Source organism: Malania oleifera, chromosome 8 (genome assembly GCF_029873635.1).
Source record: "Malania oleifera isolate guangnan ecotype guangnan chromosome 8, ASM2987363v1, whole genome shotgun sequence".
NCBI lineage: Eukaryota > Viridiplantae > Streptophyta > Magnoliopsida > Santalales > Ximeniaceae > Malania > Malania oleifera.
In genome coordinates, this window is record NC_080424.1 from 98080859 (window position 1) to 98225037 (window position 144179).

Genomic DNA, 144179 nt, shown 5'->3' on the forward strand with positions numbered 1-144179 from the left:
AGTCGACTTTCAAATTGAGTCTTGGTCCCACTGGACTAAGTGTCACATGCTTGAATTCTTACTCCAATCGTTGACACTATACATGATGATCTAATCATGCAATTCCTTACAATTATTTCATTGAAAAAGTTTAAGGCAATTATTCTCGAAAGATCGTGCACACATGGTAATAATATGGATTTTTTTTTTTTTGTTGAATGCATAATTTTTTTTTCCATCATTTTTCTTACGTTGACCATTTTTTATTAGTTTCCCATTTTACCCCTCTATTTATATTTTATCATTATATAAGAAAAAACAAGTTAATTGTATTGGTCAAATATTCTCTCGACCTTCAAACACACAAACGCGCAAACATAAAATGCATGTTTAGCAATATCTACAATTTCTTTTAAGTGTAGTTCATACAACTATACCTAATTTAGATCATAGAGCTATGACACAATTAAACCAAGTGAGCAAAATAGACCTATGACCATTTTTTTTTTTTCATAACCAATCAGAATTCCATATAATATTTGACCTACATAACGGGAAATAGCTCATTTCCGATCCTAATTTCCTTTCCACCCCTCTCTAGATTCAAACCCAATATGATATCTCAAGTTTTGGCCATTAGGATGTCTCCTAGGAGACGTTATTTGTTCACGAAATGTCTATTTGAAGAAATAAAATAACTATCGTAAAATAAATTTGATAGAAACGTATAATTGGGATAAGTTTTGAATTTAAATTTAAATAAAATATAATATAAAAATGTATAGATTTTTTTTTATTTAACGCTTCAAATCCAAGTTTGGAACGGAGGATGGAAGTGATGATGAGGCTATAATTTGTGAAAGTGAAGCGTAGAATATCATTCCAACAGGATGCTTTTATTCAAAAAGGATTTTGTTCTTATTTTCCGTATAAAGACAAAAGCAAAAATCTCCCGCCCACCAAGCATACCTCTCATTACAATCATCTATATTCCTGCATCTTTGTTGCGACTTCTCCTCTTGATTTCTTTCTCTGCTCTTCTTCTGAATTCTGCATTTGATCCATTTTACCTTCACCAGTGTTTTCCATCACATTCCCGGGAAAGCTGGAGTGAGATTTCCAGAAACGTTACTTCATGAGATATTTTTATATCTAAAAAGACGTCTGAACTACAAGGTAGGATTTGAGACTTTGATGCTGTAGGGTTCAAGTTCGATTTAACTTGAGGGGATATGAGAAAAGATGAGAGATTGACTTTCTCCCACTATAAATACCAAAACATAAAATATGTGAAGCCTATATAAGAAAATTAGTCTGCCATCATTAATTTCTAGCTAGCTTGCTAATTTGGAATGGAATTTGTTACTATTTTTATAAAATATAATCTTGAAAAATGTTGGAGTTGATTATGTCCAATTTGTATGGTATTCAAATAAGAGTAGAAACCATCTCCTCTTTTAAATGCAATATCACCAACGAGGACAAGTCGCAGTCTCCTTTTCTTTTTTCAGAAATTAAAAAAATCATAATTGGAATTATGAATTATTTTGAGTTTGCATTCTTAGACCGTAGAGACTCGAACCCATAAAAAAAGGAAAATAAATCAGAAAAGAGTAAAAAGGAAATTTTGGTAGGCTTCGTTAACGAAGCCAAGGTTCTCGTCGACAAAGGCCCTTCTGTGCTTCGTCGCCAAAATTCAGAGTCTCAGCGAGGAAGAGATCCCGACCGATAGGAAAAATATCGGACAAGGGTTCGTCAACGAAGGAAGAGGTTCGTTGATGAAGATCCTTCTGTGGCTCATCGACGAAGGCACAATTCATCGACGAATATGACCGGGTCAAAGGGTCTATAAATATCATTTTTAGTTGTTTAATGGTTAAGAAACTCAAATCTCTCTCTCTCTCTCTCTCTCTCTCTCTCTCTCTCTCTCTCTCTCTCTCTCTCTCTCTCTCTCTCTCTCTCTTCGATCCTTCGTTGTTCGTCACCCGAATCCACGATCTGACATTACTACATGGATCGGGGGGAAAACCTCTACGATTATAGTGGATTGAATCTTCGTTTCGAGGATTTCTAGGTTTTATCCCTAAATCAAGGTAAGGGTCTAAGTTCGTTTTTGGTTCAATAGATCTGTAGTAAATAGAATTGTATTAAAGTATTATTGTCACACCCCAAACCCAGTAATGGGATCTAGGGGTGAATTAGTAACATAACATGTCCATGTATCATACAAAACATGTCACGACCTGCTCATTTTTCACCTTTTTTTTTTTAATAATATCATCATAAAATTAATACCACACATCTCACATTTCAGTTCAGCAGGTCACAATCCACCTAGACTCGTGGGTACCAGGGATACATCAGAACATACAGCAGAAGCCCTAAACAGTAGGAAATATACAATCACATGCATCTCATCATTTCACATATCACAATATACCAGAGTTACTACAATCGTTGTACTTCCATACATACATCCCAAAAATGAAATCTAGGGACATTTCCCCAAAAATCTAACCGTCCCTACAAAACTTACCCTTCAAAAGGGCAGATACACAGCACTAGTTCAGCGGGGCTTTTCCCGCTCGCCTATCAGGGGCTCCTGAAAAGTTTGTAAAATTTAGGGGTGAGACACCTCTCAGTAAGGGAAATAAACTAATACTAATGTGTGGCAACATGAGTATTTTGTGTTCAACATATATCATACATAACATGTTCAGTATTGTTTATCAAATCTGGGAAAACTTATATATATAAATCAAAACATGGCAGAACGTACTGCATTTTCATAACATATCTCATCTCATAATAATAATAACATAAAACAATCCTGGTAGGTTAGCTAGCTGTTGTCATGTATTTCCCCCACATGATTGGGTTGTGTGGCCCGAAGGCGGGACCTGACAATGGTTGGCCGACCACTGCCAAGTCAAACAGTAATCTGTAGGTCCGATAGGTCTACCTAGACTGGTCCGTACACCAAGAGCGATAACAGCACACTTCTTGAAAATAACCACATCGACCATCCAATCTCACACCACTCCGTACAGAAGTGTTTACACAGATATCATGATCACGAGAACCATGGACACATAGCAATGGTACCGTGCAAATGCTAGCCTAAACCAAGTCAACCAGGTTCTGATATCATATACATATACTAAAATCGTGATAGATGGATATCTCATATCAATAATTATCAAATCAATCATATCATTTTTCACATATACATATTTCATGAAAATCATCGGCCCATACGCCAGAATTACGCATTTTATCATAGCTTGGCCCATACGCCGGTAAATCACATAGCACAGCTCGTACACTGGCAAATCACATAACTCGGTCCGTAAGCCGGAAAATCACATAGCACAGTCCGTACGCTGGCAGATCACATAGCTCGACCATGCCGGTAAATCACATAGCACAGCCCGTACGCTGGCAAATCTCATCCACATAACACAGCTCATACGCCGGCAAATCACATATACATATAAAAATATCTCGGCCCGTACGCCGATTTTCCCATCATAAAAACCCGTGTCATATTCACATTCCCAGAAAACAATTTTTCATACATTTTATACTCATGCCACACAAATGGATTTTCACATATTCAATCATACGATCATTTTCACAATATTTTGTAAATATAAAACATATATAAATATATATATATATATATATACATTTTCCGCAAATCAGATGCTAAATATATACATATACATACATTTTCTCAAAACAAAACTAGTTTAGTTTATCCCCTTACCTGATTCCTGAAATGCCCCTAAGAAAATTTCCCCTACACCTGCAGGGTTCTCAACTTAACACCCTGAAAATGAAAACTCGCAGAATTAAAGTTTAGTAGTTTCGTACGTACAACATTTTCTATAACTACCACTACGTCAAATTCGGCTTAAAAAGTCTTACCTCAACTTAGAGATGATTCCCAAAGTTCCCAATCAACACCCCTGGAAAAGAAAACTCCCAGTATTAAACTTTAATATTTCAACGTGTATATCACTTTCTTCAACTGTCAAAAATCCAAATATTGAGTATAAAGTCTTACTCTGGATTTGAGATGAAATCTAACTTCGTTTCCCTGACGATCCGCTCCGACAGATTTGTAGAGAACTTCGTCAGGAACGTCATGGTGGCTTCGGTTTGTCGGTCCGGCGTAAAACTGGCCTGGAATTGAAGAGAGAGAGAGAGTCGTAGGAGAGAGAGAGAGGAGAGAGAGAGAGAGAAAAGTGTTCAAAATTAAAGCAAGCTTCTTGGAGAAGCTTGTGCAATCATATATATATATATATATATATATATATTGATATAATAATAATTACTAATTAAAGCAAAACTATATATATATATATATATATATATATATATTGATATAATAATAATTACTAATTAAAGCAAAACTTCTTGGAGAAGCTTGTACCACTTTATACACACACACACACACACACACACACACACACACACACATATATATATATATATATATATATATATTCCTTATCATACTATTCATTCCTTATCATACTATTCATTTTACTTATTAATTTAATTATTTTATTTTATTTTATTTTATTATTTTATTATTATTTTAAAAAAAATTTATTTTTCCCGATTACTACAAAACACCAATGATACACCATAATGAATGAGGGTCTGATCCCGTGGGGTTCCCGTACACCCTATACACATTCACATATATGACAAATAGGCAGCAAAAATTGTTCTTCCTATACATACATTGTACCATACCAGAGTCTATACAAAAAGAGTCTAAACTCCATAATACAAAACATAAACCTAGGCGTCAACCAAAACCCAAAAAGACAACTCGATAAAGTACTAGTACTTACACAAGTACCTCCCGTAGTACATCGACCACTACGCTCCTAACACAAGGACGCTAGTTCCGATTACTCGAAGGACCTGAAAAACATGTACGTACGATAGGGGTGAGACACTTCTTAGTGAGGCAGATCCAAATTATATCAGTGTGTGGCATATGAGTGTTATCATGATATAAAACATACACAGCTTAATACAATTCCAGTATTTTCAAAAAACAGTTCCAGTATAGTGCTCATCACACACACACATGCATGATCAAGTAACCCGGTGTCGTCACACCCTTTGGCCCGAAGCCGACCCGCATTACACGGCGTCCCCGGCACATGGCGTAGCCCCCGGCTCCCATGGCCTCGTACTGGTACAACTGGTGGATCCACACCCTTCGGTGATCAGCCGGAAAGGCGGTATTGCACGCCCTCAGATATAGAGCCGGACACTCTTGCCAATCATTGGCAAATGATATTTCACACCCTCAAATATAAAGTCGGACACTCTTTCACAACCTAGAACAATTCAGAACCCCGTTCCTATATCTCATTTCAGAAAATTACAACTCATGCATGTTCATATAACAATTCAATCCACACCCATTTGGTAATTTAATAATCATGGTTTTCCAAAAATAAAATTTAAACAAGTCAAAGCACGGCCATCTCCATAACACAATATATATCACAATATATTCACAGTTTTCCAACAAAACCAGAGACGTAACCCAACGCCCCCTTTTTCCCAAAATTATAACATGAAAACCCTGTAATTTCCACCCGTTAGATTTCCCCAAATGAGTAGTCAAAACACACAGAGGACCGTGAACCACAAATCTACCGAATCTGATTTAGAAAATAACCGATATAAACAGAATCCCCTTACCTTTCCCCAAAAATTCAAACCCAAACTCTACGTCTCCTAAACAGCGAACCGAGTTCCCAAAACCAATCACAGTACAAAACATACTCACCATTCTATTCTCTACAGAACTACTTAAAAGGAAATGAAAACCGAGCCTTACCTCGATTTTGAGTCAAAACCCAAACGCTCGAAATGAAGATCCGTTCCACAAATCTCGAAGAGAATCGTTCCCTGATTCTCGTAGTAACATCGGATCGACGATTCTAACAATGTACGGCGAAGAAATCTAAAGAGATAAAGTGGAGTTTGAGTTCTTAGAGAGAGAGAGAGTGGGTTTTAATTTGTTAGCTAAGAAGTAATGGAAAAGGATATTTATAGCCCTTTGACTCGACCAACCTCGTCGACGAGATGGCATCTTCGTCGATGAGTCAATGAAGGGAGTTCGTCGATGAAGTGGTGGCCTCGTCGACGAGCCTGAGATTTTTGGATTTCCCGAAACCCCTCGGCTTCTCCTCATCGACCAATACCCACATTTCATTGTTGAACAACAGAAGGGCCCTCATCGATGAATTCCAGCTTCGTCGACGAAGCATGCTCAATTACCATTTTACCCTTCTCTTATTTATTTATTCCATATATCACGGTTCGGGTTCTTACAACCTCCCCTCCTTACAAAAATTTTGTCCTCAAAATTTGTAATCTCTCATTCACAAACTCATTCACACAACCAAACACACTCGACTCTAAAAGAACCAGCAGCTATTTACATCGAAGCCCCGTCACAACACATACATACCCTCACTTATGGCAAAGGGTTACATACATAAACCGTCTCAGGAGTTTACAATAATACACACTCCCAACGACTAACCACCTATCCCAATACAAAAATAAGGTGATACATACATACATACTCAGAACAATTGTGGATACTTATGGCGTATCTCCACTTCCAATTCCCAAGAAGCTTCCTCAACCTCATGATTCTGCCACAATACCTTCACCAGCGGTATGTCCTTGTTATATAGTTTTTGAACTTTACAGTCCAGAATCTGAACGGGTACCTCCTCGTATGCTAAAGTATCCCCAATTTCTAAGTTCTCGTAACTAATAACATGCAATGGATCCGACATGTACCTTCTCAACATGGATACATGAAACACATCGTGGATCCTCGAGAGTGTTGGGGGTAGTGCAATCCTATAGGCTATCGGACTCACTCGCTCAAGAACCTCGAATGGTCCGATATACCTCGGGCTCAGCTTGCCCTTCTTTCCGAATCCCATCACCCCTTTCATCAAAGCAATTCTCAAAAATACCTTACCTCCCACCTCTAATTCCAACTCACGATGGCGAACATCCGTGTAACTCTTCTTCCGACTCTGAGCCAATTTAATCCTATCTGGGATCAAACCCACCTTCTCAGATGCCTGCTGTACAAGTTCAAGTCTTAACACCTGACGTTTACCAACCTCATCCCAGTACAAAGGAGACTGACACCTCCGACCATATAGAGCCTCGAACAGTGCCATCCCGATACTGGCCTGGAAGTTATAAGCAAACTCCACTAGTGGCAGAAATTGCATCCAACCACCACCAAAGTCTAACACGCAAGCCCATAACATATCCTCCAAGATTTGTATTGTTCTCTCCGACTGTCCATCAGTCTAGGGGTGGAACGATGTACTAAAAGTAAGTTTCGCCCCCAGTGCTTCCTGCAAGCTCTTCTAGAAATGAGAGGTAAACCTCAGGTCTCGATCTGACACAATGGACACCGGTACCCCATGCATTCTAACTATCTCATGCACATATAAGTCTGCTAATCTACTCAAAGGGTAGCTAACCTTCATCGGTATAAAGTGAGCAGATTTCGTCAATCTGTCCATGATCACCCAAATGGCATTTTGCCCGTGAAGTGTTAGCGATAATCTGATCACAAAATCCATGGAAATATGCTCCCATTTCCATTCTAGAATAGCTAAGGGCTGTAACGACCCTACCAGCCTATGATGTACAGCTTTCACCTGCTGACACATCAGACACGGCTCCACGAATGGAGCAATCTATCTTTTCATACCGCTCCACCAGAAGGTCTCGCTCAAATCTCGATACATCTTCGTGCTACTAGGATGTACCGTATATAAAGAATGATGCGCTTCCTCTAGAATCGTCCTTTTGATCTCGTCATCGTTTGGAACACATAGCCTGATTCCAATCCTCAACACCCCTTCTTCATAGATGTTAAAATCCACAACCAACCCCTGTTGTACTTTCTCCACAATCTCAACCAATTCCGCATCACTAGCCTGCGCAGCTTTAATACGCTCAAACAAGTCGGTTGGATCACCAAACTAACAATAAAAGCCCAATGATCATTGGACACCAACTCTATACCAAGGTTTTCCAAATCACATCTGATATGATGCTAAGCTACCACTGCTGATATTGCCGCATGCTCTGACTTCCGACTCAACGCATCAGCTACCACGTTAGCTTTCCCCGGGTGATAGCTGATGGTGCAATCGTAATCTTTGATCAATACAAGCCACCTCCGCTGCCTTATGTTTAACTCCTTCTGTGTGAAAAAAGTACCTAAGGCTTTTGTGATCAGTGAAAATCTCGCACTGAACACCATACAAGTAGTGTTGCCAGATCTTCAATGCATAAACTACAACAGCCAATTCCAAATCGTGCATAGGGTAATTCTTCTCATATTCCTTAAGTTTTCGAGAAGCATAAGCTATTACCTTACCCGGTTGCATAAGCACACGTCCCAAAACCTTCAAAGACGCATCACTATAGATAAAAAAACCGCCATCCCCCAAAGGAATGGTCAGAACCGGAGCAGTCATCAATCGTTATTTCAGCTGTTGAAAACACTGCTCGCAATCCTCGATCCAATCAAATTTCACCCCCTTCCTAGTCAATCGTGTTAGAGGTTCAAACAATTTAGAGAATCCTTCCACGAACCGACGATAATAACTTGCCAATCCCAGAAAACTACGAACCTCCTGCACACTCTTCGGTCTCACCTAGTCGACTAGAGCTTCAATCTTGCTAGGATCAACTGAGATATTGCCTTTAGACACCACATGGCCTAAAAATGTGACCTGATTCAACCAGAACTCACACTTCTTCAGTTTGGCATACAGCTTCCTCTCCCGCAGAATCTATAGCACCAACCTCAGGTGGTTTTCATGCTCTTCCGAACTTCTCGAGTATACCAGAATGTCATCGATAAATATCACTACAAACTGATCCGGGTACTCATGGAAAACCCTATTCATCAGATCCATGAACATTGCTGGAGCATTCGTCAACCCAAACGGCATGACTAAAAACTTATAGTGACCGTATATGGTGCGAAAAGCAGTCTTCGCAACATCCTCAGATCAAACCCTCACCTAATGATACCTTGACCATAAGTCAATCTTCGAAAAGACCTGAGTCCCCTATAGCTGGTCAAAGAGATCATCGATACGAGGCAACAGGTAACAATTCTTCACAGTCACCTTGTTGATCTCACGGTAATAAATGCACATACACATCAACCTGTCCTTCTTCTTCACAAACAAAACTAGAGCTCCCCAGGGCGAAACACTCGATTGGATAAAGCCCTTGTCTAGTAATTCCTGTAACTTCTCCTTCAACTCTTGAAGTTCTTCTGGAGCCATCCAGTATAGAGCTTTAGAGATCGGTGCCTTGCCAGGTAGCAACTCTATCGCAAACTCCACCCCACGATCCGGAGGTAAACTGGGTAAATCTTCGGGAAACACATTCAGGAACTCGTTAACCACTCAAATATCCTCAAGTGGTAAATCTCTGTAGGACCGGTTCTTTGCTTCTCCAGCAGACTCACCGCAGTCCACCATCATCCCGCCTCTCCAGACAGCTAGAAGGTAGCATAGAGGACTCTCTGCTTATCTGTGTAGTGTAGGGCCTCAAGAATCCTCTCGGTCTTCTCGACCCAATCCTCCTCTATCATCGGATCGGGTCCTCCTGAGAACGTCAGAAGGTGCATACATGTGAACCTTTTAATGGTACACCCCGTAACAGTAGGAGAGCGTTCGTGTCTCCTAACACTCCGCACGATCTCCCGCATAACCTACCTTGTCAACCCTCGAGGCATAGAAGGAGACTCATCGCTCGCAATCTCCTTGGAGCCACTTTTTAAGTTGTTATCCTTGAGCTCCATTCTGAAAATACGATAGGAATCTATTAGCACTCCTATGTCACGTACAGTTAACGAAATTATTTACAACTAATTATGTTAACTACCGTCTCACGGGTCCAAGTCTGCCTTATCACACCGACACAAAAATCATCAATAGTTTGCCATGATTTTACTGAAATCGTCACTCTAGGAAAGACACGGAACACTGCCAATGAGTCCCTGTCTAGCAACAAAACAACCCTCGACCTACTCTACCCATTTCCTACTTCCTATACTTTGGTATGCACACATAGCTACGCCTAATCAAGTCTACAAGACCTAACAACTTGGTTAGCTCTGATACCAAGCTGTCACGCCCCGAACCTGATAATGGAACCCAGGGGTGAACTAGTAACCTAACTTGTCCCTATATCATACAAAACACCAATGATACACCATAATGAATGAGGGTCCGACTCCGTGGGGTTCCCGTACACCCTATACACATTCACATATATGACAAATAGGCAGCGGAAACTGTTCTTTCTATACATACATTGTACCATACCAGAGTCTAAGCTCCATAATACAAAACATAAACCCAAGTGTCCACCAAAATCCAAAAAGACAACTTGATAAAGTCCTAGTATTTACACAAGTACTTCCTGCAGTACACCGACTACTATGCTCCTAACACAAGGACGCTAGTTCCAGTTACTCAAAGGACCCAAAAAATATGTACGTACGATAGGGGTGAGACACTTCTCAGTAAGGCGAATCTAGGTTATATTGGTGTGTGGCATATGAATGTTATCATGACATAAAACATACATAATTCAATAGAATTCCAGTATTTTTCATAAAATAGTTCCAGTATAGTGCTCATCACACACACATACATGATCAAGTAACCCGGTGTCGTCACACCCTTTGGCGTGAAGCCAGCCCGCATTACACAGCGTCCCTGGCACATGGCGTAGCCCCAGGCTCCCATGGCCTTGTATCGGTATAACTGGTGGATCTACACCCTTCGGTGATCAGCTAGAAAGGTGATATTGCACGCCCTCGGATATAAAGATGGACACTCTTGCCAGTCACTGGCAAGTGATATTTCACACCCTCGAATATAGAGTCAGACACTCTTTCACAACCTGGAACAATTCAAAACCCCGTTCCTATATCTTATTTTATAAAATCACAACTCATGCATATTCATATAACAATTCAATCCACACCCATTTGGTAATCTAAAAATCATGGTTTTCCAAAAATACAGTTTAAACAAGTCAAAGCACGACCATCTCCATAACACAATATATATCACAATATATTCACGATTTTCCAAAGAAACTAGAGATGCAACCCAATGCCCCCTTTTTCCCAAAATTGTAACATGAAAACCCTGTAATTTTCACCCATTAGATTTCCCCAAATGAGTAGTCAAAACACACACAGGACCATGAACCACAGTCCTACCGAATTTGATTTAAAAAATAACCGATATAAACAAAAGCCCCTTACATTTCCTCAAAAATCCAAACCCGAACTTTACGACTCCTAAACAGCGAACTGAGCTCCCAAAACCTATAAATCACAGTACAAAACATACTCACCATTTCATTCTCTACAGAACTACTAAAACGGAAATGAAAATCGAGTCTTACCTAGATTTTGAGTCAAACCCCGAAAACGCTCGAAACGAAGATCCGTTCCACAAATGTTGAAGAGAATCCTTCCCTGATCCTCGTAGTAACGTCGGATTGACGATTTTAACAACGTACGGTGAAGAAATCTAGAGAGAGAGAGTGGAGTTCGAGTTCTTAGAGATAGAGAGAGAAGATTTTGATTTCTCAACTAAAAAGCAATGGAAAAAGATATTTATAGCCCTTTGACTTGGCCAACCTCGTCGATGAGGTGGCCTTTTCGTTGACGAGTCAACGAAGGGAGTTCGTCAGCAAAGTGGTGGCCTCGTCGACGTGCCTGAGATTTTCGGATTTCCCAAAACCCCTCGGCTTCTCCTCGTCAACGAACACCTGCATTTCATCACCGAACAACAGAAGGGCCCTCTTCAACGAATTCCAGCTTCGTCGACAAAGCCTGCTTAATTACCATTTTACCCTTCTCTTATTTATTCATTCCATATTTCACAGTTCGGGTTCTTACAATTGTTCTTTGGTTTTTAGGTTTTGAGAACTCGGTTCTCTATTTTGGAGCCATATAATTTGTATTTCGGAGTTCGAGTAAAGGTAAGGGGATTTGTTTACATCAGTCTTTTTAGAAAACTAAACAGCTAGAAAGTTAGCTTATGTTTATATGCACATATTGACTGCTTATTTGCGATGTTTCACCAAGTAAAAATGCCGGTTTTACGATTTTATGGTTTGGATAAAAATGAGGGTTTTGATGTGCAATCTCCAAACTTTTCAAAACTTCGTTATTTACATTAAACTTGATGTAGGAGATGCTTGAACCCCTTGTTTTCCATTTAAATGTTACGTTTCGAGTTATATACTATATATAGTGGTTTTTGATCAAATGAGCGTGGCATATGATATGAAATGGAATATACTGAATCTGTTTGAATACGTATATGAACTATGGGAATTGGAGTTCCATTTTGCTATCTGAAAATGTGAAAAATAGGTGTCAATTATATACCGAGCTTTATATGTGAAAAGGGTTAAATCGAGAGTTTGTGTATCAATTTATACCACAGTATGAATGAATGAGTTTGTAAAAATACTGGAACTGTACAGGTGATTCGTGAATTTGAAACAAGTTAATTAGTTTTATTATAAATTGTATGTATGATATTTGAAACCGCAATTTGTTACTATGAGAGCCTTAAAAGCTCAATGTTATATGAGATCCTTAAAAAACTCAACGTTATCTGAAGCCTTAAAAAGCTTAAGCGCGGTTCCATTGCTATACTCTAGATATAGTGCAACCACACATCTAATTTTTAGTGTGGGTATCGAGATAGTCGGCTAGGTAGGTGTGTGCCACTGGTGGATTAATGGACAAGGTGGATTCAATCAGACTGTAGTAAATCGCACAACCCGCGCCACGGGGCTGTGATGGCATTTATTATGAAGTTTCTAAGCTAGACAGTGTTCTAAATAAGCATATTTATGATTTAAAAACTAAAATGGGCAAAGTCATAGGTTTGAGTACCAGGCAGAGGGATTGTACAGTGTATGGGTCTGTACCCTACCCTAACCTCGAGAACTCTTGCTTGCAACGATGCTAAATTATCTATTGCATAATTATATATCTATCTCCTATATTACAATATTGAGAATATGCTTTATATGTAACTACTTTCAACTGGAATAAACACATATGGTGACACACTGATGTAATATCTTCCACCTTACTCAGAAGTGTCTCATACCAACATACAACCTTTGTTTCAGGTCCTATAGGACATCAGTCCTAGTTGTTAGAGGGACATCAAAGCTTAGTACTTTTTTTAGCTTATGTAAGTATTTTGTGTATATACTGGACTTAATTCAGAATGGCTTTTTGGGAATGCAATACAGATCATGTTTTTTAAGTATGGACGTATGCATGTAAGAAGTCAGATATAAACTTGAGTATGTCTTTTAGATTTTCCGTATGGATGTTTATGTTTTCCGTTGTGCATGAGAGTATAGTTTAGTATGAAACACCCGTATGTCCCTATTCAGGGCGGGTTGTATATGTATGTTTATCAGAGACATGTGTATTATACAGGTGTAGTAGCACTCTAGGGCTGTATAACGGGCCGGGGCATTACATAGACAATAAATCTTCTACAATTATATACATACTAATTTTTAGTTCTTTTTTGTTTAAAATATTTTCTTTTCTTGTCGTATGATCTACCGATCGTCTATTTTTAATTATATGACTAAACGTTCCCTCTTTCTAGTTTATGATATGTTTATTTTGTCGACTGTCCCTCCTTGTGGGGCCCATGACTTGAAAGTTGTTCCATTTTTTATTGCATTGTTTGGCTTCTCAAGGAAGCAGATTTCTCACGCCTGCAGAAGACCAAGCTTTCACGCGTAGTCCTACAGCCTCTTCATCTTCCTTCTCCATTTTTATTGCTCCAGCCCAAGCCTCACGCCCATAGTAGCAACCCCTTAATTTTATTTCTCCAAAATTATACAGTAGCTCCTTACGTCTACAACAGCCACTAATGCCTACTGCAACTGTCTATCATCTTCTCCAGCGAGCTACCCACCCTCTTGCGACTCCGGCTACATTTGTGCTTGATTTTGGTTTTCTCTTGGACCTTTGTTCATAACATTTGGTGAGATCTCATGCATACACCTCACACACACACACACACACACACACACACACACACACACACATAGAGAGAGAGAGAGAGAGAGAGAGAGAGAGGGAGAGAGAGAGAGAGAGAGAGAGAGAGAGAGCTTCTCTTGAAAACATTTTGACCATATCCCTTATTGCTAGTGCAATTGCATTGACTCCAATTTGGTGTTGACTTCAATTTGGAACTCTTCTCGCTATTGACTATTCACAAAGCTCAAATTCAAACAAGCTATATTCTTTTAATTAAATATCTTAAAAGGTATTCAATATGAAATCACAGACCTGTGGTGGTAGCAATAATGATAATCCATACTATTTATTTGTACCCATTTTGTACAAACTTGGTGATAGTGGATTTGGATCGTCGTATCCCTTGGACGTACCTTAATATTGAGGGAACCACATTAAATTTCTTGTATCTCATTTTATTTATTATTTACATTACACCATTGATTTATTTATGGGAATCATTCATATATTTTTTTTTTCCAACAAGTGGTATCAGAGTCGTGTTATTTGGACTCATTAGGAATGTGTAAATTGTAGATGATAATATTGGTCATATGATTAGCTTCAATGGAAGCATTTAGGTAACTTGGAAAACAAAAATGCAAGATCTTTTATTTTGCAAAGATTTAGATGGACCTATTGAGGGTGATAGTTGAAAGTCTCAAAACATGAATAATGATGAGTGAAATAGGCTTAATAGAAAAATCGTTGGTGTCATCCATCAATGGATTGATGATAGTTTTTTTCATCATGTTTCAACCGAAACTTTGGCATATGAATTATAGAAAAAATTGGAGGATCTTTATGATAGAAATTCGACTACAAATAAAGCTTTTCTTTTTTCGAAAATAGGTGAACTTGAAATATAAAGATGGTGGTCTTATTACCGGGCATTTGAATGAGATGAAAAATATTATCAATCAACTTGCTACTATAAAAATAGTTTTTGATGATGAGTTGCAAGTCCTAATGCTTCTTAGCTCTTTGTTTGAAAGTTGGGAGACTTTAGTTGTGATAATTAGTAATTCGGCTCCCAATGAAATTGTTAGTATGAACCAAGTAACTAATAGCTTGTTGAATGAAGAAATTAGAAGAAAATCAGTTGGTTCTTCTCATTCATAAGAACTTGTGAAAGAAAATCAGGGGAGAGGTAGAAGCAAGAGTGGATCTTCTCACCATAATGATAAATCAAAAGGCCGGTCTAACTCAGTTTCAAAAAGGGATATTGAGTGTCACTATTGTCATAAGAAAGGACATATGAAGTGGGAGTGTAAAAAATTGGAATTCAAGGAGCAAAACAAAGAGAAAATTTTGAGAAAAAACATGAAGACACAACTTCAATTGCATCTGATGGTAATCTTATGGTTGTTTGTGATGAAAGTTGCATTAATTTGACAAGTCAAAAGACTAATTGGGTTATTGATTCCAAAGATTTCTTCACTTCCTATACCAAAGGAAGTTATGGAGTTATTCGAATGGGAAATGAAGGTTATCAAAAATAGTTGGTATAGGAAATGTTTGCTTGGAAATAAATCTTGGATGCAAGTTGGTGCTCAAAGATGTGAGACATGTACCCGACATTTGGCTAAATTTAATATCTATTGAAAAGCTTGATGATGAAGGGTTTGACAACCATTTTGGTGATGGAAAATGGAAGCTCACAAAGGGTAATTTGGTGGTGACTAAAGGCAAGAAGACTAGTACACTTTACATGATGCAAGATTAAATTGGTAATGGTGTTGTGAATGAAATTGAGAGTCACTCTTCCACCGATTTGGGGCATAAGTGGCTTGGGCACATGAGTAAAAAAGGAATGCAAATTTTATTCAAAAAGAAGCTTCTACCCGAGAAGAAAGGTACTCCTCTGAAAGGTACTCCTCTTAAAGTTTGTGTTCATTGTTTGGTCGGTAAGCAACATAGAGCTCCTTTTCATATAAAGTATGTTACTAAAAAATCTAATGTTCTAGATTTGATACATTCCAATGTATGTGGTCCTTTGAAAGTTAAGTCTCATGGTGGTGCACTTTATTTTGTTACTTTTAGTGATGATTGTTCAAGAAAAGTTTGGGCTTACACTTTGAAAACTAAAGATCAAGTTTTAGATGAGTTTAAGTATTTTCAAGTCAAAGTTGAAAGGGAGATCGGAAAGAAGGTGAAATGTATGTGCTCGGATAATGGTAGAGAGTACATTGGCCCATTTGATGCATATTGTTATAACCAAGGCATTAGGTATCAAAATACCGTCAAGAAAACCCCTCAACAAAATGGAATTGCCAAAAAGATGAACCGCACTATAGTGGAGAGAATGATATGTATGCTCGCTCATGTGAAGTTCCCAAAATCATTTTGGGGTGAAGCAATGAGGACAGTAGTAGACTTGATTAATTTGTCTCCTTCAACTCCTCTACTTGGTGAAGTTCCCGAAAAAATATGAAAAGGTAGGATGTCACTTATGATCACTTGAAAGTGTGTTGTTGTCATGCATTTGTTTATATTCCAAAATATGAAAGATCCAAACTTGATGGCAAGATAAGGCAATGTATTTTTCTTGGCTTTGGGCATGATGAATTTGGATATAGATTGTAGGATCCAGTTGACAAGAAAGTTGTTAGAAGCCAGGATGTTGTATTTTTTGAAGATCAAACAACTGAAGATTTTGGCACAATTGAGCAATCACAATCTAATGGGAATGATTTTGTTGACTTAGAGTCACCTTCTCCACCTTTGGCACATGATGAAAATATGGAAGATGTTCATCCACCTCTTGAAGATGTTGGAAATGATGAAATTCCTAGTGATATTGAAGATGAAAATGAGGGGGAGCAACAAGTTCAAGAGCAAGCTCCGTTGAAAAGGTCTTCAAGAGAGCCAAGACCTTCAACTAAATATTCATCAAGTGATTATGTTACTCTAACGGATCAAAGGGAGCCTGAAAGCTATCAAGAATTCCATAGTTGAGAATCATACTTATGATTTGATTAAACTTCCTCCTAGAAAGAAAGTTTTGAAAAAAAAAATGGGTGTTTAGGTTGGAAAATGATAGAAAGAATCTTCAATACAAGGCTAGGCTTGTGGTAAAAGGCTTTGGTCAAAAAAAGGGAATTGACTTTGATGAAATATTCTCACCGGTTGTGAAGATGTCATCTATTCAGGTTGTTCTTGGCTTGATAGCAAACTTGAATTTAGAAGTTGAGCAACTAGATGTAAAAACTGCTTTCTTACATGGTGACTTGGAAAAGGAAATTTACATGAAACAACCGAAAGGCTTCAAACAAAAAGGGAAAGAGAATTTAGTGTACAAATTAAAGAAAAGTTTGTATGGGTTGAAGCAAGCACCACAAAGATGGTACAAGAAATTTGATTATTTCATGATTGATCATGGTTACTCAAAAACCTCTTCGTATGATTGTGTGTTTGTGAAAAAATTTCTGGATGGTACTTATATTATTCTCCTACTCTATGTTGATGATATGCTCATTATAGGACAAGACTTCTCCAAGATTGACAAGTTGAAGTTGGAGTTAAGCAAGTCTTTTGCTATGAAAGACTTCGGACCGGCAATGTAATGACCTGAAGAATAATGGTATTTAAATAATAAAGAGAGAGAGGAAAATGGAAATAGTAAAAGAGGGTGGCAGCAGACTTCGTCGATGAACGCTTTGCGTTCATCGATGATGTGGCATTTTGGGCTTGTCGACGAGGGAGTGCTTCGTTAACGAGAAGATACCGAGATGCAATTTTTTTTCAGCTCTGAATTTCATTGACAAGGAACAGTATTCGTCGACGAATAACCTTCTTGACCTCGTCAACAAGGTGACGTGGCTCGTCAACGAAGGTCAATGTACAAATAGCCCTAATTTTCACGCAGAAACCCTCTCCTCTCTCTCATCTTCGGTTTTCATCCCTTCTTTTTAAGTTTTTGGGCCAGATTTACACCGGTTCGTTGATCAAAAGCCACCACGACACTCCTGGGGAAGTTCTCTGCATATCTACTAGACTGGATCGTCGGTGGGGCTAGTTTGAAATTCATCCCTGATTCAAGGTAAGGCTATTTATTTAGAATTTGGTCTTCCCATAGTTATAGGAAATGTTATTCACAGAAAAATACTGAAGTTTGGTTCTACGAGTTGTTGTTTTCAGGGTCTTGAATGGGGAATCCTGCAAGTGCAAAACCGGTGAATTTTAGGGGGATTTCTTTTCAGTAATTAGGTAAGGAAATAAATTAAAGCAGTTATTTTTTCATGAAAATTATTATTAAATTATTAGAAGAATTATGTTCAGGAAAGCATGTATTATATACGTATATTATTGAGAAAATGTTTATTTAGAAAAATACTACTATAATACTGAAATGTATGTATTAGTATAAAATGACTAGAAAATATGATTTCAGAATGAAATGTATGGTTTTATTCAGCATTGTGTGGCATGAATATTATTTTACATGAAAAGTATTATGTTATAGCAATTTTACGAATAAAGAATGTTTTCAGAGATTATGAAATAATGCAGTACATTATGGTTTCAAAATACATGATAAATGAATTATTTATTCGGATTGATATGTATGAAATTTTTGGCACAAGGCCGTGATTGATAGCCGACGCAAGGTCGTGTATTATATATGATTTCTACACAAGGTCGTATTTATGAAATGTTCGACGCAAGGCCGCAGATGTCAAAGTAATCAGCACAAAGCCGTATGTATTTATGATATTACAAAAAATGCTATCAATCTATTTACATTAAACTATACATTATCATGTATTATATATTATCAGATGCCGGATGATAGTTCAGTTTAGTTACAGGAGCACGGTACCATAGCTATATAGATCAGATTATTATGTTCAGACTTGTGCTAACCGCCCCTGTAAGTAGAGGGGGTGGGAGATAGATAGTTGATGTGACTTTCAGTGTAAAGTTGTAGACGTCCACCTGGCAGTCCAGATCAGGGTGTGGTGGGCCATCGTACTTACCGACATTTTTGACTCGGTAGTGGTCTGCTAGCCATTGTCGAGTACGGCTTTCAGGCTGCACAACCTATCATAGGGGGTAATACATGACATTAGCTAGCTATACATCGTGGGTAAATTACAGTATTATCAGTTATATCAAACATTTCATGTACAGTATGACTTATTATAAATTACGAACGTATATGCTTATTTAGTTATGTTATGATGAATGTTTTCTGGTATATGAAATGTACTGTATATGTATTATAGCACCAAATATTCATGTTGTCACACGGCTGTATTTAGTTTATTTTCTCTTACTGAGAGACATCTCACTCCCAACATTAAATCATTTTCAAGAAACCCAGAAAGACCGACAGATTAAGGTCGCCGTTGAGATAGCGTGATACTACACCACTAGGAGGGTAATTTTGATCTAGGAACAGGAGATTTGAGTTGTGGGTTCCTAGATATGTATATATTCTTGTATTTTTGCAGATTGTATTTAAACACAGTATTTTAGAATTTAGTTGACTCTGGTATTAAGTATTTTATGGTTATGAGAATATGATTTACATTTACTGCTACTTAGGTTTCCGCTTTGAATGTCATATGTGTCCCCGTTACCCATGGGTTCGGGTTGACTATATTGATAAATATATTTTACTATATGATTAGATAAGCAGGTCATTACAGGCAAAGCAAATTCTTGGCATGAGAATTGTTCGTGATCGTGAAAATGGGCAAGTTTGGCTATCTCAAGAAAGGTATATTGAAAAAATGCTTGGGAGGTTCAATATAGATAAAGCAAAACTCGTTGGTTGCCCACTTGCTAGTCACTTCAAGCTTGGTTCAAAACAAAGTCCTATAAGTGAGAAAGACAAGGAAGAGATGAAGAAAATTCCTTATGCATCAGCCGTTGGTTCTTTAATGTATGCAATGGTTTGCACAAGATCAAATTTAACTCATGTCATTGAGGTTTTAGTTGGTTTCTCTCTAATCCAGGAAAGGAGCATTGGTTAGTGGTAAAATGGATTCTTTGATACATTAGAGGCACTTCGAACGTGTATTTGTGCTTTAGAAATAGTAAATCTATGCTCTATGGATTCACGGATGCCGACATGGCCAATGATGTTGATTCTAGAAAATCTACTTTGGGTTATTTGATGACTTTTGCAAGGGGAGTTGTGGCATGGCAATATAAATTACAAAAATTTATTGCTCTATCTACTACAAAGGTCGAGTTTATTACCATTATGGAAGCTTGCAAAGAATTTCTTTGGTTGAAGAGATTCTTGAAAAAGTTTGGCATGGAATAAGAAAGGTATGTTCTTTATTGTGATAACCGAAGTGCAATTCATTTGAGCAAAATCCAACCCAGACCCAAAGGGAAATCGGGGATATTCCTGTCCATACATACATATCAACTATGCAGCGGAACCATGATTTACGCAACCTTATAAACAATACCAGAGTTGTACTGTAACCAAAATACACATATACATCCCAAAAAAGACCATAAATACCCTAGGGTCATACCCCCAAAAATCCATCCTAATCTCAACTCAACTACTTACCCTTTAGTCAAGGTAGCACAATCAGCCTCCTCTATTTTGGAGCTCGCTCTGCTCGTCTATCTAGGTTTCTTAAGAAGTTTGTATTGTTGGGGTGAGACACCACTCAGTAAGGGAGACAGACTAATATCAGTGTATGGCAATATGAGTATTATTGTGTAATAAACATATACTGTTTGTGATAAATTGTATCTGATAAGTAAGGAAAATATCTACATAGTTTAACTGTATTTGACAAGTCGGGTAAAATTGTTTTGTATAAATCTAAATAAATCATAATTCAACATAACATACTATATCATACTAAATTTCTGTATACATATAATCATCTACTATATCTGTATATTACTGAAATTATACCCTGGATAAATAATTGTATATCATGAATTAACCCCGCATGATTCGGGTTATGCGGCCCATGGTTTGGACTTAACTTTGGCTGGCCTACTAGGCTAAGTCAAACTATAAACCTCTATAATATGATTGGCTCACTCAACCTGGTCCTAACTACCAGGGAGCTCTTCGTCTCTCCTCTAGGCACAATCGAATGTCATTCCACACTCTATCTGAGATGTATGGTTGCACTATCTATATTGTATTAGTTACGGTACCGTACTCTGAAACTAAACTAAGCCATCAAGGTTCTGCTACCATATAGTACATTTCATAAATAACTGTAATATAACTATTTCATGATATTATGTAAAATCTGTAATGATAATATTTTCTAAATAACTGTTATAAATATATCTAGTCATGGCATCTGCGGTGGCTAAATATCATGGCATCTATGCCGGCTGAATATCATAATATGTTGAAAATATAATTTCTATATTGTTTATAGTTTTTCTAAAAACTGTCGTTAAATCATGTTTGTTCTATGAAATCATAAAATATTCTGACATACCATTATTTACAGTAAAATTTGTACTCATGCGACACACAAGTAAGTACTACTCTATAATATATTATCTGGCCTGGGAAAACATATTTTGTTGATAAAATAATATTAAATCTATTTTCAAGGTTTTCTCAGTTCAACATCAGTATCCCCAAAAACTATATTAAAACCCTTATTTAATAAGTCCTGCAACTAATCTTTTAACTCTCTCAACTTTGCTAAAGACATTCTATAGGGAGTTCTAGAAATCAATGTCGTCCCTGGAAGTAAATCAATGGCAAAGTCAATCCCAAAAACTATATTAAACCGTATATAAATTTCTGAATCAAATACTATATATATTCAATAATTAACTTTCTAAAAATACTTGACTTAATCAATCCACTTACCTGCTTCCTGAGAAGCCTGCTAAAAACCCTAAACCATGCCCGCGGTGCTCAGAACTCCAAACCCTGAAATCACATTATCCCTAGTTCAATCAACTCAACCCCAGTATATTTATCATCTAACACATTTCCTGGGTCCACATATTCCAAATAATCATTTAAGTGCTAAAATAACTTACTTACCCTGATTTTGGAGTGGTGCCCAAGGACCCCAAATCAACAATCCGCTCCTATCAACTTGCAGAGAATCACCCCTAGATCATCGTGGTGGTTCCTGATTGTTGAAACGGGGTAAAATCAGGCCGAAAATAAAGAGAGAAGGTGGAGAAGCTAAAACCTATATAGAGAAAATGGAGGGGAAGAAATTTTCCCGCTAAAAATCTGATTTTAGCCTATATATAGATGGTTGGCCACATGTTTTCGTCGACGAGACATGTGTACTCATCAACAAGTCACAGAAGGGCGTTCGTCGATGAAGATAATGGTTTCGTCGACGAACCCTTAATGGTCTAAAATTCTTGTTCTTGGTATCTGCGCTCGTTGACGAGTCCCTACTTATGCCCCCTCTTCAAATTTCTTTTCCCTTCTTTTCTTTCTCTTTCTTTTCTTTTTCTTTTTCTTTTTCCTTTTCCTTTATCATTTTCATTCTTATTATTTTTCTGGGCCTCTACAGGATTGGTGGAGTCGTCCCTATAAGTTAGGAGGAGGAGATTTGTTGGCTGTCCCTCTTTGTGGGGCCCATGACTTGAAAGTTTTTCCATTTTTTGTTACATTGTTTGACTACTCAAGGAAGCAGATTTCTCACGCATGCAGCAGAGCAAGCCTTCACGCGCAGTCCTACAGCCTCTTCATCTTCCTTCTCCATTTTTATTGCTCCAGCCCAAGCCTCACACCTGTAGTAGCAGCCCCTATATTTTCTTTCTCCAAAATTCTGCAGCAGCTCCTCACATTTGCAATAGCCACTCACGCCTGCTGCAGCTGTCTGTCATCTTCTCCAGTGAGCTGCCCACCCTCTTGTGACTCCGACTGCATTTGTGCTTGATTTTGGTTATCTCTTGGACCTTTGTTCACACATTTGGTAAGGTCTTTTCATCTTACTATATTTTGTTATACACTTTTGTGTATTTTGTAAGGCTTATGCCTTTTGTACTCATTTTGTACGAACTTGGTGATAGTGGATTTGAATGGCCATGTCTCGTGGACGTACCTCAATATTAAGGGAACCACGTTAAATTTCTTGTGTCTCATTTTATTTATTATTTACATTACACCATTGATTTATTTTTGGGAATCATTCATATTTTGTTTTTATTCCCAATATATTGTGCTTGATCCGTTATTATTTTCTCGTTTTATCATTCATCACATGTTATATTTCCCTCATCATTTTTCAACCTATGCTTTGTTCCTCCCATAATTACTCCCCTATGTCTTGTTTCCCATGCTTGCCCCAAGTTAAGTTTATAAATAGTCTTCTCATTCTAAGCGCAAGGGAGGAGATTTTGGGAGGCATTGAAGTCTTGCATTGTTAAGTTTATTTCTCTTTGTGAGTGAACGATAAGGTTATGTTTCATTCTATCGGGAAATCCAGTGGTTGACCAATCCTATTTCCTACTACTGTCGGGTCATCACATCTGAAGAAAGTACTCCGTAGTGCCTCGACTCAAGGTTCGGGAACCATCTTCGGAAAGACGCTATAGACTAACCCCCTAAAGACTAACCAATAGGAAAAGAAGACCAAAGGATAGGAAGACGAGAGGAATTAAAGCTCAACGTTGGGTTCAACCCTAGATTTAAAACCCGTTTGCTCCTCTGAGAATCATTGGATCCTCTAAAACGATATGAAACCGATTTAACCTTCCATTTTATTTTTCATCTTTTTTTCAATTTTCACAGATTTTGCTTAGTTCCCTTTTTGTTATTTAATTACTTCGAGAAAAATATTGAAAAATCTAAAAAATCAAAAATTTCCAAAAATGACTTTGTACTTAAAAAAAAAATCAATCACAAAAATGTCCAGAAAAGTCTTAGGAAAACCATAAAAAATATTTTTGAAATCCTGAGATTTTTGTCGTCCCGAAAGAGTTCGAAAACCTCCCAAAATATTATTTTCATACTTAGAAAAATCCTACAGATTTCAAAACCCTGGGAGTGTATTTTTGTAAACTATTTTCTCGATTTTCCATACCAACGATTGCAATGGGAGGAATTGAGCTCTTTAAAGTATGGTATGCCCCGGTTTTGAGGAAATATCTATATAATATTTGTTTTTGTGCATTTTCTTTACACTTTTGATAGTGAGTAATTTTCTAAAACTTATTAAATTTATTTTGAGATAATTTTCGATTAATTAGGTATCATTCACAAGAATGGGTGCGTAAGGGGTGCTAATACCTTCCACTCGCATAACCGTACTCCAGATCCCGACTTTGGCAACGCAGACCGATTCTACCCTTAATTGGGATAGTAATCAAGTATTCCAACCACACTCCAAAAGGTTAGTGGCGACTCCATTACACCATTTTTTCAAAAATTAAACCTTACATTTTTCATTTGCCTCGCTCCGCTTCAGGACGTCGCGACAAGGCTTATGCCTTTTGTACCCATTTTGTACGAATTTGGAGATGGTGGATTTGAATGGTCATGTCCCGTGGATGTACCTCAATATTGAAGGAACTACGTTATATTTCTTGTATCTCATTTTATTTATTATTTACATTGATTTATTTGTGCAAATCATTCATATATATATATATATATATATTTCCCAACATATGTATGCTTGATATGTTATTATTTTCTCGTTTTATCTTTTTTTGTACTTTTATTCTTAAAACCTCATTTGGAACTTGGAAAATATGAAGAGAAGGAAATGAAAATATAAAAGAATTCAATTTCTCATATTTGGCTATCAAAGAAATTGACAAAGAAAATAAAAATTATATCAAATCAATGAATAAAAATTTAATTTTATACACTGTTTAATTTTCCTCAATTTTTTATCATATTAAAACAAATTTTTATTTTTAGTATGTAATATTTAATTTAAAGAGAAAAATATAATAAAAATGAACTTTCTTTTCTTTTCGAATCAAAATCCTCCAAACTGCCCGTAAAAGTTAATATCCTCTTACCTTTTTTTCCCGAGAGAGAGAGAGAGAGAGAGAGAGAGAGATAAGCAGCAAAATCTTAGCGTATATATACGAAAAGTGGAGAGCAGTCGCATTTTGCTGCGGAAAGGAGGGAGTCCAAGTCCAAAGAACTCTCAGTGAACTTTAGATTGTGAACTGTAGAGGGCTATGCAGCAGAGCAAAGCAAAGGCTAGTCCTACCCTGAAGTAGGGATGCAATATTATGCAATGGCTGATTTGGTTCACCCTAACTTTATACAGTCTGCTTTATCCATTGACCACGTAAATTAAATTCAAATTTTAATCAAACAGTCACTAGCTATTTCATAATTATGAAGTATTGGCAGCGCGACTTTTCATAATATGGGTCAAGTGAATGATTTAATTAGGAATTCTTAATATTTTATTTAACTGTTATTTTTATTTAAAATTAATTTTTCTATTCAAGATAACATTGAGACTTGAAAAAAAAAAATTAAATCACATTTACTTTACTTTTCAAAATACAATTTCATTTATTTTTGAAATAGTGGAAAAGTCAATGTATGCGAAGAGATGACATCATAAATAATTTTAATATTAAAAAAAAAAAATTTGGAGCCCCAAAGGCGCACTGCTCGATAGCCTTACGATCAAGCCGGCACTGAGTATGGGGCCCTATTTAATAGGCTTACCAAGTTTTTTTAGTCATTTTAGACTTTATTTGAGCTTTTATACCCTTGAAAATTTTCCCTGATCATTTATTTTAAATTGGGCTTAGCTTGCTAATGATATTTGCTTTCAGCTTGTTTGAACTAATGTGTGGCTTTTTGAGTTACAATTTCTCCCTAAGTTTCCTCTATGAGATCTGAATTAGTTCAATTCACAGGTTTTGGTTATATATCCTCCAAAACAGTATATGTCTAAGCCTAATAGAGAGAGAGAGAGAGAGAGAGACCTATCTTGGTTAGGACAATTGCTTTTCTTCCAAGCGCTTGCAGTCATCGATGGCTCCTCAACCCATTTTCCTACTATATCTTTCCTCTTGGTATTTTAGACACACAGGATTATCATATAACTTGTTAATCACTTAGTTGCTTTTTCTCATTAATTTATTTTTAATTCCAACCACAATGAGGTCTGTTCAATTGATGTTGCCATAACTGAAAGATGATATAAGGTAATTTATCATGTTAGCTCAACCGTTAATCGTAGCTAACAAATTAGTAGGAAGAAACCAACAAAAGGCATTATTAGGATATAATATCTATTATGAGTCTTGGAGGTAGTTGGTGCATCCTAACCCAAATTCAACTTCTCAATAATAAGTAATGGGAATTATATTGATTATATGTGCTTTCATTTTTCTATGAATGTCTTCTAGTAATTTCTTTCTTTACCAAATTTGTTCCAAAAAGAAAAAAGGAAAGAGCTAAAAATTGATCAAATTTTTCTATAATTTAATATCTCTCTTAACTGTCCTTTTTTCAATCTCTTTTTGTGTAAGATATGGACGAATAAAAAAATACTTTTATTGTCAACACTAGATTACAGGAAGGATGATCATGAATAGCGTGAATTATAACAAAGAAAGAGGATCCAGTGCTTCGTCGAGAGAACAAAATGATGACTCCAATGTCATAATGAGAAGAGAATAAGGAGCCCTATCTTAGAAAAAGAACTATTGGTTAGTTTTTCATAAAGGGAAGAAAAAAAAAAAATGGAGGCCCTAATGCAACAAGAATGAGAGTCACTGAGGCAATACTCCTTTTTAGAGAGAAGAGAAGTCGCACAAAGATAAAAATAAATAAATAAATAAATATTACCAAACAGCATCGAGTTAAAGAGGGTAAACATAACCTCACAAAGAATGTCAAACAAAGATAGCGTAATCATGATACAAATTTAGACTATTAATTATATATCATGATATTGGGAAACTCTACTTGGCCCTATCCTATAATATATTTTCCTAAATTAAGTTGCTTTCTCACACATGGCAAGAAATCATTGATGGGTCTACCCCATCTTAGTTTTTTTTTTTTTTTTAAATAAAAAAAAAAACAAGGAAACAAGAAAGGGTCCCTTGGATTTCCTTTAGACCAACCAATGAGATAAAGGGAGAGGTGAAGCCCGTGGGTCAAAAGTGAAGTTGTTCAACATCCACAAAATGTCAGTGTGTGTTGCCTACTATGAATTTGCTTTTTTGATAAATCAAACCTTTTGAATGCTTTTTCCAACCAAATGTGCTTTTTAACATGTGCTTGAGTTCATGCTACTTTCCCATCTCTTCCCTAGCTTAATGCCCATTATTTAATATTTAAGTTAATATTTAGAATATTCCTATTTAGCATTTTGAAAAATCTAAATTTTAAAAAGATGCAAAATGGGATATCTTTAAGTTTCTGTTTTGTGATTCAAATCCAATAAATTCTCAATGAACCGAAAAATAAGCAATATTTTGAATAAAATAATAATTATTCTATCACTAGTCGACAACGTTAAGTTTATTCATGCTTCAAATTGTTGAATGGTCTTAGATCTTCTCAACCCCAAAAGCTAACTCATGGGGTGAGACTTTCCCTCACGCTTAATAACTAACCACCAAGCCCCTTCTACAACCGTTATGAGACAACCCCAACAATCTCCCCCTCACATATCGAGCTCCAAATCGGCAGCACCACATGCCTGGCATCCCAGGGAGAAACCATGGGTTCTGATACCGGTGTTACACAGTAGGGACTCGTCGACGAGTGTCCTATCCTCGTCGACAAGGAGATCCCGAGAGGCACAAAAGTTCAAAGATCCTAAGATACCGAGAATAGGAAAATGGGCTCGTCAACGAATGTCCTATTCTCATCGACGAGTGTCATTCTTGTTCTCGTCGACGAACCCATCCTCTCGTCGACGAGGACGCCTGAGCTACGAGAAGAAATTTGAATTTCAAACTTGAACATTGGGGTGGTTGGGTTATTGGAGGGAAACCTCTGAGGAACTTCTATATATGTACTTCTTGTTGACTTTTTAAGTCTGATCCCTAGTTTTGATTATGACAAACTGCATATTACTAATGTGTGTGCCTAGTACTTAAACAGGTCATTAATTCAGTACACACACATGAGAGAGGATTGTTGGAAGTCTGAAAGACTTAAAGATCATACTCTTGGCATACTCCATGGAGAATCCGAAGAGCAAAAGAAAGAAGAAGAAGATTCTTATTATAAATGCATTTACGTTTTAAATTTGATCTATAATAATTTATATTGATCTGTAATAATTTCTGCATGTCATCCATGTAGGTAATTGTAAGCTCAACAAGACCATAGTTTGATCATAGGGGAGTCAAAGGACCTTAGGACACCCTTCGGTCGACCGATACCAAATTTTTAGGACTATCTCAAAACGGCTTTAGAAAAGACCTTAGGTCCCTACACATATGCACAACACAGTCCCCATAATAATTTGCTCAATCAGGGGATCGAATTGAAATGGATTGAACATAATAGGCATAAAATGAGAGAAGTCGGGCAACCGAACCCTAGGTGTTCAAATCACCTCGGGCACCCAAACCGTTGGGAAGTCAACAGGTTGACTAGGCTTCAGGCAACCAAACCTAAAATGACCCTATCGCCCTCAGGCGACCAAACCCTTAGAAAATGACTTTTCACCAACTCAATCTGTCGAATTTTTCAGTTCAAAATAGGCCTCGGGCGACCGAATCCCTCATTTTTGTTAACTGAACGTATTTTCAGGCACCCGAACCATGCACTAAATCTTTTTGACTTTTGTTCAGCCAACCGAGTTTGAACTCGGGTACTCGAACCATTTAAAAGGCCTTTTTGAGCTGAGTCTATTCGGGCGACCGAACTAAAGTTCAGCCACCAAAATCCTCTCGGGTTACTTAATTATTTACCGAGATTAAAAGGGTTAAACTGGATTAAAAGTTCTAATATGTTTTAAAACTTTCCTAATAATACCCTACATGCTAAACGATCATAATTTGACCTTGGTCCATATATATGGGTTCATTTGTGTGAATTAGCAACTAATTAAGAAAATCATTAGCAAAAATTCTCTCTATTTTCAAAATCCTACCTTACCCAAATACTCTCAAATTTTCATTCCCTTGATACATATTAGTAGTGTGAGAGCTTTTTGATTATGCTTGTGATTACTAGATATTGATAATACTCCCATAGTATTGATTGATTATTTGATATTGATTTTGGGGAGTTTGGCTAAGTTTTATCTCACAAATTTGAACTTTGTAAATCTTATGTTGGGATAAACTAGCAAGCTTAAGGATCTTTGCAATATCATTGCAAGATTCCTATAGTTTTGTTTTTGTTGTACAAAAATATTTCCTACAAGTTATAATATTTTTCAAAATATTCTTGTGCTCATTGTATTGAAGGAAAATATTTTTGAGATAGTTTGAATATCTTATTAGTATCATTGAAACCATGATTTGTCATTGAGATTTGATATAACTTGTTTCAAAGATATAACTTGATTCGAACACTCTTGAACATTTTGGTGATCATATCTTGTTGAGTGTTGTTTGCACAAATATTCACATCACTAAGCTTAGATTGCCTATACTGTTGATGTGTATGTGATTGATTACGTTTGGTACATATTTTCTTTACTGAGAAGCATAATCACTTGTGAAAATCTTGTTATATTCCAAGCGTGGCCTGAGGGGGCGGTAATCCAATCCGATAAGGATTGGTTGTAAAGGTTGAGGTCAGCCCTGTGTTAATCGACCTGATTGTAAAGGTTGATGTCAGACCTGTACTAATTGACTTGCTTGTTTAGGTGTCGCTCCACTCGTTAAGTGAGCTTATAGTGGTAATAATTGTGCTTATTAGCCAAGGCGGGGACGTAGGCAATTTGCCGAACCTCGATAACATTTCCGATGTCGTCTCCTTTACTACTTTATTGTGCATGCTTGGTTAAATTTCTATTGCAGTTTAAATTCCGTTGTATATTTACATTGATTTATTTTATATGCACTAGATTGACCTTAAACTTGTGTAATACCATTGTTAGTAGATTGACCTAGGGGATAAAATTTTTTAAATACCAATTCACCCCCCCCCCTCTTGGGATTACACGAAAGCTAACACTTCTGAATGTATTTGTACAAAGTGATCATTATAAAACTGGTGTATTGTGGTGTTTCATATTGTAGTGAATATTGAATGTCATTTGCTTTCATTCTTGTGTTATTGGTTGTTGATTTTCATTTATATTGGTGGAGTGTTGTTGAGACTTGGTTTATTTGTTTCAAGTTTACATATTCAGCTATGTATGTTTGTCCTATACCCAAATTTTACAACAAATTGGTATCGGAGCGACTGTTGTCATGGCATTAGGAACATCTTCTGCAAGATTTGACATCGTCAAATTTGATGGAACTGGGAACTTTGTTCTATGGCAGAGGAGAGTGAAGAACATTCTTATGCAACAAGGAATGGCTAAGGCTCTACTTGATACTCAACTGGAAGGAATGGATGAGGCAACATGGGTAGATTTGAAAACAAAGGCCACTTCTACAATTCGCTTATGTTTGGCCGATGAAGTACTCTATCGGGTGATGGAGGAGGATTCTCCAGCGGCTATATGGAGAAAGTTAGAGAGCTAGTACATTCCAAATCTCTCAATAATAAACTTTTTCTTAAGCAACGTTTGTATTGGTTTAAGATAGTTGAAGGATCAAGCTTGGATCAACACATTAATGCTTTTAATCAAATTATTAGTAATTTGATGAGGGTTGATGTCAAGTTTGATGAGGATGATAAGGCTTTGATGTTGTTAAATTCCTTGTCGTCGACTCATACTTATGAAAACCTTGTGACCACTCTTACGTGGGGAAAGGAGACCCTTGATCTAGAAGAGGTAACAAGTGCCTTGTTGAATTTTCATCAAAGGTTGAAAATATGTGTTGAAGGAGAAGGACTTACAATAAAGGGTAGTAACAATCATGGCAAAAGAAAGTTTAAAGGTGTGTCTAGTCAAAAATCCAAAAATCAATCCAAGAAGAAGAAGGAAATCTGGTATTATAAATGCGGTAAAAAGGGGCATGTGAAACTGAAGTGTCCGATTGGAAAAAGGTAAATTCTGAGAAACATGAAGGTACTTCAAAATTTGTGAATATTGTTTAAGAAAGAGGTTCAGCGTGTAGTGATGGTGATGTTCTATCAGTTTCATTGGGGTCGAATAATCTAACGGACTCTTGGATGTTTGACTCGGCATGTTCTTATCACATGACTCCGAACAAAGAGTGGTTTAGCACTTACATGTTAGTGAATTCTGGATCAGTTCTTATGGATAATGATGCTTCTTGCAAGATCATTGGCATAGGAAATGTAAAGATAAAAATGTTTGATGGTGCTATGGCAGTGATGAACATATCGTGCAGGTGGAGTTGGAAGCTCAAGGCAATGGAAATGATCATGGTCTCATGGTTGCAGGGAGCTCTAGCTCGGGAAACCAGCGAATTGATGATCTTCCCATACAGAGATCTGAACGCACTATTAGGCCTCCGCCAAAGTATGAGTTTGAAAAGTTAGTGTCTTTTGCTTTTCTAACTAGTTGCAATAATCCAACTACATTTCAAGAAGCAGTGCATGGCCAGGAAAAAGGTAGATAGATGGGAGCAATGATTGAGGAGATGGAGTCGCTACGTAAAAATCAAACTTGGGAGTTGGTAGAGCTTCTAGATGGGAAGAAATTGATTGGGTGCAAATGGGTGTACAGGAAGAATGAGACAATATCAGAAAAGATAAGAAGTTCAAAGCATGGTTGGTGGCAAAAGGATACTCACAGAAGAAGGGGATAGGTTATGATATCTTTTCTCTAATGGTTCGACATACTTCTATCATAATTGTGTTAAGGTTGGTAGCTTATTATGATCTTTACTGGGAACAAATGGATGTGGAGACGATGTTTCTTCACGGTGACTTGGAGGAACAAGTCTACATGATACAGTCGGAGGGATTCATTGAATCGGAAAAATAAAATTTAGTTTACAGGTTGAAGAAATTTCTTTATGGGCTGAAACAGTCTCCAAGGCAATGGTATAAACGGTTTGATTCCTACATGATTAAAATTGACTACAAAAGGTGTGAGTATGACTGTTGCGTATATGTGAACAAATTTGATGATGACTCGCTTATTTTCTTCTTATTGTATATTGATGATATGTTGATAGTTGAAAAAATATTTAACTGAGGTGAATCAGATAAAGGACATGTTGCATAAGGAATTTGACATGAAGGATCTTGGTTCAGCCAAGAAAATACTTAGGATGGAGATTCGCCAAGACAGGACTGCAGGGAGATTATGGCTATCTTAAGACGGTTATGTGCATAAGGTGCTGAAAAGGTTTAGCATGGTTGACGCAAGATCGGTGAGTATTCCTCTAACGAATCATTTTAAGTTGTCTACTGCAGATTATCCAAGTACGGATGAGGAAATCCGAGATATGTCAAAGGTCCCCTGTGCTAGTGCTGTGGGGAGTTTGATGTATGTCATAGTATGTACGAGACCAGACTTGACACATGTTGTAAGTGTGGTAAGCAAGTTTCTTTTTAATTCAGGAAGACAGCATTGGGAAGCTGTAAAATGGATACTTAGATACTTGCAGGGTACATCGGATTATGGCATCATGTTAGGCAAGCAACAGGGTTGTCCTTCAGTTATGAGGTTTGTAGATGCAAATTATGCTGGAGATATGGATGACAGACGGTCTACAATGGGATATGTTTTTACTCTTGTAATAGGACCGGTATGTTGGAGATCCATGGTTCAGTTTCTGTTAGCATTGTCCACAACTGAAGCGGAGTATATGGCAGTCGCCAAAATTGCAAAGGAAGTCTTATGGCTTATCGGTTTAGTCAGAGAGCTGGGATTGCAACAAGATGGAGTGGTGCTGCATTGTGATAGTTAGAGTGTCATTTACTTGGCGAAGAATCAGGTATACCATGCTAGAACCAAGCATATTGATGTGAGGTTCCACAAAGTTCGAGAATTGATTGCTTCAGGTGAACTTGTGTTAGAGAAGGTTCACACTTCTAAAAATGCAACAGATATTCTGACGAAATCGGTTACTTCTGAAAAGTTCAAGCATTGCTTGGACTTACTCCATGTCTCCAAGTGATAGGAGGGAGACGAACCCAACCTAGCATTTTTAAAGTTCGAGGTGGAGCAGCTAAACATGTTTTTCGGGATTCTCCTAACGGGCGTATAATCGCCAAGGTGGAGATTGTTGTTTATGGTGTGGCTCTTATACTTAGATTTTCTTAAACAAATGAAAAAAAAAACATAAGAAGGGTTGCACAGTAAGGACTTGTCAACGAGTGTCATGTCCTCGTCGACGAGGAGATCCCGAGAGACCCAAAAGTTGAGAGATCTTGAGATACTGAGAGTAAGAAAATGGGCTCGTCGATGAATGTCCTGTTCTCGTCGATGAGTGTCCTTCTTGTTCTCATCAACGAACCCATCCTCTCGTCGACAAAAAAGCCTAGGCTGCGAGAAGAAATTTGAATTTCGAATTTCAACGTTGGGGTGGTTGGGTTATTGAAGGAAAACCTCCGAGGGACTTCTATATATGTACTTCTAAATGTATTTGTACAAAGTGATCATTATAAAACTGTTGTATTGTGGTGTTTCACATTGTAGTGAATATTGAATGTCATTTGCTTTCATTCTTATGTTATTGGTTGTTGTTTTTCATTCATATTGATGGAGTGTTGTTGAGACTTTGTTTATTTGTTGCAAGTTTACATCTTCTGTTGTGTGGGTTTGTCCTATACCCAAATTTTACAACATCATGAATCACACAATATCATGTGTCAATAAGTTCATCTAAATTATAATAGAATTTACACTTTAAATCTTCTAAAATGAAATCACTAATTATTCAAAATATTAATTGTTACTTTCGTTGCCTACTCTTAACTGTTCTATTTGTAGTCAATTGGAATTTTTACAAGTGAAAAATCTTTCAAATAAGAAGAGCATCTAAATAATGTAATGATATAAGTAGTCTATTTTTGAGTTTTTAAAATATAAATAAGAAATGTGAGCTAGTCGATCCCCTTAAAAATGTTTTTAAACTATCACGTTCACACGTACCATATGATCTGCCTCTATTTAGTATTTAAAAATATTTCTCATAAATTATGATTTTATAGGGTTGAACAGACTAAATAGAATAGAGTTGAAATTTTAAAAAATATTTAGAAATTGAACTAGCCTAATAAAATCATATAACTGATTTACACGTCAACGACTCATAAGGTCAAACGAGTTGAATAGAATTATATTAAACTATATATATATAAAAATTATCATACCCATATATAGTCTACAATATACAAGGGGATATTATAGATAGGATAAAGGTGGAATTCTCTCTCTTTCTCTCTCTCTCTCTCTCTCTCTCCTATCTCTCTCTCTCACTCAATTTGGTTAGGCTTGATTAATATTTTAGTTTATATTTGATTTAACACAACTATAAGACAGGACAAGTTAGAAGGAAGCTTTTTAAACCCCCTCATCGTTTAGTCTACGGAGCTAAAACGCATAAAAGTCAAAAAGTAAAAAGAATTTCACACATTTCCTATTCTTAGCTCGTAGATCAATGGCGGACCAAACACTAGAATAGATTAAATAATCATCTCACTTGGTCCAATCTAATATTATTTAGCTAGCATTCCAACAAAAACTTAGCATAAGAAATAGATGCACTCTTCACCTCCCTTAGCATAAGCTAGCTTAGCAATCTATGGGAGGGGTCAATAAATCTTTTTTCTAGCCTATTATATCTATATTACATCAAACATAAATTAATAGTGTTTAACAAAAACCAACCGAATCTAACTTATAAAACAAGCATACCCTTAGGGTTTCAGTTTTGGCAATTTTTAGTCAAGTGCATCTATATAATGAAAGCATAATTTCAGAAACTATAAACCAACAATTGTTTACAAGCGGAAGAGAACAGTGATCTAACCTCCAGCCATAACTGCTCAAGTCTTCAAGAAAGGAATCTGAAATAAGAAAGAGAACTATGAGAAATAGAGAAAGAGATTTGGGAATTATCTTTACTCTCACTGTGTTTCAGAAGAGTAGAAGGAGTAAGATTTTTCGCCAGTTCTATATCACCGTAAGCCAAAAATGTGTGACTCAATGGTTAATCACAAGCCCTATTTATAGACTAGTCAAGACCCCACCCATTGAGAGATTTCCTTTCACATTTCCTACCATCAAGGGATTGTGAGTTTTCAAAATCTCTCATTTGAATTTAATATCAGATTCAAATCTTCCATTTCAAATCAGATTCAAATCTTCCATTTTAATTTTAAGTTGATGACTTAGTCTTAGGAGACTTAGTCTTAGTATATCAAGTAGTTACTGTAAAATAACATCTCTCATATTTGATTTTTTGAATAAAATAATAATTATAATCATTTAGATAATAGTATTTTCAAATAAAACAAGATGTGTTATGTGTGCCACCAAAAAAAGGAAACATGTGCGCTAACATTCTCCCATTTGGCTCACATGATACATCTTGAAAACTTTATGGGATGAGAAGTTAAAAACTAAATATGGCCACAAAACTACTTTAGCTTTTATAGAAAGATAATACATTCATGGCTGTTTTTTTTTTTTTTCTTTATATAGTAAACAATTCCTTCCATGTATCACAATCTACGACCTTTCTTAATAAAACTTTATGTGGTAACTCTTTATGCATGACTTCCTATAAGTCATTGCGGGTCTAATGTCCTAATGGACAATTTTAGGAACAAATACTATATGTGCACAAATAAATTGATTTTATCGACAATTAAATAAGAGATCAAGAACAAAGTGTAATGACCAATCTCATGTTTTCCACATGTTTTGTAAACACTTTGATTGAGAGCCCTTTCGTCAAAGGGTCTGCCACCATCAAATCAGTACTTATATGTTCAATGGTCATTTTTTGGTTCTTTAATTCTTTCTTTGACAGCAAGGTACTTTATGTCGATGTGTTTACTTCTTCTCCCACTCTTGTTGTTCTTTGAAAAGAACACTACTGCCGAGTTATCACAGTAAATCCTTAATGGCTTTGATATTGAATCCACAACTTGAAGGCCTGCGATAAAATTCCTTAACCATATGGCCTGTGGAGTTGCTTCAAAGCATGCTATAAACTCTGCCTCCATAGTAGACGATGCAACTATTGTCTATTTGGTACTCTTCCAAGATATAGCACCACATGCTAGCATAAAGACATATCCTGAAGTGGATTTCTTTGAATCTTGACATCCAGAAAAATCCAAATATGTATATCCAACCACTTCTAGATTGTTTACATGCTTATAAGTAAGCATGTAATCCTTGGTTCCTTGTAAATATCTCATAACCTTTTTGGCGGCTTTCCAATGATCCATTCCAGGATTACTTTGATATCTACCAATCATTCCTACTGCAAATGCTATGTCTGGTCTTATATAGACCTATGCATACATCAAACTACCAACTACAGACACATAAGGAATGTTTTCCATATATATTTTTCGAACACTGACTTAAGCTGAATTTGTCACCCTTCAAAATGGGTGCTACATTCAACTTACATTCATTCATCCTAAATTTCTCAACAACTTTTTCAATGTAGGCCCTATGAGATAGTCCTAATGTCCTTTGAGACCTATCTCTGTGAATTTCTATGCCAATGACATAAGAGGCTTCACCCAAATCTTTCATTTCAAAATTCTTAGAGAGAAATTGTTTCGTGTCATATAGCAATCTCAAATCATTGGTTGCAAGTAGGATGTCATCCACATATAGGACTAAGAAAATAATTTTACTCCCACTGATCTTGAGGTATATGCAATTATCCACAATGTTCTCTATAAAACCAAATGAAGTAATAACATCATGAAACTTTAGATACCATTGTTGGGAGGCTTGCTTTAGTCCATATATTGACTTCTTTAATTTGCAAACCAAATTATTGTCTTGATCAGAACAAAATCCTTTAGGTTCTTTCATGTCTACATATTCTTCAAGATCCCCATTTAAAAATGTTGTTTTCATATCCATCTGATATAGCTCTAAATCAAAATGAGCTACAAGAGCCATGATTATTCTAATTGAGTCCTTAGAAACTGGAGAAAAAGCGTTATGGTAATCAATGCCTTCTACTTGAGTGAATCGCTTGGCTACCAGTCTAGCCTTATATCTCTCAATGTTGCCATTTGAGTCTCTTTTAGTCTTGTAGACCAATTTATAGCTACCAACTTTGACTCCCTTAGGTAACTCAACGATATTCTAGACTTGGTTTTTAGCCATAGAATCCATTTCTTCCTTCATGGCATCATACCAAACACTTGAATTTTCCCCACTCATGGCTTGTGAAAATGAGATGGGATCATCTTTAAGTCCAACATCAAAGTCAGACTCTATCAAGTATACATGATAGTCGCTAGGAATAGCATATCTTCTTACCCTTGAAGACCTCCTTAAACTTGAGTTTGAATGTCACCCATGTCAGGTGGGTGTTGTACTTCAGCCTCTATATTGACTTGTTCCTCTTGAGGTGGAGGTGGTATTTCATGATTTGATTGTTCTTCCAAAACATCACATTGATTTTCTTGAAAGATAATCATTTTACCCTTAATCACAGATTCATTTTCTTTATTCTGTGTTTCCTCCCACTCTATCTTTCAAGAAACAGTGCTCCCACTAATGTCAATATCCTCAAGAAATTTTGCATTCCTAACTTCAACAATTCTAGGTGCATGTGAGTGACAGTAAAATTTATAACCCTTAGAATTTTATGCATAACCAATGAAGTATCCACTGATTGTTTTAGGGTCTAATTTCTTTAATTGTGGATCATAGATTCTGACCTTAATTGGACAACCTCATATGTGTAAGGGTCTTAAACTCGGTTTCCATCCTTTCCATAACTCAAATGGCATTTTGGGAACCGCCTTAGATGGAACTCTGCTTAAGATATACACTGCAGTTTTTAAAGCCTCACTCCACAAATAAAAGGGAAGATCATTGTTGCTTAACATACTCCGAACCATATCCATAAGGGTATGATTCCGCCTTTCTGCAACACCATTTTGGCAAGGTGATCCCAGCATAGTATATTGAGCAAAAATACCCTCATCCTTAAGAAATTCTACAAATGGACCCAATCTTTGTCTTGATTCTGTGTATTTTCCATAATATTCACCACCCCCATCTGATCTTATGATCTTAATACTTTTGTCTAATTGTTTCTCTACTTTTTTCTTAAATGTCCTGAATGCATCTAGTGCTTCGGCTTTATTAAATATAAGGTAGAGATACATATACCGAGTATGGTCATCAATAAATGAGATAAAGTATCTCTGACCATTTAGACAAGGGGCACTGAAGGACCACAGATATCAATGTGTATGATCCCAAGTATTTCATTACTCCTCTTGACACTTTTACTTGTCTTATTGGTTTGCTTACCCTTTATACAACCCACACAAGTGTTGAAATCAGACAAATCTAGAGTTTTGAGGACTCCATCATTAACTAATCTCTTCATTCTTTCAATGGAGATATGACCTAATCTCCGGTGCCATAATGTAGAGGAGGACTCATCAATAATGGTACGTTTAGTACCAACATTATCATGCATTGTTAGGAGACTTTGCTCATAGACAAGATCTAGATTTAATTTGTACAAACCATTTATTAAACTTCCAGTGCCTATGACAACTAAATTTTTAGATAAATAAACTTGAGAGTTTACAAAATGAAATTGAAACTTCAAATGTGCTAGTCTAGAAATTGAAATTATTTTTTTTTTGGAAAAAGAAGGTACATAAAAAGTGTTTTCAAGATCTAGTTGAAATTTATTTTCTAAAACAAGCCTAAAAGTCCCCACTGCCTCAACGTGCGAACACATCCCATTTCCAGAATAGATGCCTTGTTCACTTCCCGTTGGTTTCCATAAGCTGAGAAAGCCCTGCATGACACTAACAACGTGAATTGTAGTACCTAAATCAATCCACCATGTATTATGATGAGTATCCATGAAATTAGATTCATAACACACAAGAACATTGAGATTACCTTTTTTCACGAGCCATTGCTTGTATTTCAAGCAATCTTTCTTTTGGTGCTCCTTTTTCATACAGAAGAAGTGTGCATCCCTATGATCATTTCGTTTTAATGACCCTTCTTCCTTCTTCTTAAAAGGTTTACTATCAACACATTTACCTTTCCTTCCTTGTCTCCTTTTGTGAGTGACAAAATTGGCACTCTGTAGATTTTCATGTTTCAACCTCTCCTCTTCTTGCACACACATAGTCAGCAGCTCATTAATAGACCATTTTTCCTTATTTGTGTTGTATGATATTTTAAATGGTTCATATGCTGCAGGGAGAGAGTTGAGTATGAAATGGACAAGAAATGATTCTGTAATCTCAATTTCCAAGGACTTGAGGTGGGCTGCAATGCCCCTCATTTCCATAATGTGCTCACACACACTTTAGATTTGTGATATTTCATCATTGATAGCTTGTTCATTAAGGTGCTAGCAAGTGCCTTGTCAGAACTAATAAATTGCTCTTCAATAGCCTTTATGTAGTCCTTGACATGGTCACACTCAGTAATTGACCCTCTAATGTTCTTGCTAACATGAGACTTGATGAACATTAGACACAGACGGTTGGATTTCTCCCACCGTTCATAGGCCAATTGATATGTAGCAGGACTTGATTCCGTAGGTACTGTTGGTTTGTCAATATAGAGTGCTAGATCAATATCCATGCACCCTAATGTCAAGAGGATTTTTTCCTTCCAATCCGAAAAATTTTCACCGTTCAGAATTGGAATATGAGAATCATTACTTAGAATAGAAGTAACAGCAATTGCTATAACTAAGAAATTTAATTAATACGTTGAAAAAAAATTGTAGTTTGAACCAACCAATGTTAGATTCAAAAGCAAAAATCTAAACCTTTCATGTGGGTATAGGTTGCATAATGCATTAGATATGCTTATACTTTATAATAAGACTAGTGGAATAAGGAAACTTATACCTGTGGGTATTTAGTATTCCCTTTCTTAATCACTATCTTATTTCAATCATGTCAAAGAAAATAATTACCTCCCTGTAGGGTAAAGTAATCATCATTTATGACTTAACTGCAATGTAGATTTAAAACCAATTTATAAAAAAAAAATTATATTTGCATGTAAAATTGTTGTGGCTAATTTTTAATACACAATAATATTCTTTTTTCTTGATATAGCTCAATCCATTATTTAGAAACTTTAATATTCTAGGCCTATTTTACTATAAATACGAATAGCACTACCAAGTAAGTTCCCATAAAAGATTTTTCCTTCCTAGACAGAACTTCAAGATTCCCACGAAAGATGGAGGGATCACAATGATCTCGCTTAAAATTCAATCTCCTAGACAAAATCTCCTTAGATGTACACACCCATACCCCACAGCAAACAGTCCATTAATTTAATTAAGGCTTATATAATCATGTATTTTAATACTAATGTACATGAAATAAAATACAATTTTAACAGCAATAAGCCTACTTAATAAAGACATATATTAGCATTTACATAAAAATTTAATAAATGCACAAATAATAATCACAATTATAGGTCAAAAAAAATTAATAAATGCATATATGACATGCATTAAATATTTATGCACTTTTTTTTTTTTTACCAAGCAGATGATAGAGGAGAAGAGGGAGATGGGTGCAAGAAAAGAAGCAGATTTATTTCCTATTTTGGGTAAATTGCAACGTTGTTCCTCGAAGTTTAGTCCAATTGTACTTTAGTCCCTTATATTTCAATAATGACATTTCAACTCCTTTGCTTGCAATCAAATTGAAACTTGATCCTTGACCAATGACCACCATCAATCTACTAACATACATAACAGATGCAAGAAACAAGCAGAACCTTGTACACGCCCTTTTCTCCACTTCTATTAAGGCCTAAAAAATGAGTCTTTTAAATCACCTTTTTTTTTTTATAACTAAACTCAAATGAGCACAAAAGTAATTTAAAGGACTCGCAGATTCCTTCTAAAAGCTAAAGCCAATTTAACGGTCAAGAATCACACAGTAATTTAATTGCAAATCTAAAGAATTAAAATCAAAACACGAGGTTAAAGTACCTGCTTCAACTTGAAGGATCAATTATGTAATTTACCTTTTTCACTTTTTACCCCAGAAAACGTCAATAAGAAAAAAAAAATTGACTTTGGAAGGATTCATTACAACCCATTACCAACAAGCAAAATAGGTTAATTTTCCTACTCAGCTTTTCCTTCCACCCCCTTTTCCTATTCATGCCGAAAATGAATGATTCATCATAGAAATTAATACTATAATATCAAAATCAGTTTCTTGAAAAATAATTTCATGCAATTTTAGAATAATAGAAACTAAGCAATATGGCATGGAGTTGGCTCTGATACCACTAATTAAAGCATAATTTCAGAAACTATAAACCAACAATTGTTTACAAGCAGAAGAGAACAATGATCTGACCTCCAGCCATAACGGCTCAAGTTTTCAAGAAAGGAATCTGAAATAAGAAAGAGAACTATGAAAAATAGAGAAAGAGTAGGATTTTTGGCCAGTTCTATATCACCATAAGCCAAAAATGTGTGACTTAATGGTTAATCACAGGTCCTATTTATAGACTGGTCAAGACCCTATCCATTGAGAGATTTCCTCTCACATCTCCTACCATCAAGGGATTGTGAGTTTTCAAAATTTCTCATTTGAATTTAATATCAGATTCAAACCTTCCATTTCAAATCAAATTCAAATCTTCCATTTGAATTTCAAGTCGATGACTTAGTCTTAGGAGACTTAGTATATCAAGTAGTTATTGTAAAATCTCATCTCCCATATTTGATTTTTTAAATAAAATAATAATTATAATAATTTAGATAATAGTATTTTCAAATAAAACAAGATGTGTTATGTGTGTCAAAAAGAAACATGCGCACTAAGTATTATGTCTCTTTTAGTAGTGTTTGAAAGTAAGAACTTTAGAATTTAAATTTAATTTTTTATGAATTTGAAAGAAACTCGATCTAATCTTATACTTTATTTCTTATAAATTTATGCAAATCTAAATCTACCAAAACTATACTCTAAATGCTAGCTTAGGGTCTAACTAAGTCACAGAGTAAATGTCTTCTTTAAAAATTAAAAAAAAAAAAAATTACCTTCCTTCAATTAAATAAGTACAAAACTCCAACCTCTAGTTGTAGCATCCAATGCCTGCAGATAGCTTTCTTAGAAGGTAAATGCATGTAATGGTGCTATTTCAACTTTCAAAGAGCAAGCACTAGGCAATTTCATCTAGGCCTACCCCCCTATACTTGTATTTTTCTTTGTTTGTAAGTCGTAAATACTTTTTTGGCTTTTTCTATTTCCCATAGGTTTTTTCTCCCCTACTCATATTTGGTGGCTCCTAAAATCTTGTAACATTAACATAAAAAATAGGTCATAATTCACCTCGAGATGGATCCTTTTCAATTAACAAAATCATGTAAAATATTTTATTCGTAAAAGTATTCAAACCTTTTCTCCCCTATTTGCATACCAAATCTCTCCATACTATTAAAATGAGACCTACCATCTATCCTACTTTTTAGGATAAGAAATCTGACAATGATCTAATTAGTCTTACTTTTTAGTGATGAGAATCGGTAAGTGTAGCTCAAATCCAATGTACTTTAACTATAGAATTCACTTATTTGTATATTAAATTTCACATTTTCCAAAAATGTTTTTAAAGAATGATATTTTTTGACCCATTCGAATGTAAGTGACTTATCTCTTTTGTTCTTTATTATCATTTTTCGTTCTTTGTCGAGGTTCGAACCTAAAACTTTTACAAAAAATATTTCAAATTCTAATCGTCTGTATCTTCTTGAAAAAGAGAAAAACAATTTAAATTACTATCCATTTAAAGTGATATATTGATCGTAGTAAAACAAGCTTTATACTGCCTATCCGATTTAATCCTAATTTAGATGATCTAAATGATATGATTTCTACGATCGATCAAAAATCAAAAGTCAAGACAAAGCACAAAAAGAAGCACTTCAATTTTTTTAAGTAAACAAAAATTAAATGTAAAAATAATGAGACAGAAAAGCAAGAGAACTGGAATCAAATCCCTAAAGTAATATTAACTGAAAATTGAACATTTTGATTTGAAGAATAAAAGCGATTAACTTTGCACAGATATGCATCAGTTGAGACTAGTGGACTATCTATTGGGAATATCTGATTAATCAAATCCTACCCAGCCTTTTGGAATCCACTTTCCTGGATTTCAATTGAATTCCCTCCTTTTTCCAGGAATACCATCTTTCTTTTCCTGCATACATGTACATGATTAAGGAATAAAAATAGAATACAGTTCCCACCACATTCATTTCATCTCAATTTCACTCTCATATATACCCTGATCCTCAATATAAAATTGTGTGGGAGACATTTCGGTTTGACTCTGATGTTTTATATTCTGTGTTTTAAGTAGGCTCCAAAGAATATTCTTAATCAATCATCGAAACATAGGGCAATGAGAATGTGACACCTGGTGTGATTGGGTCAAAAGGGAAAGGGCACTATTGATAATTTAAGTACCCGGTTAGTGTGTTACTCTTTGAGTATTATTATTAGATAGGAGAACCATAATGACGCCTTCCCATTTGTGCAAATCTAATGACTTGAGCGATCATCAGCATCAATGCATGTTCCTAGGATGTGAAATGATTGGATCCCACAAAATTCATGTCCTATGAGTCTCATCAAGGTGGGAATAGGAATTGGGGCATGGGCATCAAAGATTTCATAGCCAACCAGTGCCTTGAATGAAGAATGGAGGGTTAGGGTTAGGGTTAGGGTTAGGGTTAGGGTTAGAGTTAGGGTTAGGGTTAGGGTTAGGGTTAGGGTTAGAGTCGGGGTTAAACAATGGATTGATTGCATGAAAAGTAAGGATGGAGAGATTCTAAATTTCAAGTCAAGTTAAAATTTGTGAAATACAACAACAACAATAACAACAACAACAACAACAAAATCAAGTTTTAGTTCCATTAAGTGGGGTCGACTATATGAATCATTTTCCGCCAATTTATGCAATCATGGACTATTTCTTTTGATAGATTCAAGGATATTAAATTCTTACTCACTATCTTCTCCCAAGTTATTTTAAGTCTACCCCTACCCCTTTTACTGCCCCCCACAGTAACTGAGTCACTCTTCCTCATAGGTACACTATAAGGCCTACGTTGCAAGTGTCCATACCATCTGAGTCGTTCCTCCCTTATTTTATCTTCTATAGGAGTTATACCTAACTTATCACGAATATGTTCATTTCTTAATTTAGCTTTCAATATTATACCACTCATCCATATAAGCATTCTCATCTCGACAATTTTTACTTTTTGGATATTATATTTTTTCGTCGCCCAATATTCCGATCATATAGAATAACTGGTCTTATAACTATCCTATAAAACTTTTCTTTCAATTTTAAGGATATTCTACGATCACATAGCACACTTGAAGCATTTCTTCATTTTACTCAACCTGCTTTAACTCTATGCATTACATCATCTTCAATTTCTCTTTCAACTTGCATAATAGATCCAAGGTATCAAAATCTACAAGTGCTATTTATTTCTTCATCATTAAGTTTAATTTTATCTCCAATATTCCTCCTATCATTACTAAAATTATATTTCATATATTCTGTTTTATTTCTACTTATCCTAAAACCTCTAGATTCCAAAGATTTTCTCCATAATTCTAACCCAACCTCTACTCTGTCCCTAGTTTCGTCAATTAATACAATATCATCTGTAAACAACATATACCATAGAACCTCCTTTTGAATATTCTTAGTCAATTGGTCCATCACTAAGGCAAAAAGATAATGACTCAAAGCAGATCCTTGATGTACACCTACAGTGATTGGAAATTCTTTAGTTTCTCCATCTATAGTCCTTACACTAGTCATTACTCCATCGTACATATCCTTAATGACATCGGTATACCTAAAACATACACTTTTTTTTTCTAAAACCCACCAACTTTCCTAGGTATCCTATCATATGCTTTCTCAAGGTCAATAAATATTATATGCAAGTCCCTCTTCTTTTCCCTAAACGTTTTCATTAATCTTCGTAAAAGATAAATAGCTTCTATGATAGATCTCCTAAGCATAAAACCAAATTGATTTTCTAAGATTTTCGTTTCTAACCTTAATTTTTGTTCAACTACCATTTCTCATAGTTTCATCGTATGACTCATAAGTTTAATTCCACGATAGTTATTACAATTTTGAATATCTTCTTTATTTTTGTATATAGGTATTAAAATATTTTTCCTCCATTCATCTGGCATTTTCTTTGTATTTACAATTGTATTAAATAAATTAGTTAACCATATAATTCCGTTATTACCCAAGCATTTCCAAACTTCAATTAGGATGTTATCTGATCCCATAATTTTCTCATTTTTCATCTTTTTTAGTGCAAACTTAACTTCGTTAACTCTAATTGTTCGAATAAATCTTATATTTATAGTCTTTTCCTCATTTGACAATTCTAAGTTTAAGCCTCCTATTTGGCTTTTGTTAAACAACTTATTAAAATAACTTCGTCATCTTTCTTTAATATCTTTGTCCTTAACCAAGACAATATCATCCTCACTTTTTATACATTTTACATTTCTTAAGTCATTGCTCTTCCTTTCTCTAGCTTTGGCAAGTTTAAATATATCTCTTTCCCTTTATTTTTTGTACCTAATCTATCATACAAACTATTAAATAATCTATATTTAACTTCACTAACGGCCCTTTTTGTATCTTTTCTTACCTCCTTATATTTTTCAAAATTATCTCTATTTCTACATTTTTGTCATGTTTTATACCAAATTCATTTTGTTTTTATGATTTTTTGTACATCTTTATCTCACCACCAGCTCTCTTTGCTATTTGAGAATCTTCCCCTTGATTCACATAAAATCTCTTTTACTATCTTTTTAATAGAGTTAACTAATCTATTCCAAAGAGTATTTGTATATATTCCATCCTCTAAGATCCAATCCTCATCTTTGATCATTTTATCTTTAAATTTTATTATATTTTCTCATTTTATGTTCCACCATCTAATTCTCCTACACTAGTTTATTTTATCTTTTTTCTTTCATTTTTTAATACATATATCTAACACTAAGACTCTATGTTGTGTGGTTAGGCTTTCACCTGGAATAACTTTACAATCCTTGCATGATAAACGATCTACCCTCCTAGTTAAAAAAAAATCTATTTGACTTTTATTTTGTCCACTTTTAAAGGTTATTAAGTGTTCTTCTCTCTTCTTAAAGCAAGTATTCATTATACTAAAATCATATGACATAAGTGTAAGATCATCTCTCCAAACTCATTTTTACCTCCATATCCATATCCTCTATGTATCATCTCATAATTTTTACTATTTCTTTCAACGTTTCCATTCAAATCTCCCCCTATAAATATTTTTTCAGTCTCTGGTATGTCTTGTATAATACTATCCATATCTTCACAAAATTGTCTCTTAAGATTTTCTGTTAAGCCAACTTGGCGAGCATAAGCACTTATGATATTTATTATCTCTCGTCCTAATACCATCTTGATTTTTATAATTTTATCTCTTATTCTAGTTACATTCACAACGCTATTTTTTAAGTTTTTATCTATAATAATGTCTATTTCATTCTTATGTTTTTCTTTTCCAGCATACTAAAATTTAAATCTTGATTTATCAATTTCTCTAACTTTCTCTCCCACTCATTTAGTTTCACTCACTCAGTTTCTTAAAGGCAAATTATATTAATTCTTCTTGTAATCATTGTATCCACAATTTACATGTTTTTACCCATAAGTGTCCCTATATTCCAAGTTGCTAATTTAATCCGAGTTTCCTGAACTAACGTCTTTACCTGCCCACGTCCAGAATGATGCAGGAACCCTCGCATATTTAACACCGTACCCGGGCGCCAACACGGCGTGTCATTTCAGGGCGACGACCTAACCCACCCTCACCCACTTTTCGCTACATCCGGGTGGTTCAAATACAACGCGTCGCTCGTAGGGGACATCCCAACAACTATACGGTAAGGATTCATATCATAGTGATCTGACAAATTTTACGCTAGCTATCAGCTACCTAACGCAACCCTCCTCCTTAACCAGGGCTAAGGACCGACTGTGTGTGAAAAAATTAGAACATTAAGTGCATCACAAGCGAAGTTTTAAAATTTGCAAAATACAATGGGATAAAAAATGAATAGAATAAAAACTTAAATTAAATTTAATTCTATTTAAAATTGGAAACAGAGATTGTTCTAATTGAAAAGATTCAATCCAAAAGTCTATAAATTCAAATTACAAAAATAAAATTTTCAAAATAGTGAAAATGATATTGGCTACTTGATCATCATCTCATCCATGAAGATGGATCCAAACAATGAACTTGAATGTCACATTTGCTCACAAAATATTTATCCCAAACAATAAAATAAGATTTATGAAAATATAATAAAAATAATATAAGAATAATTCTTCTTTAAAAAAATGTCAGGCAAAAACCCGCACCATTCCATTAAGCATGAAATATAATAGAAACAGAACAATCTTTCCCATAATAAAAATAATAATAGTTATTCCAATGTTTATTCTATGTATGAATTCATAAAAATTTTCATCTTACCATAACTTTATAATAACAATGTACCACTTTTGTAATTAATTAAGTCTTTATATTAGGATCACTTTATTTCTAGGAATAGATATTTTGCAATGTATTTAACGACTTTCATAAGATCACTAGTATTCAGTAGTCCCAGAATATCACTATGTTTGGTATATAATGAATAAAATTAAAAAGAATAAAATCAAATTTATCACTTGATTTTGTCATACTTCCTATTCAAATTTTCATTTCATTCTATTCCTTTCCTACTCTCATTCCATCTGCATGCAAATCAAATATGGTGGTTCAGTGTCAGTTCCACTGTAAAAAATTTACATGTGAGAAGACGAGAGAATAGATGCCAAAAGTGCTGAACAATTTCTGCAATATAATTACTTATATGCATCTCTCACAAGTTATAAGTTCTAAACATGGATCAGCAAGCCAAGCCCAGGCAGAGACTAGTCATTCATGAAAGTGACTGAAGTCCTGAACCACAACATATTGACAACATGAAAAACACCATATATTCCACTCGCTAAAGAATTCTTCACTTGAAGAGGAGCATCAATTTTAAAAGTGCGAGTTAAAAAAAATAAAACAAAACGAGTAGAAGAAATGGAGAGGAAGGAGAAAAATATTGTTTCAGTGTGCTCATCATGAACAGAATTTAACATGGGGCAGTAACAGCCCTAGGCTGAGGATGGTTCATGTAAGAAGACAATTGCAAAAATGGCATTATATTCAAATATCTGATGAGGGCAAAAACAATTCTATTTTATTTCATTAAAACACCGATGAAAGGTTAGAAAAATAAAACATACCAAACAGAAGCAACAAGGGAAAATGGGGGTAAATGCTTTTATCCCCTCATATCCGGGCAACGTAGGAATTCGCTTGCGTTACGTATCTCACCCATCGATACGGATTGTAAGTTTTGGACTTCTTAGCTATCTGCAAGTATTTAACCTGCAGGAGGAAACATAACAAAATAATGCATCTAAAAATGTATAATAAAAATTACAGAGAGAGAGAGAGAGAGAGAGAGAGAGAGAGTTTAACATGCCATGCCATTGGTGAAAATTACATGGTAAGCCAGCATCACAATTAATATAGATACTACTCAGCAAATATACATATATATATATATATATATATATATATATATATTACTTTTATGGTTGCAATGACATAACAGTTATTATTTTAAATATAAAATAATATACAGCTTAGATAGTCCTCAGTCACACGGTATGTTTAATCACAAAAACAAGGTGTACCCACTCAACTTGGGTCACCTAGTAAAGAGCTCAAGGATGTTCCATGCCAAGTGGTAACTCTTAACTTGAATTTTCATCGTTTTTATCATTTTCATTTCGTGTTTTTCATGCACGCAACCATCTTGTCCCAGCCATGGGCGGGTATGCATAAAACTACCTAGTGAAAGACCCTCAAGAATGAAATCATGCACTCCCCAAGAGATATATTTAGTGGTATTGGTGCAAGAACACAATATAATTTTATCCTTACACTCTTGCAATAATTTTAGTGATACAGGGAGCTATTTGCTATGAATCTTCATCCAAGTAAAACAGTGTACCACAGATTTGAAGATTTAAGGTTGTCACAGGGGCCACTGTCCCGGCACACCCACCAAACAAAATTAGGGGAAAAAAAAAAAAAAAGGTTAATTTATTGGTGTAGTTATCATAACATCTTGCCTGAAGCCTTGAAGCATTGTACATTGGTATTGTGAAGGTCATGCTAACAGGTCCAGCTTCCTTTGTTATATTTCCTGCATTGAAATTAAAGCAAACAGAGTTGCTCGAGTCAACAAAATTAAATTCATTATGTGAAAATTAAGAGAAATAAAAAATTCACTTACCATGGAATTCCTGTGAGAATGTCAGCTTTGCACGCAGTGTATGTTCAGATCCACCAACAATCTGTGACATGTTACACATGAATAAGGGCAAATCATGGTTAATAGCTTTTTGAAGTATGCAGCTTGAATAAATCTTTCTACTAGACTTCTCAACTGTATAAACCTTTGAGACGAGAAGACAAAAATATAATATTCAGAAGAATATCTTGCCTTCCTTAATCCCCATTCTAGTCTCTTATTTCCCTCCTTAAAGTCAGTTGTGTTCCCAACTGCTCCAGGTTCCAACTCAAAACTAGCCCTGAAAATCATTCCAACCCAGATGCAATCATCAGGAACATCAAGAATATTAATTTTCAAGTGTAACTCCGCAGGACAAGGTTTTTAATCACATTTCCAGCCAATTCTCTCTTCATTCTGGTCATCCAATCCCAAATTATACAAAAGCAAATGATATCCGAATTATCATTATAAAAAAATTTCCAGAAATTAAATCTGTACTGCAAGAGCAGTATGTTCAGCTTTTTTCAGAATCTCCTACGGTGCAAATATGATGAACAACTTTCTCACAACCTTTCAGAATCTCAAAAGCCAGATACCTTTGCAATTCCAAATTTCAATCAAGTCTACTAAGCGAATGGAGCCTTGCTTCCTTATCTTGAATAGTCAGTTGTTACCTATTTCTCTATTCTTATATCCATACATAATTAAAGATTAAAGAAATGCTGGGGTTTCAAGTAAACTTACAATTTATCCTAAAACAAAATGCAAAATGTTTTCCGTTGTCTCACAGAAAAAACACACATTCTATTTGTGCTGCTTTAAATCCCCAGATATACACAGGGTACATACTAAACATACTGAAAATCAGCAAATGATGGAAGTTCTTGGGCATCCTGTAACCTCTTAGTTAAAAACTGAACAATATCAAGCATATACTTCACCATTAACACCAATTAATAGTACTTAAACAAGATAATACCCAGTCATATATGTTGGAAGTGGCATCTGTATATTTGCAGTAATATACACCGTAAACAAGATAATACCTAGTTGTATATGTTGGTAGTGGCATCTGTACCATAATTGTGTTTGCAGTAATATTTGATGGGAATTCAGCACGCACTTTGACAATAACTTCAGCCTAGATAAAACATCGGCAATGTCAATATATTGGCAGTTATAATAAGAACTTATGAAGAGGAAGATAAACTCACCCTAAGAGCTCCTGCTTCTTCAATCAAAGCATTAATACGAAACGGAGGCTTGAATTCCTGAGTCATGCGATAATTCATGACAGGAAATTCGCCATCCGGTGGTATCTGTCAAATAATGGCTAGATGGATCATTACTACCACTAACAAGAAATAAAATGAAGTGTCACAAGGAAAGAACAACCTACAAGCTTGCATTTTCTCAATCACACTCACCAGGGACAAAGTTCTGTCAATGTCAAAACTATCAAGATGCACAGATTCATGGAAGTTACAGTCATCTAGTATCACAGCTCCTGAACCCAATGAGCTACTATAATCTGTGTTGCAAAAAACAAGGAAATAAGGCGAATGCAAGGGAGTTGTAGGGGCCAAATAACTAAAACAGTTTCTCAAGCAGCCATCATCAAAGACGCACATCACATTCAACAACCAATATGAAGAGTACCTTCAATGAGATTTTGTGCATATAAAATATAAATGCATATCAAAATAGTGGTGGTATCACCAAAGATTGACTTATACAGATGACTTAAATAATTTGTGTAACCAATACTTGCCTGACTTGCCATTTTCTTATTCTTTCTTTTGCTTTTTTGGGGGCAGAGGGCAAGGCCCTACTTTGAATTCATTCCTAAATGCACCACATATTGCAACAAGAAACATAGGCTGTCCATATATGATATTGATACACCAACAATTTTACTGTTGCCAAACGTGAAGGCGTGAAGCCCTTCAGCAAACTTCAATGTGATGTTCTGTGGTTGACTAGCAAATCAAAGTTGACAACATCAGACTAACAGATATTTGCCATCTGTCAAGTGCCACTAACAAAATATGGTGCCTTGTTCTTTTTTATCCCAAGCTAGGTAAATAACCAGATAAATTTTAAGCAGAAGAGGGAGATTGATGCAGCTAGTCCCATAGTAATCATAAGAAATGTTTTTTTTCTGCTTTAGCTCTAGGAAAACAGAAATGACACCAAACATACCAAACTAGAAACAAAAATGAAAAACAGAAACAGAAACTAAAAATTGAAAACTAACAATCAGTTTAATAGTTTCAAAACTAAAATAAATTAAAATCCGAATTAAGTCCATGTTTATCTTTGTTTGAATCAAATAATAATTTAAAAATATGATTGAAAGAACAAAAATATGAAAGAATATAAATTAAAAAATGTCATAAAAAATATAAATTAATTATAACAATTTTATTTAATTATTATGTTTTAAAACTCATTTATTAATGCTCCAAGAACAATCCTATTGTACATGACAATTGAAAATGGGGGAAATGATTTTTTGAATGATCGTTTTTATATTTTTCAAAATTTTAGAAATTTTATGAACATTTTTATTTTAATTATATTTTAAAATCATACAGTTATGCTACTCCAATTTTAATTAAAATTTTTTGCACATAATGATTGATTTAATCCACAAAAATCAGTTCTGAATATTAAAGAATAGCACAACAAATGAAAACCACAAAACTGGTTTTCAGTTTGCAAAAACTGACAACAAAACAGAAAACTAACAACACAACCATAAAACCAAAAGCAACAATAATAATTTATGCTCTTATGTGAATAATAAGGCACAAACAGAAATGTTTTTGCAAACAAAAATCTTCCTGTGATTCCATATATCTTGTCCCTATATTTGGCATTAACAGCTTGAAAGAATCACAAGTATAAAGGCCAAATTTCAAACTGCAATCCTAAAAACTTTTCTAACATCAAAGGCTATGAGCCAATAAGCCATGAAAAAAATTACCATAGACTGATCTTCCATTTCTTCCTATAGTCACATCCTCGTTAAGAGCAAGTCTAATTTCTGGGTTGCCAGTAAGATAACTCTTCATTTGAATGGTTCCATCAATCTCAGAAGTAAGTATATATCCCTGTAGAGCCAACATTAAATTAATGAAAACAGCATAAAATATTAAAAATGATAACAAACCCAGAGTGCAATGTGAAAAAAAGATGAGAGTTGATCATAACACAATTTTTGAAAATTAGCATTTAAATTTTTTGACAAATAACATCTGAATTAAAGATTTCAAATATGTACTATATCCACTATCTCACACCAATTGCAGGTAGGAACAGCAGACTATTCATTTCTCGACCATAATTGCAGAAGAAGATTATTTTATATTTTTATAGAAGACATTCTAATTGCTCAAAGGGCGTGAACCACAATAGAAAGAGAGGATTATCATTGCAACAACAATTTTTAAAGAATCAAAATCAGAAACATTTATTCCTATTTCTTGTTTAGTTTGACCCCGTCTTAATGGGATGAATATGCAATATTCTCTCATAATAGTAGAAAGTCCATGCCACAGTTCCAATGGAGCAGGACAGGTTGTGCTGTATTGAATCCCAGGCCCACCACTAACCCCTAGGAAAAAAGTTGATTTTCCAGAGTACATAAAATGCAGGAAAGTTGAAGACTTGAACTGTTTTAAATAAAACAAAAAATTGAAAAGAAAAGGAAAAGCATATCTACCATACACCTCATCTGACCAACCTGTCAACCTCTACATAACTCTAGCATTGTTGACAAACATTACACTTGCTTTTTTAACAAGTTTCCAAAGCTTGGTGCTAGAAGTGAGACTGAAAAAGAATGGCAACACGAGATACAATAATGAAGTTAAGCCAAATGGAAACATGAAATACTCACACTTGAACTGAATGTAATACTTATTTTCTCAATGATGTCAACAAAAATTTCCTCCCTCTTCCGCCCCCCGGGCTCATTTGCTACAACAGATTTTGTAATAGCTGTTCCTGGCATTCTTTTGGACCCTTGCTGAACACATACAAGTTTGAGAAGTATTCATAACAAGTATCAAGTCAATATTCCAAAAAAAATAATGTCATAGTATGTAATTGATCATCTAAAGCCTAAACCAGTACCACAAAAATAGCAGCAGCACCAAGCGGGGGCAAACGTGCTGCATCAATAACAATTGGTTCATTAAATACATATGACTTCAACACTTCTGTAGATGTTGTTTGTACGTAACCAAAATCCTGGGACAAAAAGGAGAGTCAAGCCATGTAAATGCAATTCATTAAATTCAAAGAACTGCTGTATTCTAAATCATAAAACATTCAGATAATTCAACATTGTAACAAAGCAATGATAATGACGCTTCTATATTTAGAGATAAAAATTATTGGCACGGAAAAGGTAAGAAGCTGAGTTCTGCGAGAGAAACTTGGGCTCAATCACACCTTATCCATTCACAAGAAAAAAAGATATGGTGGACTAGCTGACATACATTTATCAGCTAGTGAAAGACCTCAAATAAAAATTTGTTAGGGCAAAGTACGCCAACCTCTCCTGTGGTATACTAGAAAGACAGACCCCCCCCTGGTCACCTGACCTTCAAAGAATGACACTAGCCTCCCTGTGATGAACTTAGACCCTTGCCATTAGTTGACCCTCCATGACAGCATGATGCATTTGTCTTAGTAACAAATTTGACCCCCTAAGTGGTAAGTGGAAAAAGACCTAACAATGAGAAAAAGCAGACATAACAGTTTTTGGATGAATTTTAAGGAGAACGCACACAGCAGTCAAAGCAAAACTGGCCTCATTAGAAAATGCACCTACAAAGAAGAAGACACATCCCATAGAACAATGTACAGAGTATTTGCAACTCTAAATTCATTTCTCTAAATCCTTTCCCGATTTAGATTTCAATTCCATAAAAGGCCAACTTATCGATTTTTGTTCAACTAATGGAGGTGTAAATTGGTGGAAAAGGATTCACGTAGCCAACCCCACCAAGTGGGACTTAAGGCTTGGTTTGTTGTTGTTGTTGTTGTTGTTGTAATGGAGGAGGCACAAGTGTAATTAAATTTAAACGTCAAAGAAAGTCGGTGTCATTTTGTGGGGAAGATTGCCTATTTTGGAAAAACCTCAGGAGAGTTCAGTACTTTAGCCAATTTTTATTACAATAAATAAATAAATAAAGCTGGCACCTGCAAAATATTTTGAATCATTTTTGCTTCTCTTTATGGACGATGTTGTGCACTTGCACTCTCGAGTGCTACTCATTTGGGCTTTACGTTTTCCAGAAGCGTGATAATCAAAGAAATTACATCCTCCCTTTCAGCTTGGAGATTTTGCATGTCCAAGGAGGAGGGTGGCTTGGGTTTCAGAAATTTGGTGTGTCTAAAAGCATTGATTTGGTGGACAAATGGCTATGGAATTTTCCTTAGGAACTGATTCTAATTGGCATAGGGTTAATAAAAGCAAATTTGGTTAGCAGGATAATAGGTGGGATGCTAATATTATAGAATTCAATATAAGCCCACAGAAATTCATCTAGCAGGTAACTTCTTTATTCTTCCCTCGTATTAAATATACTGGGGGATATGGGTGTAAGATTCAATTTTTTGAAAGGACATTTGGCTTGGGGATGTTTGCTTTTATATCGGTTTTCCTTCCATTTTTCATCTTTCTTTGCATCACAATGCACCTATTTCTTGATAGCTGTGAGGTTTCTTGGGATTTTCAGTTTTTTTGTAATCTCATTGATGGGGAGGTGGAGGAGCCTTCTTCACTCCGGACTCTGTTTTTAGTTCTCATCGTGGGGATGTTAGGATCTGGTGTTTTCTCTTGTAAATCGTTCTTTATTCATGTAAATGGTTCTTTTCATTCCGCTCCCTTATTATGGAGAGCAAAAGTTCCTTCAAAGGAAAAGGCTGTTATGTGGGTTGCCCTTTATAGAGTTAACACGATCTATGCAGGTTCAAAGACGATGCAATCATGCATAGCTCTATCTCCTGATGTGTGCCGTGGCAATAATGAGGATCATGCTCATTTATTTTTGCACTGTCCCATAGAACAGAGTATTTGGTTTGCTGGGATACTGTTGGCTGTGTACTTATTCATTGGAAGCTTTCTTGATGGTTGACTTTAGATGTCTCGCAGGCATAAAAATGTCAAGATTCTGAGGTGGTGCTCTGTTATCTGGGTTATTTGGTTGCAAAGCAATGCCCACATTTCCTGAGATCATGGATCTTCAGTAGATTTGACAGGATAGCATCTATAGCATCCATGTGGGTGTTCACTACAAGGTGTTTTAGCAATACAGCCTTTGCTGATATCCATCACGATTGGTTGGCTCTTTTGATTTAGTCTTGATTTTTTTTCTGTAATAGCTGCTTCTCTTTCTTTTTTGTTTTTTTGACGATTCCTTCTCCTCTGTACATTCTTCTATCCTAATAAAAAAAAAAATTCTATAAAAAATAAAATTAAATAAAATAACTTACATCCTCCAACAATTGAATCCAGACCAACTGAATGAAAAAAGAAAATTTACCAGGCATTATTCTAGAAACCAATTCCATAGAATAACACTCCAATAATTGAGTCCAAGATCTAGGACTAAACCCAGTTCACATCGACTTAGTTTGCATTTGTTTGACATGATTCTTAAATTCAACAGCAACATTAGTTTGCCATGTAGCAAGAACAAAAAGCAACAAAGCTTTCGGCACTTCTACAAACAAGAAAAGGCCACAAGACAGGATAAAACATGCATGTAAACTCACAATGACTTCGTCCAGCAGCTCATACACAAGCACAAAATTTTTCCTCAATGAATCTTCATTAAGAACACCAAGGTAATCTTTGATGACGCGTGCAATTCTTTGTAGAAGTTCCAGAGCAAGAGAAGGTGACACATTAACTCTAGTAGTTGCAACAAACAGTAGACCAGCAACCTTAACATGAAAGTAGTTCACACCATCCACATTCTGTTGATAAGAAACATAACACAAGAAAATATCAGTCTACATAAGATGAAACAGGTTCAGACTATGCAAAAATAGACAACATGATTCAAAAATCAATGCAAAGAAACAAGAGGATACTTAGGTATATTTTTCAAGAAGACTGTCGGCCTATTTGCATGGATACAAAAATTCTTGAACTCTTTTCCCAAAATGCATAAAGAATAGAATTGTGCGAACACATAAAACTACAAAAGTAGACTGCCCATAAGACTTTCAGAAAAAAATACCTACAAAGACAGGTGGTGCCTCTCCTTCTTCATCCTCCTTCCAAAACTTCACTTTGCGGAAAAATATCTCGGCGCTTCCTTTTTGTACTTCACCCCGATCTGCAATTTAATGTCAAAGAAACATCAAACATTTCAAATACAAACCTACTCAACAGTAAATCCTTTTCCTGTACCAAATTATTGGGGGGGTGGGGGGAGGAGAAAAGGCATTCATAAGTTAGAATCCAGAAAACTAATATATAAATATAATACACCTTAAAAAGAAAGATTCCTACTCCACCTCACCCTCAGCTCCCAAAAAATTGAACACCACCCCCCCTCCCAAGAATTTTAAAATAAAATAAAAAAAACACACATCCAATGTTAATAGGGGTGGCAAAACAGGTCGAAACCTGACGGGTGATCCATGACCCGCCCATTAAAATCGGGTTTGGATTTAATACAAGCGGACCCATTTATTAAACGGGTTAGACGAGTTCAGGTCGGGTTTTGCCAGCCATGAAAGGTACGAACGCAAATAGTAATTGAACCGTCCCAGCCACATAGAACGAAGAAAGGCGCAGACGGGGAGACCCCTACTTGAATAATTACCACCCGTGGCCTGCGTTGGTTCCGCTCATCGAGGCATTGAAACAGGTAAATAAGTATATTTATTTATTTATTTATTTATACGGCCAGGACTGGGGAGGTGAGATGCATGGAATAGGTGCTAGCTGGCTTGTTTGATTTTCATGATGACTCAGCACCATGCTGGGGCAGTGGGTTAGATTTGCGCATGCTCCTGTTAGATTTTGTGGATCCTGCAGTGCAGCTTTGAGTTTGTTGCCGTAACTTTTAAGTAAAAGGGCAGTGGCAAGTGGGTTAGATCCTGCATGCTGAAAAGTCATCCTTGACACCATTCCTAATCCATTTTAGTTCTTTTCATCACATCTCCGCCTTCTTCTTCTTCTTCTTCTTCTTGCTATCCCGTATGTTGGTTGTTGTGACCCATGGACCTTCCTCTTCTTCCCGATCACTCCCACCGCACTGCCACCATCAGCCCCCCATCGCTCTGTTCTTCACTAATGTCGCAGAAGCAGCAGCAGGAGGATGCCAGGGTTCAATCTGAAGGCAGCACCACTCCTGAGGACAAGCGTAGAACTGTAGAAGGTTTCCTAGGTCAGGGTGCTGAAGTGTAGAACCTGCATCAAGGTGCTGAAGCAGGTTCACCATCCGATTCGTCCGAAGTGCTCCAAAGGAGCAGAGGTCTGATTCATCCGAACTCCGAAGGGCAGCAGCCAGCAAGGGCTGAAGAAGTGTTTTCTTTTAAAAAAAAAAAAATTTGTCATTTTATATAAATTGTTTAAAAATTATCTAAATAAATAAATTATTTTTTAAACAAGTTACCCGTTTATTAAATGGACGGGTTTGGGTTTATATATTAATTACCTGTTAATAAACGGGTTAACCTGAACCCAAACCCGTTTAATTGCTACCCGTTTATGACCAGCCCAAACCCGACCCGTTAACCCGTTTTGCCACCCCTAAATGTTAAACATCTCCAACTCCAAGAAATAAAGAAAATGTAAAGAAAAGGATATAAACAAAATATAGATAACAACATCTAGAATGTCAACTTTAATCAAACAACAAGTACAATCACTCTACAAAGGAGAATTTTTATCTACACAAAAAAGGGACCCCAAAGAGTTGGAGACATGACGTGGCAACCAGACAAGTTTATTGCAAAATATTTATACCCAAGGAACAACAATGTTTCAAGAGCATCAAGTACAAAGCATGCTAAGTCAGTAATACTCATTGAAGGACTTCAAATCTAGTGTACACATGTTACCAAGTGAAACCAGCAACACCATGAAAAGCATGCCACCTGCTCATGATAACAAGCAAACAACAATAATTTTCTGTTGTGCAGGGTTTTATTTGAGCAATTGCATGTTTGGGATGCTTCAACAGCAGCGCTATATCTTTCATGTCTGACAACATTTGTTCAGAGTCTTCTAGGATATTATAGTAAACCGATGATAGATTTCGAGTCCATTTGAAACAATATTGTCAAGAGAAAGTGATTCCAAACTTGAAAATATTTTTAAGCTAGCCATCAATATTTGATCGACAAATCACATTCTTAGAGTTGGAAATTAGTCGTGAAGCTAAAATCAATTTAGGATGAAAGTAGGCTGTTGCAGCTTCCTCCAAGCTGATTTTGGATCAAAGATCACTTCCCAACTAAATTGTTGCATGCTAGCTTGGAAGCACATTTACAGTCACTTTTAGTCCAAATCTGTCCAAAACAGCCCCTAATTAGATTCAGCCATGAGCAGGTCAAACTCTTTAGGAACCATAATAAATCCACTAACCCTCATCTCTTAAGTTAGCCCCCAACCTGACAAACATAAAAGAAATGAATGCCAGATAGTAATCATATAATTTAACTCCGCCTGTGATGCACTTAATTTCCTAATTTTTTCACACACAGCCAGTCCCAAGCCCGAGTAAAAGAGGAGGGTTACGTTAGGTAGCTGATAGCCAGCGTAAAATTTGTCAAATCCCTATGATAGGAATCCTTACCGAATATTTGCTGGGGCGTCCCCTACGAGTGATGCATTGCACTTGAACCACCCAGGTGTAGCAAAAAGTGGGCGAGGGTAGGCTAGGTCGTCACCCTGAAGCGATGCTCCGTGTCGGCACTCGGGTACGGTGTCAAATATGTGAGGGTTCCTACATCATTCTGGACGTGGGAAGGTAAAAAAGTTAGTTCAGGAAACTAGGATTAGATTTGCAACTTGGAATATAGGGACACTTATGGGTAAAAGCATGGAAATTGTGGATACAATGATCACAAGAAGAATTAATATAATTTGTTTTCAAGAAACTAAGTGGGTGGGGGAGAAAGCTAGAGAAATTGATAAATCAGGAATTAAACTTCAGTACGCTAAAAAATAAAAACATAAGAATGGAGTAGGCACAGACAAAAACTTAAAAGATAGCGTTGTGAATGTAACTAGAGTAGGGGATAGAATAATAAAAATCAAGGTGGTATTAGGACAAGAGATAATAAATATCATTAGTGCTTATGCTCCTCAAGTCGGCTTGCAAAAAATCTTACGAAACAACTTTGGGAAGATATGGATAGTATTATACAAGGCATACCAGGGACTGAGAAAATATTTATAGGAGGAGATCTAAATGGACATGTTGGAAGGGATAATAAAAATTATAAAAGGATACATAGAGGATATGGATATGGAGACAAAAATGAGTCTAGGGAGATGATCTTAGACTTTGCTATGTCATATGATTTTAGTATAATGAATACTTGTTTTAAGAAGAGAGAAGAACACTTAATAACCTTTAAAAATGGACAAAATAGAAGTCAAATAGATTTTTTTTTAACTAGGAAGGTAGATCGTTTATCATGCAATGATTGTAAAGTTATTAAAGGTGAAAGCCTAACCACACAATATAGAGTCTTAGCGTTAGATATATGAATTAAAAAATTGAAGAAAAATGATAAAATAAACCAGTGTAAGAGAACTAGATGATGGAACCTAAAAGGAGAAAATATAATAATATTTAAAGATAAAATGATCAAAGATGGGGATTGGACTATAGAGGATGAGATAGATACAAATACTCTTTGGAGTAGATTAGCTAGCTCTATTAAAAAATAGCAAAAGATATTTAAGGTGAATCAAGGAGAAGACAAATGGCAAAGAAAGTTGGTGGTGGGATAAAGATGTACAAAAAAACCATAAAGACAAAAAGAATTTGGAATAAAAGGGGGCAAAAATGTAGAAACGGGGATAACTTTGAGGCAAGAAAAGATGCAAAAAAAGCCGTTAGTGAAGCTAAATATAGATCATTTAATAGTTTGTATGATAGATTAGGTACAAAAGAAGGGGAAAGAGATATATTTAAACTTGCTAAAACTACAAAAAGGAAAAGTAAGGACTTAAGAAATGTAAAATGTATAAAAAGTGAGGATGATATTATCTTGGTTAAGGACGAAGACATCAATGAAAGATGGCGAAGTTACTCTAGTAAGTTGTTTAATGAAAATCAAATAGAAGACTTAAACTTAGAATTGTCAAATGAGGAAAAGACTAAATATATGAGATTTATTCACAAAATTAGAGTTAACGAAGTTAAGTTTGCACCAAAAAAGATGAAAAATGGGAAAGCTATGGGACCAAATAACATCCCAATTGAAGTTTGTAAATGCTCAGGTGATAACGGAATTATATGGATACAATAATAAAAACTAAAAAAATTTCAAATGAATGGAGGAAAAGCAATTTAATACCTATATACAAAAATAAAGGAAATATTCAAAAATGTAATAACTATCGTGGAATTAAACTTATGAGTCATACGATAAAACTATGAGAAAGGGTAGTTGAACAAAGATTAAGGTTAGGAATGAAGGTTTCGAAAAATCAATTTAGTTTTATGTCTGGGAGATCTACCACAGAAGCTATTTATCTTTAAGAAGGTTAACAAGAAAGTTTAGGGAAAAGAAGAGGGACTTGCATATGATATTTATTGACTTTGAGAAAACATATGATAGGATACCTAGAGAAGTTCTATGGTGGGTTTTAGAAAAAAAAGGGTGTATGTAGTAGGTATACCGATGTCATTAAGAAATTGTACGATGGAGTAATGACTAGTGTAAGGACTATAGATGGAGAAACTAGAGAATTTTCAATCATCATAGGTGTACATCAAGGATCTGCTTTGAGTCCTTATCTTTTTGCTTTAGTGATGGACCAATTGACTAAGAGTATTCAAAAGGAGGTTCCATAGGGTATGTTATTTGCAGATGATATTGTATTAATTGACGAAACTAGGGACGGAGTAGGGGCTGAGTTAGAATTACAAAGAGAAGCTTTTGAATCTAGAGGTTTTAGGATAAATAGAAATAAAACAGAATATATGAAATGTAATTTTAATAATGATAGGAGGAATATTGGAGACAAAGTTAAACTTAATGATGAAGAAATAAATAGCACTTGTAGATTTCGATACCTTGGACCTATCATGCAAGCTGAAGGAGAAATTGAAGATGATGTAATGGATAGAGTTAGAGCAGGTTGGGTAAAATAGAGAAGTGCTTCAAGTGCGCTCTATGATTGCAGGATATCCTTAAAATTGAAAGGGAAGTTTTATAGGACAGCTATAAGACCAGCTATGCTATATGCATCAAAATGTTGGGCGACGAAGAAACATAATATCCAAAAAGTAAAAGTTGCCGATGAAAGTCAAGGTGCAATCCCAAGAGGGGGATGAATTGGGTTTATAAAAATTCTTTCAAGTGTTTTTCCAAATTTTCAACCTTTTGTAAACTTAAGCAAACACACAAGAATGACTTAATTTTAAATCAACCACAATCCAAACACAAGCCAAATACCAATCACACACCAACCAATATTCAATCAACCAATCACAATACTTAACCAAATTGTGAAAGTTTGCAGCACTTTCTTATTTCAGCACTTGCCAAATTTCAGTTTGTAGCCCTATATGAATGACTTTTTAAGCGCTTCTTTTTATCAAGATTTCCTCACACTATTAATCAACGTACTCTATTTAAGGTTTCTGCAAACGATTAACCAAGGTACTTTCTTAAATTAAAATGTCTTCTCAATCTCAGTTTTCAGCAATCCTGCACTTTGAAACACAACTTGTATATGCTGAAATTTAAATAGCGAATGGTAGAGAATGAAACTAAGATTTTTTACGAGGTTCGGCTTATCCCCAGCCTACGTCCTCGCCTTAGGCAAGACCACCTAAGGATTCCACTAACGCATTCCTTTGTAGGGTGGAACAAACCGTTTACAACCCTCCTTTAGGGTGGAGCCCCCTCTCCAAGCGATACTAATACCTCATGCTCGATTACAATGATCCAATGACCTAAACCGTCAAATAAACAAGAAACAAGAAGCAATTTCTTTTGTACAAGGAATGCTCTCTGATAAAGCTGGTTAGTACAATTGAAAGCACTATATACTTCAATAACAAATATCAAAAGAAATAGAACTGAAGCTCAAGAACTAATTCACTAGATTTCTTCTCTAGATAGGAATCAGCAATTCAAATGATTAGAGCTCAAAGAAGAATGATTAGCACTTCAGAAAAACTCAGCAATTCTCAGTACCAAAGAGTGAGCAAGAGAGCTTTGAGAGAGCAAGAGAGCTTTTAGCTTGAGAGCATATTTTTTAATGCTTGGTGTGAGTTTGATTAGAGAAAACATGTATTTATAGGCTCAAAAAGGTTAATTCGTGTTGCCCAAGTTTACTTGGAGTGTTTCCCATGTTTTTACAAAATTTGGGGCACAAGAAACTTAAATTTGAATTTTAAAACTTTTAAAAAATATAGTCGTTAACATTGCTCAGGCACCTGAGGTCTCGGGGTCAGTCGCCTGAGGTTCCTTAAAACTGTGAAATTTTCAACTGAAAACAGGGTCAGGCGACCGAGGTGACAAGGGTCAGTCGCCTGAGCCTACACTGCCTCTTCAGAAATTCATCAGGAAAATTTTCAGGCACTTGATTCTTCAGTCGCCTGAGGAAAATCTTTAGGCGCCTGAGCTTATTCTTCAGTCGCTTGAACAGATGAAAATTCTGATTTTCAGGTTATTTTTCAAAACCACTTAGCCCTCTTGCTTTGACACTTCAAAATCAGTTTCGGGGATTTATAAAACAAGGTCTCTAAGTCCATGACAACCCCTAATGAGCTTCAAACCATTTTCACATGATATTTAGTATGAAGTACTTACATAGGTTATCCTAAAGCCTTAATCACTCTAAGCTTGTAGTCTGCATATGAGTCTTTGCTTTGAATCCTCTTAGACTTTGAGCTTGAGTCAACTTTAGGTTTCCACATGCTTTTATCATTTTGGGTCCATTTGAGCTTCCTTTGGATCACTTTGAAGATTGAGTGTGGCTTTGTAGTACTTAGTGATCTTGAACTTGCATTTCTTTTGATCTTTTGAATTTTGTCTTTCAAGCTTTCCTGAAATGTCATCACTTAACAACAATATGTTAAATCAACCTTCATTTATTATCATAAAAACGAGATTCGAAAGCTAAGCTATGTTAGGCCAACAGCCGAGATGAGAATGCTTAGATGGATAAGTGGTATAACATTGAAAGATAAATTAAGGAATGAACATATTCGCAGTAAGTTATGTGTACCTCCTATAGAAGAGAAGATAAGGGAGAGACGACTCAAATGGTATAGACACTTGCAACATAGGCCACATAGTGCACTTGTGAGGAAGAGTGAGTTAGTTACTGTGGGGGACAGTAGAAGGGGTAGGGATAGACCTAAAATAATTGGGGAGGAAATAGTGAATAAGGATTTAATATCCTTGAATCTATCAAAAGAAATGGTACATGATCGCATCAATTGGCGAAAAATGATTCATACAGCCGACCCCACCTAGTGGGACTAAGGCTTGGTTTTGTTGTTGTTATAATAATCATATAATTTTTTTTGGATAAAAAAAGAATGTATATTAGAATTTGAAAGAGAAGTTACAATCTAAGGGAACAAGAAGTCCACCCGACAAAACAAAAAAACAAGATTAAAACAAAAAATTTAACAATTAAAAAATTATAAATAAAAAAATGAAAAAATAAACAAAAAAGCACAATTTACCAAGAAAACCCCTTTTCAATCCCTTTCCGTCGTAATTCATGGAGCACTTTAAATTTGCTAGCTCCCTTTGACCCTTCTCCGTAAGAGCACACTTCAACTCCTCCAACATCACTTATCTTTAAATCCAGTTTATCTATTATATCTTGAACTTCTAAATCCTTCCTAGAAATCACCTCCACTGATGTAGGTAAAATTCCATCCTTGTATTGTAGTTTATTAGCCAACCCATTGTTTTCAAAAATAGAAACCCCCCCGCCCCCCCAATCCTTTCAGGAGGGCTGGATGTACATATGATAAGTTCCCGAGAACATCACAAGAGTCAAAAACATATCCATAGTTCCCAAATCTCATCCACCAGCAAACCCCCATGACATTCAAATTCAGTAACATCACCATCGTTATCTGAAAAATCTCTCATTTCTTAGCCTCCTTTCCTTCGCTAACTCCATCACTTGCTATATCCTTCATCTTACCAAGTGTATCTTCCACAATACTCAACTCTCCTTCAAAATCTCTCCTTAAGATCTTTGGACCTGTCTCACTAGAATGCTCTCTCTTTGCTTCATGTAATTTCCTCATTTCTGCACCCATTAGAGTAGCCTTCCAACAACTATGCACCTTAGGACCCACAAACTTTTCAGAATTAAAACCTGAAACATTTCGTTTCCTACCCAAATCAGCTTCTTCTTCTGAATTATTCTTGGAGATGCCAGCCTCTAATCCCTCTACAAAACCAGAATCAACAACCAATCTAACACTTCCATTATTATGATCATTTTCGTCACGAACTATTAAAATCGTCCTAATTATACTCTGAAAGTTTATCCATTCTATGCTTGTCTTGGGGACCTAGAGAACGGGTTTGGATTTCGTTAGCAAATGATTGGATACCCACCTTCCCCTTGTCTTGCTTCTGTGACTTGCGGCTAGATATTGAACCTGCACTGTAATAGGGTTGAACAGGGAAGGGTCCTGATTTCCCATATCCTTGCAATGGGTTTGTTTAGAGATGAGGTCTATCTGTGAGAGCCCCAGTTAAGAAGAGCCTTCTTTTGAATCCAAAGAAAGGCCCATTGCATTGTTGTCTAAACATTGGTCCAGTTCTATTAAGTGGCCCAACTTCGTTAAAAAAGCACCTCCTTTCTCACATACTTGGTCCAAATCCAAAATGAGTAAAAGACAACCCAGCCAGCTTGTCAGCCCAGACTTCATAGCCTCATCACCCCTGATCTCCATCCTAGCTGCAACTACAAGACTCGCAACAACCTCTGGAACCCTAGATACCCTCACCTTATGGACGTTCACCTCCGATCGAGGGGCGATGTATAAAGGCACCCCTGTTCACAATTTTAAATTTCGGTAGAGGGAAGCATCACGTAACAATAACAAGTGTAGTGAAGTGGGAGTAGCAAATGTTACATAATCGGAAGCAAGTGTAAAGGCCATCAATTTTTTTTCAAGCACACACAACTAGTAGATTTCGATACCTTGGATCTACTATGCAAGCTCAAGGAGGAATTGAAGAAAATGTAGTGCATAGAATTAAAGTAGGTTGGGTAAAATAGAGAAGTGCATCGAGTGTGCTTTGTGATCATACAATACCCTTTAAATTAAAAGGGAAGTTTTATAGGACGACTGTAAGACCAGTTATGTTATATGGATCAGAATGTTGGGTGACTAAGAAACAACATATACAAAAAGTTAAAGTTGTCAAGATAAGAATGTTAAGGTGGATGAGTGGTATAACATCAAAAAATAAATTAAGAAATGAACATATTCGTTGCAAGTTAGGTGTAACTCCTGTAGAAGATAAGATAAAGGAGGGACAACTCAGATGATTTCGATACTTGCAACGTAGGCCACATAGTGCACCCATGAGGAAGAGTGAGTTAGTTACAATGAGGGGCAGTAGAATGGGTATGAATAGACCAAAAATAACTTGGAATAAGATAATCAATAAGGATTTAATAGCCCTGAGTTTTGTCGAACGAAATTGTCCATGATCGCATAAATTGACGGAAAATAAATCATTTAGCCAACCCCACCTAGTGGGACTTAAGGATTGGTTTGTCATTGTTGTTGTACAACCTTATGTATATTAGTGTATTAGCATATTTTAATCTTTTAACCCTTCTTAGAAAGAGTTTTAAAACATTTTGGATCCTTTACTCCAACTAACTAAGTTGTTTGGTAACAACAAGAAATATACATTTGTTTTAAACCACCATTGACAACAAAATTACGTGTCAGTATATTTATACTTTTACATTATTCTTATTTGTGATAAGTTAATTAATAAAACAAAATACAACATACACTATTAATCTATTAGACAATAAGACATAAGAATAATACAAATATAAAACAACTAGTAAGTTGAAAAATATAGAACACAATATTTGATGGGGTGTCCCCTACAAGTGACGTGTTGCACTTGTACCACCCGGGTGTAGCAAAAAGTGGGCGAGGGTGGCTAGGTTGTCGCCCAAGTACGGTGTCAAATATGCGAGGGTTCCTGCATCACTCTGAACGTGGGCAAGTAAAGACGTTAGTTCAGGAAACTATGATTAGATTAGCAACTTGGAATATAGGGACACTTACGGATAAAAGCATGGAAATTGTGGATACAATGATTAGAAGAAGAATTAATATAATTTACCTTCAAGAAACTAAGTGGGTGGGGGAGAAAGTTTGAGAAATTGATAAATCAGGATTTAAACTTTGGTACACTGAAAAAGAAAAACATAAGAATGGAGTAGGCATTATTATAGACAAAAATTTAAAAGATAGCATTGTGGATGTAAATAGAGTAGGGGATAGAATTATAAAAATTAAGATGGTATTAGGACAAGAGATAATAAATATCGTTAGTGCTTATGCTTCTCAAGTCGGCTTAGCAGAAAATCTTAAGAGACAATTTTGAAAAGATATGGATAGTATTAAACAAGGCATACCAGGGACTAAGAAAATATTATAGGAGGAGATCTAAATGGACACGTTGGAAGGGATAATAAAAATTACGAAAGGATACATAGGGAATATGGATATGGAGACAAAAATGAGCCTAGGGAGATGATTTTAGACTTCTCTATATCATATGATTTTAGTATAATGAATACTTGCTTTAAGAAGAGAGAAGAACATTTAATAACCTTTAAAAGTGGACAAAATAAAAGTCAAATTGATTTTTTTTAACTAGGAGGGTTGATCGTTTATCATGCAAGGAATGTAAAGTTATTCCAAGTGAAAGTCTAACCACACAACATAGAGTCTTAGTGCTAGATATATGTAGTAAAAAATGGAAGAAAAAAGGATTAAATAAATCAATGTAAGAGAACTAGGTGGTGGAACCTAAAAGGAGAAAATATAATAAAATTAAAAGATAAAATGATCAAAGATGGGGATTGAACTATAGAGGATAGGATAGATACAAATACTCTTTGGAGTATATTACTAACTCTATTAAAAAGATAGCAAAAGAGATTTTAAGTAAATCAAGGGGAAGATTCTCGAATAGCAAAGAAAGTTGGTGGTGGGATAAAGATGTACAAAAAGTCATAAAGACAAAAAGAATTTGGTATAAAATGTGGTAAAAATGTAGAAACGGGAATAACTTTGAAAAGTATAAGGAGGCAAGAAAAGATGCAAAAAAAAGTCATTAGTGAAGCTAAATACAGATCATTTAATAGTTTGTATGATAAATTAGATACAAAAGAAAGGGAAATAGATGTTTTTAAACTTCCTAAACCTAAAGAAAGGAAGAGTAAGGACTTAAGAAATGTAAAATGTATAAAAAGTGAAGTCATATTGCCTTGGTTAAGGAGGAAGACATTAAAAAAAAATGGCGAAGTTACTTTAGTAAGTTGTTTAATGAAAACCAAATAGAAGACTTAAACTTAAAATTGTCAAACAAGGAAAAGACTAAAAATATGAGATTTATTCTCAAAATTAGAGTTAACGAAGTTAAGTTTGCTCTAATAAAGATGAAAAATGGGAAAGCTATGGGATCAGATAGCATCCCAATTGAAGTTTGGAAATGCTTAGGTGATAACGGAATTATATGGTTAACTAATTTTTTTAATACAATTATAAAAACTAAGAAAATGTCAAATGAATGGAGGAAAAGCACTTTAATACCTATATACAAAAATAAAGGAGATATTTAAAATTGTAATGACTATCGTGGAATTAAACTTATGAGTCATACGATGAAACTATGAGAAAGGGCACTTGAACAAAGATTAAGGTTAGAAATGAAGGTCTCGAAAAATCAATTTGGTTTTATGCCTAAAAGATCTACCATAAAAGCTATATATCTTTTAAGAAGATTAGTGGAAAAGTTTAGGGAAAAGAAGAGGGACTTGCATATGATATTTATTGACCTTGAGAAAGCATATGATAGGATACCTAGGGAAGTTCTATGGTGGGTTTTAGAAAAAAAAAAAAAAGGTGTATGTAGTAGGTATACTGATGCCATTAAGGATATGTACGATGGAGTAATGACTAGTGTAAGGACTATAGATGGAGAAACTAGAAAATTTCCAATCACCATAGGTATACATCAAGAATCTGCTTTGAGTCCTTATCTTTTTACTTTAGTGATGGACCAATTGACTAAGATTATTCAAAATGAGGTTCCATGGTGTATGTTGTTTGCAGATGATATTGTATTAATTGATAAAACTAGGGGCGAAGTACAGGCTGAGTTAGAATTATGGAGAGAAGCTTTGGAATCTAGAGGCTTTAGGATAAGTAGAAATAAGACAGAATATGTGAAATATATTTTAGTAATGATAGTAAGAATACTGGAGACAAAGTTAAATTTGATGATGAAGAAATAAATAACACTTATAGATTTCGATACCTTGGATATATTATGCAAGTTGAAGGAGAAATTGAAGATGATGTAATGGATAGAGTTAAAGGCTTAAAGCAAGTTAGGTAAAATGGAGAAGTGCTTCAAGTGTGTTCTGTGATCGTAGAATACCCTTAAAAATGAAAGGGAAGTTTTATATGATAGCTATAAGACCAGCTATGTTTTATGGATCGAAATGTTAGGCCCAAAATAACTTGGGAGGAGATAGTGAGTAAAGATTTAATATCCCTGAATCTGTCAAAAGAAATGGTCCATGATCGCATAAATTGGCGGAAAAGGATTCATATAGGCGACCCTATCTAGTGAGACTTAAGGCTTGGTTTTGTTGTTGTTTGTTGTTGTAAATATCAAATTGCTAATATTATCAAAATAAAATATTTTTTTAACAAATTAGTATTATTGAATTATTAATTAATGCATCTCTTCTAAGTATTTAAAAAAATAGTAAATTTTGTTCATTATCCAATTCCTTTTACACCTCCAAATATAAACACCAAAAAGTTCTTACTTCTCACCCTCAGACCTACCTCCAAAAACTTTCCCATTCTTGTCCACCTAATCGCCATCCAGCAGTGAAGGTTTCCCTTATGAACACTTCGGGAGCTCCTTTCCAACCGAATGAAAGTTGATAAACCATCAGCAAACCAGGAAACTGCCTCCTTCAAGAGTTTAACCCACCTATTTCGAGAGATGTTGTTCTCGAGCAAGCACAGTAAAGGGGTCCCCCCCCCCCCCCTTCATTCAATCTCAGATTGAAGGATTTTCCTTCAATCTGAATCAATCGCTTTAACATCAGCTGCAGCTAACAAACAATGGTAGTGTTCATGTGAAGTGAGAGTTTGCGAGAGGGAGAAAAAGATATAGCATTTTTTGCACCAAAAAAAAATTTGCTTATGTTCAGGGTTAAAATAAAGATCAACTCAGACTTGCTCTGCTAACTGAATTCCCAACACAAATGGTGGTAATCATATAATTATAAATTTATAATCAAGTTGTGATGCCCACTGCCCCTTCAAAACCAAAAACAACAAAAAACATAACAAAACAAAACAAAAAACCACATGCATAAATACTAAAGGAAGCCCTAATCACAATCGACTAGGCTGACTATGCTGTAAGACTAGCTTGTAATATACGTGAGAGTGCTTGTGTCGCCATGAGTAAAGCCCTTGTCCCACATAGAAACTTTTGGAAGCCCTTACGGACTATATAATGCAACATCATCATTACAACTCAAATTAAATTAGGAGGAAAATGTCTAGAGCCCAAATGATTTAATATATCTATATATATATATACACATACATACATACTTGCCACTTGGCACCGCAGCACATGCACATCAAAAATTAAGATCCTACAATCAAATTCAAAGTAATATGACTATTAGAACATAGCAACAATAAATAATTTATTTAAAGTTAAAGTACTCTCTCTCTCTCTCTCTCTCTCTCTCTAAGTTTGTTGTCTACAGATTTATAGATGGTTCAATTGCATCATGGAGGTGATTTGCTATACACTCTAGAGCAAACTCATTCGATTGAAGGCGAATAGCACCTCAAAGATATTGATCTAATTACACCTCAAAGCCATAAATTTTATAAAATTGGTCTCCTAATTCCTTACTATCCTAACAATTTAAGGTGATATTTGTTAGATTACATTGAAAGATAAATTAAGGAATGAGCATATTCGTGGTAAGTTAGGTGTAACTCCTATAAAAGATAAGATAAGGGAGGGACGACTCAGATGGTATGGACACTCACAACGTAGGCCACATAGTGCACCTATGAGGAAGAGTGACTTAGTTACTGTGGGGGGCAGTAGAAAGGGTAGGGGTATACCTAAAATAACTTAGGAGGAGATAAGAAAAGGATTCATATAGCCGACCTCACCTAGTGGGACTAAGACTTGGTTTTGTTGTTGTTGTTGTTATTGTTGTTAGATTACCACTTTACCTACAAGCTTAAGCTATTAGGTTGTGAGCCAACAATGCATATCAAACGTTAACACTCCCCTGTACGTACAGCCCGACAGCACGTGGAGAGATAAACACACGATAAATAGCACCCATGATAGGGAACATAATAATTTTTTAAATACCACAGAATAAATGCGGGCAACAAGACTAGAACCCAGGACCTCCTGGAAACCAGCTCAAATACCATGTTAGATTACCACTTTACCTAACAACTCAAGCTTTTAGGCTGTGGGTCAGGACTTTCTCAAATTAGATGTATTTGATGAAGTGAATTCCACATACCAAAAGGACTGTAAAAAAAAATTATCAAAAAAAAAAAGTACATATTAAAAAGGCATCAAGGGGATGACAAACCTAAGAAATCAACCACCATGTAGAGTGTCACAAAAATCAAAAAAATATATTAAACTCATTTACCATAAGTTCCACTATGCCAACTAGTAACTGCAGTAAACCACTGCACTTTACTGAACTGAAGCGTTGAGACTGCATTTTTGAAAACTCTTCTGTTCCTTTCTTTCCATACATACCAGAAAATTGCGAGAGGAATGAAAAACAAAGCCTTCCTCTTTTCCTTTGTTGCCCGAATCCCTCTCCAGGCCCATAGCTGCCCTCAAACAGATCTAGCAGTAACCTACCTTCTTCCGATAAGAGTCAAAGCCATGTTGCAAATATTTCTAGTCCAGGGGCAATGGAAAAGGATATGGTCAACCAATTCAGCCTCAGCCATGCAATGGGCGCATCTGTTGGCAATGGGGACCCCCTTCTCAAAAAGTTGTCCATGGTCAAGATCTTACCATGGGCTGCGTCCAGACTAAAAAACGCCACCTTATTTGGGACAGCTGTCTTCCATAATTGAGACCAAGTGGAGCGAGTGTTGAGGACTCCCGGATAAATAATTTCCTGTAAAAAAATCTGACATTGACGACCCCCTTCTTGTCCAAGGACCATACAGGAAGGTCATAAATGTTTTTGAGGATGGATCTTGTAGAGATGACTGTAGAAATCAGTGAGCTGATGAAGTTCCGAATCTTCCACATTTCTATGAAAGGAGATATTCCAAAAGAACTCCTGGATTGATGCTTGAAGGTGCTGACTAATGCAAGCATCTTTATCACAAGCTATGTTGTAAATGGCTGGAAATGAGACACTGAGAGCCTCCGGATAAGTCCACATATCATGCCAAAAATAAATGTTCTCCATCCCCCACCTAAAATCTAGTAAATGGGAAAAAGTCATTCCAGCCTTTCCTAATGTATTTCCACACCCCTGCACCATATGGTCCTCCACCAACCTAGGAGATCCACCCATTTTGCTCAAGCCCATATTTCATTGTAACAATTTTCCGCCAAAGGTGATCATTCTCAGTTATGAATATACCATTTTCCAAGAAGGGTTTCATTGAAGATGTTAAGGGACTCCAAACCCAAGCCTCCTGAACTAATTGGCTGTTTCACCAGGCCCCATTTGAAAAGATGGAATTTGAATTCTATCCCCCCTCAAAGGAAACTCCTTTGAATCCTTTCCAAACCGGAAGGTTTGTCAAGGTGCTTCTAATAAGAGTGACTCTCCCTCCTTTTGTCAAAAAGTTCCTTCTCCATCCTACTAGCCTTTCTCTCAAACTTCTCAATGATGGGGTCCCAGACTCTTTCATCTTTAAATCTGGCTCCAAGAGGTAACCCTAGGTAGCTGATAGGGAAGGATCCTAATTTGCACCCCAAGAGACCTGCAAGGAGAGATCCTCCTGAACCATCGCCAATCAGAGTGATTTTGCTTTTTTCCAAATTGGCTTTCAAGTCTAAAATGGCCTCAAATGCTACCGAAAGGTTAAAATAATGTCACCACTTTCTACATTTAGCCTCGTTTGTAGTCCACAGATTTCTAGGTGGTTTGTAGCATCATGGAGGAAATTTGCAATACAATTTTATAGAACTCACTCGATTCGAGGCAAATATCTCCCTTATAGATAGCGATCTAATCACACCTTAAAGCCACAAAATTTATAAAATTGGTCTCCGAATTCCCTACTGCTCCAAAAAGGTTAAGGTGATATTTGGAAAAAAATAACTAGCCACATAGGACATGAATTTTTTAGGGCGCACATGAGAGATGATACCACAACTTCCTCTCACTCCCCACCCATTAGTTGGGTCCCATATTCACTTTTGATCACCTTATGACACAGGGAGTTAACTTCAAGAGGCGTTGGCCTAGCTAGGCTTACGACTCTTGATTTTGATGATAACAAAGTAAGGCTATCTAATTTGCTTCAAAGTGGTGCTATTTCAGTTAATGAAGGCAAAGAGGATTTCGGATGATAAAAGGGACAATTTTGAAAGCTCATGTCAAAATTCAAATCAAATGAAGCTTAGACCTCAAATGACATATCTTGAAAGCTCACAAGGATCAAGGAACATGGAAGGCCCTATATCAAATAAATGATCCATAATGAAAGCTCAAAGAAGTTTGAATGATCAAAGTTCAGCGACAAAAAGAACTCAAAGCAAAGAAGAGTCAAATCAGCTTTTAGAACAAGCTTTATAAGTACTTCAAGTATGATTCAAGTATGACTTTTCATTTTGAAGCTCATTAGGCAAATGAGACTTAAGAGACCTTAGTTTTAAGTCTTGGAACTTATTTTTCAAAGAAAAACAAATTGATATTTCAAGATTAAATAAGCAAAGAAGAGAGAGATCAAAAATGTTTTAAAATAAGAAACAATTGTTTGATAGGCGACTGACTGCGCATGGGCAGTCAACTGCCATGTTAAAGACTTTAAATAAGCAGACATAAGTATGACAGTCAACTGTCTAGAGCTTGACAGGCGACTATCGGTGCAAATTGAGACGACCGCTTGTGTTTTGCTAGTCGTCTGTCACCCTTCTGGTCATTTAAAAAACCCAGTTGTTCAGTGACAAGCGCCTGACTCCTTGTTGACAGGCGACCGCCACCTTACTGCTTGTGCATTCTATACGTGAAATACACTGATAGCCGACTACCAGAGTCCTCACAGTCAACTGTCACGCCGTAAAATTTAAAAAACATAACGGAAATATTTTGAAATATTCAATTGCTTGGGGCTCAAACTTATTTAAATCTTGGACCCTACTCCAAGTAAACTTGGGGAACAAGTTAAATACTTTTCTACATCTATAAATACACCCAAGTTATATTGATTCAATACACAAGAATTCAATTCAGCATTCAAAATCTCTAGTGTTCTGAAATTCTCAAAGCTCTCTCTTGCTGTAAATTGGCACGAAGTTTACTGAAGTCTTGCTGATTTTCTCACTGATATCGTGCTATAACTATTAATTCTTTCATCCATTGAAAGAATCATACAGTGAAATACTTCTAGAGCTTCAATCTGAATTTCATATTGTGAATTACATTGAAGTATATAGTTTTGAACTGTACTAAATCAGCTCTCTGAGGAGCAATTCTTTGTACATCTATTTGATTTGTATCTTGTAGATTGACGATTCCAAGGATTGTTTGGATCGTTGGCCAAGCGAGGGGATATCGCTTAGAGAGGCAGGTTCTAGCCTATTTGAAGGAGTGACCGAACGAGAGTACATCGTTTGGAGAGGCGGGCTCTAGCCTGCTAAAGGAGTGTGTAAACGGTCTTGTTCCGCCCGGCAAAGGAACTAATTTTAGTAATCCTTTAGTGGTTTGCCAAAGGCGAGGACGTAGGCTGGGTATAAGCCGAACCTCGTAAAAATCCCGGTCTCACTCTCTCTTTCCCTTACTCTTTATTTTCAGCACATATAAATTGCATGGACGATTTAATTGGTAATCATATATACTACGTATATTTGGAAATCAAGTAAACTTAAAGTCTAATTTTGATTTGGGTTGCGGAAACCGAAAGGGAGTACGTTGGTTAAACCATACTTTTTGAAAATCATACGGGAGTACGTTACTTGGTCAACATCCCAAAGATAAATTTACTAAGAGTTTATTTGAATTCTAAATTTTGGGAAGAGTGTGAATGTTTTGTTGAATATTAAATTAAGAAACAAATTACATTCCCTACAGGGCTTACAAATTCGTATACGCAGGGCTACAAACAAAATAACCATCTTAATTGGATATTGTGGTTGATTGGAAAAATCGATTGGTTTGGTTGATTTATTGATTACTTGATTGTTTAAATACTTTATTGGTATATGGTTGTGGATTGGATATTATTTTAAGTATTGGTTGTGTATTTGGTAAATCAACAAGAAGTCAAAAATACATTAAAAAGAAGTAAAAGAAATTTTTTAAATCCAATTCACCCCCCCTCTTGGGACTATACCTTAGTTTTCAATTGGTATTAGAGAGGGGTTATAGCAAATCTTAATCAGTAGCTATAAAAAGATCTTAATGGCTCACATAGGCGTAGCTTCCTTTGGAGAGGGACAATCTTCAACTAGGCCTCCAATCTTTTGTGGACATAACTACACTTTTTGAAAAATACGAATGCAAATTTATCTTCAAACTATGAATTGGAAAGCTTGGGAGGTTGTCATGGATGGTGACCTAATTCCCCTTAAACTAGTAGATGGAAAACAAGTTCCCAAGGAGAAAAATGATATGACAGACTTAGATCATAAGATGCTACAAGTTAATTCTAGTGCTATGAATGCTTTATATTGTGCTTTAGATGCTAATGAATTTAATAGAGTAATGGCTTGCAAATCAGTTAAGGAAATATGGGACAAGCTAGAAGTCACTTACGAAGGCACTATAGATGCTAGGGATAATAGGATTGATATGCTTACAAGCGAATATGAAGCTTTTAAGATGAACCCAAATGAATCTATAACTAGCATGTATACTAGGTTCATTCACATAATAAATTCCTTAAATGTCTTAGGAAAAACCTACACTACCTATGAGATGATAAGAAAAATTCTTAGAGGGCTGTCACCCATATGGGAACCAAAAGCCACTGCAATAACTGAAGGAAGAAACCTTAAAAACACTTCCCGAGATGAACTTATAGGTTCTCTCCTCACATATAAAATGGCAATGAATGAAAGGAGTGGAAAAACCAAAGCCCAAGAATCAATAGCCTTTAAAGCCTCAAAAGAAAACTCTAGTAATGAAGAAGAAATGGATGAAAATGAACTAGCCTTCATATCTAAGAAACTTGCAAAAATCCTTACATGGAAAAACAAATTCAAAAGAAGAAACCAAAACACCGAATTAGAAGAAGAAGAAATTAGCAAAAAGAAATCAAAAAATAAAATTCCTACATGTTATAACTGCAACAAAGTTGAACATATAAAACCGGAATATCCATTACTAAAGAAAGAGTCTAAGAAGAAAAACAAAAAGGCCATGAAAGCTACTATTTGGGATAGTACAAGTAGTTTGGAATGTGAATCAAGTGACCAAGAGGTTGCTTATACTTGCTTTATGGCTTGGGACAATGAGGAAAACTCCTCATCCAAATCCTTAAATAATTCTTGTAATAATTCATCAAATGAATCCAATGATGAGTGTATGTCATCTTATGATGAATTACAAAATGATTTATTCAAAGTACATAAGATGCTAATCAAAGTAACTAAACAAAACACATCATTGAAAAACAAGATCGATGGAATAATGAAAGAGCTAGAATCAAGTCAAATTGCTGAAAATGATAAAGATTCAAAACTCAAGAAAATAGAAAATAAGTATGATGTTGCAATAAAAGAATTTGAAGCTAAAAATCCTACTGAAAAAGAAAAAGACTTGAAAATCAAGAAACTAGAAAGCAAGAATGAACAGATGATAGAAGACCTTCGATCCCTATCCTCCATGGAATATGAGAAAGACATATATATTTCTGAATTAGAGGATAAAATCAGAAAACTATCTCAAGAATTAGAGAAATCACTAAAGAAGGTTGATGACAAGAAGGATATTGAAATAAATGATCTTAAAAATCAAATTAAAGATAAAGAAAAGATCATTTACAACTTCACAAAAGGAAAAAAAAACTTTGACAAAATGATAAGCTCACAAAGGATGACCTTAAACAAGGAAGGCATTGGATTTAATGGGGTTAAAAATAAAAATAAAAATAAAAAGAATCTTTACATGGGATATTTTTCAAAAGCATCCAAAGATTATGCTAGCACATCTTCTAATGCCTACACTAACACCATATGCTATCAATGTAAGAAAAAAGGGCATGTAAAGTTTGAATGTCCATTTAAAAGAAAGGGTGTGAAGACTAAACAAATATGAAGAGTAAAAGAAACATGCCTTGTGAAACCTACCAGACCCAAAAAGGTATGGATACCTAGATAAAAAGCCTTGAAAATCTCAAAGTGTTTATTGAAACACATAAAAAATAAATAACATTGTTGGCCAAAATCATAGGATGATTCATACAAGCTTAAAATAGAGAGTTTTAAAATTTAGAAAGAAAATTCATATGAAAGCAAAAATCAAGCATATTACATATATGTGAAGTCAACTAAAAGAAAGAAGAAATTCCCTAAATGGCAGACAACTACCAACATACGAGGCAGGCGCTTGTCAGGCTACGGTCTATGCGGAAAGTCAATCGACAGCCACCTGTCACCTTGAAGACAGATGACTGTCTCGCAGCAGTTCGGCAAACTTAAATGAGAAAAACACTCTTTTTTATGTCTCAGACGCCTGTCCACTCGTCTAAACCTCACTAAAATATTTTCTCTCCATCTCTCTACTAAGCCTTACTTCTCCAAACCTCTTCCTACTTCATTCCATCAAACCCTAAATCCTCCTCACCTAGGGCTCTTCGGGTTTCTGTTTTCATCAACATGCCAAGAACTAAAACAGTAGGGAACAAAGACAAAGCATCTTCTTCACGACAAGCTAGCAACGACGAAATAAAAAAATGGTTGGTCTCAACTCAAGCAAAATCTTTGTACTGAAATCACATCTCCACAATTGATCCAATTTTTGGTAAGGTACTAGATGTTGCTTTCTTTGAATCCGATTTCCCAGAGATTCTTGAGCTATTTAAAAACATAGGATGGGACAAGTTTATCCTACACCAAGTCAAAGGATATTATCCTGACCTGATCAAACTCTTTTACTCCAACTTGGTAAAGAAGGATATTAGTTTTTTAACTGAAGTATTTGGCCAAAAGATTACCTTTACTCCACCATTGCTAAGAAAAATCCTCCGTATAAAAAGTGGTGATTTTGAGTGCAATCCTATTGAAAAACAATGGACAATGGAGCAGGGATTTACTCCACAAGAATTTTTGCCTCTTGTGATGAATGATCCACCTACTTATTTTGGAAATCCTCCACAATATAAGCAGCTCACTCAAATCCTTCACAAAATTGTTGCTTACAATATTCTTCCTAGAGCAGGATCCTATGATCATATTTCCTTCTTCGATTGTTTTGTCATGTGGTGCGTACTCAAAGGCAAGAAATTGGATTTAGCAAGCCTCATACTTAAGTGGATGGTCATGAAGCTAGAATCTCCTAGAATTGGACTTCCATATGGTGGCATACTTTCTTTAGTCTTTGCTCACTTCCAAGTTCTCAGTCCATCCTCCAAGATAGTGAAACGAACCTATTATAATTTATTTTCCTCCACTACTCCAAAAAGGATAGGTTACAAGAAATACACTGAGGGATGGATGTATAGAGGAAATAGGCCTGTACGACCGGAGCCAGAAGAACCTAATCCAGCCCCCGAAGAAGCTGATATGCCTACATTGTTCCTTCCCTTCTATCAGCATTATTCCAGTTTCAATTCTGACATAAGGGCTGGCTTCACTTCTCTTCAAGACAAAATCTCACACATTGATGCTAAGTACTCTTCACTGGATAAGCGTCTTGACAAAATAGAGCAACATGTCACTAGTACAGCACCTATGGACATTAGTTCAGCACCAAATGATACTGATTCAGACAAAGAGAGTGAAGAAAATGATGACGGTTCACAAAAATCATCAGATGAAAGCTCACAAGTCAGATGAAGGCTCTGCTAAAGAAGAAGAAGAAGAATCACAGGCAAACAAATCTAAAGGGAAAGCAGTTGCTACAAATTGTGATACAGCCTTTGATGCTTAACTGAGTTTCTTTTATGATGTTTAAATTTTTTGCTGTTTGTATGCTACACTTGCTCCGCTTATGGTTGTATTATGTCTTTTTGTTGATGTCAAAAGGGGGAGTATGTGTGTATAATCGCAAAGTATTTTGTTGAACTATGTTTCTACGTTCTATGTTTCTATGTTAAATACAAAGTATCTGAAATTGTGCCTTCTAAAATTGTACTTTAATGTTTAACTATTACATCCACTTTGAAGATTTATGCTTATTGAAAGGGGGAGTATTTTTTTTTTTTTCTTTGCTCTTTATTTGTCATCATCAAAAAGGGGGAGATTGTTGACCTAGCTAGGCTTACGACTCTTGATTTTGATGATAACAAAGTAAGGCTATCTAATTTGCTTCAAAGTGGTGCTATTTCGGTTAATTAAGGCAAAGAGGATTTCAGATGATAAAAGGGACAATTCCGAAAGCTCATGTCAAAATTCAGATCAAATGAAGCTTAGACCTCAAATGACATACCTTGAAAGCTCACAAGGATCAAGGAACATGGAAGGCCCTATATCAAATAAATGATCCATAATGAAAGCTCAAAGAAGTTTGAAAGATCAAAGTTCAACGACAAAAAGAACTCAAAGCAAAGAAGAGTCAAATCAATTTTTAGAACAAGCTTTGTAAGTACTTCAAGTATGACTTTTCATTTTGAAGCTCATTAGGCAAATGAGACTTAAGAGACCTTAGTTTTAAGTCTTGGAACTTATTTTTCAAAGAAAAACAAATTGATATTTCAAGATTAAATAAGCAAAGAAGAGAGAGATCAAAAATGTTTTAAAATAATAAAACAATTGTTTGATAGGCGACTGACTGCGCATGGGCAGTCAACTGCCATGTTAAAGACTTTAAATAAGCAGACATAAGTATGACAGTCAACTGTCTAGAGCTTGACAGGCGACTATCGGTGCAAATTGAGACGACCGCTTGTGTTTTGCCAATCGTCTATCACCCTTCTGGTCATTTAAAAAACCCAGTTGTTCAGTGACAAGTGCCTGACTCCTTGTTGACAGGCGACTGCCACCTTACTGCTTGTGCATTCTATACGTGAAATACACTGATAGCCGACTACCAGAGTCCTCACAGTCAACTGTCACGCCGTAAAATTTAAAAAACATAACGGAAATATTTTGAAATATTCAATTGCTTGGGGCTCAAACTTATTTAAATCTTGGACCCTACTCCAAGTAAACTTGGGGAACAAGTTAAATACTTTTCTACATCTATAAATACACCCAAGTTATATTGATTCAATACACAAGAATTCAATTCAGCATTCAAAATCTCTAGTGTTCTGAAATTCTCAAAGCTCTCTCTTGCTGTAAATTGGCACGAAGTTTACTGAAGTCTTGCTGATTTTCTCACTGATATCGTGCTATAACTATTAATTCTTTCATCCATTGAAAGAATCATACAGTGAAATACTTCTAGAGCTTCAATCTGAATTTCATATTGTGAATTACATTGAAGTATATAGTTTTGAACTGTACTAAATCAGCTCTCTGAGGAGCAATTCTTTGTACATCTATTTGATTTGTATCTTGTAGATTGACGATTCCAAGGATTGTTTGGATCGTTGGCCAAGCGAGGGGATATCGCTTAGAGAGGCAGGTTCTAGCCTATTTGAAGGAGTGACCGAACGAGGGTACATCGTTTGGAGAGGCGGGCTCTAGCCTGCTAAAGGAGTGTGTAAACGGTCTTGTTCCGCCCGGCAAAGGAACTAATTTTAGTAATCCTTTAGTGGTTTGCCAAAGGCGAGGACGTAGGCTGGGTATAAGCCGAACCTCGTAAAAATCCCGGTCTCACTCTCTCTTTCCCTTACTCTTTATTTTCAGCACATATAAATTGCATGGACGATTTAATTGGTAATCATATATACTACGTATATTTGGAAATCAAGTAAACTTAAAGTCTAATTTTGATTTGGGTTGCAAAAACCAAAAGGGAGTATGTTGGTTAAACCATACTTTGCAAAAACCATACGGGAGTACGTTACTTGGTTAACATCTCAAAGATAAATTTACTAAGAGTTTATTTGAATTCTGAATTTTGGGAAGAGTGAATGTTTTGTTGAATATTAAATTGAGAAACAAATTACATTCTCTACAGGGCTTACAAATTCGTATACGCAGGGCTGCAAACAAAATAACCATCTTGATTGGATATTGTGGTTGATTGGAAAAATTGATTTGTTTGGTTGATTGATTGATTACTTGATTGTTTAAATACTTTATTGGTATATGGTTGTGGATTGGATATTATTTTAAGTATTGGTTGTGTATTTGGTAAATCAACAAGAAGTCAAGAATACATTAAAAAGAAGTAAAAGAAATTTTTTAAATCCAATTCACCCCTCCCCCTCCTCGAGACTACACCTTAGTTTTCAAGAGGGAACCTCCAAACCACTTACTAATTAAGGAGAACAGTAGATGTTTTTCAACACCACATTACCAATACCAAGGTCCCCCCTCAGACTTCAGTCTGCTAACCACCTCCCAGCTAATCAGATGCTCTCTCCTACCGTCCCCCGAACCCGAGCAAAGGAAATTATGCATCAATCTCTCTAAAGATATATCTAGGAATTTTGAACAAGAAAAAGGTAATAGGTAGGAATGTTGGAGAGAGAGGCACTAATGAGTGTAGCACAACCACTAAGGTAAAATTATGCCCTCTAGCTCTTCCAACCCTGAGTCTTCTACCCACCTTTACTATCACAGGGTCCCAAAAGGCTTCAAAATTCAGGTTGCGTCCTAGGAGGCCAAGATAAGAGAGAGGCTACTCAAGGGAAACATAATGCGCTAGTGATTTGAACTCTCTAGGACCCTATCCCCCAAAATGATTCCAGCAACCCCACTCCTAGACAATTTGATTTTTAAGCCCGACATTCTCAAAATTTTTGAGCAAAATAATGAATTTCTGGAATTTACTATGTTGTCCTCAAGAAACAGCAGTGTCTTCAGCAAATAAGAGATGTGAAATCTCCGCTTCCACCCCTCCCCAAATGGAAAGCTCTAATCACCCCCAACCCCTGAGCATGCAAAAGCATCCTGCTTAGGGCATCTACTATAAGATTGAACAAGAATGGAGATAGTGGATCCACTTGCCTATCTCTTTGAGAGGCCCTAAACCAATATCTTGAATCTTGATTGACCGTTGACAATGAGTAACAAATGGGTTGAACTCAAGCAACCCTTAATCCACTTCCCCACAAGTTCCCAAAGCCATACACATCACCCTTGTCTAAAAACCCACAATTGACCATGTCATAGGCTTTCTTGAAGTCCAATTTAAAGAGAAGCCCCTTCTCCCCCTCCTCCTAACATTCCCTACCACCTTGTCAGCCACCAACACAAAAATCATGTCAACTAAGATGGATTTGAAGTCCCTTTTCCAAGTCAACAGTAATAGGAACCAACCTTTTTCCTTAGCATTATTTCTAATTAAAAGGTCTAATATGTAAAATTGTAAAAACAAAGTATAGATAGGTGACCACTAGCACCGGAATTAATTGTCCACTCTCAAAATCAGACCAAGAATAACTAATGCAACTATTATAATAACAGAAGGATGAGTCGAATACTCTTAATGAAGTTTGCATTTATAATGTGCCTATAGTAACAAGTATAATTGAGAATAACGCCCTTCATAAGAAGTGCGAGTGGTGACACTTCTGACAAAGGCTTTGGTCAACTTTTGTAAATGTTCACTAAAAAATATAAGGTAGCACAAACTCATAACAGAGCTAAAATTTCAATGAACTTCTTGCTACTGTTTGTGTGGCATTTCTACATACAACACTCTGGCATTTCAGCATATAATACAACGAAATGCATGTTGGCTTAAGTTTTGGCTGATATCATTAGAATTTTAAATACCTACACTAATAGGAGGTCTAAATCAAAAAGTACTTTCTTGTATGTATGAAAAATTTAGTATGTGGCTTAAAACTAAATATTACAATCCATGTGGGGGTTAGAATCTGCACTTAGATAGTGATATGAGTGGGAGTGCTTTGTAACCACAGCCTTCTGACAAAGGCTTTGATCAACTTTTGTAAATGTTCACTAAAAAATATAAGGTAGCACAAACTCATAACAGAGCTAAAATTTCAATGAATTTCTTGCTACTGTTTGTGTGGCATTTCTACATATAATACAACAAAATGCATGTTGGCTTAAGTTTTGGCTGATATCATTAGAATTTTAAGCACCTACACTAATAGGAGCTCTAAATCAAAAAGTACTTTCTTGTATGCATGAAAATTTTAGTATTTGGCTTAAAACTAAATATTACAATCCATGTGGAGGTTAAAATCTGCACTTAGATAGTGATATGAGTGGGAGTGTTTTGTAACCACAGCCTTTATCCCACACGAAAACTTTTGGAATCTTTAAGGGGATTTATAAAGGCAACACTCACACTACAAACTAAATTGAAATTCCAAAGGAAAAGTATTGAGGCTAAATGATTTAATATATTTATATTCAATATTAAATCACTTAGCACTTGGACACGAGGCACATGCACATGTAAAATTAAGATCTTATGATCTGAAATATAATTTCCAAATTTTCATTTTTGAAGAGGTTCAGTAAAATTCAAACAATAGGACATAACCTTCAAAAAATAACCATGAGTTTAAATTTTAAGTAAACAATCAAACTAGTTTTATGTTTTATGCCTGGGACTCTGGGAGATCAACTACACAAGCTATAAATATATAACAATATTAATGGAAAAGATTTGGGAAAAGAATAGGGACTTGCACATGATCTTTATTGGCTTAGGGAAGGTCTACGATAGGGTAACTAGGGAAGTCTCAATTCTAGAAAAAAGGGAGTATGCAGTAACTCAGTAAGTCTATTAATGTCAGTAAGGATATGTATGATAGAGGAAATGACTAGCATGGACAAGTGGAGAGTCTAGGGGTACATAGGTCTACTTTGAGCTATTATCTATTTACATTAGTAGTGGATAAACTTACTACAATTATTTGAAGCGAGATTGTAGATGACATTTCTTCACTAGTGAAACCGTAGATCTGGGTAGAATCTAAGTAAGAACCATGGAGAGAAGCTTCAGAATCTAAAGGTTTTAAGGTAAGTAGAAATAAGACAAAATACATTAAATGTAATTTTATTCATACAGGAGGAATATTGGAGAAAAGATTAAACTTGATGATCAAGAAAGTAATAATATTACTAGTAGATTTTGACACCATAAATATAATATATAATCTAAAGAAGAAATTAAAGATATAATACAGAGTTAAGTAGGTTGAGTAAAATGGAGAAGTGCTTCCGGCATGTTGTATGATCGTAAAATACACTTAAAATTAAAAGGAAATTTGTATAAATGGATATAAGACCAAATATTCTATTTGGATCACAATGTTGTGCAACTAAGCTAAGAAACAACATATCCAAAAAGTAAAAATTGCCAAAATGAAAATGTTGAGGTGGAAGAGTAGTATAAATCGAATAGATAAAGGTAAGTTTAGCATAGCACCTATATAAGATAAGATAAGGGTGGGGCGGCTTGTGCGCCTAATAATGCACAAGGAGGAGTGAGCTAGCTAATGTTAATAAAAGTGGCGGGTGTAGGGGTAGACCTAGAAAATCTAGGAATAGTATAGTGAATAAGCATTTAAAAGCCTTTTGTTCGTCAGAGGATGTTGCCAAGATCATACAAAATGATGGAAATGGATTCATGTAGCTAACCGCACTTAGTGAAAACTTAAGACTTGTTTTTTGTTGTTGTTGTCATTGTATTGTTTTAAATAGGTGTAGAAAATCAAGGGTTTTGCTCAAAGTCCTTATCTTTTTGCATAAGTCATGGATGAATGTATTAGGAGTATCCAAAATGAGATTTCATAGCATATGTTGTTTACAAATGATATTGCTTTGATTGATGAAACTAGAAATGGAGTACAATCTATAGGTCATTAGTAGAAATGACACATAATATATGAAATGCAATTTTAATCATATTAGGTGAAGTTAAAATTATGGAAAAAAGCTATAGAATCAAGAAGTTTTAACATAACCAAAAATAAGACAATATATTAAATGTAATTCTAATCATGTTAGGAGGAATTTTAGAGAAAAGATTAAACTTCATGGTCAAAAAAATTATTAAAATTAGCAGATTTCTATACCTTAAATCTATTATCCAAGATGAAGGACAAATCAAAAAAGATGATACATAGAATTAAAGCATGTTAGAAAAAATGGATAAGTACTTTAGGAATGTTTTGTCATCATAAAATACCCTTAAAAGGAAAATAAAATGTCTACAAGATGACTATAAGACCAGCTATGCTATGCAGATCAGAAAGTTGTGCAACCAAGAAACTATATATATATATATAATGTTAAATTAATATGAGGGAGGGGTGGCTAAGATGGGTTGGGCACCAAAAACATAAGACAATAACGCACTATTGAGGAGGGGTGGCATTGGCATTAAAAGATAGGGGTGGACTTACAATAACTTGGAATGAGATAGTGAGAACCCTCCATTTGTCATGTGGTATTGCCTAAGATCATGTAATTGAAAATAAAAAGATTCATGTAGTCAATCCCACCTAGTGGGACCTTAAGGCTTGGTTATTATTATTCGTATTGTTTATGTATCTTGTTTTAGAGAAGTATGTTTGGTAACTCTTCAGAATATATTTATCAAGGAGCACAATCATAGTTTTAAAACAATATTTTTGTTGTTTTCCCTCACTTTTTTCTCAATCATACACAGTAAACATTCAGGTTTACAGCCAGCAGATTTGGGTGGTTTTCTTGTATTCTTGCAGCAAACTCATTTGAGTAGAATGTGGATGCAAACATCATCTTAAAGATATTAACACACATCAAAGCCACAAAATTTCTAAATTTGTGCTACTACTGCTACTGACCTAACAGGGAACACGAAACCTGATTGCTCAACCTCAACCCACTCCATATGTCTGCACGGAACCTTGCTCATAATCAATCTTCTGAAGCAATTTGAGTATTTTTTTCAGAACGCAGTGTAAGAAATCAGAACCATAAATCCTCATGACTGCGAGTGCAGCAACCAATCTCAACTAATGCTGGAACTACGGTACTCAATCCTCTGATCTACAGATAATTATGCCCAAAGTAGAGTTGCTTGGTCGGCCTTTCAGTAGCTTTCAAGGGTTATTTGAAGTATTTTTTTTTTTTTGGAGGGCAAGCACTCGAAGTATTATTGAATATAATACAACCAGTAAGCTCAAGCACGCAGTTGCATGCCCACCAAAACAGCTTCATTCAATCATTCCGAAAAATAAAATCCATTTCAAACAAAAATGAAGAAATAACTGGCCATCGAGATATATACAGCAACGATGTCACGTAATTGCAATTATTCGCGAGTCATTCATTCACGAAACCGGAAAAAAAATAAAACAACTAAAAATGAGAGGAATGGAACAATATCGAGCCAGATCCAACTGGAATTGAGAGAGAGAGAGAGAGAGAGAGACTCACAGTCGCGGAAGACGATGTTATCGCCTCTCTGGGAGAGCACGAAGAACTGCGAGATCATGATTCAGCTGCGGTGTATCGTGCTGCGTTTCACCGATCTGGTTTGTTTTTGCCTTTTGCTACATGAAAAAACTCTGGCCTGTTCTATACTTTTATTTTTTATTTTATTAGACTGAAGACTTGTTAGTGTTCGGCTGCTCTCGTTCGAACCATGGGCTTTGGTTTTGGAAAGCCGAGGAGAGCTGGCCGTCCAGCGCCCTGGGGTTGAAGCGACACATGGCAAACCCGTAACTCTGCGATGAAAATTACAAAACCGACGTCGTTTTAGGCGTCTGTGCTCGTATACAAGTACAAATTTAAATAATCTAAATCATGCCTACAAAACACATTAAATTTGAATTGGTATGCAATTAGATGCGATCTAATACAGATTATATTTGCTTTTATTCAACTTCATGCATATCAAATAAGACCCGAAATCTACTCCCGAGCATATATATATATATATATATATATATATATATAATCACATGTGAAGGACTATATTGTACTATGTCATTAAAATAAGATTAGAATGTTTGAGTAGTGCCAAACAACCCTAATTAATAATTAAATAAAATTATTTCAATAAGATATTAATCCTATTTTAGCATAAAAGTTTTAGAAAAGTGACACTAAGAAGAAAATTTAGATAAATCAAACCAAACACCATCACAAAAATTTTTGGACAAAGTACATTGGTTTTGGTTAAAGTTTGGAAAAAAAACATTCTAATGTCCTCGCGGTTTAAAAATCTAGGAACTTCCTCTAAATTTTACAACTCCCAAAGGTCTCCCCTAACATTTAATATTTGGAACACTTATACCTATCAAATTTTTTGTCTCTTTTATGAAATATAGGAAGAGATTTAGGTCTTTTTAGCAAATCTTATGTAAGATCTATAGAAATCTTAAGACACGATTATAGGTGCAAAAAATAAATAGATTTAACTTTTAAAAGATTAGCTATCATTAAAAATAGGCTCACCTATTAAACAGAATAAATAATGAAATTGTATTTTTATTTTATGGCGTTTTCAAGATCAAATAGATGGCAATGTTCTACCCCCGCCAAAAGAAACATTCACAGTATTATTTTTTTTTTTTAATTGTAATATAAGTGCAAATATGTGAACGTGTTTCCAATATCTTATTTTAAGAAATTAAATTAAATTATGCCACTTATCAACTAATTTAAGATGTTGTATTCATATTTTTGGCTTATTTGGTTTGTTTTATTGTAGATAGAAATTGCATAGTCCAACAAAAATCTATACTATACATTAATCTTAAAGTAGGAGGCAAATTTAATGTTGACGGCATTGAATTTTTTTTCATCCACTTTTTGTTTTTGTTTTTTTACTTGTTCTCTCTCTCTCTCTCTCTCTCTCTCTCTCTCTCTCTCTCTACATTAGTGAGCTTACAAGGGGCCCACATAGACCCTATTAAATTTTCTTTATTTATTAAATTCCTCTTTCTTATCTCTCTCTCTTTAATTAAATTTTTTTATTAATTTTTTAAAAACACAATTAATAATGATGGACCGATAGAATTCAACAAGATGAAAATACAACTCATGATTATTTAGTTTTAAAATTTTAAATTTTTTTTTTTAAAAAAGATAATTAAATATTGACATCTTGAAGTCTCTTTATTTACCCATCATTTTGTATTATATAGATTAACTAGCAGAGACTTTGTGCTACGCATAGAAAGGACTTACCAATATGTTTATAATAGTAATCAAACTATAGCTCATTGTTTCTTTAGCACAAATACGACTTTGTTGATGACCATTTTGGCCAAATGCACATAATGGAGGGTGACAAGTTTTTTTTTATATCTTTTTTACCATTTTTGTTTTGCCTTTTTGCTATGTTTTTGCCATTTTTTGTTAGCCCGAGCAATTTGGGATGATCTAAAACTTTAAAGTGGGATCTAACAACAATTTTGACCTTGTACATACAAATTAAGATAAAACCACTATTATTTCGAGCATTTCTGCCTACTTTCTACCAAATTTGATTGTAATGGGTGATTCAAAGCTGATCAAAATAGTAGGAAAAGGTTTGACAGTGCTTTTAACCTTAAGCACACAAATCGAGATAAAACCTTTGTCATTATAGGCTTTTTTAATCTTTTTCTATCAAATTTGATTGTACCAGGTGATTCGGAGCAATCTAAAATTGTAAGAAGAGATTTGAAAGTAATTTTGAATTTAAAAACGCAAATTGAGGCAAACCCTATCAGTGTAAGCTATTTGGGCTTTTTTTACCAAATTTGATTGCACCAAGTGATTTGGAGCAATTTCAAGGGGTAAAAAGGCATCTGATAGTATTTTTGACTTTGAACACAAAAATCAAGGTGAAACCCTATCATTCTTAACTTTTTTTTGTTGCTAATTTTGATTACAGCGGGTGATTTAGAGTAGTCCAAAAATGGTAAAGTAGTATCCCCCTAGCAATTTCACCATCTAGCATGACCATCAAAATAGAAACCCCATAGTTTTTTTGCTTTTTTGCTCACTTTTTGCTAAATCTTATTCCACTGAGTGATTCACAACAGTCCAAAATGATAAGGAGGTTCAATTTGTAATTTTTGCTTTTTATACAAAAATTGAGGCAAAATTTTGGTTTTTGTATAATTTTCTAACATTTTTGGACACTTCTGAAAATATTGACTATTTTTTTATGGACTCCATATGCTTTTTCTTTAATTTAAAACTTACAAAAAAATTCAAAAAAATTAATTAAATATTATAATAATTATTTGGTTTATTAAAAAATGAAGATTAAAATATTAAAAATTTTGGTTTTTAAAAAAATGAAGATTAAAATATTTAAAAAAAAATGATGAATCAAGAAAAAAAATTGGAAGAGGCTGCACGTGCCTACACGTGGCGCTCAAACAATTCGCAGTTTCGTGTGTTTTAATTCTTTTTTTTTTAAATTACATAGGGGAGGGGGGAGCAAAACGGCGCCGTTTTGGCACACCCCTCGTCTTCTTCCTCCCTCGCTCCCCCACGCATCTTCGACAGCCCTCCGCCATCAATGCTAGTGAGGGGGGGGGGGCATTTCTCCCCTTTTCTCTCTCCCCCTTGTCATTTTCTTGTCCCCCCCCCCCCTCGACACCTTTGCCACCCACTCCCCTAGCCCTCACCTTCCTGCCACATTGTCCGCCGCACTAGCAATGCAGCTTCGGTGTCCCTCCTATTTATTTTTAAAATAATTTAATCATTTTTTTCTTTCTCTCACTTCTTCTCTCTCTCTTATCCCTCTCCTCTCTACAAAACCTTGAAGGGGACTCAAGTGCTTGGGGGGCTAGTCTCTTGCACGCTCTCTCTCTCTCTCTCTCTCTCTCTCTCTCTCTCTCTCTGTTATTTTTCTTTTTGTTATGTTCTTCTTCTTCTTCTTCTTCTTCTCCCCCTCTACTTTGGCCCGAGGCCTCTCACTTTGTAGGTACTCTCTCTCTTTTCTCCTTCCGTCTTTCTTCCCCTTCTTGTACTTCTTCTTCTTCTTTTTCTTTTTCTTCCCTTTCTTCTTCCTTGTTTTGTTTTCCACAACCCATATGCACATGTGTGTACATGGGATGCTGCGTGTGTTTGTTGAGTATGTGTTATGTGTGTGTGTGTGTGTGTGTGTGTGTGCAAGTGTGTGCTTGTGTGTGTGTGGATTCATGCATGATGTGCATATGTATAAGGTCATATACACAGACACATGTGTGCATGACAGTATGTATGCATGCTTATGCATGTATGATTATATGTATGGATATATGATTGACATGAGTATGTTTGCATGTGTATGAATACATGTATATTTGTATGTATTGATGCATGTTGATGTATGTTGCATACATGCATGTACATGTGTATTGATGCATGGTTATGTATGTACATAAATAATATGGATGATAATGCATGTGCATGTGAGTAGATGCATGAATGCATGGTATATGATGGGATAGACTTATATGCATGTATGGCATGAACATGTATGTGTAGGCAATGCTATATATATATATGTATGATGTGTGTGTGTGTGTGTGTGTGTGTGTGTTTTAGTGTGTTCATATGTATGTATTTCATCTTATTTAAAAGATCCTAAAAAAGTGGAAGATGTCGAAAACCCCAAAAATATGAGTTTTGCCACATCATTCCCACAGTTAATTTCTAGCTGAGGATGGGATAATAGGAGGAATTTTATTGTATAGTGTTTTTCTCCCCTTATTCTTAAGCATGACTAGAGTTTGAATCTTCGAGAATCGTATGATTTGAGAAGGTTTAGGGCTCTGACCAATAGAATTAGACCGAAAGAACTATATTTAGTTCATTTTGTGTGAGTCTTCTTTTTTCCACACATATTTTCAAAATTCCCAAAAATATTGTGTTTTTTTTCCTTTTCAACATTTTTTTCTCGAATTTCAATAAGGCCGATGATGAAGCACAAGATTTTAAAAATTTATGCATCTCCCACATTTCAACTCGAACTCTCTCATTTTCAAACTAACTTTTTTAAATACTAGTAATACAAGTCCTATCTCTTTTTCTTAAAACTTTGGTTTTCCAAGTTGGTAATACAAGCTCGCTCTTTTCCAAACCAACATGACTCAATGGCTAGCCCCTTTTAAAGTAATACTTTGGGCTTCTTAAAGCATATTGAAGTCCTCGGACAATGATTCTATCACTAGATGACCAAAAGGGATATTTTCTCTCTCTCTTCTTTTTTCTATTTAAAGGCAACACTTACATAATTGAGGTAACCGTTCTGTGAACAGGTGTCATTAGGATGCTAAAAGGCTGATCATCACTAAGATGATTAGCTTATCACATTTCCTATGCACAAATGTACTCCCAAGCTCATTAAGATGCTGAGAGGTTGATCATCACTAAGATGATTAGTTGATCACCTTCCCTATGCACAAATGTACTCCCAAGCTCATCAGGATGCTGAGAGGTTGATCATCACTAAGATGATTAGCTGATCACCTTTGCATACTCTACTTTGTTTGCATGCTAACTCCTTTCCCCTTTATATATTCTCTTAATATAGATTCTTTTAGGCCTGTATGTGTCTAGGAAATCCAATATTATCCCTCATTTCCTCTTTATTCTCCAAGTATGAGTCTTAAGTATGGATATGCCAAGACATCAATAGGGCAAGAAGTTTCACACCAATGACCGACAATTTGAAGCATTGAGGAAAGCAGAGAGTTGGCGTTGTTGAGCAGAGACAAGACACCGATGAATTACATAGGTGCCCTTTTTCAGTTTGAGGACCAAGTTGAACAAAATACCCCTATGGAACAAGGAAACCCTAATAATAAGAGTGAGAAGCTGAAAGATAATAGAGAGCACATAGGTTTCATTGAGAAATAGTCGAGGGTGGTTCAGAGCATGCAGGATTTCGGGACAATAGAGTTTGAAGATCTATGCTTATTTACTAGCTTAAAAAATCCCTCCCAAATTCAGAATGCCTGATCTTGACAACTACGATGGAATTGGGTACCCAAATACCCACTTAGGTCAACTATTGATTGAGGTAAGAGGAAAGAACAATGGTAATGCTAGTAAGGGCCCATTACAGCAAAGTAGCTTTGTCAATCTTGAGGAAAGGGTTGAGGCTATTGAGAAGACTTTGGGAGAGCTTGTAAAGGTTATTAAAGGGATGGATCTCGTTCATAACCCTTATAGCCCTTCAATCACTCACACCTCCCCACTCCACCCACCTTTATCAAATTTGAAGTTATTGCTCGCATACTAGTCCAGTCTTCTTTGTTATCAATCTACTATAGGGAAAGCATGCAAGATCCCCTTGACCTCCTCTACAAAGATTATGGTACTTAAAGGAAAGAAGTGAAAGAGAGCCCATAATGTTCCCACTCAAGCAATTGGAACTCCCAAAGTTTAGAAGTCTCATCGAGAGTTCACCCCATTGCCTATCTCCTTAATATAACTCTTCAAAAAGTTGGTCACCCAAGGAAAAATGGTACCAGTTCCATTAAGGCCTCAAGCCAGAGTGGGGTACCTCAATCCAAAGACCTTCTGTGAATACCATATGGGAATCCAAGGTCATGGCACATAAAACTACATTCAATTGAAGCACAGGGTTCAAGTGTAATGACCCCAAAAATTGTGCGCATGGAAATGTAAAAATAAAAATAAAAATAAATAAATAATAATAATAATTATAATTATAATAATGATGACGATGATGATGATGATAATAATAATATTATTAATTTTTAATTATTAATTAAGTAATTAATTAATTAAATATTATTAAACTAGATTAATTAATTAAATATTATTAAATTGAATTTATTAAATAATTAAAATGATATGATATACATATATATATATATAAGATTATTATAATATAATAATGATTATATATATTATATGTAGAAGGAAGATTTAATCTTCCTGAAGAAGGAAAGAAATTTCCTTTCCTAAACTTACAAAGAGCTTACGTCCTCTGCGCTCAACTCTTGTCTCTCTCACTCCTTATTCTCTTCTCCCTTTCTCCTCAATTTCTCGGCGGATATTGGGCCGATTGGGAAATAGAATGTACTGTTGGATTCCTAACTCTGCCACCGACATTTCTACAGGAGTGGATTTGTCGTGAGGGCGGCGTAGGTACCACTCCTAGAGAAAGGTAAATCCTCACTTTTTACTCAATTTCCCTGTAGATCTTCAACTAAATCAACGATCGGGCACCAACACGGGATCCTAGTCTCGATAAAATTTCAATTTGGGTACCCTAGGCACCACTCCAAAGTGAGAGTGGGATTTAAGCAATTAAGTAAATTGGTTATATTTGGAAGTTTAAATGTTTATTGAGAATTTATTAGCCTAGGAAATGTTAAAATAGTATTTTATTTAGGGTTGATTTGATTAAATTAGGGTTATTGAATTCAAGACTCGAGTGAGCGCCGCGGGTATAATTTTGGGAACCCTGTAGGCGTAGTTCAAGAAACTAGGCAAGGATGTTATTTGGGTATTTTTTTAATTGATTATTAATTTATTGAAGGTATAAGCTTAGATATGTGTTGGCCCGGATAAACGTCTAGAGGGGGGGTGAATAGACGTTTTTTGCGGATATGCAAATTTTCTACAAACACAAAAAATCTTGCCAAGAACAAGAGTATTATATCACAATATAAAAATAAAACAAATGACAATGGATGAGCAACACAAGAGAGAAGAGAGAAGAGAGAAGAGAAGTGTAACACATCAATGTTAACGTGGTTCGACACCCCGCCTACGTCCACGCCTTGAGACCAACTCAAGGATTCCCCAAATCCACTATACGATCTTCCTTCCGGCGGAGAAGCCTATACAAACAGCTGCTCACAAAGAGCTCTTACAATGGTACTCACCTAGAGACACCTTACAATGACTCACAAAAAGCCTTACAATACAAGTAGTTGAAGAGAGGAAGATACAATCTTAAATGCTCTTTTTGAGCTTAATATCATAATGTAATCCTCACACTATATCTTTTTTTTCAATGGAGTGTAAACAAAAGCAAGAGCAAGAGGGGAAGTGGTTGCACAATGAAACCTTAGAGTAAATGCATAATGAATGATTTCAACAACTAATGAGTTTCACAACTTTTAAGTTAATGCAAAATAACTATTTTGAACACCAAAGGGGCAATTTGGGCACTGGAGAGCCGTTGGGCATTTATTGATATGAGACAAGGCCAACACTAGTTGTTCTGGTGCACTAAATGAGGTATGCAACCCGACATTCGTCAACGAGGTCTCGCCTTCATCGACGAGCTCTTTAGTTATTTTGTCGACGAAGCCCTGTGTTCATCGACGAGTTACTGATTCTGAATTTAGGTAGGTCTCAGTTTCTTTTCGTCGACAAGTACCATGTGTACGTCGACGAAATAAGCACAGACTTCGTCGCCGAATCCCCTATATTCGTCGACGAAGGTGCTCTGAACTTTTAGGTACTCTTTGTTGACCTTATAGGTCATGCTCGGTTTTGATTATGACAAATACTCATTGTGTCTAATGGGTGTTTGAGGTTTTGTGCAGGAATTAAGATTATTAAGATCAAGATGGGCACAAAGCAAGCAAATCCGAAATACCAATTTATATTCAGTGTTGTAATATATTTCATTTAATTGGTTTGTAATAGTAATTAGTATATTTGGTTTGTAATAAGCTCACACACATCACATGCATGATAATACGTAAGTTCAAACAAATCATAAATGAAAAATGACCTTAAAAAGACCTTAGGGTTGTCCACCGACACCGGACTTTTTCGGTGTATTCAAAATTGGACCCCAAGTGACCTTAGAACATTCATATTTGTGCTTGCATGTATTAGGCACTTGAATAGGGTTTGTATGTTTCAAGACTTGACCGAAATGCACACATTGTGCATTTTCGGTCGACCGACCTTGGCAGTTCATTCTGCCCCAGTCGACCAAAACAGGCTTGGGTCAATAGTTGACCAAGGTCCTGGTTGACCGAACCAGTGTAGTTCAAAACTCCTGGTCGACCGAAACCCTCTCTAGTTAACAATTTGACCATCTGGTCGACTGAGCCTTTTTTGTACTCCAACTACCTAGTCGACCGAGGGTCCTCGGGAAAAATCTCAATGGTATGGTCGATTGAACCAGCAAGTTCAAAATGGCCCAGTCGACCGAACCTCGGAGAAATGGGAAATCGCCCACTTACGGTCGACCGATCCTTCAGTTCAAAAACCTCCTGGTCGATCAAACCATATAAGACCTGGTCAATCAAAACCTTTCTAGTCGATCGGACCTCTCGGGTTGTCCTGATTTTTACCGCAGTTAAACATTTTTTAAACAGGGTTAAAATATTTGAAATGTCATTAAAACTCCCTAATAATACTCAATAGGTCCCTAACGGTCATATCTCTTCCCATGTCTATATATATGAGATCATTTGTGCAAATTAGGAAGTGATTAGCTACTTTGATTAGGAGAAATTCTTTAAAATTTCAAAATCCTATACTACTCATATCTAAGCTCCAACCACTCATACTTACCTTCTCCTATTACTCAAACTCTCTGTAAGTTGATTAAGTGCTTGATTGGAAAGGTTTACTGTCCTTGTTCTGCTTGGTTAATACGATTTTATTGAGAGCTAAACCTAAATATTCTTAGGGGACTTTGTTAATAAGTCTCTCCTAAGAAGACTTTTATTTGATCTTCTGAGGTTGTATATTCATTGCAATATTTTAAGAAGATCGCATAGTATTTTGGTTGCAAAATATTTTTATAAACATTTTCAAATATCTATTGTATCTTTATCTTGAAAAATATTTGAAGAGATATTTGTTTATGTGATAAAATCTTTGTTGCAATATTCATTTATTTGCATCATTCATTGAATACAAAGATTGAACTCTTTTTGCAAACAAAACATAAATATATTACTTGAGCATCATACAACTGAGAAAATCTGCTAATTGAAATATACATTGCCTAGTTAGCATCTTTGTGTGAGCTGTTAGATTGAGCACAATATTGTGATACAAAGATCATACTGATTGATACTCTCATGCACTCATTACACTGATAGTAAATATATATATTTGAGAGTTGAAATACTAGACGACACTGAGCTTACATATTAAATCATATTGTGGTGTTTGTGATTGCGAATATCTGGGTACACATCTGCTTTACTTGAAAGCATATTCATTGTACCATTTGGTTGTATTTTAAATACTGTTGTATTTCCAAGCACAGGCCTAAAGAGGGAGACTAGCCCTGGAATAGTCCCGGATTGGCTTAAACCCGGTTAGGAAAGCTAGGTGCGCCATCTTGTTAAGGCGTGTAGGTTGAGGTCAGCCCCGCTAATTGACCTGGTTAAGGTTGAGGTCAGACCTATGCTAATTGACCTGGTTGTCTCCACCCTTAAGTGAGCTATTAGTGGAATCCTCGGGCTTGCGAGCTAGAGGCGGGGACGTAGGCACAGTTGGCCGAACCCCGATAACATATCGTGTGTTTGTTTACATTTTCGCACTCTATATTTACCACACGTGTATGTTATGGTGTGAATGATGCGCATGATTTAAATTTCCGTATATTACATCTACTTGCGCATTTGGGATTGTGTAGAAAGACCCTAGGTAGTTAGATTATATTGACTTCTGATTGAATCTAGGAGAAAAGTTTAAAATTCCAATTTTCTCCCCCTCTTGGGAATACACCAATTCTAACACTCTTGGTATATTCTCGTCGATGAGTACCCTGTGTACGTTGGCGAGGGTCTGTGTTTTTCTCATCGACGAAGCCCTGTGTTCGTCAACGAAACCTCTTTCACTATTTAGAAAATTACTTTAACCAGGTTTGTGTTGAAGTAAAAAGGTCCTTATTTTGAGAAGCGATCTCTGTTCTACTTTAAGATGTCTTAGGTTTAATAAAACATGTTTGAGGGTTTTTAGACATCTTATGCAGTTTTACTTAACTTGTTATATGTGTGTGGGACTGTGCCTGTGTTCTAGTGATATGTATGTGTTATGCCCATTTCTTGCTTGTTCTTTTGAGTCACGCCATACACAAAGGATTACAGAAACAATCTCTCTAACTCTCACACTCAACTTAGAACATGTGCTTTGCTATGTAGAGTCCATGAGTGCTTTAGTTTGAGTGACCGAGTTCTGGTCATGTCACATGTTGCTTTTGGCTGGTTTGAAACTTGCTTGCTTTGGAGCCGTTTCGTGCAACTGAGCTGGACTAGGGAAAAAAGGTTAGTAACCTTAAAGAACTGCTAATGGGTTGTTGTCATCAAAATACAATTGGAATGAAATACCCTTAACCACTTGGTCTAACATTCTCCCCCTTTTTGATGATGGCAATCCATTAGTGTTCTTTTTGAAAATATGCTCCCCCTTAATATATGTAAGTGTTTGGAATTTTAACAGTTCCTCCCCCTTAATGTATGCATTATTTGAATGGAGATTTTATTTAAATTTTCGGCAGCATACCATCTATAAATAAGGCATTTTCCATGTTTTTTAATCTTGCATGAAACTTATACTTAACAATTCAGTATATCAACATTTTAGTATTCAAGCATATCAATACTTTGCATTCAACATTAGTTCATTCATGTTCCTCAATCACGTTCATCAATCAAAATACATGCAAAGTAATCAGTACATTAATCGCAAGTACATGTAGCGTTATAACTAGGACTACTACTATCTTATCGATAAACTACTACATCCGAAACTATAACATTTGAAGGCTTATATCTGATAGTACTGCTACATCCAAAAAATATCCAAACCGATTACATCTGAAGGCCTATATCTATATATCCCCCTTTGCCATTATCAAAAATTGGGGGGAATAGAGCTATCATGGATTACTCTTGCGGGCAACCAAATCTATCGAAAAGAGCGGCTAAGGAAGCGTCAAGAGAATCAAAGCGAGCACGATTGTTATTTTCCTGAAGGGCAAGTGTCGCATCAATAGAGTTAAAGAGAGCACGGTTATGCATATCAGACTGTGTCATAGCATGCTGGATGATGTCCAAGTGCTCCAAGATAGGGTCAGTGGAGGGATCCTCAGCTTCTTCATCCTCCTCCATGGCAGCCTCAACTTCATAAACCGGGGCCTCCACACAACCCAGTCATGTGGGGGTAATACATGACAACAACCAGCTAACCTACTAGGGATGTTTGTTTTTGTATTACTATTTATATGAGATGAATTATACTATGGAAACCATTATGTTCTGCCATGTTTTGATTATACATGTTTTTCCCAGAAATGATATATATACAGTTTTACTAGTTATGTTTATGATTATATGTATACCACAGAAATGCCCATGTTGCCACACACTAGTGTTAGTTTATATCCCTTACTGAGAGATGTCTCATCCCAAAATTTTATAAACATTTCAGGAGCCCCTGATAGGAGAGCGTGTATGTGACGCCCCAATTTTCGTATAATTTTTTTTCTCAATAATAAATAAATAATCATTCATCAACCATAACATTCACAAATTGGCCACGTCAACAATCCTACTATCATTCGCACGACCCGACCCGCATTGGGTACCAGGTAAAAAATCATTTTATTTATAAAACCTAACAGCGGAAGATAGTGTATTTATATCATTTAGAGTACAATACCCAGAGTATCTACATACACACATATACATCATTATCCCAAACTCAAAAAAAGACTACTCAACACTTAGGGAATCATACCTCCCTAGTCCAAACTCACCCTGTATATCAAGGTTCCAGCTCCCTACTATCATGGAGCTCTATCGCCCGGTCGGTATCTATTCCCTAAAAAATTTAAATAAATTAGGTGAGACACATCTCAGTAAGAAGGAATAAATTATTTACAGTGTGTGGCCCTATGAGTTCAATTATAATATAATTTACTTTTCAAATCATCGCTTCATCTGAGAAAATACACTGATATACACATTCTCATACTCATATAGATATACAACACAAGCTTTTATAAGCTTTAAAACTATTTCTTAAATTCAATAATTTCAACACATAAATATCCGTGAAGTTCCCGAGAATATAAAAGATTACCCGCCCATACAGGTAGTTTCCCTCTGCCCTAACACGTTATGCAGTCAGGTATGACCACATCTGATACCTATTAAGGCACTCACCTTACTCAGTAAGCCCTCAGGTGGAGAGTTTCACTTCGCCTCAATTATTTATATTATTAACTCACACGGTTCATTTCTCATATTTAACATTCTTTATTTCTCAATTTCCATTCTTTCTTTCATTTCTTATTTTAGCCAATTTTATCATTCTTTCACTTTCCATTTTCATTTACTTTTCGGCTCATGAGTATCCTCGGTAGCAAATAACAACATCGCGTCTGTAACTCATGGCCACCCTGAGGATCATTCTATCCACGCCATGCTTCCCCCCATGGTCAAGGCTGTGCGACCCGAAAGCTGGATCTAACCGTGGTTGACCGACCCAGTTAGATCAAATATCATATCACATATCGCGTCTATAGTATGACTGGACGGCCTATAACCCTGATCCGGACTTAGGGGGCCCACAACCCTACAAAATGGCTCAGTCAACTGTCATGCCACACGTTCCAAGAGTCCGTGTGGTTGCACTAACATCACTAGCAATGGTACTGTGCTCAATATCATAACCATCCAATAGGGTTTACTACCACATACCTACATTCATTATGCGGCATTAGCATTTCATCAATCATATTCCAGTATATCATAGTTCAGTTCAATATAAATATTTTCATCGTTTTCTATGCACATTTCATCATCTCGTAATAACATATATCATATTTCACGTATTTTTCACTTTTTTCCCAAAATACTCATATCAGTAATTTGTACAAACTCATTTCTTATGCAAATAATTTCCACTCACAAATAAATATCATATTTCATTATTTTCCAATATCATAAATTTACAAAATCTCATCTTTCAGGCAAAACATTTCTACTCACATATAAATACCATATTTCATTGTTTTTCACTAATCACATCAATAATTCTTACTTCAATATTTTCTCAGAAATAACTCATCGTTATATTTCACACTCTAAAATATCACAATTTAAAATTACTCAAATGTCACACAATTTATCTGATATTTATATCGTAATAATTTCTAGACAAAATACCATAAACACATTTTCACATATTAATTTAAACAGTACTTCTAAAAATACTGCTTTAATTTATTTTCCTTACCTAGCTTACTGAGAGTCTCGTTAGAACTCAAATCCTACACCCTTGGCGCCCGAAATTCAACCCCTGCAATTTGCATTTTTTCTAGATTAATTAACCTATTTTTCCAAAATAATACCCATCTAACCTTCCCTTGGCTCCATATACCTCAAATTAATATTTAAACTAACATTTAACAGTCCCACTTAATTTTCTGAATTTTGCCTAAGGGTCCCAAAATTACACCCGCGGCGCTCACCCGAGCCCTAAATTTTAGAAATCCTACTTCAACCTCATATGCTCAATATTTTAGCATTTCTAAATTAATACTAATTAATTAAAAATAATCCTTTTAATAACCCCCGTACCCCAAATTTAGGGTTTTGACCACGACGACCCCACGAGAATTTCGTCCCTCTAGACTTGTAAAGAATCATCCCTAGATTCTCGTGGTGGTGTTCGTTCGTCGATTGAGCCTATAATTTGTAAGAAATTAAAGGAAAAAGTAGAAATTAGCTTACCCTAGGAGATACGTCTACGCCACTCCTACTACTGATCTGCTCCGGTAGAAATGACGGCAGCGGAGAATGGAGCCCAGCGGTATCTTCTGATTTTCAATTGGGCGAAAATCCACCACTAAATCGAGGAGAGAGGGAGAGAGAATGAGAGGAGAGAGAGAGACCATTGCGCGCAGGAAGACATAAGAAGAAGAAGAAGAAGAAGAAAAAGAAAGAAAAGAAAAAAACAAAAACAACAAAACAACAAACAAAAAACCTCCTGAGAGAATAATAATAATAATAATAATAATAATAATAATAATATATTTAATTAATAATAATAATAATATAATTTATTAATAAAAAAATAAATTTTAATTATTATTTTTTTTTTAAAATTTTTTTTAAATTCGATTAATTAATTATTATTATTATTTTTTTGGAATCACTCCACTAATCTTCTATATCCCTTTTTGGGGTTATTACAGTGTAAAGCTCCGCTGATTAAGTACCGTTGATCTACCCTCTCTGAAGGGTAAGTTTTGGTAGGGACGATTGGATTTTTGTGGAAAATGTCCCTAGGTCTTGTTTTTAGGAAATATATACTTAAATATAGTGGATGTAGTGACTTTGGTATTATGATGGATAGTTTTGTATTTAAGATATTATGATTGTATGTTTCCTGCTGCTTAGGCTTCCGTATATGTTCTGATGTATTCCTGATACCCACGAGTCCAGGTAGCTTATGATTTGCTGAGTGAAAAGGAAAAAATAAAAAATAAATATATGTGAAAATTAAGCAAGTCATCACAGTGTGGTATCAAAGCCTAGATTGTTAGGTTTTGTAGACTTTAAAATGCAGCGGAAACGATACCAGAGTATAAGAAATGATTTAAGGTTTTATTCTACAGTCTAGAGGCAGGACTTCCGTAATAGTTTCTATATTTTCCCTGGGGTGATGATTTTAGGAAAACCATAGTAAGCTATTGTCGGGTTATGTTCCTAGAATGTAGGACTGAGGTTAGGAATAAAATGAGAATGTTAAGATAAGAGGTTAGGTTAAGCGGGTAAATTACAAGGATAGGATTTCTAAGTTACGTTTGTTATTTTTCAGGATGAACCCTGAAGGAGGTAGTGCCCACGTGAGTGGTAGTGATGGAGTAGGGCCATCAACTACAGACGGGACTGATTCTGACGCAGTTTTACGCAGCGTGGCTCAGCAGGTTATGACTGAGATCGCTAGGAGGTCTAGAGAGCAGGGTGGTCTGTCTGCAAGGCATGGGTGTACTATAGAGAAGTTTATGAAGATGAATCCTCCAGGCTTTTTAGGAGGAGTCGATCCTGCAGCCGCTGAGAACTGGATGTAGAAGACCGAGAAAGTCTTCGCTGTGTTGCAGTGTACTGAGGAACAGAGGATCCTCTTCACCACCTATAGACTGACAAGAGAGGCCGAGAGATGGTGGACTGCTGTGAGGCTTCTGAAGCAGCAGAGGAGTATGCTGATAGCCATGACTTGGGATCGGTTTAGGGAATTGTTCTTCGATAGATATTTTCCAGCTACTGTCAGAGAGGCTAAAGTTGAAAAGTTCCTGAGTCTGAAGCAGGGACAGTTATCAATCTAGCAGTATGCGACCCGTTTCATCGAGCTCTCTCATTTTGCCTCGTACATTGTCCCTGATAAGGTGAAGAAAGCAAGGTAGTTTGAGAGAGGCTTGAGGCGGAGTATATTCAAGCAGGTGGTGGTGCTGCGGATCCAGGACTTTGCTGAACTAGTCGATAGAGCAGCTTTGACAGAGGTTAGTGAGCGGCTGGATGCAGAGGAGTAAGGACAAAGGAAGAAATCTACATCTATAGGTTATCAGCTAGGTCATAGATCGAGTCAGTGGAGGAGAGGAAACCATGGCAGAGGGCGGAGGTAGGATTCTGGAGGTTATGAGGTTCAGGCGGTGCAGGGTCCTCTTGTCTGTCAGACTTGTGATAGGAGACATTGGGAAAAGTGTCGAGCAGGTGGAGTTGTCTACTACCACTGCGGTAGACCGGGGCACATGGTGCGAGACTGTCCTACCCCACCAGATGCAGCTCCATCTCCCAAACCATACCGAGAAGGTTATCAGGCACCACGAGGGGGCCAGCAGAGGAATACGACTCTAGCCAGGGTGTATACTACTGGGTGAGGCTGAGACAGCAGGTGACATGATGACGGGTATGGTTAGTATGCTTTCTTTTAAAGTTATTGCATTGTTTGATTCAGGAGCTACACACTCATTTGTGTCCTTGGGGTGCACTAGACTATGTGGGGCAGAAACACAGTTATTAGACATTGAACTATTGGTATCTACACCGACTTGGTGTAGTGGGGTGCTTTGAAATTGTCCAGTTGATATCCAGGGGAAGACTTTGTCTGATGATTTGATAGTGCTGGACAAACACGAGTTTGATGTTATATTTGGCATGGATTGGCTAGTAGCTAATTTTTCCAGCATAAATTTTCGAGCACGAGAAGTGATATTTAGACCTCCAGAACGAGTGGAATTTAAGTTCGTAGGGTCGCAAGTGCAATCCCTGCCTTAGTTAGTTTCAGCTATTCAGGCCAGAAGACTACTGCTGAGTGGTTGTCAAGGGTTTGTGGCAGTTGTGAAGAAGATGTTAGAGAATGAATTGAAACTTGTTAGTACGCCTGTAGTGAAAGAATTTACAAATGTTTTCCCAGATGAGTTACTAGGCTTACCACCCGATCGTGATGTAGATTTCCCTATTGATCTACTTTTAGGTACGACGCCGATTTCAAAAGTACCTTACCGAATGGCGCCAGCAGAATTGGCAAAATTGAAGAATTAGCTACAAGATTTGCTGGATAAGGGCTTTATACGACCTAGTGTATCTCTGTGGGGAGCTCCAGTTTTATTTGTGAAGAAGAAATAAAGGTCTGTGAGGATGTGTATAGATTATAGGGAGATTAATAAAGTGACGATCAAGAATAAATATCCTCTACCCCGTATCGATGATTTGTTTGACCAGTTCCAGGGTACACAGGTGTATTCGAAGATTAACCTCAGATCTGGCTATCATCAAGTGAAAGTAAAAGTAGAAGACGTCTTGAAGATGGGTTTTAGGACCAGGTACGGGCATTACGAATTTCTTGTTATGCTTTTTGGTTTGACGAATGCTCCTCGGTATTTATGGACTTGATGAACAGAGTCTTCCATCAATACCTAGACCAGTTCGTTTTTGTTTTTATTGATGATGTACTGGTCTATTTGAGGACCTATAAGGAGCATGAGACGCACTTGAGGTAGGTTTTGCATATGCTACAGGAAAAGAAGTTGTACGCCAAGTTCAGTAAATGTGAATTCTGGCTTGAGAAGGTCGTGTTCTTGGGGCATGTTGTATCTGGAGACGATATTTCTGTGGATCCTAGTAAGGTTGAGGCCGTAGTGAATTGGGCTAGACCGAGGAATGTCCAGGAGATCAGGAGTTTCTTGGGGCTAGCTGGTTATTATCATCATTTTGTAAAGGGATTCTCAACGTTATCGGGGGCTTTGACACAACTGACTAAGAAGAATGTCAGATTTGAGTGGGACGACAGCTGTGAGTAGAGTTTCCAGGAATTGAAGCAAATATTAGTCACAACACCTGTATTGGTCATCCCGTCAAGGGGTGAGGGATATGTCATTTACAATGATGCATCATTGAAGGGACTTGACTGTGTATTGATGCAGTATGGCAGGGTGGTGGCGTATGCGTCCAGACAGTTGAAAGAGTATGAAAAGAACTACCCTACCCATGATCTTGAGTTGGCTGCAGTTGTACACGCATTAAAGATTTGGAGGCATTACCTGTATGGCGAGCGGTGTGAGATCTTCTTCGACCATAAAAGTTTAAAGTACTTTTTCACGCAGAAGGAATTGAATATGAGGCAGAGAAGATGGTTGGAACTTATTAAAGACTTTGACCGTACTATTAATTATCACCTAGGAAAAGCAAACATGGTAGTTGATGCGTTGAGCAGAAAATATAGGGAATCAGTATTGGCGGCTATGGAGATCCACTATCCAATTATGATGGATCTGGAGAGACTCGGCATCGAATTAGTTGAGAGTGGTTCTCAGGCTCACATTGCCAGTTTAGTAGTGCAACCTATTCTGTAGGAAAGAATTAAAGCTGCTCAGAAAGAAGACTCAGAATTAGTAGAGGTGATGGACAGAGTGCAGAGTGGTCAAGGGGAGGAATTCAGTGTTGCAGATGACAGAGTTTTGCGGTTTCGTTCCAGATTATGTGTTCCTATCAATATGGATATTAAAGGGACCATTGTAGAGGAGGCTCACAGATCTTTGTATACAGTTCATCTTAGTAGTACGAAGATGTACAAAGATCTGTGAGAGTCGTACTGGTGGAGTGGTATGAAAAGAGAGATCGCCGAGTATGTAGCCTAGTGTCTGACGTGCTAGCAGGTAAAAGCTGAGCACCAAAGGCCGGTAGGGCAGTTGCAGCCATTATTTATCCTAGAGTGGAAATGGGATCATATATCTATGGACTTTGTGTCAGAACTGCCGACAGCGTTGCACGACCATAATGTCGTTTGGGTGATTGTTGACCGTTTGACTAAGACTGTCCACTTTTTTCTTATCAAGATCAGCTACTCTCTCAACCGTTTAGTAGAGATCTACATTCAAGAGATAGTTCGTTCACATGGGGTGCCAGTATCAATTGTGTCAGATCGAGACCCGCATTTTACGTCATGTTTTTGGAAAAGTTTGCAGGAAGCACTAGGGTCTCAATTATCGTTTAGCAAGACATTCCATCCTCAGTCAGATGGGCAGACTGAGAGGACAATACAGATATTGGAAGATATGCTCCGAGCATGCGTACTAGATTTTGGGGGTAGTTGGACTCAGCTCATACCACTGGTGGAATTTGCGTATAATAACAATTATCAGACCAGTATTGGCATGGTACTGTTTAAGGTTTTATACGGTAAGAGATGTCATTCTCCTTTATTTTGGGATGAAGTGGGTGAGCGGTGAGTAGTGGGACTAGAGCTCTTTCAGCAAGCGTGTGACATGGTTCGGCTTATCAGAAGTAGAATCAGTGCAGTTCAGATCTAACAGAAAAGTTACGCAGATAACCGCCGTAGGGAATTGGAATTTGATGTGGGAAATCATGTATTTTTGAAAATAGCTCTATTAAAAGGAGTTATGCGATTTGGGAAGAAGGGTAAACTTAGCCCTAGGTTTATCAGTCCCTTTGAGATTCTAGAGAAAGTGGGACCAATGGCCTACAGGCTAGCTTTGCCACCTATGTTATCCAGAATTCCAACGTATTCCACGTGTCTATGTTGAGGAAGTATGTCTTAGACCCTTCTCATATTATCAGTTATGGTGAATTAGAGCTCAGTGATTCACTGGTGTATGAGAAGGTACCAGTACAGATTCTGAATAGGAAAGTACAGGAGTTACGTAATAAGAAGATTCCTTAGGTAAAAGTTTTGTGGAGGAATCATACAGTTGAAGAAGTTTCATGGGAATCTGAGGAGCAGATGAAGCAGAAGTATCCACACTTATTCTAAGAAGTTTAATCAGGTAAAATGTAAGTAGTTAGGTAGTGTTTCTTTTGCAGGTACATGTAATAATTTAATTAGTAAGTGATATTTTAGTTTTGGGAGAATTTTCTTTTGTATATGTAATCTCTTAGAACTTGGAATGTAATCACGGTATTCCTTCGCCATAAGTGAGGGTAAGTAATAAAATAAGTAGACCTTTTTTATTTTAAAGGACGATAAGTTACGTGAACAGTAAATTTTGAGGACGAAATTTTATAAGGAGGGGATAATGTAATAACCCGAGGAATTTTTCAGCTCCTCATCGACGAACACAAGGGATCCGACGACGAAGGTATAAGAGGAGCTGGTAAACGAGGACATGATTCGTCGATGAGAAAATACTGAGCGGGGGTTTGGGGATTCTAAATTTTGTCGACGAGGAGAGAGAGCTCGTTGACAAGTTGTCTTCATGACCTTGTCGACAAAGGCGCAATATAAATAGTTCTAAACGTGATTTTTTAGTCCATTTGTGCGCAAGAATCACTCTCTCTCCCCCTTCGGTTCGTCCTCCTTCTCTTTAAGCTTTTGGGCAAGATTTCTACCGCTTTGACGATTTGAAGCCACCACGACGCTCCTGGGAAAATTCTTTGCAAGTCTGCCAGAGCGGATCGTCGGTGGGGCTGAGTTGGAAACCATCCCAAATCCAGGGTAAGACTTCCTACTCAGTATTTATGAAACGATCTGCTAATAAAATAAAATCTTTTTCCATAGTTTTAAATTCAATCATTAACCTAAACAGCGGAAGACCAATCATATAAAATAAAACCACACATAATACAATACCAGTGTGTCAAATCATCCCACAACGGTACAAACATTGTTGTCCTCTCGAAAACTATCCTTACAGATACCAAGGGTTTACAAAACATGCCACTCAAAAATAATACTCACTCTCAAAAGGGCAGTACAACAGCCCCTCTACTTGCGAGCCTGCTCCGCTCGCCTAACTGGTTCACCTAAAAAATAATTCAACACTGGGATGAGCTAACAGAAACATGCTATTACTAGGGTGTGGCTATTGAGCTATAGTTTGGTAAAAATAATCTGATTTAAGATTAATATGAATAATTGAATCCAAAAGTGCTGATATTACATAACGTATAATAAAACCATTAACTACATAACTAAACATGTCAATCTGTATGAAATTACTTTTCATATTAATACTACTATTTATGAAAGTCTGATAGTACTTATAATATATGAGAAATTTCCCTAGATGGTTGTATGTCATGATTTAACCCCTCATGACAGGGTGTGCGGTCCGAAGGTGGGACCTATCCTGTCTGGCCGATTAGGGTAAGTCAACTGAACTCCGACAGCCTGATCGGCCCCCTCAATCCATATCTGATGGAGAGCTTGTCCCGACGTGGGCACGATCGACCTCATACCACTTACTGTCTGAGTAAAGTGGTTGCACTTTGAATTGAATATCTATAGCTACGGTACCGTGCTCTGTTGTCTGATCCATCAGGGTCTGATACTATATAGGTAACTAATATATGTAATATACTGTTTTTACTGTGGTTTCTAAAATAACCATAACCCCATATAATTTATCTGAAATTCTAAATAAACTGACTGAAAATATGATTTCTGTATAACTGAACTGCTGTCTGAATATCTGTATATCGGGGCGTTATGGTACTGATAAACATGTTATTATGAAATTATTGAAAATGCATATTTTTGAGTATATTGTACACTGAAAAATTCGTCATTCTATAAACATGCAAATATCATGGTATTTCTGTTAATAACTATAAACTTGGTATTCACAAATTCTATAAATATAGTATTGTTTCTGTTATCAACTCAAGCCACACAAATAAATATTAATATTACCAGGCTCTGAAAACTGTATATATAGTTTGAATAATAAGTTAAAACAAGCATATAGTTTGTACTAAAATCATATATGGTTGCCTAGCATAGCATGTTTCCCTTACCTGACTACCGAAAATCCCTTATGGTATACTAGTCCAACACCTGCAGGGTTTCCTACTCAACACCCTGAAAAAACATCATCCAGAACAGAATATCATTATTTCTTTATCTCCATTATTTCCTATAACTACCATAAGGCCAAAAACTGAATAAAAGGCCTTACCCTAATTCTGGGGAGAAATTCAACTTGATTCCACCGACGATCCGCCCCGGAAGACTTGGAGAGAACTTTGCTAGGAGCGTCGTAGTGGCCTCAGATCGTTGATCTGGCGACTAACGGGGTTGGAATCGAAGAGAGAAGAGGGAAGGACCGTAAGAGAGAGAGAGAGAGAGAGAGAGAGAGAGAGAGAGAGAGAGAGAGAAAGAGAGAGAGAGAGAGGGAGAGAGGAATATTTTCATTGATTTTTCTGCGATTAAATGAAGTTTAGGGCTATTTATACTGCTGCCTTCGTCGACGAGCCACGTCATCTCGTCGACAAGTCTAATAGGAAATTCGTCGATGAACTCTCCCCTTCGTCGAAAAAATTCAGAATCGCCCAAAACATTCTCTCGATATCTTCTCATCGACGAAACATGCCCTCGTCGACAAGACCCTCTTGTACCTTTGTCGACGAATCCCATGTGTTCGTTGACGAGGCCATTAGAAAATTTCTTGGGTTTTTATATCCAAAATGTAATGTCGTCGGCGAACACTTAAGTCTCCTGCCTCCTTTTGTTCCTGTTTCCATTTCTCTCCCTCTTTATTATTTAAATAACATTATTCTTCGGGTCGTTACATTCTCCCCTCCTTATAAAATTTCGTCCTCGAAATTTACTGTTTATATATCTCATCATCCTTTAAAGGCAAAACTGTCTACATATTTTTTTAACTGCCCTCACTTATGACGAAGGAATACCATGGTTACTAGTTATGTTTATGATTATATGTATGCCATAAAAATGCTCATGTTATCATACACTAGTATTAGTTTATTTCTCTTACTGAAAGGTGTCTCACCCCAAAATTTTATAAACATTTCAGGACCCCCTGATAAGAGAGCGAGTAAAGCTCCGCTGATTTAGTATTGTTGATCTGCCCTCTCTGAAGGGTAAGTTTTGGTATGGACAGTTGAATTTTTGTGGAAAATGTCCCTAGGTCTTGTTTTTGGGATGTATATACTTAAATACAATGGATGTAGTGACTCTGATATTATGATGGATATTTTTGTATTTATGATATTATGATTGTATGTTTCCTGCTGCTTAGGCTTCTTCATGTGTTCTGATGTATCCCTGGTACCCACAGGTTCAGGTGGATTATGATCTGCTGAGTTTTGGGATATTGGTTTTATTATATCATATATAAAAAGGAAAATAAATAAATAAATATATGTGAAAATTAAGCAGATCATCACAGTGCAAGTTGATGGTGACGAGAGAGATAGATTTTTGAGAGAGGTTCCATTGATTGATTGGCAAAAACGGAGTGTCCAGGAAGCCTTCACACCACCATTGGGAACAAAGACCGCAAGTTTCAGGAAGTCGTGTACATGGCATCATGCTCTATATAGAACAGAAATTCTGGTTTGTGGCATGAGCCAGGAATGAGAATAGACAAAACAATCTCAATGCATGTATTAAATCCAAGCAAGAGAACCTCGATCATTTGCAACTTGAGGGCGGCTTCTAGTCGGTGTTGGTGGTCTGTTAGCATTGAGCTCCTGCATCCATGTATCTTCTATATGACGTTCTGGTGAAGCTTCTGGTGATGGAATTGCTGGGGGAAATGGGTGAATAAGGAGAGAGGGAGAGAGAGAGAGAGAGAGAGAGGGGGGGGGGGGGAGTGAGAGAGGGCTACAGACCTGTGCGTGTATGGCCCTCCTTGGTGTGTGTCGTGAGGATAAAGGCGAGGCTGGATGGTGGCTGCTGGCCGTGAGGATATGTGAGAGTGTTGGCCGTGAACCGGGTGCGGGGATGATGATGGTCGTGCGCAGTGAGGTGGTGTGGATCGTGGAGGTGCCATGTTACTAGTGTGTGTTTGTGTGAGTTGACAGTAGGCTGCATGAGCAAGTAAATGAGTGTGAGGGAGATCCAGAGATGGGTAGGAGTTTGTGAGGCCAGTCATGAAAACTCGAGGGGATGGAGAATGATGAAGTGGGTAGTTGCAGAAGTGAGACGTCGAGGGTGTTTGCGTATGGATCTGTTGTCTCGATTATGTAGCTGAACATTTTCAAAGCAAGAAAATGGAGCTTGGAGAGAGATACGGAGATGAAGAATTGTAAAGATACGAAGAAAATGCAGAGAGAAGAGAGAGGGCTGCCGTGAGAGTGGCTTGAGAGTTAGTTGTTGTGCTGTGGCGTGCAAAGTGTGAAGAGTGGCCGGAGCACAACCTCATCCTCTTTGATTTTTCAAAACAATCGCTTATTAGCAAAGCAACTTTTCCCAAGTCTAACCTTCATTGTGTAGTTTTCACATAAACCAAATGAGCTCACTTACCAAAACCCAAATCATAATTTTCATTGCAGAATTCAAAGGAACCAGTCGAAGCCATCGATTAAAATCCTATCCCAACACTCTCATTTTGCCTATACTCCAGAACTCAGACGAACCAATTGATAAAACCCTCACTCTAAAATCAACTCACGGGTTACATAAACCAGAACCCATCAATTAAAACCCATGTATTAAATATTAAACATGATCGACGGGAACAAGATGGCCCCCAAACCCGAGATAGATCTCCTCCACGCCAACAGAACTTAACGACACCACCGACCCTGACAAAAGCTTAAGGAGGCTACAACACAAAGAAAAGAGAGAGAGAGAGAGAGAGAGAGAGAGAGAGAGAGAGAGAGAGAGAGAGAGAGAGAGAGAGAGAGATAGATAGATACCGTCTATGAATCTGCAACACGTCGGAGAAAGCAGAGATGCCGGAGAAGTTAACCGCTGCTGCTGTCGGAGATACACCAGCCGAGGACTGAGATGCCTGCATTGGAGAGGAGAGACAACGAGAGAGTGGGGAGCCATGTCAGGTGGTGCGTGAGAAAGTGAATAAATGAAAAGCTCCCCTCCTTTTATGCATGGAAGGAAATGAAGAGTCCTCCCCCTCGGCCTTGCGTGAAATGAACAGTGAAAATCATATGGCTCCCCCCCTGAAGGTTACGAGTGATCCCCCCTTCACTGTGCAGCAACTTTCTATTTATAGGGAGCTTAGATGATGCCTTGGCGCCCATTTTCTCCAGCGGGGCTCCCTCCAACCAATTCCTCGACGACTTTATTCTGTGCTCACGTGATTGTATTTTTTATTTTTATAATCTGATGCTTTTTGTGCACAGGTGCACATGGGAGGCTAGTTGGCAAGCAAGGGATGGAGGGTTTTTGTTTATTGCATTTTTTGTGATTTTCTTTTGCTATATTTTTATACCCCCGAGGAAGATGGGATGCAACCATAGTAGGAAGTGTACAAAAATTTTTCAAAAATAACAACATACCTTCCAATCGTATATGCCCTATTATTTTATTTTATTATTATTATTATTATTTGTTTTTTTTACTTTTGTTTGTCCAATATTATTCCCCCCAAGATAAAATTAAAACTTTATCCTTGGACATTGAAGGACTCGAACTTGACTACTTAAAAAGATACGGGATTCAATTAAAATTCAACGGGACTAAAAAAAATTTCGGGACTCAACTTAAGACATCAGGACTCAATTAAAAATACTAGGACTCGAATAAAAATATCGAGACTCAATTAAAGGCACCGGGACTCAATTAAAAATACCAAAACTCAAATAAAAATACCAGGACTCAATTAAAGACACCGGGAGTCAATTAAAAAATATCAGGATTCAAATAAAAATACCGGGACTCAATTAAAGACACTGGGACTCAATCAAAAATACTACGACTCAAATAAAAATACCGGAACTCAATTAGAGACACCGGGTCAATTAAAAATACGAGGACTCAAATTAAAACACCGGGACTCGGTTTAAGACACCGAGACTTGGTTTAAGACACCGAGACTCGGTTAAAAACATTGGAACTCAATTTAAAATATCAAGACTCAATTTAAAACACCGGGACTCGGTTAAAAACATCATGTTCTTCAAACAGGGTCCTCCAATTTCTGAGATTCGAAGTCAACTTTTATTACGTTGGGTCTCCTCAAGATAGCCTGGTTAAAATTGGGGTGTTGACACCCCTTGTTTCGGGAGTTGACCCTCTAGGATGTTGCGACATTGATAATACAATTCTAGTTATGTCAGACTAAATTTGGTTGAAAATTAAATTAAAGTTATGAATTAAATGGTGCATGAATCAAGTTAAATTCAAAAAAAAAAAAATCTTACTCAAATTAAAATTTTTTAAAATTTTTAAGTAAATTTTGTTGGCTAGATTTTTTAATTCCTCCAATATTTGAATATTTAATATTACATTTAGTTCTTTTTTTTTTTGGAAATGATAATAGTACAATTATAGCTATGTAGTACCAAATTTGGCTCTCTTAAATGATTTTTCTAGATGCAAGTTAGTTTTTAAAAAGTGAAATCTTACACAAAATAAGATATTTTTGACTTTTAAAAAAATTTTAAATAAAAATTTTATTGGGTAATTTTTTTAAAAAAATTTCCAATTCTATTTGTTATGTGTCATTACAATGTTTCTAAAAAATGATAATAATATAATCTTACCAAAATTAGAATTTTTTGAATTTTGAAAAGTTTAAATTGAATTTTTTAAAAAAAATTTAGTTCTTTTATTCTTTTAACTATCTATATTATTTCATTTGTTTTTTAAAAATGAAAACAACATAATTCTGACTCTAATAGTGCTAAATTTGGTCGAGAATCAAGTCATTCTAGAAATTGAATGATTTGGGGGAATCAAATCAATGTAAAAAATTAAAGGTATTTATGATCTTTCCCAAACACGATATTTTTTCAATTTTTCAAAATTTTAAAATATTTTTATGAATTAATTCTTACCAAAATTAGAATATTTCTAATTTTTTTAAAATTAAAATTAAATTAAATTTTTATTTTTTTGAAAATTTTAGTTCTTTGATTCTTTAATTAACTATCTATTATTTCATGTGTTTTAAAAAAAAATGATAATAACATATTTTTGCTGGTTGAGAATCAAGCCACTTTAGAAATTGAATGATTTGGGAATCAAGTTAATTTAAAAAATTAAAGGCAGTTATGATCTTTCCCAAATATGATTATTTTTAAAAAAGAATTTTAAAAACTTCTAAATATTTTTGCTGAATTTTTTTTCTTGAAATATATATTGCTATTTATCATTACATGTGATTTCTTAAAATAATAATATAATTTAATATGTATAGTACAAAATTTGGCAAGAAATCAAGTAAATTTTTAAAATTAAATGTGTTGACCCTAGAGTCAAGTCTAAGGGGGGGGTGAATAAACTCTTTTGTGTATTTGTGATTTTCTTTAGAAAATAATAAATCTTGACAAGATATAAGCAATTATATCACAAGATAAACAAAGTAAATCATGCACAAGATATAAATTAAAGAAAATGGAAGAAAAGTTTAACGCCGATGTTAACATGGTTCAACCCCTTGCCTACGTTCATGCCTTGAGTCACACCCAAGGTTTCCACAATCCACTATAACCTCCTTCATCGGTGGAGAAGTCTTTACAGCACAAGGGAAAAATCCCTTAAGGCTCACCGAGAGCCTTCACACGGGAACAAATCCCTTTATGCTCACCAAGAACCTTTCTAGGGGAACCAATCCCTTGCCACTTAGTTCAAAAAGTACCCTTACAAGATGAATATGAAATACAACAAAAATGCTCATTGAATAAGCTAATATTTGATACAATTGAAAACCTTACACAACTCTCTCAAGGTAATGAATCACAATAAAATTGAAGAGTAAGAGAGAAGTTGAGCACAAAGATGAACTATTTGAAATGTGCTTGCAAATGGTGTATAATCACTAAAATCCTATTTAAACAAGTCTTTGAACTTGTATTTTAGGCAAAGGGACGAGCAATTCTGTAGTAATCCAAAAAAAATAAATAAATAAATAAATAAATAAATAATTTAAAAATTAAAATTAAAATTAAAATAAATTTTATTAAAAATAATAATATATAATATTAATTAATTAATTTATTATTATTATTATTAATTAAATTATATATATATATATATATATATCAGTTTCCTGAAGGATCAGGAAACTGATTGTTATTTTTTATATTATTTATTCTTCTTTTTCTTCTTCTTCTCTTTTTCTTTCTCAGTTCACGTAGCTCCTCTTTCCCTCTCTCCCACTCTCCTTCATTCCGTCTCCTTTATTCGGCCAATCAAAAATCCAAAAATACCGTTGGACTCTGCTCGTCGCCACCGACATTTCTACTAGAGCGGATATATCGTATGAGCAGCGTAGGCATATCTCCTAGGTAAGGTCAAATCTCAAACTTACCTCAATTTCTCTTAAATTATAAGCCTCATTAACGAACAAAAATTTTCAGGAGACTCGTGGGGAGATTCTCTACAATCTAACCAGAGCGAGTTTTCGAATTGGAGTTCCAGAGTACCAATCCTAAATCGGGGGGTAAGTTTGATAATTTAGACATTTATTAGGCTATTTAGGGTATTCAAAACTTAGGGAAATTTTAGGGAAAGTTGTTCTAGGAATTATGACGAATAATATGGTGAAATTTGAATTCTAGGGTTTAGGGATTTTTGAACACCTGGGGCGTAAGCTGGGGTGTTAGCGGACTTTTTGCAGGAATCAGGTAAAGGGATTAAGTTAAGTCGGGAATTTTATTTAATTTGAACCGATTAAATTAATATATTTATTTATTCATTTGAAAATCTAAATACTATTTTGAAAACCAACTGTTCAAAATGAGTTTTACGAACGTAGGATATACGGTATGATATTTTTGAATAAAATGAACGGTGGAAAGCTTGTTTATTTATATGGATATATTAAAATGTGGAAAATTGTATGGCAGATGATTTAATTTGTATGGATTAGTGTATATTTGGGTTTGGGATTTTGAAATACTGGAATTGTTGTGAAAAATACTAGAAATGCTTGTGAAAATATTGGAACTGTTTATGAAATGCAGGGGTTTGAACTAACGGTCAGTGGCCGGGTATTGTTTGATTGACCAAGGGCCAAGATTATTATTTGATGGCCAAGGGCCGAGTTTTATTTGATGGCTATATGTCGAACTGTATTTTTGGTCGGGGGTCGGGTTTTTGGAATAACAGGAAATATATGTGAATTGATATTTTAAATGGTGATTTCCATTATCTAAATTGCATGATATGCTTTAGGAACCCTGGGGACCAGTGTAGTGTGAGCACGGTACCGTTGCTAGAGATTTGTTATGTGGTCATGTGCGCCCACACCTGTGCTAAAAGGTGTAAGGTGGCCTTGTCCGATTTGCTCACGTGAGGAGAATGCACCCTTGGGTGAGGGCAATTGGACTAGCAGTTGGAGCTGCGTGTACCCGCGGAGTATGTTAGCGGAGAGTATGGATGACTACTGTCTGGGTGGGTCCCCCATGACATTAATCCAACCTTTGGGCCGCACAACCCAGGCCATGGGGATGTAAATGGCGTGTTTGTCACAGGGAGTGTCTTATATGCATATATGTTAATTTATGTGAATATGGTTAATTAATAAGATAACTTCGAGAGCTTACTGAGAAAGGTGAGTGCCCTAGAAGCAGTAATGGTACTAGAGCAGAGGGAAGCTACTTGTATGGGAGGGTAATCTTCCCTATCCTCGACTAATTGTGTGTGTGGGTGTGAAATAAGAATATTTTCATAAATGTGTTTAACTGTTTGGTGAACTGGTTATTTTCTGTACACTAAATGCATACTAACCACACACTGACATTAACTTAGTCTTTCCCTTACTGAGTTGTGCCTCACCCCTACTTTACAAACTGTTTTTTCAGGAAATCCTAGAGATCGGATCTAGCGGACTAAAGGAGCCGGGCTAGTGGTGTAAATTTATGTAGGTAGTGTGTATATAGAGATTTTATTTTTGTTTAGTTTTATGAGACGTAGTTATGTGAAAATGGATACTTTTGTGTAAAAAGATAGTTAGAACTCTGGTAATGTAATTTGAGGATTTTATATTTTATTTCCGCTGTGTATGTGTGTTTTATATTTGATGAATAAGGTATCAGGTACACCAACGTCACTAAAGTAGCACTCCGAGCCCACGTGGCGGGTCGGGTTCGTTACAGGTGGTATCAGAGCCTAGGTTTGTTAGGTTCTGCAGACTTTGAGGATTGATAATTACCAGAGTATAGGTTTAGATAAGATAGGAATAGGATTGGGTAGGTTAAGATGAGTTTTAGTTTGGAAGCTTGGAGGTAGAAATCTATTGACGGACTTCTGTGATTTTCTGAATCAGTCGCAAGTTTTAGAGAACCATGGTAAATCCATCGATGGTTTCATTTTTAGGTTGAGCGACTTGAATTCGGGAAATTTAGGTTTGAATGTTAGGATGAGTGGGTATATGTGTGAAGTTAATGCTAAGATGGAGATATTTTTTTTTTTTTTTTACCTTAATGGTTTTGTGATAGAATTAGAATATGAATTATTAAATTAGAACCTATATATTATATCAATTCTATTATTCCATATTTGTAATAATTATGTTGAAGGTAAATTTCTAAGTCGGGTTATATCCTATTTACATACTGCCAAATAGTGTCATTGTATTATTTGATTTAGGTGCAACCCACTCATTTGTGTTTCGTGGATTTGTTAAACTATGTGGGTTAGGGGCTCAATTGTTAGAGACTAGGTTAGGAGTGGGCACACCGACAGGGTCAGTATTAGTATGTAGAAAGATGATCAGGGATTATCCAATAGAGATTCAGAGGAGAGTGCTACCTGCTAGTTTGATAGTCCTTGATATGCATGGTTTTGATATTATTATGGGCATGGACTGGCTAACATCCAGCTACGCGAGCATTGACTGTTGTAGGAAGGAGATAGTATTCAGACCTCCTAGGAGCAAGGGTTTGTATTTGTTGGGTCGTGTGTGCATTTGGCACCACGGATCCTTTCGGCTATCCAGGCAAAGAGGTTACTTTTGGGGGGATGCCAGGGTTACCTTACAATGGTGAAGGAAGTGCTGAAGGAGGAACTCAAGTTGGAAGATATCCCAGTGATAAGGGAATTCTTTGATGTTTTTCTAGTGGATTTACTGGGATTGCCTCTTGATCGGGAGGTGGAATTTGCAATTGATCTGATCCCAAGGACAACACCAACCTTTAAAGCCCCATACAAAATGGCTTCAGCTGAATTAAAGAAGTTAAAGGAGCAACTATAGGAGCTTCTAGACAGGGGGTTTATGAGACCAAGTGTATCGCCTTGGGGTGCACTGGTGCTGTTTATGAAGAAGAAGGATGGGTCGATGAGAATGTACATCGACTACCAAGAGATTAATAAAATAACGGTGAAGAACAAGTATTCATTACCCTGAATTGACAACCTGTTTGATCAGTTTCACGGTATGCAGATTTTTTCTAAAATCGATCTGCAATCTGGATATCATCAGGTGAATGTTAGATAAGAAGATGTATCGAAGACTGCTTTTCAGACTCGATACGGTCAATACGAGTTTTTGGTTATGCCATTCAGGTTGGTGAATGCTCCAGCGGTATTTATGGATCTGATGAACAGGGTATTCCACAAGTACTTAGACCAGTTTGTTATTGTGTTCATAGATGATATTTTGGTCTATTCGAGGAGCCCTGAGGAGCATGAAACTCATATGAGACTAGTACTTCAGGTACTTAGGGAAAAGAAGTTATTTGCTAAACTTAAGAAATGTGAATTCTGGTTAGAGCAGATTGCATTTCTGAGTCATGTGGTATCCAAGGAAGGGATTTTAGTGGATCCGAGCAAAGTGGAGGCTGTGGTTGACTGGGCAAGGCCGAAGAACGTGTAGGAAGTTAGAAGTTTTCTAGTCTTGCGGGATACTACCGCCGATTTGTCAAGGGGTTCTCTAGATTATCATGGTCTTTGACACGACTCACGAGAAAGAATGTGAAATTTGACTGGATCGACGAATGTGAGCAGAGCTTCTACGAATTGAAGCAACGTCTAGTCACTGCCCCTGTCACGACCTACTCATTTTTCACATTTTTTTTTAAAACATATCAATAACACATAATCTACATCCAGCTCAGCAGGTCACCATCCACCTGGACCCGTGGGTACCAGAGATATAACAGAACATACATCAGAAGCCTACGCAGCAGAAAATATAAAATCATATATATATATATATATATATATATATATATATCTCATCATAATGTGCATAACACATACCAGAGTACTACAAACACCATCTCTAAGTATATACATCCCAAAAATAAATCTAGGGACAGTTTCCAAAAAATCCTAACTGTCCCTACCAAAAACTTACCCTCCCAAAGAGGGCAAATACTGCTCTAGATCAGTGGGGCTTTTCCCACTCTCCTATCAGGGGCTCTTGAAAAATGTATAAGATTTAGGGGTGAGACACCTCTTAGTAAGGGAAATAAACTAATACTAGTGTGTGGCAACATGAGTATAACATGTTCTACATATATCATACATATCATATCCAATACTATCTATCAAATCTGGAAAAACATAAGCATATCAAAACATGGCAGAACATACTGCATTTCATAAACATATCTCATCTCATATTATAATAATAATAACATAAAACAATTCTAGTAGGTTAGCTAGCTGTTGTCATGTATTACCCCCACATGACTGGGTTGTGTGGCCCGAAGGCTGGACTTGACAATGGTTGGCCGACCACTGCCAAGTCAATAGTCTAGTCTGTAGGTCCGATGGGTCTACCCAGATTGGTCCGTACACCAGGGGCGATAACAGCACATTTCTTGAAAATAACCACATCGACCATCTAATATCACACCACTTCGTACAACGGCGTTAACACAGATATCATGATCATGAAGACCATGGACACATAGCAACGGTACCGTGCAAGTGCTAGCCTAAACGAAGCCAACCAGGTTCTGATATCATATACATATACTGAAACCGTAAAACATAAATATCTCATATCATTTATTTTCACATCAATCACATCATTTCACATATATACGTGTATCATAAAAATCATCGGCCCGTATGCCGGTACTACACATTTTATCATAGTTCGGCCCGTACGCCAGCTACACATAGCACAGCCCGTACGCTGGTAACTCTCATCCACATAACACGGCCCGTACACCGACAAATCACATCACATAGCACGGCCCGAACGCTAGCAAATCACATAAAAATCTCGGCCCGTACGCCAATTTCCCATCATAAAAATCCGTATCATCCACATTCCCAGAAAACAGTATTTCACAACATTTTTACTCATGGCACACAACAGATTTTCCACATATTCAACATACGATCATTTTCACAGTATGTTGCAAATATAAAACATATATATAAACATATACATTTTCCATAAATCAAATGATAAATATATATATATATATATATATATATATAAGCATTTTCTAAAAAACAGAAACTAGCTTAGTTTATCCCTTTACCTGGTTCCTGAACAGCCCCTAAGAAAATCCTTCCCGCCCCCGCAGGGTTCCTAACTCAACGCCCTGAAAATGAAAACTCACAGAATTAAACTTTAGTATTTCAACGTGTATAATATTTCTTATAACTACCATTAAGTCAACTTAGGCTTAAAGGTCTTACCCCAACTCAGGGATGATTCCCTACGTTCCCAATCAACCCCCTTGGAAACGAAAACTCTCAATATTAAACTTTAATATTTTCATGCGTAGAACACTTTTCTCAACTGTTAAGACTCCAAAAATTGAGTAAAAAGGCTTACCTTGCATTTGGGATGGAATCCAACTCTGTTTCCCTGACGATCCGTCCCGGCAGACTTGTAGAGAACTCTACCAGGATCGTCGTGGTAGCTTCGGATCGTCGATCTGACAAGGTGGGGTCGGGAATGTAGAGAGAAGGGAGAGAGAACCGTAGAGAGAGAGAGAGAGGAGAGGGAGAGGCTTCGTACAAAATGATATTTCTCCCGGATTTTTCATTCTTATAAAACAGGATTTCGTCGATGAGCCCGACCTTCGTCGACGAGTCCTTCACAAATTTCGTCGACGAGACCCTGTATTCGTCGACGAAATTCAGGCTGCCTCATAACCTCTCTCGGTATTTTCTCGTCGACAAATACAAGGGATTCGTCGACAAACCCCTGAAACTCCCCTGTTTTGTTTTTCTCTTTCGAAATGCAATGTCATCGACGAACGTGGCTACGGCCTCCTTCTGTTTCCGGTTTCTATTTCTCTTTCCTTATTATTTAAATTTTATTTTAAATTCGGGTCATTACAGCCCCAGTTTTGACCCTTCCATCAGGTGAGGGTGGGTTTGTAATTTATAGTGACTCATCACAAAAAGGACTTGGTTGTGTTCTAATACAGTGGGGAAAAGTCATTGCATATGCATCTCGTCAGCTGAAAGAGTACGAAAAGAACTATCCTACGCACAACTTGGAGCTTGCAGCGGTGGTGTTTGCATTGAAGATCTAGCGACACTACCTTTATGATGTAAGGTGCGAGATCTTTATTGACCATAAGAGTCTCAAGTACTTCTTCACCTAGAAGGGGTTGAATATGAGGCAGCGTAGATGGCTCGAGTTGATAAAGGATTACGACTGCACCATTAGCTATCACCCAAAAAAGGCGAACGTGGTAGCCGATGCATTGAGCCAAAAATCTAGAGGTACGTCAGCCTTAGCAGTTGTGGCTTCTCATCATATTGTGATGGACCTAGAGAGGTTGGGTGTAGAATTAGTAGAAGGGAATCATCAAGCGCTCATTTCAAGTCTGGTGCTTCAACCGACTTTACGGGAAAGAATCAGAACAGCTCGGTTGAAAGATGCAAAGTTGATGGAGATTGTAGAGAAGATACGGGATGAGCAGCACACAAACTTTAATGTTGCTGAGGATAGAGTTCTCAGATTTCACACTCGATTATGTGTACCAGATGACGCAGAGATAAAGAGGACGAATCTAGGGGAAGCTCACCGTTCTCTCTATACTGTTTACCCAGGTAGCACGAAGATGTATAGAGACTTGCGTGAAATATTTTGGTGGACTAACATGAAGAGGGAAATTGCTACATTTGTGGGACAGTACTTGACATGTCAGCAGGTGAAGGCAGAACACCAGAGGCCAGCAGGACCACTTCAATCACTGGACATCCCTACATGGAAGTGGGAGCATATCTCGATGGACTTTGTAACGGGATTGTCTTCAACATTGCATGGGCAGAATGCCATATGGGTAGTGGTTGACAGATTGGCAAAGACTGCCCATTTCATTCCGGTTAGAACTAGTTATTCCATGGACAAGCTAGCAGAACTCTATGTTCAGGAGATAGTTAGAATACATGGCGTGGCCGTGTCCATCGTTTCAGATTGGGATCCACGGTTCACTTCCCATTTCTGGAAGAGTTCGTAGGGAGCATTAGGTTCTTAACTCACTTTTAGTACTGCATTTCACCCTCAGACAGATGGATAGTCTGAACGAACCATTCAGATTCTTGAGGATATGCTACGGGCATGTGTGTTAGATTTTGGGGGTAGTTGGATCCGATATCTGCCGTTGGTTGAGTTTGCATACAATAACAGTCACCAGGCCAGCATTGGAATGACACCATATGAGGCTTTGTATGGCCGCCAGTGCAGATCTCCATTGTACTGGGATGAAGTAGGCGAGCGGAAGATTTTGGGACCAGAACTTGTTCAGCAGGCCTCTGCAAAGGTCGAACTTATCAGGAAAAGGATCAAGGCAGCCCAGAGTCGGCAGAAAAGTTATGCAGATACTCGCCGACGGGAGCTAGAATTCAAAGTAAGTGATATGATATTCTTAAGGATTGTTCCGATGAAGGGAGTGATGAGGAATGGAAAGAAGGGCAAGCTGAGCCCTAGATACATTGGACCGTTCGAGATCCTGGAGAGGATTGGTTTGGTGGCATACAGGATAGCACTACCCCCAGCACTGGCCAGGATACACGACGTGTTCCATGTGTCCATGTTAAGGAGGTACGTTCTAGACCCCTCGCATGTGATCAGTTATGAATTGTTGGAAATCAGGGATACTATGGCATACAGGGAGGTACCAGTTCAGATTTTGGATCGGAAAATACAGGAACTGCGTACTAAGGATATACCATTAGTGAAGGTACTATGGCGAAATCATGTAATTAAGGAGGCTTCTTGGGAGTTAGAAATGGAAATACGTCAGAAGTACCCACAGTTATTTAGCGAGGACTAGTGCCAAACGGGTAAAGGTATGGTTGTATAAAGAGGAATTAGAATAGGTTGTGTGGTTAGTTTTGTATAGTTTTAATTATGAATAGTCTTTGGGAAAATTTGTTATGGTTATTGTAATTTCTTAAAGGCAGTACTGTAACCACGGTATTCCTCCACCATAAGTGAGGGTAGTTAATAAACGTGGGACGGGGCCGCTATGTGGGTGGCTACCGACTCTTCTATAGACAAGGATTGTGAATTAAGGAGATAATTGGTAATAGTTAACAAATTTCGAGGATGAAATTTTTGTAAGGAGGGGAGAATATAGTAATCCAAACAAAAAATTAAAAAATTAAAAAATTTAAAAATTAAAATTAAAATTTATTTAAAAAAATAATAAATAATATCAATTAATTAATTTATTATTATTAATTAAATAAATAATATATATATATGTATATATATCAGTTTCCTGAAGGATGAGGAAACTGATTGTTATTTTTTATATTATTTCTTCTTCTTCTTCTTCTTCTTCTTCTTCTTCTTCTTCTTCTTCTTCTCTTCTTCTTTCTCAGTTCACGCAGCTCCTCGTTCCCTCTCTCCCACTCTCCTTCATTCCATCTCCATTATTCTACCAATCAAAAATCCAAAAATACCGTTGGACTCTGCTCGCCGCCACTGACATTTCTACTGGAGCGAATATATCGTAGGAGCGGCGTAGGCATATCTCCTGGGGTAAGGCCAAATCTCAAACTTATCTCAATTTCTCTTAAATTATAAGCCCCATTAATGAACAGAAATTTCCAGGAGACTCGTAGGGAGATTCTCTACAATCTAGCCGGAGCGAGTTTTCGAATTAGAGTTTCGGGGTACCAATCCTAAATCGGGGGTAAGTTCGATAATTTAGGCTTTTATTAGGCTATTTAGGGTATTCAAAACTTAGGGAAATTTTAGGGAAAGTTGTTCTAGGAATTTTGACGAATAATATGGTGAAATTTGAATTCTTAGGTTTAGGGATTTTTGAACGCCTGGTGCGTAGGCTGGGGTGTTAGCGGACTTTTTGCAAGAATTAGGTAAGGGGATTAAGTTAAGTCGAGAATTTTATTTAATTTGAACCGATTAAATTAATATATTTATTTATTTATTCATTTGAGAATTTACATACTATTTTGAAAACCAACCGTTTGAAATGGGTTTTACGAACGTAGGATATACGGTATGATATTTTTGAATAAAATGAATGGTGGAAAGCTTATTTATTTATATGGATATGTTAAAATGTGGAAGATTGTTTGGCAGATGATTTAATTTGTATGGATTAGTGTATATTTGGATTTGGGATTTTGAAATACTGGAATTGTTGTGAAAAATACTGGAAATACTTGTGAAAATACTGGAACTGTTTATGAAATGCAAGGGTTTGAACTAACAGCCAGTGGTCGGGTATTGTTTGATTGGCCAAGGACCAAGATTATTATTTGACGGCCGAGGACCGAGTTTTATTTGATGGCTATATGCCGAACTGTATTTTTGGTCGAGGCCGGGTTTTTGGAATAACAGGAAATATATGTAAATTGATATTTTAAATGGTGATTTCTATTATCTAAATTGCATGATATGCTTTAGGAACCCTGAGGACCAGCGTAGTGTGAGCACGGTACCGTTTCTAAAGATTTGTTATGTGGCCGTGTGCGCCCACACCTGTGTTGAGAGGTGTAGGGTGGCCTTGTCTGATTTGCCCACGTGAGGAGAATTCACCCTTAGGTGAGGGCAATTGGACTAGCAGTTGGAGCTGTGTGTACCCGCGGAGTATGTTAGTGGAGAGTATGGATGACTACTGTCTGGGTGGATCCCCCAGGACATTAGTCTAGCCTTCGGGTTGCACAACCCGTGCCATGGGGATGTAAATGGCGTGTTTGTCATAGGGAGTATCTTATATGCATATCTGTTAATTAATAAGATAACTTCAAGGGCTTACTGAGAAAGGTGAGTGCCCTGCTAGCAGTAATGGTACTAGAGCAGAAGGAAGCTACTTATATGGGCGGGTAATCTTCCCTATCCTCGGCTAATTGTGTGTGTGGGTGTGAAATAAGAATGTTTTCATAAATGTGTTTAACTGCTTGGTGAACTGGTTATTTTCTATACACTAAATGCATATTGGCCATACACTGGCATTAACTTAGTATTTCCCTTACTGAGCTGTGCCTTACCCCTACTTTACAAACTATCTTTTCAAGAAATCCTAGAGATCGGATCTATCGGGCTAGAGGAGCCGGGCTAGTGGTGTCAATTTATGTAGGTAGTGTGTATATAGAGATTTTATTTTTGTTTCATTTTATGGGATGTAGTTATGTGAAAATGGATACTTTTGTGTAAAAAGATAGTTAAAACTCTGGTAATGTAATTTAAGAATTTTATATTTTATTCCCGTTGCATATGTGTGTTTTATATTTGATGAATAAGGTATCAGGTACACTAACGTCACTAAAGTAGCACTCCGAGTCCACGTGGCGGGTCGGTGTCATTACATATCCGTTTTATGGCCGTTGGGGGTTTAGTATAAAAAACCATTTTGAAAACTAGTCATTTTTCCCCCATTTGGTGTTCTTTTTCCGTCTCAAACCGTCGATGATTTTCTGAAACTGTCAACTATTTTTCCCTAAAAGTCTTAAACAGAAATGTTGTGGGATTTTTCCTTAACTTTCCGTAGATACTAAGATCACCATTTTTGAAGTCTTCTACTAAAAGTTATGCTCCAAATACTAAAGGGTGTTCAGGAAATTTGAGAGATGCATAAATGAGGTTTTAAACCCAACCAAGAACAAGTTTTTTAAAAGATTATAACACTAATATGATTTAAAACTTGTCCCATGTTAAAATACATTTGAGTAAAGGATATTTTTATAAAACTTTTGTTTTGATTTTGAAAACTCATAAGTACTGAACTTATGATTTGGTGATATCCTATATACTGAAATTTTATAAACTAGTATGCACAAGCAATTTGCTCAACTCTTGCTTAATGATTTTGGGTGATACAGTACTGCAAAAGTTACATTAGTTCCTACCTTAAACACTCCTAATTATACTATGAATTTGTTGGATGTGCTTGAATTATTCCGAATGAGTGTTCACCTTGATCTTTTCTACGCGAATGTCTACTCGATCCGAACTTTACCTTTGATCCAGTACCTTTATGTATTTGTTACTTGTACCAGTACTTAACTTGATCTGCAAAGATAGGATACACTTGGAACTGCAAATAGGTTAATATTATAAAAATACATTAAATATAATTATGTAACCACTAAGGCTAACAAAATGATTCAATAATCAATTAAGTTAAAAATAAAAGATACCCATGAACTTTTCTAAAACATAGATTTTTGAAAATTTTGAAACTATAAACCGAATTTTAAATTTGTTTTTCAATTGAATATGTATTATTATACATGTTTTAAGAGTAATGACATAATTCATCTATGTACTGTTAAATTGTTAGACAACATACAAATTTTATAGTTGAATTTTGTAGGGTTATAACAGAATAAAAATTTCATAATTTTTACTCACTATATAATTAATCTAGTTAAATTTCTATTTTTTTATTATAAGAGGGCCTTATTTTTTTCAATTTTTTATTTTTTGGCTTTTTAAAAACAAATTTAAATAATTAAAAAAATAAAATTTATTTTCTAAAGTAGGAAAAATACCAACGAAGTCTAGAAAAAATAATTTAAAAATCCATAAAAAAAAACCAACAACAACTAGAAATACCTTGAAAAGGGGGAAAAAAACTTCTAAGATGGGGGTTTTCTTGATTATCATACTAAAAACTCAAAAAAAATTTAGGTCACTTTTAACCTTTTAGACTGCTCTAAATCCCTCGAGATGCTCAAAATTGTTCAAAATCAAGTAGAAACACTCGAAACAGGCTGAGTGATTTTCTCGATTTCCATCCTGAAAATTTAAAATCTACTCAAGTCGCTTCTAACCCTTTCAGACAGTTCTAAATCATTGGAAATTGTCAAAATTGATCAAAAAAGAGCAAAAATGCCTGAAATGTGCTGGGTATTTTTTTTAAAAAAAAAATTCATGTTGAAAACTCAAAATTCTAAGTCGCTACTAATCTTTTTAAATTGTTTCAAATCACCCAGGATAGTCAAAATTAGTCAAGTATGAGCGAAAATGCCTTAAATAGTAGTGATTTCTTCAATTTTGGTGCAAAAAATTCAACATCTATCTAGATCACTTTTAATCCTTTCGGACTATTCGAAATCACCCAAAATGGTCAAAATTAGCCAAAATGAAGTGAAAAAATGCCTGAAACAGATGAGAGAACTAGGATTAATCTCTGGTACAAGATCTAATTACTTGGTTTTGGTAGTCCAACTGAGAAATGAGTATCGACTTGTCTTGTGCAAGACCTCCCAATATCTAAAAGTCAGATAAATAAGACATTTAATGTAGTAACCCTTAATTTGCAATTAAATTATCACTAATTAAGATTTGGGAATTACACATTCCAAAGACAAAAGTGAGTATACAGTAAGATTGCTATAAGTTTCTGGTGTTACCAATTGAAGTCGTTGAGTGTTGGTGCAGAAGTAAGGTGTATTAGGACAAGATGTATAATCCATCGATTTATGTTAGTTACCAGTTCTAATAGAGTGGTTTAAAAGATTAATTAAAAACTTGTTAGGTTAACAATGGATTTTACTTGGAGTTGTATTCAGCAAATTTTGAAGACGAAATTTTTGTAAGGAGGGGTGAATGTAGTAACCTGGAAAAAAAATAAATAATAATAATAATAATAATAATTAAAAATTAATTAAGATTAATAATTAATTAATTATTATTAAATTGAATTAATTAAATTAAGTAATATGATATATAAATATATATATATATATTTATATACATAAATTGCAAATCACTTCTATGTACTCACTTCTGTCTTTGGAATGCGTAATTCCCAAATCTTAATTAATGATAATTTAATTGCAAATCAACCCTACAAAATTTTTGGATTTACCAATTAATCAAATAATCCATCAATCCCTGGAAGTCGATACCAATTCTTAATATAATGTGATTCAACTTCCAATGATTAATGCATAGCCTCAAGGTACTCTTATGTTTCTTAGTGAATAACATAGGTGCAACCTATGATAATATACTAGGTTGAACAAATCCCTTGTCAAGAAAATCTTCTAGTTGCACCCTAGGTTGCCTTAGTCCAGTTAATGTCATTCTATATGAAATAGTTGACATAGGCTCCGTTCTTAACACCAAATCAATATTAAATTCAATCTCCTCTTGGAGGTAACCCCGATAAATCATCTGAGAAGATTATCTAAAAATTCATCACCTATGGGTAAAGAAGTTTTGAATTCGTTAACTTGTATATTTCTTTCATTATTGTCACAATCTCAGACATGTGCCCAAATTCTGTCATTTCACAAGTCAAATATGAGAGCTTGTTAGTTAGAAAGAAAACTCTCACTCAATTTGGATTTCTGAATACTATTTTCTTTTAAAACAAACAATTAGGTGAATGATCAATAGATAACCACCAATGGTTAGCCTCATTTTTAAACAAAGAACTTGCAATAATGCCTCATACTCATCAAGAACCATACTTGTTGGGACATCTCAGACCAAGATGTGTAATCATTTTTCTGTCAGATCAAATGTATAAAAGCACTTCAAAACTCTCACCATAACTTTGTAATTTGTTTGAGTAAGAATTATATGAGCTTCTAAACATTCCCTAAAATTCTAATCATCCAATTCCTTTTCAATGCCAAACTAACGCACAAGCTTACCTATTTTAAATCAGGGTAAAATTTTATTTTCTTGCCAAATTGGTTTCTAAATTTTTTTTTCCTCACTTCAAATAGTTTTTAAGACTCAACTTCTAACCTATGTTGGCAAACATTGAATATCAAAATATAATTGGAAAAATATCCTCAATGAAAAACATGAATTGCAATTATGGCAAGTCTAAGTCCTGGTATATTAATTTCAAGTCAACCATGATCTTGCTCTAGTGACTAGAGAAATATGCAATAAGCACGTATCTTAGTTTTCGATATAAAATACAATACAAATGAAGTTATTTAGTCATCTATGATCAGTGATTAGACATTATCTGGCAGCATAAATCTTATGTGAAATGGACCAGGAAGGAAAGGGCGACGTTTATTTGTGCTAGAGAGAATGGTAGAATGAAGAATTTCATTACAGAGTTGGAGTTAGATTCTGAAGATGGCTTCAAAAGTCACAATCAATTGTAGACAACAACTAAAGATTTCACATTAGTTTGTATACAAATCAAATCCCAACCGAGCCAATGCCTAAGTAGTTAAATTAGTGTCTCATTGCCAAGTAGGATTCGCACATGATAGAGCAAAAGGATAAAACTCCAAGTCCTAGCATGTATGGTTTTCCTTCTAGATAGCAATTTGCTAAAGATCCGAGTATCATTATGATTTTTCTTCTAGGTAAGTTGATAAAGTTGATTATATTAGGTGTTATTTCATTCACAGAATCCTTCGAAAGACTTGGCAACGTGATGCCCATGACATCTTGTTCCCATGGTTGGTTTCAGGTTATGGTGATGACCCCATTTCTCAAGGAATAAAAAATTTCCACAAAACATAGGAGTCCAATTGTTGCCCACTTAGTATCTTACATTCTTGTGAGCATCTTAATTTTAGGATTAGACTATCGCCACTATTTTGGCCAACTTATGGAAATATGAAATATGTAGCCGATGCACACTCTCATCGACCCATCTCTTTTTTCTCCGAACAAAATCGGCGCTTCCTGGGGGGATACGCTAGCCGAATAAACTCCTTATTGAACAGTTCCTACAACAGTTCCTTCAACTCTTATAGTTTTGCTGGTGCCATTCTATATGGCGCTTTAGAAATTGGCATTGTCTCCGGAACCAGATCAATAATAAGCTCTACCTCACGATCAAGAGGTAGTACCAACAAACCATCAGGGAATATATCAGGAAAACCCCTCACTACCGGAATATCCTCAATTTCCCCTTCCGATACTTCCTTCACACAAGTCAAATATCTAAGGCAACCCTCTAACAACAACACCCTCGCCTGAATGGCCGGTAACAATTATGGTGGGGTGTGCATACGTGATCCCACAAATCTATACTCCTGTCCTCCTTGAGGTCTGAATACTACCTCTCTTTGATAACAGTCCATACTGGCGTAGTTAACAGCTAGCCCATCCATCCCCCCAGAATTACCTCGAACTCATATATATATATATATCTAAAATTACAAAATTAGCTGGTAAATACCTCCCCTGAATTCAAACTGGACAGTTCCTGTCACGACATCCTTTGCCACCTCAACATCTCCCAGTGTCAGCACATAGACTCGAGCTGGGGCGGTATTCCTCTACCGTCTACTTTTAGGTGCTTGACGACCTCCTCGATATGGTCTAGGAGCAGGTGCAAAATTGGCAGTGCTCAACAATCTCTTGCCATGTGACCAAGCATACGACATCGATAACATGCCATCTCTCTGACCTGACACTGTTCCGGGTGTCTCCTGTAGTATACGGAATTAAGAGGGGGCATCGTCTTGTACCGCTCAACCTCCCATCCCCCAACTGTACCCTTTCTAGAAGCGCGAGTCTCTTCCTCTAACTCTATGCCACAATACTTATCTATAAGCCACTCTCAATCACCGTGGCTCTATCAACTATCTCTAAAAAGTTTGGGTCCAGAAGCCTATAGCCTGCTCATAAATTCCCTGACTCAAGCCCTTCCCAAACTTCCTCGCCTTCTTTCCTTATCTGGCACTAAGTGCAGAGCAAATCGGAACAGCACGATAAATCCAACTTCATGCTATTGTACTATCATATGCCCCTGCATCAAATGCAAAAGTCTTCCGCCTTCGCATTTCCAACGGTAGAGGGGAAGTATCGCTTGAAGAACAACTCAATAAAGCAGCTCCAGGTCACCGCTACAGGCTTAGGTCTCTACTCCTCTACTAGTCTCGCTGATCTCCACCAACATTTGCTTCCCCAGTCAACTTGAATGCATCAAAGGATACTTTATGCTCCTCAATACAAAGGAGTACTACCAATATGCCCTCAATATCCTAAACCCAATTCTCAGCCACTAATGGGTTGGCCCCTCCGAAAAACGACAGGGCTTCATACGCTTGAACTGCTCAATCGTGCAGCTTTGTTCCCCTAAACTCCTAGCCATTTTTGTCATCACCTACTGGGTGACGCTACGTAATACCACTAATACACTTAACACGTTAGGATCCAAAAAAAATATTCTATGACCATTCATTTTATCATCCTCAGTCCCAATTTAGGATTCAGTCCTACCCCTCAGAAACAAGACCTAACGATAGTTTACTATGGTTTTCCTGAAATCGTCACCCCAGGAAAATCACAGAAACAATCACGGAATTTCTTGCCTCCATGCTACAAGATAGAACCCTAAATTCCAATCTCATCCTCTAACAACAGCTGACTCATATATCAATCTACCCATTTCCTATTCTCCTCACAATCCATTCCTATACTCTAGTATTGTATTCTATTGTTTACTAAAGTCTGCAGAATCTAGCAACTTAGTCTCTGATACCAAAATGTAACAACCTGAAATTCCATACCACTTTTTTTCAAATAATATGTAAAATATACTAATAATCATTTTACTCTGATACCCCTGAAATCACCTATACAACGGAAAGCATAAAGTCATACATCCATAATTACAATACCAGAATCTAGTATTAACCCAAAGCATACATAGATAATTATACATCATCCCAACACCTTCTACCCAATACTCCTGAATACTACTCAAAAATACAATCCCCTAATAACACTTACCCTTCAGACAGGGTAGTGTAGACGACCTCTCTACCTGCGAGCCTGATCCACCTGTCTAGTTGGATCACTTGAAAAATGTTAATTTACTGGGATAAGACAATGCTCGGTAAGAAGAAATATGCTATTACTAGTGTGTGGCAACGGAGTCTACATAAATAATTTACTTTTAAATAACTGAACTGAGATATCATGTAAATACTGTGCAACTCACACCTACATGGCTTAAATTTCAATTGTATTATCTGAGTTTTCTATTTATCCATACTGATAAGAATATAATATATATGTTGTTCTTATGTATATATATATAAATAATTGAGAAAAATACCTGAAAATCTGTATGTTATGATTTAATTCCTCACGACAGGGTTGTGCGGCTCGTAGGTTAGACTTAACTCTGGTTGGCCTACCAGGATAAGTTACCTGAATACTCTATCAATCCTCAGTCCAGCCTTAATTGCAATCTCTCCAAAGGCATGATACTAGTATCTACCTTGTCGAACTAGCCTCCTCAACCCAGAATACTGGGGAGACTGCAATCTCTTCATATGCATGGTTGACAGAATCCACACACTATCTGAGATATGTGGTTGCACTCTGATATGAAAATGGCAACGGTACCGTGCTCTGCTGACTGAATTTGTCTAAAATAATTCATCAAGGATATGATAATGTACGATACTAATATATATAATTATCTTGTTGTTTCATCATGATTCCAAAATAACCATAACACTATAAATCTGATCTGAAATACTATATTATCTGACTAAAATAACTATAATATCTGACTAAAATAATTGTAATATCTGACTGAATAATCTGTAATGTCTGAGTGTTATGATTTTGGAAATCATGGCATTCTATAAATACTGTAAAATATTTGTATGTACAATATATCTGTCTATATACACACTGTAATTTATAATTCTGTAAAATCTAGTAAAACATGTTTCTATGCAAAAATACTGTAAATCATGATATTCTGAAAAACTATATAAACTCTGTACTAAACAAATATCTACTCATGCCACACAATTAATAAAACTCATGTATATAATTTATACCATGTACCTTAATAAACAAATACTATAATTTACTGATAATATTTTTTAATTTACTAGCATAGCATATTTCCCTTACCTTAACTAACTGAACTCGTCTACCAATTCTAACTCACGCCCACAACGTTCATAATTCCATTTCCCTGAAAATATCACATATATATATATATTCCTATCAAATAACTGAATTCCCAGAATAATCTCATACTCACGTTTCCCGAATTATAAAATATTCATTATCTTACCTAAATTCCCGAGAACACCCACTAAAAACCTAGCCTGCCTGCCGTGTATATATCAACCCTGAATTGTATAAAATCCCAATTTCTCAATTTAACCTCATAAATACATTCATATCTAAGCTTATACCTTCAATAAATTAATAATCAATCCAAAAATACCCAAATAACACCCTTACCTGATTTCCTAAACTACGCCTGCAGGGATCCCAAAATTATACTCGCAGCGCTCACCCGAACGCTAAATTCAATAACCCTAATTTAATCAAATCAACCCTAAATAAAATACTATTTTAACATTCCGTAGGCCCATAAATTCTCAATAAACATTTAAACTTCCAAATATAACCAATTTATTTAATTTTCCAATCTCACTCTCGCTTTGGAGTGGTATCTAGGATACCCAAATTGAAATTTTACTCTGACCAAAAAGACGATGATTGAGATTAGGACCCCGTGGTGGTACCCGATCGTCGATTTAGCTGAAGATCTAAGGAGAAATTGAGTAAAAAGTGAGGGTTTATCTTTCCCTATGAGTGGTGCCTACGCCGCTCCCACGACAAATCCGCTCTAGTAGAAATGTCGGTGGCGGAGATAGGAATCCAACAGTAGCTTCCGTTTCCTGATCGGTTGAATATCCGCCAAGAAATTGAGGAGAGCGGGAGAGTGGTTGAGGAGAGAGAGAGAGAGAGAGAGAGATCTGTGGATGGATTGCATTTCAATCCATCCAAATACAACCTATTATATTATTTTATTGTCATATTACTTATATATATATATATATAATATTCCTTAATTTAATTAATTCAATTTAATAATTTTTAATTAATTAATTAATTATTAATTTTTAATTTATTATTATTCTTATTATCATTATTATTATTTATTTTTTTCTGGGTTACTACATTTAAATAGAGAAAATACATTCAATAATTAACCCTTGTGGGGATTGTTGGGAGTTATATCTTTTGCACACCTTTGAGGATCTTGAGGTGAGAGTAGTTTTCTTCTTTTGCAGGGCTCGTCAATATTTAAAGGTTTGGTAATTAAATAAAATGGAAGAATCTAAATCTTGATTAGTTGATTTTGTTGAGTATTTCACTTGTGAGTTTATCCCACATTGAAAAATTTGAGTGAATGATGGGTGCGTATATACATGGTTGGACCCAAGACCCAATAGACTTAAGTTTTTGGGTCAAGTTGGTGCTCACCCATATATATCAAGCCCATCTATGGGCTCCTTCGGTGCTAACAAGTAGTATTAGAGCCGACGGTTCGTAATTCTGGGTGAGCGACATCATAAAAGTCGAGACGTGAAAATAATTCTCCTGACGTGCTAACAATTGGAGGATCAAGTATGTGACCGAGGCCAATAAGGATCATCTACGCCTGGGATGGATCCGAATAAGGTCAAGACGTAGGATGTAGGATTGGTTTAGAGGCACGTGGAATACAATCCGAGGCACGTAAGTTGCCAGTGGTAAGGCTACTTGAGCAACTATTGGGGAATTGGCCTTACTCCCATAAGGGAGACAGTTTCCATTCAAGGGCGAGCAGTTGGAACTCACAAGTGAGGGGGAGATTGTTAAGAATTCCACTTGTGAGTTTGTCCCAAAGTGAAAAATTTGAGTGGATGATGGGTGCTTATATAAAGGTGTGAAAGGAAGCTAGTATCTTTACTTTACATAATCATACTGCCGAACTCTATTTGGTGACGCAGACTATTAACTACTCGTTTCCTTGGATGAACGTAGGTGTAACTTACACTAATGAATTAATAGTATATTAAATAGGTTCTTTAGCATCACATAAAGTAAAAATAGGTTAGTGACGACTCCATTAGACCATGTACTCACCCATTTCTGATATATATATATATATATATATATATATGCATGACCCCTTTTCATTGATGTCGAGAATCAAGTTATTTTGGAATTTTAATGATTTGGGGAATCAAATCAATTTTAAAAATTACAAGCATTTATGTTCTTTCCCAAACAAGAGACTTTTTTGAATTTTTAAAAATTGTAAAATATTTTTAAAGATTAAATGTTACCAAAATTAGAATATTTCTAGTTTTTTAAAATTTATATTGAATTTTATTTTATTTTTTTGAAAATTTTAGTTCTTTGATTCCTTAACTATCTATTATTACTATTATTACGTGTGTTTTAAAAAAAATGATAATAACATAATTTTTGCTAGTTGAGAATCAAGCCACATTACAAATTGAATGATTTATGGAATAAAGTTAATTTCAAAAATTAAAAGGCAGTTATGATCTTCTCCAAAGATGATTTTTTAAATTTTTTTAGAAATTCTTAATTTTTTTTGCTGAATTTTTTTTGTTCTTGAAATATACTGACTATTTATCATTACATGTTTCTAAAAATAATAATATAATTTAATATATATATATATATATATATATATAGTACAAAATTTGGCAAGAAATCAAGTAAACTTTTAAAATGATTCGATAATCAATTAAGTCAAAAATCAAAGATACCCATGAACTTTTCTAAAACATCTATGTACTATTAAATTTTTAGTCAATATATAAATTTTGGAGTTGAACTTTGTAGGGTTATAACAGAATAAAAATTCTGTAATTTTAACTCACCATATAATTAATCTATTTAAATTTATATTTTTTTTTTAGAGAGTCTTAAACATGTAATGTGCAAAATAATCAAAACTTTAAATTATTAAAAATGCATATCATAGGATTTCAACTAGAATTTTATTATACATTTATTTACCTCTATTTAATTAAGAAAAATTGTGGGACCATTATTGAATTAAGTCCTTAGATTTTGAGTGTTTTGGAAAATTTAATTTAAATTCATAATTATTAATTAGAAATTTTTTAATATTCAAATTAAGATTTTACCAAAGTTAGACTATGGTTGTTTTTCCAACACATTCATGGTTTGACATTTCAAAGATGGTAATTTAAACTCATTTGGACGATCAAGTTACAGTCACACGACCCCATTAAGACTTGGACCTATGTAAGTAACGTATATTGAAAATTTTGAAATTATAAACTGAAATTTTATTGGATGAAAATTTTAAATTTGTCATTCTGTTAAATTTGTGGAACATTGAATTGAGTCTTAGATTTTGAGTGATTTGGAAGTATTAATTCGCATTCATAATTATTAATTGGGGATCATTTAATATCCCCTTAAGATTTTGCCAAAGCCATGGCTATTTTTCATGACTTTTCCTGCATGGCCATTCTAGACCATCGAAATACAGTCACACAACCGCATTTACACTTAAACTCATACAAGTAACGTATATGGATTGGTGTGAATCCTAGTGATATGGCTCTCGCAACATTTAATTATTGGGCTCAAATACTAACATACCATAAAATCCAAACTTTAGTGAAGCAATGATCACTATATATAGACATCGGATTGGAGGATCCATCATCAAGAAGAAAAGAAGATGATGAAGACACAGTGGACTGCGTGTTTTCTGGCGACGATGGTGATGATGAACTTGGTGGTGCAAATCCATGGTGCAAGTGGGCCAGTGATCAACTTGAACCCTTGCAGGGGGCCTCCGCCGCTTCCACCCGGTTGCAATCCTAATCCCAATAGCCCTCCTAAACAGGCCAATCCCTACCATCGTGGATGTAGTCCCATCACCCGATGTCGCAGTAATCCTCCGGTCAGAGAATAATACATTGATTGTTCAAGAATAATGATGATGAGCTAGGGGTGCGGTGCTAATCTCAAGAGTCCTCCTAGTCAGTCCAATCCCTACTATCGTGGATGCAATCCCATCACCCGATGTCGCACTAACCCCTTGGTTAGAGAACAATACATCGATTGTTCAAGAATAATGTCTCTTTTGTCATTGTTAATTTGTGAGAAAATAAAAATAAAATTGATGGTTTCATGCTAACCAAGTTGTTGGTTTTGGCAATCATAATTATGTAACATGGATATTGGCACATGGCTATTTAATTATCATTTCATTCATGCAATATTAATTAGGGCTTATTTTAATTTTTTAGAATTGCATGTTCTATCTCCCCTTCATTTCTCTAATCAAATCTGATCGAATATTGGTGCGGTGTATTTATCTGGTGCACCTATTAATTTCTCCTCTCCACAATCCCTTTTCAGCCAATTCTTCGAGAGGAGAAAAATAAAAAGTAATTATGATATTTTCCAAATATTAAATTTTTTGAATTATTTAAAAAATTTTAAATTATTTTGTTGATTTTTTTCTCTTGAAATATATTGACTATTTATCATTACATGTGATTTCTAAAAAAAATAATATAATTTAAACTATATACTACCAAATTTGGCAAGAAATCAAATAATCAATTAAGTCAAAAATCAAAGATGACCATGAACTTTCTTAAAACATGAATTTTTGAAAAATTCTGAAATTATAAACTAAAATTTCATTGGATAAAATTTTTAAATTTTGTATTCTATTGAATATTTATTATTATATATGTTTTAAGAGGAATAACATAGTTCATCTATGTACTATTAAATTTTTAGTCAATATAAAAATTTTGGAGTTGAATTTTGTAGGGTTATATCAGAATAAAAATTTTGTAATTTTAACTCACCATATAATTAATCTATTTAAAGTTATATTTTTTTTATGAGAGTCTTAAACATGTAATGTGCAAAATAATCAAAACTTTAAATTATTAAAAATGCATATCATAGGATTTCAACTAGAATTTTATTATATATTTATTTACCTCCATTTAATTAAGAAAAATTGTGGGACCATTATTAAATTAAGTCCTTAAATTTTGAGTGATTTGGAAAATTTAATTTAAATTCATAATTATTACTTAGAAATTTTTTAATATTCAAATTAAGATTTTACCAAAGTTAGACCATGGTTGTTTTTCCTACACATTCATGGTTTGACAATTCAAAGATGGTAATTTAAACTCATTTGGACGATCAAGTTACAGTCACAACCCCGTTAAGACTTGGACCTACGTAAGTAACGTATATTAAATCCAAATTTTAAAACTATATATAAGTGGAGCAGTGATCCTTCAACGTTAATATCCATGATATTCAGAGAATAATAAGTTGTTTGTTCAAGATTGAAATTAGGATAGCTTCCCAAGAGGGGGTTAAATTGAGAATTTAAAACTTTCTTTTTAATTCCTTTTAAGAATACTTTACTTCTTTTATTGTTTAACCAATTCTTTTACTTATTTATTTAATTTGTCAAACACACAATAACTTGGCTTCTTTTATACAATCAACAACACAAGCACTTAAATAACTAAATCACCAATCAACCTTTCAATCAACCACACTATCCAAACTAATCAAACACAATTTGAAAGCAAACAACCAAACCAAAATTAAGATATACAGTAGTAAGAAATTAGGATGGTTGTTTGTTTATGTATGTCTTATAAATATGAATCAAGCCCTGTAGTTGAATGATATGCTTGTTAAAATCAATTTGCTTCTTTTATATGATTTACAACCACACATCCACATTCTTCCCAAAATTCAGAATTCAAGTAAACTTTTAGTTAATTTTCTTTGGGTGTTTTAACCAAGTAACGTACTCCCGTATGGTTTCCGCAAAGTATGGTTTAACCAACGTACTCCCTTTTGGTTTCCGCAACCTAAATAAAAAATAAACTTTGAGTTTGTTTGATTTCCAAATATACGTAGTGTATATGATTTCAAATTTAAACCATCAACGCCATATAAATATGCTGAAAATAAAGAGTAAGGGAAAGAGAGAGTGAGACACGGGATTTTACGAGGTTCGGCTTCAACACAGCTTACGTTCTCGCCTTTGGCAAAATCACCAAAGGATTCACTAAACATGTTCCTTTACCAGGCGGAACAATACCTTTACACACTCCTTCAGAAGGTTAGAGTAGCACCTCTCTAAGCTATAATCCCTCGCCTAGCCAACGATCTAGTAAACCTGGAATCGTCACAATCTACAAGAATATAATATAAATTCTGCGTACAAAAAATACACTCAGAATTTAGAGCAGGTTGTATAAATTGAGATGTAAATTGTACTTCAAAAAACTAAAGCAAAATAGAATATATGAAATTCTAAAGTTTTTAGAAGTCATCAATAGTTCGTTTAAAAGAGAAATGGAATTGCAACTCAGGACCAAACTTTGATATTTTCAATCTACCAAAATTGTAGAATTCCTCTCCAGTAAAAAATGTGAGCAAAGAAGAACTTCAGGAGAAATTCAGCACAAGATGAATTTCAAATTTTGTTTGATTTCTCTCTTTTCTTGTGTTTTCTCTATAATATTTTTTCACTACCCAAAGAGGTATTTATAGGCAATTTAAAAGATTAGCATCCACATCAAATTAGGTAAACTTTGAAAAAACATTAAATTGTTAACTGAATTTTGAAATTCAAAATTTTGAAAGATTAACATTCACATCAAATTAGGTAAACTTTGAAAAAACATTAAATTGTTGGCTAAATTTTGAAATTCCAAATTTTAAAAGATCAATATCCACATCAAATTAGGTAAACTTTGAAAAAACATTAAATTATTGATTAAATTTTGAAATTCAAAATTTTGAAGGATCAATATCCACATCAAATTAGGTAAACTTTGAAAAAACATTAAATTGTTGATTAAATTTTGAAAGATCAACATCTACATCAAATTAGGGAAACTTTCAAAAAACATTGAAATTATTGACTAAATTTTGAAATTCAAAATTTTAAAAGAAGCTTCCCATTGAGATCTGAAATCTGCTCCGCGTGGTAGTCGTCTGCCACGACATGGCAGTCGTCTGTCATAATTAAAATTTAAAACTCAGAACACTTTGATTAAACCCTTTAACTTATCAGTTGTCTGTCCATAGATAGATAGTTGTCTGTCAGGTGCATGACTTATCATAAACTATCTTTTTATTTTGAAAATTTTCCTTCCTTTATGACCTTTATTACTTTGATTTCAAAGACATGTTTTAAGTTCTTTAAAACAAAGTATTTCTTAGTTTTTTTTTTAGATTTTATAAGAGCTTCACATATCTAAATGACATTTGGTTTTGAAGTACTACAACAGTTCTTCTAATTGTGGTCTTCTTAAATCCTTCAGCCACCTTCAGCCTTTTGAGGTTCACTTTTGACTTGGGATTTGCTTGCCCTTAAATTTCTTCTTTTGTTGATCATTGCCTTTATTATTCTGAGGAGTTTTCACTAGATTAACATTGAGTTTCAACCTATCAACCTTGAGAGTTCTTTTACCTAAAACATATCACTTAATATCATATGTTAAAGTATCCTTCATTTTGTTATCATCAAAACAGGATTGAAAAGCTGAGTTAGGTCAACAAAGATTAATGACTCTTTTGCCATTGTTAATTTTGAGAAAAAAAATAAAAATAAAATTGATGGTTTTGTGTCAACCAGATTGTTGGTTTTGGCAATGATAATTATGGATTAATGAATGTTACATTGATATTAGCACCTGTCTATTTAATGATCATTTCTTTATTAAAAATATATATATATATATATATATATATATATATATATATATATATAATCTATCAAGTATGAAGGGTTTAATTTCATTATTCATGCAATATTAATTAGGGTTTTATTTGATTTTTTTTTAAAAAAATTGCATGTTCTATTTTCCCTTCCTTTTTCTCATGAGGTAGTGATTGAAGATTGGTGCAGTGTATACTTCTGGTGCACCTAATAATTTCTCCTCTTCGCAATCCCTTTTTGTTTCTCAAAATGGAGCCACAGTCTATGGCGGAAAAGTATATTTCATGTAGTGACTCGAAGAATAATAGCATTTTTGGAGATAATATTAAATAATTATAATTTTAGGAAAATTGCCAGCTTTGTCGATGAATACAGGGTTTCGTCGACAAAAGTCTTCAGAATTTTGTCGACGAACACAGGGCTTCGTCGATGAGAAAATATCGAGAGACGGTTCGGGTTTCTCTGAATTTCGTTGACGAACACAGGGCTTCGTCAATGAAGTGACGTGTCTTGTCGACGAACTGGGTCCTATAAATCGTGGAAACCCAGGATTTTCATCATTTCTCTCGCCCCTCTCTCTCTCCTCTCTCTCTCCTACCATTCTCTCTCCCTTCTCTTTTCGTTTTCGGCCCCACCAGTCATCGGATCGACGATCCGAAACTACCACGACTGTCCTGGCGAAGTTCTCTACGCATCTACCGGAGCGGATCGTTGGAGAAACAAAGTTGAAAATCATCCCAAATTCAGGGTAAGGTCTTTTAACCTATTTTTGGCCTTACGGTAGTTATAGAAAATAATGTAGGTAGAGAAATATTGATGTTTAGTTCTGGAAAATGTAGGTTTCAGGGTGTTTTGTAGGAGGTCCTGCAGGTATCAGGCTAGAGTACAGTAGGAGCTTTTCAAAGTTAAGGTAAGGGAAATATGCTATGCTGGGATATTTCTAAATATTATACAGTTTATTTATTTACGGAAATTATGTATTTTAGTATGGCGTGACTTGTGATTATGTATATGGTATGGGGATACATTTTACGAATTTAGTTCCATAATTTTATGAATTTCAGTATTATGGTTATACGAACTTCAGTATCATGATTTTATGGATTTCAATACCATGATTTTACGATATTACAGTACCATGATTTTTATGAATTTCAGTACCATGATTATACGAATTCCAGTATTAAGAATATGCAGTTCCATGTTATGATTATTCAGATTTCAGTACATTATTTAGCATCATGGTTAATTCAGTACTTTAGAATCATGGTAAATCAGATAGACATGTATGTAGAAATATATTATATGTTATCAGACCCTGTTGGACTTGCAGCAATAGAGCACGATACCATTGCTACAGATACTATATTACTTTATGAGTGCAACCACCTATTCAGATAATACATGGTACGGTCGACCACCTAGGCCCTTAAAGAGGTTAGGCTCCCCATCCAGATATGGGTTGAGGTGGGCAGGTCGACTGACGGAGTTCAGTGATTTATTCCTAGTTGGCCAGTCAGGGTAAATCCAGCTTACGGGCCGCACAACCTCGTCATGAGGGGCATGTTATGACACAAATAGCCACAGGGAACAGTTTCAGTTACTATTACTTACGTATTGATTTACAGAAACAGGGATCCTTCTTATGTACATTAGAAGTATTTTGAATTATAACCATAATATTGATATGTTAAGCAATAGGGAAAAAGAGGTGGTGTACTTTATTATTTGTGTTGTACTTTTGTACTCAGTTATTCATGTTTTATGAAACAGATTTCATGATATGTATATAGTAGCTCATTTGCCACACACTAGTAATAGCATATTTTCTCTTTGTGAGCGTTGGCTCATCCCAGTGTTGAAATATTTTTCAGGTGATCCGGGTAGGCGAGTAGATCAGAATCGCAAATAGAGGGCGTCTGTAGTGCCCCATCAGAGAGTGAGTATCATTTTTAGGAATGATTTTGTGTAGCCTTAGCTAGTTGAGGGCATTTTTGGGGATACAATTATCTTTGTATATTTTGGAAAACATTTCAGCACCTTAGTATTGGTTCTGGTATTGTGTATATTGGTTTATGGATATATTTGTATGATTTCTGCTTCTTGCTGCTTAGGTTAATATTATGGTATCAGAATATGCTATTTGTTACAGGAAAAAAAAAACAATTAATTAGGCAGGTCGTTACATTTCAGCTAAATCTCTGGGAGGATAAAAACACTGAATTGCAATATATATGCGTTGCAGCCAAAAATCGGTCGAATTAACTAGATCGATCACGACCACAATCACCCGTTAAGAATCAAGAACAAGAGGGTTGGAGGTCCTTGGGTGTACTCCATAGGGATTACTCTAATACCTAAGTTAGGGAATCTATAAAGATTATATGATTGCAGTAGTAAACATATGAGTTAGAATACGGATGCAAACGAGCCAAACTATTCGCTAGCTACTTGGTAGTCGGCTCGACAACGGTTCGCTCAAACTCATTTATTAAACTAAAAAGATCAAGCTCATCAATCAAACGAGCCAAGCTCGAGCTAAGGTATACTTGGCTTAAAAGGCTATGAGTTGGTTGAACTTGTGAACTGGCTTACTTACTAGCTTGTGAGCTAGCTTGCTTATAAATTCACAAGCTAGCATATTTATGGGCTCGCGAGCTAGCTTATTTATGAGCTCGCAAGCTAATTCATTTATGAGCTCACAAAGTTGCCTCATTTAATTAGTTCAATTAGCAACTCATGAAGTGGCTCGTTGAGTTACTTGTGAACAAGTGCAACAGTAGGTTTCTTAAATCTATACTATATATTAAAAGAGGTCATTCTTGCCTCAAAACTGGCCATACCTGTAGAGAACCAAAAAATTAAATTAATAAAAGTAATAAAAGAAAGAGAGAGGAAAAGAAATAAAATGAAAGAGAAAGAAGGAGGGAAGGAGAACAACAAGGATTCATCAACGAACTCAAAGTCTTCATCGATGAATGTCCCTATAGCTCTCGTCGACAAAGTACATGTGTAAAGAACATCAAACTGAGCAAAAATGTAAAGCAATTGAAACAATCTCAGTATTTCTAAAACATTCACAGTAATTAAATTAACAACATTCAAGTGCATAAATTTAAGTGCGGAAATTTAAAGTTGACACAAGATATGTTATCGGGGTTTGGCCAATATTGCCTACGTCCCTGCCTCAGCTCGCAAGCCCGGATTCCACTATGGCTCACTTAACGGGTGGAGTAGC

The 144179-nt window shown here is 35.8% G+C and overlaps 2 protein-coding genes across 5 annotated transcripts; one reads left to right on the forward strand and one right to left on the reverse strand.

The window, feature by feature from the left end:
* Positions 1-18807: 18807 nt before the first annotated feature.
* LOC131161984 (AP-4 complex subunit mu) lies at positions 18808-87389 on the reverse strand. 4 transcript variants are annotated; one of them, XR_009138661.1, is made up of 15 exons: positions 87153-87355; positions 57051-57145; positions 56577-56780; positions 53925-54041; positions 53689-53817; positions 52774-52900; positions 51212-51315; positions 50999-51103; positions 50831-50925; positions 49995-50082; positions 49785-49845; positions 49621-49694; positions 48724-48868; positions 35129-35165; positions 18808-19222 (listed from the first exon to the last, which is right to left on the reverse strand). XR_009138661.1 is itself a non-coding variant. In XM_058118067.1 (14 exons), the coding sequence occupies exons 1-13, from the start codon at positions 87208-87210 to the stop codon at positions 48770-48772; spliced, it is 1356 nt and encodes a 451-aa protein (XP_057974050.1). In that variant the 5' UTR covers positions 87211-87355; the 3' UTR covers positions 34780-35165; positions 48724-48769. The 4 variants fall into 4 exon arrangements, 3 of the variants coding, with proteins under 3 accessions (XP_057974050.1, XP_057974051.1, XP_057974049.1); XM_058118067.1 differs by lacking the exon at positions 18808-19222 and having other exon boundaries at positions 34780-35165; XM_058118068.1 differs by lacking the exons at positions 18808-19222; positions 35129-35165 and adding an exon at positions 48192-48388.
* A 35246-nt stretch (positions 87390-122635) lies between these two features.
* Positions 122636-123262, forward strand: LOC131162842 (uncharacterized). Its single transcript, XM_058119448.1, has 2 exons — positions 122636-122695; positions 122786-123262. Exons 1-2 carry the CDS (start codon positions 122636-122638, stop codon positions 123260-123262), a joined length of 537 nt encoding a protein of 178 aa, XP_057975431.1.
* Positions 123263-144179: the final 20917 nt, after the last annotated feature.

Bases quoted from the DNA above. Each gene is read 5' to 3' on its own strand.
- LOC131161984 (XM_058118067.1), bottom strand. From the start codon at position 87,210: ATGATCTCGCAGTTCTTCGTGCTCTCCCAGAGAGGCGATAACATCGTC. The intron at 51,316-52,773 runs GTAATTTTTTTC...TTTGCAACACAG, and splicing joins AAATGGAAGATCAGTCTATG to ATTATAGTAGCTCATTGGGT. The intron at 50,083-50,830 runs GTATTATCTTGT...AATGATTTTCAG, and splicing joins CTACCAACATATACAACTAG to GGCTAGTTTTGAGTTGGAAC.
- LOC131162842 (XM_058119448.1), top strand. From the start codon at position 122,636: ATGACACCATATGAGGCTTTGTATGGCCGCCAGTGCAGATCTCCATTG. The intron at 122,696-122,785 runs GTAGGCGAGCGG...AAGGCAGCCCAG, and splicing joins CTCCATTGTACTGGGATGAA to AGTCGGCAGAAAAGTTATGC.